Raw genomic sequence first — 144,179 nt, 5'->3', positions numbered from 1 at the left:
GGGAGAAAATGACATCTCCTGTGTACAAAACGATGACCTTGCTTGAAGCTGGTGCGTGTGATGGAAGGTTTTGAATTTGCCAAGCAAACATTGTAATATTCTCATTTTCTCTTTGATTTGTGTGTGGGTTGGATTCATAAACAGCTGCTCTGTACTATTAAATCTCTAACAGACAGTTGTTACTTGTTCACATCGATCATATTAGAGGATGGGAACGTCTCTCATTATGAACAGTTTGGCTGGGCTTGTGCCAGGGGCTGTTTGGGGGCCGGCTAACAATGACTTTAACACTTTTCAGATTGCACACTTAGCCATGCTTTCTTTAAAAGTGATGACCTTGAAGTGTCCTTGAGAGGCAGAAAGCAGCAAAATGGCTGTCACTGCAAATGCAACCAGCTTACGCACGGAAAGCTGAACTGTGTGCCTCAAATGTTTTGTATTCAGGCCATGTCCTAATCTTGCCTCTTTACTTTCTAGCAACTCTGCTTCCCACATGCTGTCAACCACACCTCGCTACACACTTGGAAGGTGACTGTACCTTGAGATCTTTGAGTGCAATTCTGTGGAACCCATTGTGCATGAGATCAGGGCAAAGAGAAAGCGATTAAGGCTACTTTCACTGGAGAAGCCCTCTTCCTCCATCCCTTTCACTTTTATGCTCTCCTGTAACTCCGAACCCAGGCATTTGCCTGTCTGCTTCTCCCAGCATCAGATTTCACATCTATCGTCAGCATCTTCCATGCTTTGGTGAATCTTCTCCCACCCTTTAGGGCCATTTCCAAAAAAGTATTGATGGGAGGCTACAGTTTGCCACCATGGGAGTTGTCCTGCAGTGTCTCACAGGGTTCCATCTTGTTCCCCGTGCTATTTAACACCTATAGTAAGCCTCTGGGAGCTGTCTTCAGGAGACTTGGGGTGAGGCACCCTCAAAATGCAGCTGCGTTCCATCTGAATTGGGATATATGATAACTGGGTCCAGGAGATTGGCAGTCTCTGGCATCCAGTACAGAAAACAGGCCCAGAAATGTGACCTATAGCTTGGAGCATTTGGTAAGTTAGTAATATTCACCATCACCTGGCAAATATCCAAGATCTATCCATTGGTGCATTCTCTATTTTATATGACAAAATGTGAAAATTGCAGTGAATCACATGCACATTCTAGTTCATTGAGAGCTTGCTGGAGAATCAGGCAATGTCCTGTGAAGCCCATTTCAGTACCTTGGACAACTCCAAGGGAGACCTGTGGGTTGAATCACTCTGTTCCTAAGTGTTTTAGTGGAAAGCTATTGCCAACCAAAACCTTATGTAGGATGACAAAAGCTTGAGTATGGGAGACTCCACCTCCCCAGAGGAGCTGGGTGGATGGTTCAAGGGTCTTCCGTTTAGTCTGTAATCTTTGACTTCTGCAAGTGTGGTGAGATTAAAGTACTGCAAAAGACTTGTCCTCTGTGCCTGAGGATGGTGGCAGTACTGTGCCTCCAAATAAGGTACTGATGTTTCTCTCCCCAAGGAAGGAGCCTTAACTGTGTGTAACCTTGTAAGGTTTGTAAAGTGATCTAAAGAAACGTACTCTAAAATACTTGTAGCAGAATCCTCAGACAGTGGACAGGTACTCAGCTAAAGAGGAACCTTGAAAATGATGCATAGACAGTCAATAGTAATTACTCTTTCTCTGGGTAATGCAACAAAATAAATTGTCAAAATGTGCGGGATAATGCAGTAGGATCAAGAGAAACAATTTCCAAACCCATAATGAACTTGCAGAATTATTTGCCATTGTAGATTTGGTTAAGGTACGTTTGCCACTAGATTAGACTTTTTTTTTTAAGGGTTAGACAAATTAATGTTATTATCTGTGACATTTGAAAATAGAACTTCCATGTTCAGAGACAGTGTATCCCTGATTGCCTACTGCTTCAGGCAAAGGAGCAACAGAGGATAGCATTCTTCACACGTTTTCTAGAAGGATTTGGCTAGCTGAAGTCAGAGTGCTGGATTATGTTGGATTTTAATCTGAAGCCACAAAGCAATTCTTTTTTCTTCTTCTTACATTCAGGAGGTATAGAGCTAAATTAAAATGGAGGCTTCCAGCTAGTAAAGGATTGTTGTTTCTGTGACTCCACAGAGAGGCGCTCAATACTGACCTCTCTCATTAGTGGGGATAAAAGTCACATCACAGGGCTAAGATGCAATGAATGTATTTCCAGCTTCTTTGAGAATATCTGCCTGATCTTAGGAAGGGGGAGGGTGGAGAAAGATGCCCTTGAGTGAGGAGTTTCATCACAGAGATTAACCGAAGCTATGAAAGAGGGAAAAGATTAATTTCAAAAATGTATCCTCACATTACAAGTTTGCTGGCACCAAAACCTCTTCGGCATCTTCTTGGGAATAGCTGCTCCCCTTGTCCTGCCCCCGAAAGGCCCGTCTGACGGTGCTGTTAAAACTCACACAGTTTTGACTTTCAGTAGCAACACTGGAATAGCAAGTCCCTTCTGAGCAATCTCAGCAAAGAGTGAGAACTAAAAGTGGATAGAGAGAGGGAAGAAATAAAACCAGGAGAAGGAATTCCTCTCTCTTTCCTTGTTGGAATTTCAGTATTGCAGAAAGCGCAGTGGGGGGGGGGACTTCAAATGATTCCACAATGAGATTCCCTGCCACAGTTCAGCGCTTGGTCTGTGCTGAAGAAACATGGATTTCTGGGAATGAAAAACGTAGATAGGTGCGTATGGATTTCTGGGAATGAAAAACGTACATAGCTGCAGGCCAGTTGCACTCACAGCCTTGAGTTCAGACAGACCCTCTACACCATAGTCCCCTAAAAGGGCCACAAATAAGTAGAATTTTTGTTCTTGGTGTTTTAACTGTGCATTCTCTATTGTGGCAAATGCCCTGAACAGCTAGCATATTTTAAAACATTATAATGGGATCTATGGAACAAATAGTACCAGCTAGATCAGGGGTCTGCAACCTTTAAGACAAAAAGAGCCACTTGGACCCGTTTCCAAAGAAAAGAAAATGGAGCCGCAAAACTCGTCATTATAAAAATAACTTTTTTGTCACTTTTTTATTATTTCTTTGTTTGACCCCTCAGAATTACTCCTCCTCATAGAAATAGATGCTCAGAATGTAGTAGAAACTTTTGAGCTCAAAAGTGTGGCTTTGTGTTGTAGAGGGATGACACCAGCTCTGCCTTGTACTCAACTTATCGGACAGGTAACCTGCCCTATAGCTATGGCCCGATAACAGCCTCTTTCTTTTTTGGTGGAAACCACAACAGTATTTCAAATTCCCAAATGTGCTCTCAAATCCCAAAAGACTGACAATACTTAAACAACTATATCCTCTCCAATTCCACCTGAAGCCACCTTCTCTCATGACATCTTTTGTCAGTCATGTTCCTATTGTTGCTCACATATTCAGTGGTGGAGCTTCATGCTCCAGCACTGGGGGGGGGGGGGAGAGCAGGCAGGGGAGGGGCTGGTGTGCGTCCCAGGGGCAGGGCGCACTGCCTGCAGGGGCAGGGCATGTGTTCTGGGGGTGCGGCATGCCACCTGTGGGGGTGTGGTGCCCAGTGTGGGCAGGGGGGCAGCCATGATGGCACCACACCGGGATTGCGCTGTCGGGGGTGGTGCACTCCCCCTGCACTCCTCTTCCTCCGCCAGTGCACATATTCATTCCACTGCTGCCTTTTTGCCTACCCCAATACATTTCCCCAACGCCAGTCAGAGCTGCCACCTCTCCACTTACGTGCCATTTCTTTTCCACCCTGTTGCTGCTTCCCTTGCTAGTACAGCTGTCACAAATATAGCCAGCTGCCCACAATATGTCCTGTGTTTCCTGGGATATGTTATGTATGAGGGCTTTCCCCAGAAAAAGAAATCTGCTGTTTACCGCTGAATTGCAATAAATGGCAATCAAGCTTTCTGTGTTAACAGAAGGTTTTGATTTTGGTGCAGAATCATTGCATAGTGAATAGAAATCATAGAATCACAGAATTGTAGAGTTGGAAGGAATCACAAGGACCATCTAGTCCAACTCCCTGCAGTGTGGGAATCTTGGGGCTCGATGTGGGGCTCGAACCCACAACCCTAAGGTTAAGAGTCTTGTGCTTTACCAACTGAGCTACCCATCATGGGCAAGGATCACAGTTCAAGGACCAGGTGGACAAAGGTCGTTGAAGTCACATACTGTGCATTCTTTCTCACATGCCAAAGAAAACTGTGCTGATCTGCCTCTGCTTTGCCTTGCACTTTTTCTGCTATTCCATCTCTAGCTGCCTTGCACAGACTCCCTTTGGTCCTAACCTGCCCATTCAGTCCTTGCCGAGTTGTTTCCCTTCCATGCCTGCTGTGTTTGCTGCTTGCTGTTCCAAGCCCAGGCACCCTGCTGAGCAGAGAATGCCGGGTTGGAGAGGTTTCTCAGGCTTATGAGTAATTTGATTATAGGTGGTTTTTGCAATTTGTGAAAATGTAGGGCAGCTTCAAATTGGGTCTCAGGCGCTTTCAGGTGGCATGTTTACCTTGTGGTGGCAGCACTTTTCTTTCAGCGAGCCTGCTCTCTCTGCAGCATTGGCCCAGTTTACTACTTTAGCCCATGCCAATATGAATGTTAGGAAATGGGTGGCGTGAGCCCCATTAAAAAGCAGCCGTAAAGCATGGAATCTGCAAGCATGTTACCTGAAATGACAGTTGCATTAGACTTGTTCACACACTATAGTGAACACAAGGGTGAGCTGTCTCTAGACATGTACAACTGCTTGTGTGAATGAGTGTACATGGGTTGATTTGTGCAGCTCAGCTGTTTGTGTGCACAGGTACACAGGCTTAACACTCACTGAAAATAACACAGGTTCAGCCAAACCCCACAGATGTAAATTACCTGGACATCTACATAAAAAAAAAAGCATTATGTATTGAAGTTCTCACCCTGGCCACCTGGAGTATCATGTATATAGTTTTCACTCAGGTCCACGTCAGTTACTTTAAGCGGGAAACCCTGGGTTGTTGCTGCTGCAATGTTGACAGCTGGCTGCCTATAAAAGCAGGCCGGTTGAGCTGTTTGCTGTTCAGTTCTGTTCCAGCTTACAAATAAAGAGCTGCTTTGGAAAAATCACTGAATCGTCCGCTATGTCTACCCACTATTTAACAAAAAGTACATGCAACTCCACCTTCACTATGATTTGTACTGGAATAGTAGCAGATTATTGGGTATTGGTGTTGGTTTTTTCTACTCTAGATCAGGGCTGGAGAACCAGGTCTTGTTCTTCCATCAGCCTGACCCAGCATGGCCAGTGGTCAGAGATGATGAGACCTGGAGTCCTACAAATCCAGATGGCCACAGGATGCCTAACCCAGCTCTAGATTCACCCCTAATGTGTACACACCTGGTCTCATACTATCAGTGAACATGAAATGCATAGTTTATTATATTTATGAAGTGGGAGAGTGAGCCATATATTGTGGAAAACTCACATGGCTGTAGTGAAGAAAAAAAACCAAGAATTTTATTGAAAACAATATTTCACACAGAGATCAGTAGCTGGAGATAGCAGCTACTAAAGAGATGAGTAGGCAGAGTAGCTCTGGGTCAAAGGAAGCTTGAGAGGATTGAGCAAAACGTCAGATTTTAATGAAAGCAAGGGGTTTATGATTTTGTTGGGAATGGGTGCAAATAGTAAGGAAGGCCTTCATTGAACACATTGATTCAAAATAACCAACCCTTTCATTTACCTGCAGGTTTGTGGTAATCAATAGTTTCATACGAGACTGATTCACTCATTAGAATCTGAACGCACCTTTCCAGTATGTGATGCTGATCTTCATTCTCATCATTCTGTGCATCATTCCGAAGCTATAAGAGAATGGCCCACAGCAAATTGTGCCACATAGGGAAAGAGAATTTTTTTAATCTATCTAATGATGCACTAACTGCAATGCTACAAACATGAACAGTTTACAACATGAACAGTTTACAACATGAACAGTTTACAACATGAACAGAAAACATGTTCCCCCCAATCTTGATTACACCATTAAACTAATGCCATGTGAGTGTTTAATTTTTTGTTAACCTTTGAGTCTTCATTATCTTCTTAAGTAGCTAGCTTTGTCCACAATTTATTATAAATGTATGGAATCTAGACTCAAATTATAGATCAATTGACAGCTACACAGAAAACAATTAACATTTGGCAATGGCTGCATCAATAAAACTGTTTCAGCTTTTGCCAGCTCCCTGTCTCTTCCCCCCATCCCACCTCCCCTTTAGGTTTCTCACTTCTGTCTTTCTACAACAGGGGCCGTGTAGATGTTGGTCTTATTGTTCCTTGTTTTGCTGAGAGAATGTGCAGTGGTTACTTATAAGTCACAGGACTTTTCCCTTGGTAGCATCACTCTTCAACATAAACAGTTGTTTCCCAGCACACGGGGCTACCATTTTGAAGAGCACTGTAATCTCTCCTTCAAATTCACAAGGTTTTCTCTCTCTCTCTGAGAAGTAGCTTTTCATTCTCTTGCCTCATTTTCTAGGAACACAAGATTATTTAGAATGTCCGTGGTTGTGGCGCTTTGAGCTGACACGATGCCTGTGCAGCAGCCAAGACTGGTGTATGAGTTTCCTTCCAGTAAAGGTTTATCCAGCCTTCTGGAAGCCTCCCTGGCTGCTTGAGGTTCCTTATTCTGAAAGGTTCCAGGGGAGGAGGCCTCATGAGGTCTCCCTCTGGGCTGTATGTAGATGAAGCACGAACATGGCTGCAGAGTGCAGACCACAAGTGAGTGTATTTGTAGAATAAAAGGACATTCAGGAACCACCTGAAAATAAAATAAGCACACACACAGAGATAACCTTTATACCTGACCCATAGGAATTCAACAGAAATTTTCTTCTCCCTTCAATACTTTAATTCACTGAGATTAGCTGATGGAGAATAGTAGGGTAAAAACCATAGGATATATTTCTGGCAGAGAAACATATTCCTGAATTTCTGAATTCCTGAATTTCCTCATCCACTCCAAACAGACATAATTTATAGTAATATCATTGGATCCACTTTTATTTTGGGGTCAAGGCCCTCCAACAATGTCCCTCTAATCAAATGCAGTCTTACTACGTGCTACCTACCTTCACAAATCAACAACAACCCTACAAGGCTCTTCCATCTCAGTTGTAACCTTACTCCTCTGTAACCTTCTTCTCTCTCTCTCTCTTTAAAATTTCCTCTCCTGTAGATATCACGTTTTTCTCACTGTGGTAGTAGTGGCTACTTACACTACAGATAATGATTACTAGGCTTTGACACCTATTGATGCCTAGACTTCCTAGGTTTCAGCTTTGTCTAGCTACACTATGTCATTAGCTGTGACTAACTCCAACCAGTGGAACTTTAGGTGTGCGTTTCGTTACCCAGAATCTCGTTGGTTTCAGTGAGATTTTAGCTTCCCCACTACAGTGTTTTTCAGTGTATTCAGACTAGATTCTTTCCTCCATCATTTCCATTTACGTCCCAGGTTCAGATTAGAACAACATTCCACAGCCCTTCCCTAATTCATTCATTTAGCTGTGTCTATGCTGATTGAAGTACTTTATTATGCTTTAAATGCCTACAGATATTCTGCTCTGCCAAACCTCTTTTCATTCTCCTTTCAAGTGTAACAAATGAAAGCTGTCCCAAGCACCATGTTTTCTTTTACTTTGTTACCAAGATGGGACTCATCTGCGGCAAGTTGTCGCTCACTTGGGATTCAGTGCTACAGAAATATTCTTCCCCAGACTCCTCCTATCTATGTATAACACAGATTTGTCTGATCTATCTGCCAGATGTGTCCAACACATAATGTTAGAAAAACAAACCAACAACCTCAAGTACTGATGAAAATATGGAAGCGTCTATAAAGCATTCCTTAGTAAAGGACACAGTTACGCCAACTGACATGATAACAAATATCCCATCTAGCTTGGCCTTCCAGCCCTTCCAGCAGGGACAGGAAACTTTTGGTCCTCCAGATGTTACTCCAGATGAGGGCTGTATTGCAACAACATCTGGAGGACCAAAGGTTCCCCACCCGTGCCCAACAATGACCAAGACTGAGCGTGACCAAGACTGTGATGTAAATTGGAGAAGAGCAACTAGCCAGCAAGCTAGGTGAGAAAATAAAGAGAGAAACCTACTGCAAGAGGCTCATGCTTAAAAACCTGATGACAATAACATGACTGGTATGTAAAAGTGAATAATGAGGGAGAAGCTATTGCTCAGTGGGACTAAGAACAGTTGTCGTTCAAGATGAACACAATTTAACTGATCTCTTGAAGTAATGTTAGAGCTGTTTCAAGAGCTCTAGAGCAGTTGATTTCTCTGGGATTCGCATTCTGTTGGGGGATACCTATAAATTATATCCTAAAATAGAAGAAATGTAATAAACTTATAGAGGCATCATTTCATCACTGTGTTAATCCAGCTGTAGTTCAGTAGTAAATCAGACATAGTGGTGTAAAACTGTGTGACATTTATAGACCTGAACAACTATTAAACTTACTTCTGCAATCTTTGAGTTAAAATTATGCTACTATTAGAGTACTATAGTAGCTTAAAAAACCTGCAATAACTCCCAAGTATGATTTCTTTAGTCCTATTGTATGGGAATGATTCTTCTTCTCTGTTAGTATATTGCTGCTGTATTGCAATAGCTTATTGCTTTTATTAACATCAACTTTCCATAGACTTACCAGTTCATTAAGAGACCTGGGCTTCTGTCCTATAAAAGGAATCGGGGGGCTTACAAAATGATCTCAATCTGAATTTCTCCTTAGATTTTGATGCTCCAAATTTATGCATTTATTTAGTATATTTATGAATCACTTCCCATAAAAGACCCCAATGTGATTCAAGCCCAGTACAGATACAGACTGCCTCCTCACTGCCTCAGATCTAGTGTAGAAGCCCTTCTCTATGTCATTGATAGATGGGGATGAGATTATTCACACATTCAGCTGCACCTGTGGACAAGGAGTCTGTACACATGTTCAGTTGTTTGTGTGAATGCCTGTAAAAAGGTAAAGGTACCCCTGCCCGTACAGGCCAGTCGAGTCCGACTCTAGGGTTGTGCGCCCATCTCACTTAAGAGGCCGGGGGCCAGCGCTGTCCGCAGACACTTCCGGGTCACGTGGCCAGTGTGAGAAGCTGCATCTGGCGAGCCAGTGCAGCACACGGAAACACCGTTTACCCTCCCACTAGTAAGCGGTCCCTATTTATCTACTTGCACCCGGGGGTGCTTTCGAACTGCTAGGTTGGCAGGCGCTGGGACCAAGCAACAGGAGCGCCCCCTGCCGCGGGGATTCAAACCGCCAACCTGACGATCGGCAAGTCCTAGATGCTGAGGTTTTACCCACAGTGCCACCCGCGTCCCAGTGAATGCCTGTACATGTGGTGAATTGAAAAGTGGCCATAGACTAAACTCTGCAAAAAATAGGAAGTGCAGATTGGGTGTACAGCTGCACATGCTATACATATATGTCCCTGTGTATGATTGTGTGGGTTGCTCTAGAGGTAATTTGCTTTGTGTGTAAATATGTGACCGTAGCAAAAGATCAGCACATACTATAAGAGGTTGCTCTCAAGTCCTTGAAGATGACTCAGCAGATCGCCCTTGTGCTATTTGGCCTTGCTATCTTTTCACGCTTTTCAGGAAAATGATTTAAGAGGGAACACACATACCGTGGCAGAGGAATGTTTCACGGTTGAAAGGTTAATTTTTGATTTGATTTGTTTCAGAAGTATTGGAGATTTGAGGGGGAAAGACTGACTAGGTGAGGGATTAGAGGGTCTCCAGCTCTCCGAAGAGAATGATTACTAAGATGGATACTTATACGCAAGAAAAATGGTGTGGGCTCCTCCTGAAAAATTTATCTGTTTGATTTTCTTGTAATCTTCCTGCTTCAGCATCATTCTGCAATCCATCTGCTCCAGCCACTATACACCTCAATCTGTAACCCCCTTTCCTCCCACTTTCATTATTGCACCTTAATAAGGGGAAATATTCAGGATAGACATGAGGGGAGGGCTGAGAGAGAATGGATAAAAGCTGGATGCAGAATCCTCTGTGCTGAATGTTAACTTGCAGGGAAGGGACTCAACAACCTTGAAAGAGAACAACCCCCAATTTAAATTCATTACATTTAAATTAAATTTAAAGTCCATGTAAATGATTGACTTAGTTAAGGATATTCAGGATGGAGGGAGAGCACAAGAGTGTTGTGCAATGCAAGCAGAGGCAATGCATAGGCAACACGTTTTTTTGCCCTGAAACTTGGTTTGAAGCACATACCAGAATAATACTTTCTTGAAGTTTGTGATTAGGGTCTATTGAAACATGACATTATGGTTGATCATAATGTTTAACTATCAGACTGTTAACTAGCATATATATATATATATATATATATATATATATATATATATATATAAATAAAAGTGTGGCCACAATCTATGAAGAATACCATTAAATGAACAAGTTCTGCACCTGAAATGATCCCATTTATAGATCATTGTCCCATCGGAAGGGACGGGAAAGTTGGAACTGAAGGGTGGACTATAATTCTTCCAAAGGAAGAAATAAATATAAATAAACCCTAGATTAGGCTGATATCCAAATAATGTATGCATAAGGCATCCTCTGAATCAATAATCAGGTTCATTGCTGAATATGTCTTGAATACTGCTATTACCATTTGATAAGAGCATTTGATTACTTTTAATAACTCAAGTTTTCTTCTTATAAATGTGATAATAATTTCATTTAGTTTTTAGAGAAAGCTTTGAAAATATTTTTAAATACCTATTTCAGCACCTGCTGGTGTCATCAGCACTGGATCACTATGAACAGAACCAGACTGCCTGTTGAAATGATGCTATAATTTGCTGGAAATACCAAAAACATGCCCACTTTTGACTCATCCATTCCCATCTGGTTAATAGCAGGGGGTCATTTAGAATATTTTCTTTCTTTTTTCTAGTACACTGCACCAAAATTGCAAGCTTGATGTTCAACAGCTGTGTTTTAAAAGCATTTCCCCTCCTCTTGTTTCACCTGGTAGGTGTAAGGTGTCTGTGATTGCCTAGGAAGAAGCATCTTGATAGCATGACTCAAGCTGGAGAAATGATTCCCAATGGATTAAATCTGAGGTAGTTAGGAAACAAAAGAACACACAGAAAGAAGTATTGTCTCAAAACCCATGCTGGCTTCGAATGCAATATTAACCTACCAAATAACTTGCCTAAATGCAATGGTAAAAAATCCTGGACAGCAACTGTTTGCATGATGGTAGCCAGGGCTTTTTTTCCAGATGGAACTCACTGGAACTCAGTTCCAGTACCTCTCAGGTGGCCGCCATTGCCATTATAAGAGAATAAGGGAGGAGTTCATGGTGAGTTCTGGCACCTCTTTTTCTAGAAAAATAGTACTGGTGATGGGTAAAGTGTCAAACCTATTATATGGCATAAAATTGCTTTACTCCAGATCTTCCAAGCATGCAAGTGTGTGTGTGCGTGTGTGTGTGTGCGCGTGCGTGTGCATAGACAGAGAGCAGCCCAAAGCAGATATCATCATGGCACACACCAGCAGAGAACAGCTTGGATCCATATGAGAAGGCAATATTTATCAATAAAATTATTCCTTAAGCTCTTCTTATTGCTCAGACTTCAAAATATGATATTAACCTGCAAGTCTAAGTAAATATTTAATGGAAAAGAAATGAGTAAGAGATTCCTTAAGGGATCTGATTTTGGTTTCACTTGCATCGGAAAGTTATAAATACTTGAACACGGAAATCATTTGTAACACTGGTGTATTTTCAGTGCTGAGGTTCCAACTATCAAGCCATCAACTCAGCCATAACATCCTTCTGGACCATCTTGAGGAGCTGGTAGCTGGTGGAACTGTTATACAGTGGTTCCACTCCTTCCTCCTGGGCTGTGTCCAGAAAGTGGTATTGGGGGATGAGTGTTCAAACCCCTGGGCTCTCACTTGTGGAGTGCCTCAGAGTTTCATCCTCTCCCCCATGCTTTTTAACATCTACATGATGACGCTGAGAGAGATCATCAGGCGGTTTGGGCTGCGTGTTCATCAGTATGCGATGCTCTACCTCTCTTTTAAAGCGATGCTCTACCTCTCTTTTAAATCAGAACCAGTGAGCGTGGTGAAGGCCCTGTGTGAGTGTCTGGAAGTGGTTGGAGGATAGATGACAGCTAACAGATTGAGGTTGAAGACTGTTTTGGGGGGTATGCTCTAGTTATTTCTTGCTTGGACTACTGCAATGTGTTCTATGTGGGGCTACCTTTCAAGGTAACCTGGAAACTACATCTAATCCAGAATGCGGCAGCTAAACTGGTGACTGGGAGTGGCCGCCGAGACCATATAACACTGTTCTTGAGAGACCTGCATTGGCTCCCAGTACGTTTCCAAGCACAATTCAAAGTGTCGGTGCTCACTTTTAAAGTCCTAAATGGCCTTGGCCCAGTATACCTGAAGGAGTGTCTCCATCCCCATCATTCTGCCCAGACACTGAGGTCCAGCACTGAGGGCCTTTTGGCGGTTCTCTCACTGTGAGAAGTGAGATTACAGGGAACCAGGCCTTCTTGGTGGTGGTGCCCACCCTGTGGAACACTCTCCCATCAGATGTCAAGGAAATAAACATCTAACTGACTTTTAGAAGACATCCAAAGGCAGCCCTGTTTAGGGAAGTTTTTTATGTTTTATTCTGTTTTTAATGTTCTCTTGAAAGCCACCCAGAGTGGCTTGGGAAACCCAGCCAGATGGGCGGGGTATAAATAATAAATTATTATTATTATCAGCCATTCAGTGTGACTGGCCAGAAACTAGAAGTGCTGGGCACAGTTTTAATATTTCTATTAATACCAGGGAGTCCACTGAATTCCACCTCAGCCTACAATTGGGCTGGTATTCTGTGTGGCATCTGGAGTGGAAAATCTTCTGGAAGGGTACTGGGGATCTGCCATGTTGCACCATCCCCGGTCCTAGTCTGGACGTAACCAAATTTCCCTTACGTGGGGGAGAAGGCAGCTTTTCTTAGCCTGGCAAAATGGGAGCTCAAAGTCTCCAAAGTGGAGAAAGAGAGCTGAAATCACCAAAGCTGCTGACTCCAAGATATGCATAAGGCTTGAGGTTATAGAATCCCCATCAGATTTGATCCACTCTGTTCCCCTTCTATAAAAGGGATCTGAATATAACCTACTTTCAGGACCGTCTTAAGCATATGTGGCACTGGGGTGCAAAGATCTGCCCGCCGCCCCCCGATTGCCCAGATTTGTCATCCTTTTTCTAGGGGGGGGGACCCCAAAGTTGTTAGGGTGGGCCAGCTTTTTTTAGGGTGGGCCAGCGAGGTGCACACGGCAGAGCTGGCCTAGCCCGCCGCCTCAGCAGCAGCAGAAGAGCCCAAGGCAGCGGCAGTGGCAAGTGAGCAAAGCCAGGTGCCTCATGTGAGAAGCATGCGCTGGCGGGCCTCTCGACGGCCCGCCAATCGCAGGCGCGCAGGAGGGCAGAGCCAGCTGGCTGCCTCAGCACGTCGCTTGCCCATAGCAGAAGAGCTGTGGCGCTCTGACGGGCTCTGTTCCGCTCAGCAGTGGCTGTCACCTCTTCCCAATCCCTGGACTCCATATCTCGGTCCCGGACTCTTGGCCTGGCATGCCTGAGAGCCCAGTGCCTGGGTGCCCCGCACCCCTAGCACCTATGGGTAAGACGGCCCTGCCTACTTTACAAAGTAATTGTGAGGATAAATACCAGAATGACTACAAAGAGTGTCCCAGTATGTAAGAAGTACAATAGAACTGGGAACAACAATTATTCTACCCTATGTCCAGTTTTGACCACCAAGATGCCACTGTAAAACCAGTATGAGATCAAAACAATAGCCTCTCTGAGGCTCTTCAACAAACCATTCTCCCTCTCTCTCTCCTAGACTCCCAAATGCTCAGCATTTGAAACTATAAAGCTAAGTGGATGTGTCAATAACGTATTCGTAAGGCATGGATCTGCTTTAGGTACTGAGATGTCTAAGCTTACAGCTTAAATTGTAGACACAACATGTAAACACCCATTTATCTGCAGCTGCTACTAAGCTAGAGGCATTTGATCAAAAATGAAACTCTTCTCTTTCACTGAGGATCAGGTCTAAACATCATATTCACAGAAAATTTGGGGGGAAATAATTTATCTGAATGTATTTCAAGTGGAATCGAAATAACATGACAGTGGGCCATCCTTACTATTCCAATGAGGTTTCTGAGGCTGGTCCCCCCCCCCCTTTCTCAATATATACAATGCTGTTGCAGCATTCCTTCATTATGAGAAGGATGCACTAATCAGAATAAAGAAAAAGGCAATCAAAATGACAAAAAAGCTGGAGCAACAGTCCTCCTGGGGAGGGTTACAATGCTTGGAGCTTTTTCCTTTACACACACACACAAAAAGGAAGTGGGGAGTTGATACGAGTTGTATAGAATTATGCATGGTGTGAAGAAAGTGGACAGACATGGAGAAGTCCCCCCCCCCCTCATATTTCTGAAACCTGGGGTCATCCAATGAGCCTGAGTGCCACATTTCCAGAAAAGACCAGAGGGAGTACTTCTTTGCGTAGTGCATAATTAAATTGTGGAATTCTCTACCACAAGACATTCCTCAAAATTGGACAGCTTCAAAAAGTAGACAAAGTCATGGAGGATAAAATGGCTGCTAGTAGTGAGGTTTGTACCCTACTTCCAGCATGAGAGACAACCCTGTTCTAAATTTTAGTTGCTGGGGAGCGACTGCAGGGGAGGGCTATGGTGCTCATGGGCTTGTCATAGGCACCTGGTTGCTGTAGGAAACAGAACAATGGAATGGCAGGGCTGGATTGGCAGGGTCATTCTGATGTTCTCATGGAAGAACTTAGGGGAGTCAAAGGAAGTTCCAGAAAGATAACCAACTTTCTTAGGGAAAGTCCAACATATCCCAGTATGGCATCTTACAGCAAAACATCTGAGGAATCAAAGCCCCTTTCAGGCAATTGCTAGGCAAGGTACCACATGTGTATGTGTGTGAGAGAGACACATTCATCAGAATATCTGTAGGAAGTCTGTACACCCAACTGTATGCATAGGGGTTCTTTACCGATGTTGTAATGAAGGCACATACTGTAGGTTGGGACACTGCCTGCAACTGTGATTCCATATGTAGCCATTCTGTCCTTTTGTACCCTGTACTCATTGTATTCATGGAAAAGGCTGGGTAGGAGGACTTAGGGGACTTTGTACACCCCTGTTTGCTCAGGTCTCTGTCCACAGCCTGCACAAAGAGAAGTGTTGATTTACTGGGAAAATGCTGGAAAGCCTCCTTGAGACACAGATTATTTGTCTCCATTAATGGAAAAATGCAGTAAAAATTAAGCGTGAAGAATGAGAACATTGGAAGATGTAACAGCCTGCATTGACTAGCAGCTGAAATTCACTGCCCCACATGATGTGTAACTAATCACAGCAGGCAGACATTCTGCTTGCACTTTCAGTATTAATAACATTTTTCTTCTGACTCATCATTAAGCCAGAGCAGATTTATTGGCCATCAGTGCTGGCTTCCCCATGCTGCCAATATCACTGAGCACATCACCTATCGGCCAGCTGTTTGCCATGACATTTACCAGCATGATCATTCAGAGAGGATAAGTTTTAGTATTAAAAGCTAAAATCTTCCTGATTCAAATGCAACACATTTCTTTATTCCGCATCCCCCACTCTCTCAAGTACACACACACACACACACACACTCCTCTCTCTCCCTTTCCCTCTCTCACACACTCCTGTATTGGCATTCATACAACATTGACATGTGATTTGGTTTGTGAATCCACCATTTTACAATGTTGGGGTTGGTTTTGCAAGTTTTCTTTTCCATACAAAAATGAAAGGGAAAATCAATGGTTCCTCTTCATCCTGGAGAAGAGTGACTAGTGGGGTGCCACAGGGTTCTGTCTTGGGCCCGGTCTTATTCAACATCTTTATCAACGACTTGGATGATGGGCTCAAGGGCATCCTGATCAAATTTGCAGATGACACCAAACTGGGAGGGGTGGCTAACACCCCAGAGGACAGGATCACACTTCAAAACGACCTTGACAGATTAGAGAACTGGGCCAAAACAAACAAGATGAATTTTAACAGGGAGAAATGTAAAGTATTGCACTTGGGGGGAAAAAATGAGAGGCACAAATACAAGATGGGTGACACCTGGTTTGAGAGCAGTACATGTGAAAAGGATCTAGGAGTCTTGGTTGACCACAAACTTGACATGCGCCAACAGTGTGACGCAGCAGCTAAAAAAGCCAATGCAATTCTGGGCTGCATCAATAGGAGTATGGCATCTAGATCAAGGGAAGTAATAGTGCCACTGTATTCTGCTCTGGTCAGACCTCACCTGGAGTACTGTGTCCAGTTCTGGGCACCACAGTTCAAGAAGGATACTGACAAACTGGAACGTGTCCAGAGGAGGGCAACCAAAATGGTCAAAGGCCTGGAAACGATGCCTTATGAGGAACGGCTAAGGGAGCTGGGCATGTTTAGCCTGGAGAAGAGGAGGTTAAGGGGTAATATGATAGCCATGTTCAAATATATCAAAGGATGTCACATAGAGGAGGGAGAAAGGTTGTTTTCTGCTGCTCCAGAGAAGCGGACACGGAGCAATGGATCCAAACTACAAGAAAGAAGATTCCACCTAAACATTAGGAAGAACTTCCTGACAGTAAGAGCTGTTTGACAGTGGAATTTGCTGCCAAGGAGTGTGGTGCAGTCTCCTTCTTTGGAGGTCTTTAAGCAGAGGCTTGACAACCATATGTCAGGAGTGCTCTGATGGTGTTTCCTGCTTGGCAGGGGGTTGGACTCGATGGCCCTTGTGGTCTCTTCCAACTCTATGATTCTATGATTCTATGATCACCTCATCGTGTTTCTTTCACCTCAAAGGTCATGTGATTCAGTCTTCTGTCACACACTCTTTTATATAAATACTTCCTTCCTTCCTTCCTTCCTTCCTTCCTTCCTTCCTTCCTTCCACTCACTCACTCACTCACTCACTCACACACACACACACACAAGGAAAATATGTATGGTCAGTACCGGTATTCAGCTGCTGTGTTTGATAGCTTTGATGGTTACAAAAGTGTCATTAGTCTCCCCAACTTTTTGGGTGCATTCACTTTTGACTCTCTGAAAACAGGCTCAGCACACTTGGGCTACATAGCATTTTAAAAATAAAATATTCCATAAAACACTGAGGTTATATAAACAATTAACGAAATTGGAATTGTCACAATAAATAAATAAAGAGCCTTTTGTGATTCATGATCCTGGCTCCTTTTTCTATACTCTCTAGTTCACAAAATTCTCAATGGGTGTCACAGTCATTCATGTGAATTAGCCGGATCCTCTCATATTCATCTTCCATAATGACCTTTATAGCTATGTTGCTACAATGCATCTGAATAATAAAACACACAGCTGTGTTAAGAAGTGATGCATACTCCCTTGTTGCCTCTTATGAAAAAGATATGCTGCCCAATATACCTGCAGGGATGCACTTATTGGGATTGTTGCTCACCTATTTACCTCAGCGCCCCAACCTACATATTCAATACACCCCACGACAACAACAACAGTTTCACCATCACTTTCTTGTTCAAACATACTGTGAAGGTTATGATCATTACACAAGTGGCTGAAATCAACAGACATGGTGCCAGAGTCAGTCGCAAGTACCAGCACTAGCCACCTTCCCAAATGAGCATCACTTGCCAAGCCAACTCTCTTTGGTAGCCTCTGCAGTTCATGGGACAACAAGCTGTGAGCTCCATGTTTTGAAATAAGCAATAATCTGAAATAAAATAAAAGGGTGCCAAAAGGAAACATTGTTCTGCTTTGGAGCCCTGGTGTGAAGGAGTTGGGCTGATGGCAGCTGACAGTATGACACTTTCTCCAATATGGCATTTATGACTCCAGGATTTCTCCATCAGCCACTTTATTAACCAAGGACTGAGTCCTCTTAAATGCAGATTCACAAGAGCAGATAAAGTTCCCTAGTGAAAGCAACAGGAAGCAGATGAGCTGTGCTATCTCCTGTGGTGGTGAGATGAGAGAGAAAGAACAGGTGGCTTTATTTATAAGCTTCCCCCAGACACCGAGTTACTAGTTTAGCAGAGACTGAGGTTCCACAATCTGCCGAGGCAGGACAGTTTGTAGTTGGATTTCCCCTGGAGATAAAAGTTTTGTGTTGTTGTTGTTGTTTTAAATTAGGACTGATAGCTTAGGTGTTCTGGCTATCTAAAGAGCCTGCACTGAGGACTTTCTGTTCAAATGGTCTTGTAGCAGGAATAATAATAATCTAATCACACACAAGCAATCTAATTGCATGCAAACAATGGAAGGGCAAATGCATCATAGGCAAAACAACAACCTTGGTTTGAAAATCACAGTGACACAACTCAGCATACTCTTCAAGGTGAGCAAAATATGTTTCTTTCAAGGGAATAATGAGATTAGTAAAAAATGATTTGTTTTAAACTCAAATTAATAACTACAATACAAAACTCATTTAAAAACACTCATGATTTATGTTAGCAGTGTCCCTTTAATAGTACCAGTGTCATCATAATAAGGCAAATTATTATTGATAATGAGATCAAATCTTCTCTGCCATATTTCCCACCAAAAGATATTTGCAGACTGTCTGTAAGTCCAGCACAGGGCCTATTACTCAATATGATGATGTACCTTCAAGGACTTTAGTTTCTCAGCAATGGTGAGAACTGAGTCCAGCTAACTCATGGACCAAGAACCTATGGCACTCTAGATATTGTTTGACTCCAACTCCCATCATCCCGAACCACTAACAATGGTCAAGGACAGATGGGACTTGGTTTCAAACAACATCTGTAAGACTGCAGGTTCCCCAGACCTGAGTTAACTCATTTTTGTGAATGGTTCACTCAAGCAAGAAAAAGTTTCCCATTGATTGGCAAAAAAGCCAGCAAATAAACAATTAAAATCAGAAGGAAAGAAACTAAAGCCCCAGCTGGGAGTAAAGGAGAAGAACTGTGTGGTGGAACCAGTACCACATCTGAAGCCATGCCATGTACCACCCACAGTGGAAGTTGGTGGATATCTTTCACTTTTTTTGCTGCCCCAGTTCCAGGCTGGTGCAGTTCAGGAAATGGTCCAGCTTGGGATCCAACAGAACCATCACCAGGGCTTTTTTCACCAACACCTTTGTAACACCCAATATAGTGGCAACAGCTGGCTTGAACACCCCCAGTCTTAGTGGGACACTTCCATCTCATCCTAATTTCCCCCAATTGTACAGATCAGGGGTTAGGATTGCCTGGCAGTGGAATTAATGAATTTCTTGGTGATGGTGATTTAGGCAGCAGTTCTATAGGCTAAAGCCTATTAAATTTAATGAGACTAAATTTAGGACTGCACTGTTACGGTCTGTTCAAAGTTAAGTCATATTGAGCTCTGACAAATGGGTATAAAATTGCAGCCTTCAAATACAATTCTTCCCAGTTCCATATAGAAAGGCCCCCATAAGACAAAGGTGGGCAGACTTCAGGCTTGCAGGATCTACTTTTTTTTTCTTTTTACAAGAACTCCAAATGGAGCTTAGTGCAAAAAGCCACATACATTTAGAATGAAAGAATCCTGAGTATCTGTGAGCACAAGAACGGAAAGAAGGTCACCGTCTTCCACACAAAAAGCTTCTTTAACTTACCATTGCTAAAATATATAATTTAGAGTGGTGGTTGGCTTCATTTTGTTCCTGCTATTGTTAAACAACAAAGAGCCAGAAATTCTTGCCAATCTTCTGAAATTAGCCAGAGATCGCCCAGTTGATCTAGACCTACCTTCTGCCCACCCCTGCCATAAGACATTCCCATGCTGAAAAGATCATTGTTCATCTTTGTAAACACTGGCATCATCCTTGTGAACATTCATACCAGGTTCTGCACAAATATGATTTCTTAGGAGACTAAAGAGAAATGCATATATTTAAGTGCATGTGACATTTGTTTAGTTTTGTTTTCAATGTTGCTAAATGATGTAGGATAGTCATTGCCAACTTTTGTTTAAACTTTAGCAGGAACCTTTTACAAAACAGAAAATGTATAATTGGCCACTATTCTGTGACTGTGTTTGAGAAAAGGACTGAAACATTGGTCTAAAGACCAGCTTCAAATATTCAGTTACTGAGGTGGCATAGTTATCCACCTGGGTAACTTGAACACCTCTTTTTGAATGCAGATTCATTTGTTTAAAAACATTGCTATTTGCAAATCTTGGGTCAGTCTTCTAAGCTGCCTCAGTCTTGGGATCAGGGAGGGATGCATATTTTAAAAAGCAAATATTTTCGTATTGTCAACACCTCTGAGAATATCAAAGGAAAAATGGAGCATACAAACTCACCACGAGCTCATTTTTCTCATGTGTTCATCATCATGATAACGTTTAACACGAAAGGTTGGGTAGATATGGATCCTAAAGCATTATTGTAGATAGCTGAAGCTCTTCTTTCACCAATTTTATATAAACAAGACAGACACTTACCTAAAAGAGAGAAAGAGAGAGAGAGAGAGGGCAGTGTATGTTTATAGAACTCTGAAAATAAAGGTTGCCATTTATAATTTCTATAGTACATGCTGGTGCATCTGTAGCAGCAAAAATGGTCACCTTCATCTGCCCCACCTGAAATAAAACATGTCTCTCCCATGTTGGTCTCTACAGCCACAGCAGGTGCTGTAATTCCAATAGTTTGACTTTACCCATGACTTTCCATAGTCTCTTGAGGCAGGCAATTGCCAACGACATGCTGGTAAACAAAGTGTCCACTATCACTACAAATCTGTGAATTGAGGCTGGTTGTTCAGTGCCACCCAGCTGATTATCATTCTAGGACTTCATTGACCAAATCTAGTATTGATCCTGTCCACTTTATCCTGGGACTGCTGAAGTATTAAAAAACAACTTAAGAGCTGAGTTACATAGGACGTATGGTGAGCCAGATCATTGGCCCATCCAGCTCAGTATTGTCTCCCATGAGCATCTGGTCACCTACTGTGAGAAGGATGCTGGATGAGATGGACCACTGGGCACTTCTTATGATTGCGTTTCTTCTAGCCCTATCTGGAGATGCTGGGGATTGAACTTGAGACCTCCTTCATGCAAAGCAGATGCTCCTCCAGTGAGCTATGGTCCTTTCCTGACTGCAAGTGTTAATGCCCACACCCTGAAAAAGCCACCCCAAAATCCATGAGAATATGGTAGCTAGCGTGATAGAAAAAAGGTCACAGCCTAGCCTTCTCACCTTGTAACATACAAGATGTAATTTGGAATTTGTGAGGAGCATTGGCAAAGCTTTCTGGGGGTTAGAGAACCCCGTCTCAGGAAGTATGGGACTGTTATGGTCAATAAAGAGATCTATTGGCCATAGACAGATGCCTGGGCTATGTCTGAATGTGGCATTTACCAGCCTTCCATCTGCTTCTTCTGTTCCATCTATAAATCAGGGTGGAAAATTCTCCCCCCACCCCTCTGCATTCACAGCTATAAGAGCAAAATGCTTATTTCATGCACCAACTAATTTGTGAGTTTTAGTGAGGAACTCTCAGCAAAAGAAAAAAAGGAAAAGGAAAAGAAGGAACAAAACTAAGAGGAACCTGCAAATGAATTCTCTCTGTGCAACATGTGTGTACAGTCCCATTAGCAGCAGCACAGCAGGCAATCGATTAGGGAGGAAAAAATGGCTTTTTTTATGGTAATGGATTTTGAGACTCCTGGTGATAATTTATTTACTAGGAATTTTGCAGAGCTGGCTAGCATGCTGATGAAAGCTATCAGAATGGGTTCATTTTAAAATGAGCCCCAAAGAGGAGAGGGGGAAAGTTGTGTTGCTTATTTTGTAGAAATATTGTTATTAAATCATCTGAAATGTATTGATAAAATGTGCTTGAGAGCTACACAGCTGTAATTTATAATACAAATTATACTGCTATTGACAAATGGCAATTTAATCCAGCGATTAACTTTAACAATGTGAATTCTTCTGCTGCCTTTTTTTTCCTTGGAGGAAAACAAACAAACAAAGAACCAGCCACATTGCATACAGTAGAAGAGGTGTGCTTTGTGCTGTGCTGCCCAGATAGTACAACAACACTGACGACCTTGCACTTAATTTGTTTCCGAAGGAGCACACAACTGAAATTAACCTAACCAACCATTTCACAACTTCTACAAAAACGAATGGAGGTCTCAGGTATGCACGCAGTCCTGTCCCTAATCAACCCATAGCTAGGATGGTTCAGTAATGAAACAGTGCTCTGTGTGAGGAAGGCCCCATGTTCAATTCCTGGCGTCTCCAGGTAGGGTTGGGCAAAACTGCTGCCTGAAACCCTGAAAGGCTACTACCAGTCTTGAACTAGATCGACCACTGGTTTGACTTGGAATAGAACACCTTCCTCTAACATTTGCATGGTCCACTGTGTGCTTGTGTGTGTGTGACCACAGCTAGACATGAAATTGTGCTTTCTTTCATATACATGCTCTGTTACAAACTGTGCATAATGTTAGGTTTCTATTTTATTTTATTTATTTATTGCATTTATGTCCCACCTTTTCTCCAGGGAGTTCAAGGTGGTGTATATGGTTTCCCTGTTCCATATTTAACCCCCACAACAACCCTGTGAGTTGGATACGCTGAGAGTGAGCAACAGACCCAAGGTCACCCAAAGAGCTTCATGGCTGAGTGGGGATTTGAACTCCGTTCTTCCAGGTCCTAGTCTGACACTCTAACCACTACACCACATTGGCTCTCTTTCTTGTCTGGATGAAGGATACAGAGGGGCATGTCCATGTATGTAGAAACTAGCCTAACTGTACAAATGTGTATTTTTACCTGGCTGCAACCTGAACTTGAACTTCTGTGATCCCTTTTGCTTGTGTGTATGGTGTATGTGTGCAACTCTGACTTTTGTGTGATTGGAATGTAGCCTGCTGTGCATTGCTCTGCACACTTGCTTTCCCACAAGGAAATACAGCCCTGAGGCAAAAAAGAGAGAAAGGTCCCCTACCTCTGATTTAAGGGATATTTGAACAGAGGGAACTTCCTCATTCTCCCAGCCACAACATTAAACAATTCCACAGCAAGAGGCATAATGAAAAGAGGAACAAAATTATATTTATATAGCTATATAAAATAACCTGTACAGTCTTTGATTAAGAAGCAGAATGTGGGAAAGAAGTGTAGTTTGAAACTAAGCCTTTCAGTCCCCTGGGTAATACTAGAGTATACCTTGTCATATAAGAAAGTACTACTGGTATATCACATTTCTATCACTTGCACAAAGGTGTAAGTGATATCTATTGCACTTACAGCTCTGAGGAGCAGGGTTAGGTGCAATAAAATGCTGTCATCATATCACAATTCAATATTTGCTAGCCTACACTAGCAGAGATTAAAGCTGTAAGCATGCACTGGAGCTGGTAATATGAAAAAAATATTGGCACTACCTTTATATAAAAAGAAAAATCAAGTCTTAAAATAATTAATTTGGAAACTGTACAGGATATCGTGGAAGGCAGTTATTATTTCAAGGAGTTTAGATGGCGTACAACAACAGCTCATTTCATGCCTAGAGATCCTGTGGCGCCTGGGGCCTTTAAGTGGTTAATTCTGTTTCCCTCTTGTGATTCAACAAAATATTAGTTTCTCACAGCAATTTATATGCTGAGATGGCAATGCATGAGGATTTTAATCTTTAGGTAAGCTCTTATCAGGGTCCCACGAGGGGGCACCTAGTATAGGGAATATTTGCTGGTCTTAGAGCTTGTTGGCTGCTTGCCATCTACTAAGTGGTCCTCTACTCAAGGAAAAATGCATAAACCTTGTCAAGCCCTCTAATGTATCACCCAAATACCAATTGTGATCCATGTAACCCCAAGAATATATAAGTCCTGACAACACCTGTTAATCAAAATCTTGATATAGGCTAAGTCCAAAAAGTGTTGTGTACCAGACAAAGCTGTAGCTCTGGCTTCAGGAACCACAGGGAAATAAGATAATTGCAATACCCTGTATCTTTCTTTTAGCTATTCAGCTTTCACCCCATTTGTGTATCCATTGTATTCCAAATCCAAAAAGAATCTCTGCCCCTTGGTAGAACAGAAATGAATGCCACTCATTTCCTTTTACTGTTTGCCCCCAAATTTCCATGTAGTTTTATCCTTTTCACACACAAAAAAACCTTTGACATCAATGAAAGCAGAAATTCAGAGTATGTTTCAGAATTGGACAGCAATGAATTTGTTCCCCGTTCAAAACATTTGAGAGAAGTGGAAGTGACAAGAGCTTGGCATGAATGTGGGGAAAATGCAGATCTGATGTTCACATTGATTTCATCATTAATTCTAAAGAGCAGGCGGTTACTATATTCAGGAAACTAGACAGAAAAGTGTGTGACCTGGACACAAAAGAAGGGTTAAATGCTTGACTGTGAGCCAAGAAAATATTCATGCAAATTGTCCACTTAAGAGGCAACCCTCTCACCCTGCTCTCCACACCTTGCTTAGTTCAGGTGCAATCCAGATGTTTTGGATTAAAAATTCCATGAGCTTCATTACATCTTTGCTGCCCCTAGAAAATGGCCCTGGGAGTTGTAGGGCCAAGTGGAAGCGACCTAGTTGGTGTCTTAATTACAATTCAGATTCCATACCCTTCCGGCAGATGCTGCTGCTGCTGCTGTTGTTTACAAACAGAGATGTTAATAGCAATCACACAATTAGTGTCCAATCTAGGACATCTAAAGGATGTCCATAAGAACTAATCCAAAACTTTTCCAGACATCCTGGGATAGGTGTCGATAAATCTCTTGGACCTTGAAATGAAAGTCATATTCACATGCTGCATGTGTGTAGGGAATTTCTATGCTGACTCCACAGCAAAGCCACATCTTGCCCTGGTATCACAAGTCTTTCCTGTAACCACAATGTGTGGCACACTCTTGTCCGCAGAGAGATCCCAACTCGTGAGCAACTGTTTGAACGTAGACTCCACATGATCAGAATACCTGCCTGCACTGGGAATTTTCTGCAAACAACTGTGTGCAATACATGGCTGCTATTGGAAGAAGCTGTGATGTCAGGGTGGGGCTAAAAACATGCTCCAACTCTGAAATTGACAAAAAGCAATGTGTGAATAGGGCTTAAGGGGCTATTGCTTCAGAAATAACACGGAGCAGACTTTCTCCCTGGATAAATGACATGGACCTGGACACCTGCACATGTTTAGGTCAGTCTTTCTGCTTTGTGGACCTGTCCTCAGCTGCAACCCATTACAATGTCTTTACAAAAATAAAACTCATTGGAAAAACTGCCAAGGACGAACAGGTGGTGTCATCAATACACCACAGAGTGATTTAGCTGCCTTGCCTTGGAATAAACCCCATGAGGTCCACTATCAGGAACCTTCCCCAGAGCAGTGAGCTGCATCCCCTGACTTTTCCTAGAGATTTCCTATCAGGATACTGACCATGCCCACCTCTGATTAGCTGAAGAGCCTTTTGACAAAAAAGCACAGCTTGGGCTTGTCTGGTGTGGCTGCAATTGTAATGCAATCAAGATAATGACTTCAGAAGGGAGGGAGGATCATAATCAGTAGAGACAGATGAACTCCCAAGATAAAAGCATTGTGTTTCCATGCAGATGTCCCTCCTAATGAAGAATGAGGAAAGAGCAAAGAAAAAGAAAGGTGGGGGGAGCTTTTGAGATGACAGCAGAATGATTTTTAAATGGAACTATTTCTGTGTTTTCCGTGCAGTGTAAAGGGAGAGTGAATGGAAATACCCCAGATACCAGCCTGGATCCGACCAAGCCTCACTTTAGATGAAAATGTCCATATGTAGCACATAGATCTCCCTTATCTGTTCTGCAATTCAGAGTCTTAGTAGAAATTGCAGAAGATAATATAAAATATGCAGGAAACATCCCGGACTCCCTCCAGGCACAGGTTGAGCTCAGTGTCTATGAAAATATTATGCAAATACAAAAATGTGTTTTCTTTTGGGCAAGCCATTTAACAGGAGCTTTCAGCACCTTGGAAGCCTGAAGAAAAAGAAAGAAAGTAATGATAAATGCAATTTATTTACAAAGGAAGTGCAGGTGGCTGGTGCAAGGTGCTCATGCTGTGATGCTGGGAATTTTGAGTGTAATTGAGCACCCTTCTTTTCCAAACACAATCGTCTCCCCACCCAGGAAGAGGGTTGCTCCGAGTCACCTTGCATCCCTTGGGTGGGAGAGAACTCTCTGTATCTGATGCAGTCAAATTTGGTAAAGCCCCTGAGGTTCAGGAATATAGGAACCGGACTTCTTCCAGAACAAAACATTTGTCTGCCTTGCTCAGTACTGTCTAAGCTGAATAGTGGAGGTTCTTCAAGGTCAGCTGATGTCTTTCACATCATTTATTGCCTGCTCCTTTTCATGGGAGATGCCAAGGATGGAAACAGAGCATCTGCTTTGGATGCAGAAAGTCTCATGTTCAATCACTGGCATCCGATCCCCAGTCTGAAACCTGGGACAGCTGATGCCAGGAGATGTAGGTAACATTGAGCTAAATGACTCAGTATAGAGCAGCTTCCTATGTTCTCATGTAGGGCTGCCATTTCCAGGATTTCAAAGGTGGCACTTTGTCCTGGATCCTGGATCAAACAAAGCAACCCTCTCTTATGCAAACTGGGATCTTCTGCATGCAAAGTATCTACTCTGTCACTGGGCTATAGGCCATCTGGGTGGGTGCTCTCAAGTGCACTACACCATAGTTGCAGCTCAGAAAGCAGCATTCAGTAACCAGCACCAAATGATTGCCTAGGGGAATTATTGTGAAAATAAGAATTTGTTTTTTTGAGGGAGGCAACCTTTGTCTTCCCTCAGGATGCCATATTACTGAAACATGGCAAAGCTCGTAGGCAGGCCTAATTGGTCTGTAGGGAAAATTCTTCCCTGGCCCTGAATATGGAGACCAATGTAATCCATGGCAAAGTCCAGCAAGGGCATACCCCCAAACTTCAGGCAGCTTGTAATCCCTTAAATTGAAGGTGGGGGAGAGGAGAATCCAGTGTTTACCAGGACCATCTTTACCCAGGGGTGCAAGGGGTGCGGGGCACCCGGGCGCTGAATTCTGGGGGGCGCCAGGCACTCGCCGCTGAAGCCACCTAAGCTCTTAACTATCTTCCTGTTATGAAATAATAAATAATTTTGATCAAGCTACAAAAACAAAATACATATATACCTAGGTATTACCAAAAGGTGTACCTACTGTTTCACTAAATGACTTTCGACTTTCTGCGCTCATTTACCAAAGACGCACTGCGCCAGCGGCAGTGCTTGTCATTCACAATGGTGGCACTTGTCAGACTTGGGGGCGCTGGGCGGATCTTTGCACCCTGGCGGCGCATATGCTAAAGATTCCCCTGGTGTTAACTGATGCCTGGGCACCAGCACAGTCAGTTTTATATAGTCAAAGAGAGGAGCAGAGGAAAAAGGTTATCCTCTGGTCTGCTCCCAAGCCCTGCCTGCTCACATGCCTGCAGTTGGGCAAAGGGCTATGCAGGCACATCCTCAGCAAAAGGAGGTGGATGTGCCTTTTTTTGCCATGCCAAAGCTGAGGGAGGAGGGGAAGTCCGGCCGCTCCCAGAGAGGCATGGCAAGAATAGATAAGAGAGAGGATTGAGCTGAAGGTCATGTTTGCCATGCATCTGCATATACCCTGAGCAACACCAATGTCAATGCTGTCAGCTGATCGTCCCTGCCGTAAATTAATTAGCTACAGACTTTCTTTTCACCTCCTGTCCTACAGGGCAATCTAGTTCAATTTGGAACTGTTCTTCCATTCCTCATAAGCGACTGCCTTTAATACTTCAAAAGGTGGATGATCCCTAAATCAAACTGAGCTGTCAAATTGGTTTCTGATCTCTGTGAATAATAAAAAAGGAGTTACATGCCATATATGGATTATATATTATTACTATTACCCAAGAAGACCCAGTATCTCAATTAAAAAGACCCTAATCCTTTTAAATTTGCTGTGAGTAAAATCATTACTTACAGGGGTGACAAATGAATTGCTAATCATGTAATTACTTCAGTACAGAAGCCCTAGAATAAAAATGGCTTGACATCTAAATGAGGCATAATAAAAACTTACTTAATTTAATAAATTGCTTTATCTCCAATAATTATTTACTTAAAACCAGAATTTGTTGAAAATACCACATTAGTTTTAACAATGCCATATGAAGTAAGTGTGCCATTAGAAAAAATTAATTTACAAGATGACACCTTTTTTTTTTTGTTAATAATGAGATATCATTATATGGCACTTTCTAGCCACAGACACCCCAAAGGATTTTTACAAATTATAGGCTAGTGCATTAGAGCAGCCATTTAAGCAGGAATATTTATGGGATGAAATTTGGAAGCCGAATGATGTTATGCTTGTGAGTTAAAATCGCACAAGTCACTAATCCTAAGAACTTCTCCTGTATATGTAGTATGGGATGCTACATGTCTATTCAAAAGTATGTCCTATTAAGTTCCAGATATGTGAATCTAGGACTATAGCCTAAAGCACTGGATTTAAAGCTTTTTTTTTTTTTTTTTAGTACTATTGATATCAAGGGTAGAGTTAGTCATATAGTAGAGTTAGTCATCTACCGTGCCTCAAAGCCTTTTCTTATGCATTCACCAGTAAAACATGCATTTTAGATGCATGTTTTACATAAATTACACATTTCTTTAGCCCCCAAAATGCATTTCAATAACTCAGAGGAGTAGCTATTCCATCTGGGAGTTGTATTCTGATCTGCAAGTAAGTTCAGGAGTGTCAGATTGGGTCAATATATCACACTGGCTATTTATAAATAAAGTCTCATGGCCTTCCTGTCCAGAAACTATGAGCATTCCTAAGTAGTCCAGGCAGCAGAAACAAAACATCCATCATTCTCTTCCTTGCAGTGGGAAATATGGGACCCTTAGAATGCATAATACAAAACAATGTAACTCAATCTTTGCCACCCCTGCTGTGCTGGTATCCTCACCCTGTGCAATTCTTGCATGTAGCTCTTTCACAATGGACCCAAGTCACGGAGCAGAACATTCATCGGCCAAAGCACTTTTCTGGTCTAAAAGACTCCAGCTGTCCCTCACCCATAAAGTTTGCATCTAGAGACAACTAAGTGTGACAAATCATATGGTGCTTACTGACACTGGGCTGCAGGGGTGGCGATCTAACATGGTTGATAGATGGTAGGGCAAGACACCAGAAATATTTCTAACATTTCAAGACACCGGAAACAAATCTTGGCCATGATTTCACTCTTATCTACTGTAATCGCTGAGCAAATATGTTAAAGAAGGAGAGACAGGGGAGCAATCAGATTTCAGGGACAGTCCAAATAGGATGCCATAATACATGTCAATAGCAGCACAGCAGGAGAAAGAAGAACACACACAAAAACACACACAACTAAAGTGTTTTGGCAGCACTTGTAATGTCCCTTCTACTGAAAAAAAAAATATGCAACAGTGCTGAACTTTATTCAGAACAGGATATTATAAAAACCTTCTGTCTCTTGTCATCTGTATCAGCTTCTGCCAGCCAGCTATGCTCTCCATTTGTGTATTTAATTATTCTGTCCTATGTGAACTGCTTCAGTATATTGGATTTTAGTGCATTGATTTCCGACTTTTCAGCCCACTTCTCCAATTCATCAAATGGGGACTCTAGGCGGAACCTATCCTCCCATGTATTGGTGTTCATTCCCAGCTATATGTTACTCATGAATTTGATTAGCATGCTCTGCACTCCATCGCCTAAGCTGTTAATGAAAATATTGAACAGTGTTTGATCCAGAGAAAGCCCATGTGGGTCTCCAAATCAACTCTATGCAACTTTACATGAAAGCATTAATAATAATCAGTATACTTAAATAGTTTGCTTAAATAGTCGGAGAAATAATAGTTGGTCAATAATAGACTTGTTTAATTTTGATGGGATCTGAATTCTGTTTAGCTGCATTCCCTTGAATGAGAACGAGACTTCTATAGCAAACAGAAGGCTTGTCAAATTCTTCTAAATTATGTGCTCTAATGACATCCTGGGCTTCTCCCCACCATGAAGTTAGCAATGGCTCAGGAGAACCCGCCAAGGCTAGATGCTGCCAATTGTTTCATCAAGTGAAAAAATCTGCCCTATATGCTACGGCAGAGGTTGCCAACCTTTTCCAGACCAGTGGGCACAATTCAAATTTTGAGAAAATGCTGTGGGTGCCAGTCACATAACAGCAAGACATGACAAAAATGAGAGAGAGCACAGTAATTCCTGCTTCCCTACTTGCTGGATAACTTCACACTTACTACGGGAAGTAAGTCTTGGCGCACTGGTCCTAATTGTGGAGATCACACATAATGATCCCACAATGATGCAGTTGCTCTCTAGTAACAAGGAGCATTGCCCAGTGCTAGGTAAAATATACTAGGTGGCCACACAACTCTCTCTGATAGACACAAACACATATGCACTCATCACTCATACAAAGATCATAGGCACACATGCATCTTTCTCACAAACTTGCTTTGTACACACACACACCTTTACAACCAAGCACACCTCTCCCTTTCTCTTACAGACCACACATACATACATACATACATACATCTCTGCCCTGCTCTCTAGTCAAGAGTGTCTCTATCACAGGCACATAGCATACTTGAGCAACCTCCACGTACACATTCAGAAAGCCCACACACAGGTGAATGCAATTCCCATTGCCAGCTCCACACAGGTTAGTTTTAATGTATTTAAGTTTTAATGTATTTTTAATCTTTTGTTGGAAACCGCCCAGAGTGGCTGGGGAAACCCAGCCAGATGGGTGGGATAGAAATAATAATAAATTATTATTATTATTATTATTATTATTATTATTATTATTATTATTATTATTTTCTTCCAAGGTTTGTTGTTCCAAATTGCTTATGGGAAGAAACATGTATCTGCTCAGAGTCCATGCATGTCCTCTCTCAATACAATGAGAGGAGTGTTTGCAAATTTAGGATGGGGAAGTAAGTTAGTACACATTCCTTCTAGAGAGGTCTGTAGTGTTTGTGCTGCTTTCCATTAGAATTCATGGACAGTGGAATAGATCATAGTACTCTGAGCAGCTTCTGACAAGATCCACCCCACCCATACATTTTAGCAGAGGATAGCCTGGGAACTAGGAATGGTGGTTTATTGTCTTTCACATTCATACAAAATGTCCAGGTTGTCTATTTTCCAAGTAAAATACAATACAGTGCTAGACTATTGTATTTTAATATTTTGTTGGAAGCTGCCCAGAGTAGCTGGGGAAACCCAGCCAGATGGGTGGAGTATAACTAATTTATTATTATTATTATTATTGAATGTTTTGAATTTAACACGGGATTTCACCTTAAGATTTCCCCCCTACAAACACACACATGTATGTGTAATGATCTCCGGACTGTTTTATGCCTCTGAAATTTCAGCAAGAACATCTTATTTAATTATTTGTCAAATTTGGATGACTGCCCATCAACATATGTTTTCTGAGTGTTTTTCAGCACATCAAATAAACTACAGCAGTACAATAAAAACAGCAAAATGCGGTTCCTTTCCAGCAGCAAAAAATAAAATAAAATAAACCAATTTGCAGCTCAAATTATAAAGTGAACTATAACTCATTTTAAAATAATGAGGAATTGGCCAGGAGTTGCTTTCCTTTACCTTGCTTGAGTTCCCTTCTAAATGTAAAAATGGAGAGAGGGAGGGGACAGATACAAGCTGTAGCAAAATATTGTTTGGGTGCACTGGTGAAGCATAGAAAGTTGGGTGATTTCTCATCATATCACAAAAGGCCCTTCAAGAAATAGGGTCTATTGTGGTATGGGGAGAAAATCATTCATTCTGTATGGTGATCTAAGTGTATTCGCAAATGGCTTGCCATAAGGAATGACTACGTGAGACTTGCCTCCATGAATAGCAGACATTAGGCAGTACCAAGAAGAGGTATTTCCTTTTGTGCTGTCAGAACACTGTATACCATGGCTATCCAGATATTGATGAACTCCAATACCCATCAGCTCTAGCCATTATGGTCAATGGTCAAGGATGCTGGCAGCTGTAGTCAGACAAGAAGTGGAGGGCCACACCTTTCGGTTTTCCAGCACTGTTATTGGAGGATGCTACAACTAAATGCAAAGCCATTTACACTAGTGAAAAGTCAGCACTTAGGCAGGGGGCCAAGCAGTGCTTTTTTCTAAAAAAATAATAATAAAAATGTTTAGGGGTACTCTCATTTTCCTACTCATATTGAAATGCTGCCCCTTAACGAGGCCAAACTTAGATTCACAAAATGTTTAGGGGTACGTGTACCCCTGAATACCCCTAGGAAAAAAAGCACTGGGGCTATGCATATTGCCTTTTCTGCTTGATCTTCTCCTGCTCATTCTTTCTCCAGCAGCCACATCGCTGAGGAAGCCTTTATTACTAGGTTTAATAATGCCAACGAAAGGGGCTGGTTGTAAGAGATTGGGAATGGATGCTGATGCAACATTCACCGCGATCACTCAATTATTATGGAATTTCACTGTAAGGAACCCAGCTTGGTTCATCATCACTCTTAAGGCTCCCCATGCAGAATTCTTGATTGGGTTGGCATTCAAGCGGTTCTGTTTTATTATAGTGGAGCACTGTCAAATGCCATTATACTTTTTCACACCAAAATGTTGAAGAATATTATGACATTCTTCAAAATGTTGAAGACTATTATAAGCAAGACAGAATTTAAATACTGGCATATTTAAAACACACAGCAATGATCTGTAATATGAGTTGATGATCACTTATATTAAAACCTGAGGAGAATCATAGAATCGGAGAGTTGAAAGGGACCCCTAGAGTCATCAAGCCCACAGCTGTCCCTGGGTGGGCTTGAACCACCAACCTCCTAGTTAACAGCTAGACAAATTGGCCCATTGTGCCTTTCCCTCTGGAAAAAGCCCCAGCAGAGTTGGGGGAGTAAATCTAATCCTCAAAGGGTGGCAATAATTATCACTATCTAGTTTAAGCTCCTTCATGGATCACTGCCTTGTCATGGCGAAGGGGCTTGTGTAACTCAGAGAAGGTATGAGCTATGCCGTGCAGGGCCACCCAAGATGGACAAGTCATAGTGGAGTGTTTTGACTAAACGTGATCCACCTGGAGCAGGAACCGGCAAGCCACTCCAGTATCCCTGCCAAGAAAACTCCATGGACAAAGACAACTTTGACCAAACTGCAGGAGGCAGTGGAAGACAGGAGTGCCTGGCATGCTCTGGTCCATGGGGTCACGAAGAGTCGGACATGACTAAACAACTAAACAGCAACAACATCTAGTTTAAGATCACAAAATTTAGATTACCAAAACCCGAGACAAAATGGCAGTGTTAAATTGAAACCAAGAAAAACACAGAAACCACACCAGACTAGTTTATTAATGCAAGCAGCATTAATCTTAAGCCTGATATATTTCAAGGTAAAACTTCTTCATTGGTGAACGTAAGCAATTAACATGTATAATAAGTTATTTACAGTGCCGTCTTACATCTGTCAGCTCAGCAGTGTGTCCTACTGAGTTCAAGGGGACTTACTGGAGAAGGTGTTATTAATATTAGCAAGTCTCACTGCACTCCTCAGCACTCCTCCAAGGGAAAAAGTCCCAGTGAACACAGTGGGGATTATTTCCAAGCAAGTATCTTGCATGCTTGTTGATCACATTCAATGAAATTCCCTCAAATGCAGTATGTGAATTGCCCAGACAAGTAGGGACCTTTCTTAGGATGGATGATCCTGTCAATTATAGCTTCTCTCAGTTTCTCAATCTTTCAGTTCAGTTCCTCTCAAAGTTCAAGCTCACCACATTTCTCCATCAATTAGTGAAATTTTATTTTTTATCCAAATAATAATAATAATAATAATAATAAATTTTTATGTGTATCCTGCCCTCCCCGGCCGAGGCCGGGCTCAGAGCAGCTAACATCAAAAAACAACAAAATAAGCATAAAAACAGACATCAATTAATTAAAATACATCTTAAAATTAATTCAGACAAGTTAAAATCCAGGCAGGTGGCAATTGAGAGTGATTAATAACTGCCAGGACCAACTGTTTCCACTGATCATACAAGGACCTCTGAGCGGGTTGGGGACCTCCTTTGGGCTTGTTTTATACAAAGGAAAGTAATTGCATTCTGCCCAAGGCCTGGCGGAACAGCTCCAGCTTGAGCCCTGCGGAAAGATGTCAAATCGTGCAGGGCCCTGGTCTGTTGTGGGAGAGTGTTCCACCAGGCCGGGGCCATGGCCAAAAAGGCCCTGGCTCTACTTGAGGCCAGTCTAATTTCCCTGGGGTCTTCAAGGTGTCGTTACACAAAAGTTTCCCTAATATAATGCATTTTTATGCTATATGTTTTTATATGCACACTTTCCCCCAATATGTTCTTTCGTATGCATTTTTGGTTAGAGAACTGCATCACAAAATGAGAGAAGTGTGAATTTTGAAAGATAGCTGAGTTTGTTTACATATTGTTTCAAGAATAAAAAAGGCAAAGTGAACTGGATTCCTCTAGCCCTTTCCTAACCATTGTCTGGCTCAGGTAGCATAGTCCTGGCAACTTTAAATTCTCAGCAACACATTCTCTCTATCTGCTCTTGATTTAGGGATGTGCAGTGTATCTTCCAATACAAATTTGTTTCTGTTCTTGCCTGCTCTCATTATTATTTATTATTTCTAAACCTAGTCTGCTGTACATGTTCCAGATGAGTAGGCAAGCTTGTGAAATTCCGGGGAGCAACGCTGCAGACACATTGTAACAATTTATATTCTGAATTTAAAAATTGAGAATTATCCATTGACTTCACCTTTTTATTGCACTTACATAAGTAGAATATAGTGCACATGTGTTCTGCAGTTACCAAGGGTGTTTCTGTGTCAGCTCACTACAGCCCTCGTGGTGGCAGAGAGCAGGGGGGAGAGATGTGTCCTATTTCACACAGGGCAGTCCTCTGTTTAAAGGAGTATTTGGTATAAAGATAACAAACCATAAAAGGGGAACTAAGGGCCATGGAATTGCCCACCAGCAGTTAGCATCTCAACTGAACAGGCACACAGGTCAATTGGTCATGGTCTTCCAAACTATGATGAGATATGTTTCTGTTTAAATCATTGGGTTGTACCTAAGTCAGAGTAGGCCTATTGGAATCAATCAACTTAACTAACAAGTCTGTTGATTTAAACAGGCCTCATCAGAGCATTCTTTACTCAGATACACATAATTCTTCCTAAAGCTGCATCTATACATACCAAATATCATATGCATTTCTTTATTTAGTTTACAAATCTGTGTCTTACATTTTGGAGATGCAAAAGTGGCTGCCCTATCCCTCTTTCATCCACAAATGGAGCGTTCCCTCCCTCCCTCCCTCCCTCCCTCCCTCCCTCCCTTCCTTCCTTCCTTCCTTTCTTCCCTCCATCCCTCCTTCCCTTCTTCTACTACTACTGCAACATCTTATGGTTCTGCCCTTTCTCCTAAAGGAGTCCAAGTCAATCACCCCAATGCCAAAAACCTTTGGAATCATTCTAAAAACAGGTAAAGACTTTCTTTCAACCAGTGATTTCAGGACTGGCAGGAACAGTATGAGAAAACAGGAATGTTTTCAGATTCCTTCAGGAAGTCAAGAATGAGAAAGCCAGATGCACCACACCAGGGAGGGAATCCCACAAACAGGAAACCACCTCTGAAAAGGCCCAGATACAGGTCAAGGCCAAGCAGGCAGTCACAATAGTGGCACCACCCACAAGGTGTGATCCATATTAGGAAGGAAGTGACTTCCAGTGAGTTACTTGCCCTTTTAAGAGTTGATTTGCTTTGTTCTACACTGAAAGGAGGAATTATCTGAATATAATTTGAAAGGGTTCCCCAAAAATCCCCCACATTGAATTCCATTCTAAGATACACTGAGCTCCTAAATTTTAATTTCATTCCATTCCCCTTACCTGCCACTATCATAAATTACAATTCCCACAGATTTCTGGGTTGTTGCCCTGCTGTGGAATTTATCATGTTCCTGACAGGCTTTGAAAGAGGAGAAGCTTCTGATATAGCTTTCCTGGGCACAGGGGAGGCTGGTCCATTAGGGTGAATCATGCACTGCCCCACTTGTCAGAATGGGGGGGGGGGGTTGAAAAGCCAGCTGGCTCGGCCCCAGCTTGAGTATCTCCCTTCAGCCTTGCCGCTGCAGAGATCCCTTGATCAGTAACTCAAGTTTGCAGACTTGAGCACACTTTACGCAGCAGTGTAAACTGCACAACAGAAGAGGCTTGAGGCTGTAGACACATACTAAACTATGCATTTATTATACATAAATCAGGACAAAGAAAACATGGCCTCTCTCCTTGTCGTCTTCTCAGAGAGAGACTAAAAACAAAAGCTATTTTGAGAGCCAGTGTGGTATAGTGGTTAAGAGCGGTAGTCTTGTAATCTGGAGAACCAGGTTCGCGTCTCCGCTCCTCCACATGCAGCTACTGGGTGACCTTGGGCCAGTCACACTTCTCTGAAGTCTCTCAGCCCCACTCACCTCACAGAGTGTTCGTTGTGGGGGAGGAAGGGAAAGGAGAATGTTAGTCGCTCTGAGACTCCTTAAAGGGAGTGAAAGGCGGGATAACAAATCCAAACTCTTCTTCTTCTATACAGAGCAGCAGTTCCGCTCACGCCAGCAATCTGTGCTGGAATGTAAACAGACATGTGACACGCAACAATCCCATGTCTGCAGCAAAGGGTGGAATGGAATCCCCAACACCACTAACTTCCATCTAAGCTCAGCCAGCCCCAGCCTGTCTTCTTACTTACAGCCAGTCCATGGGATGGCTCAAGCTTTAAGATATCTCCTTTGTGTTGCTTCAGCAGGGAAGAGGGTGGGAGCAAATAAGAATTAGCTGCCTCTACCTGTAGCTGGCTCTGGCCCAATAGGCACCAGCCACCACTGACTAGACATGTGCAAAAAACCTTTAGGTGGACTTCCATATTAAACTCCCTTTCTTTAAGCCCTTGACCTAGCTCCCAATATGATAGCCGCCAGATGATGTCAATGCTACTTCTCCAACTTCTTAAAGGACTTGTTAACCCTCTAATGATATCTATTGTGTGTGAACCTCAACATTTCTATATCCAAATCAATAAGTAACAGTTGAGAGCTGCAGCTTGTTTTGTCTGTTGGCTTAGGAGAAAGTTTTCTAAACTCAGCATCTTGAATACAAGGAGGGATTGTTTTTGGATGCTTGGCCTCTTATTTGCGCTTGACTCTTTCTTTTGGTAAAGAAAAGCGGCATTGCTTTTTCAATAATTTCTTTGTTGTTTTAACTTGAAAGAATGCAAGAGACAGATTAGGTCAATTTAAAAATGGGTCTTCTGCAGAGAATTAAACAGTTCTCTTTCAGTGGTGAATGCCAAAAGTAATTTTCTGGCTATTGATCTCTTTCAAATGGAATTTCTTTGAGATTATTGCCCTTCTCCATTCCTGCCTCATCAACTCTGCACAATGGGCCTCCCCAAGGATTGATATCTCACAGTTGTTCAACGGATAAAAAGGCCGGGGTTGGACCTGAATGATCTGGACTCAGATCCCAGGTCATCCATTAATTTGTGTCAGACATTACTCTTCAGCCTCAGTTCCCCAACTGTAAAATGGAATAATAACTGTTGGTAGATAAATGGGAATAATGAAGGGGCAACAACTTCTATGCATGCACCACTGTGTCTATAAGTGTGTGTTTGCATGCATTTCTGTACATGTGTAATGCTGGCAAAGAATGAGAAGGCAGATCGGTGTGACATCTCACACAGTAATTGTGCTGTGGTTATTGTAGCACTTTTGCCTGCCTCCTATTCATTGTGTAGGAAAAGGTATGGAGTAAATTGTGACTTGCTTTTGCTTTTATGCTGGCATAGCTTGTCTGAGAATCAGGTCATAAAAATTCTCCGTAAACAGTATGGATCGATAACAGTTTCTCAGTTACTTCACTGCAGTTATGTTTGTCTTTGTAGACAGTGATCACTACTACAGAGAAGCTATGAGAGAAAAGTGGACTGATAATCTTAAGTTGTGAACAATGCACTGGGAATAGTTGCACAACTGGTTGGCTTCCATCCCCATTTTCATTCAATTCTCTGCTACACAATGAATGCGTTCTGTAAACATATACAGTCGTACCTTGGTTTTCGAACAGCTTAGTTCTCGAACATTTTGACTCCCAAATGCCGCAAACCCGGAAGTGAGTGTTCTGGTTTGTTAACTATTTTTGGAAGCTGAACATCTGATGGGGCTTCCACAACTTCCGATTGGCTGCAGGAGCTTCCTGCAGCCAATCAGAAGCCGCACTTTGGTTTCCAAACATTTTGGAAGTCGAATGGACATCTGGAACGGATTCCGTTCAACTTCTGAGGTACGTTTGTAATGCTTTACAGTACTAATGCCATCCAATTTGTACCAGAGAGGGATAGTGAATCAGGCCTGAGGAGTAGATCCAGAAGTGGACAAATTGCCTTTCACCATAAGGTCATATGGAGGGTTATGTTGACCTCTGTTGGTTGGTGCCTCCAGCAATGGCGGAATTCCTCTGATCGGGAGGAATTTGCCCCGTGGGAATTTGGGTCTGTACCGCCACGGCAAAGGCGGAGACCCGCAAAAATCACAGGTGGGAGAAGCCTGTGAACGTGGGATTCGGCGGGCACCTTTTGCGCCTCCCCTACTCGCGGGGAAACCTGGTTTCGGGGATCTGGAGCGATGTGGGGTGAGTGACGCGGTGCTTCGAATCGTCTGCTTCTTCCACGGAGCGAAGCCGCATAGCTGGTGTCGGAGAGCACTGACTTTTTCCTGTGGACAATTTGACTCTAAAGTAATTACCCGTGAGTAGAGCTGAATCGGGAAGAATTGGATTTTTAAACGTTTAATCTGGCATCGAAACGGGGAGGTTCAATACAGGAAGTCCGCCTCCCTCTTTTGTAGATTAACTGAAGCAAGGAGACTGCAAGCTAAAGTCTTGGAAAGCCTTCTGTAAAGGACTAAATTTCCATCGGTAAAGAACTAAATCCCCCCTTTTTGGAGGCAGGAGAAGGGGGGGGGAGTGGTGGTCTGAATATGCCTGTAGGAGAGAGTTAAGAGAGTTAGAATACCGCCGCTCTAACCCTGGAAATGGACTGCTAGCAGGATTGATGTTTTTTGGAACGTCCATTGACAGTGTTTAGAACGTTCATTGACAGGTAGCTAATCAAGAGAATACATTGTTTCTACTGTCTCCGGGTTTTTTTAAAAAAGGAGGAAAGTAACTGAAAATTGAAACTAACTTTGGATTATTGAAACTGTGTTTAAAAGAGGACATACTGACCGATACAAATACAACCTGTTTTCCCCTAGTGGAAATTGGTAACTTTATAGGAGCTGGGCTAGGGGAATTTCCAGCTGCAAGATAAAAAGGTGTGAGACTTTGGAACTGACCTTGAATCTCTTAAGTGTTATGGCAAATGGAAAGGAAAAAACAGACGGGATGCTGACAGAGGAGGCCTTAGTGGCTGCATTATTGAAAATAAACGACTCACTGGAACAACTCCACAAGAAAACAGATGCGATAAATGTGAAATTGGATGTTGCAAATATTGAAATTGATTTAAGTGTAGAAAGTTTAAATAACTTGGGACAAAAGGTGATACCAATTCAGAAACCACCCAGAAACTGACACAGGAATCTACTCTGATACGGCAAACTGCAGATGAAGTCAGGGAAAAAACCCTTGCTGCTGAATCCAAAGTAATACAACTGGAGAGGAGAGTTCCATCCATACAAAGACAACTTGATGAACATAAGCTGACATTTGTTATGATTGAACTTAAAGAAGAACGGATGAATTTGAGGACCAGAGCCCTATCTGAATTGGAAAAGGAAAGCTTGACAGAGTTTCAGGAGGTGACAGGACTAACATTGGTTGAGAAAGAGAGGTATTTGGGGTTAGTATGACCGCCAAAAATGTGAATCTGCTTAAGGATAACTGTGAAGGATGTTGGATTGAAGAGAAGGGGGATTTGGAAATATGGACAAATCAGAAGTTGTTACTGTTGGGCCGAGTTATTGTGGTGGGGATGAGGGCCGCTGTGTTGCTGGGGATGTTGCTTTTCTTTCAAACATTGCAAGCTTTGGATGGAATGGAGGGTTTCAGGAGGTGGCAGAGGGATGCTCCTAGAGTTGTTTGGCAGGGCAGGAAGCCTCGAGTAAAACTTAAGATATTGATGGATGCCAAAGAAGGAGGTGGACCTGCCCTGCCAGACCTTTAAACTTCGTTGTGAACCATCTGCTTTTGCTGGTTGAGAGAATAGTTGCTTTTTGAAAACACTGAAGTGTTGGACAATGGCAGATGAAGTTGATGGACTATATGGAATTGGTGGCAATGACTGGCAAGATCCGAGACCAGGGTGAAGAGTCGGTGGAAGAAGATTGGAAAAAGTTTAAAGACTATTTATAGAAATATTGTAAAATTAAGGAATGTTTGAAAAATGTTGGAATGAAATTACATGGCTTTAGTAGAAATGTCATAAAGAATTAAGTATAAATAGATTAATAGAAAATTAAAGGGAAAGTATGGTAAGAATGTGTTAAGATAATTATAGAACAGAAAACAGAGTAAGATGGAAAGGAATTGCTGAAACAAATAATAGAAGTGGAATACAAAAAGGGAGGTGAGAGGAGGTCGATGAAATAAGTGAATGAAATATAAGATATTGAAAATGTTTGAGGTGTTTTTAAATTGTTTTTGTTTGCTTTTGTTTGCTTTGTTAGTCCATGTAGCGTTTTTGTATTGTATTTGCATTGTTTTTTCTCTTTTCTCTTTTCTCTTTTTTCTTTTTTTTCTTTTCTTTTGTTTGTAGTGTTGTGTTGGAAATGTTGAAAAAGTAATAAATATCATTTAAAAAAATATATGGAGGGTTATGTCAATACAACCATACAACTCAAAAAAGTAAAGCAGTTTATGCAATTAAAAAGTCAAGTAAAACCACCCACCAACCTGTCAATCACCAGCACTCTACATGGGGCTGCCCTTGAAGATGGTCCAGACATTGGAACCAGTGCTATAAGAATGCTGTTGGGGCTCTGGGCATATTTCTCCTATTCCTACTTAAAATAGTAACATGGGTTGCCAGTGTTATGGGTCCAATTAAAGGTGCATACTTTGATGTTTAAAGCCTTAAAAAATATGGGGCCCAAATATCTGCAAGAACACCTTCTTCCATATCAACCTGCTGATTCTTTGATCAGCAGTGATGCCCTCTTAGTGGGTCCTATGCGGGATGAAGTACATTCTTTTCAGCCCTGGGGAAGGACCTCTTCAGTGGTGACTCCTCACATTTGGAACTCCTTCCCTACTGAGGCATATCTGGCCACATCTCTTCGTAGTTTTATATAGCTAGATAAGACACACTATTCTTGGTAGGCATTTGGAGGAGAGACCTGATTAGATAAAAGAACTAGATGTTCCCACTGCTGTTAGTCAACTGAGTTGCTATGAGTTGTTGTGAATTTTAAGGATTTTTGGAGTTTTTACAATATGATTTGACTTTTTTGTTAACTGCCCTGCAGCTTCTGCAAAGGGCTGCATATGAATTATCTATATATATATATAAATTAATGAAAGGAGGACATACAATGGCATTTTGATGCTAACAACATTGTATGGACACTGATGCATTAGACACACTAATCCCATAATAAGCACCCACTTGGAAGCATCCTTGCTGTAGACACGCCACTGATGGTAAAAGAGACTTTAAGTCTGTAAAGAAAGTCTATAGCTTGTGGATACTCACAAGCATGACAAAATATATGGATGGCTATTATTAAGAAAACTATGCAGCCATAGATTATGTCAGCTCCTTTAAACTACTTTATAGGCAAGCAGACCTTAGAGCTAACATATTTATGCAACTTGGTGTGGTATAAAACACTAAATTCTCTCAAGGGTTTTAACAAGGGAAGCTAGTCTTAGCTTAAAAACATAGCTATAAAGACATTAAGTCATTAGTTGGAACAATTAATCAATTAGTACATTGATCACTGATCAAAGCAATGTTTGTAATGAATCAGGACAACCTCTGAGACATTAAAGAAAAACAACTAAAGAGGTTCTCTCCATGTCCCATTGGTTGTGCATTACTCCATGCTCAATGGACTCTTCTCCTAAGAATGTTTTATGATATGTTTGCTAACTGGAGAGGCCTAATAGACTTCTTCCTATCATTGGACTTGCTACAGATCATAATCAGTGGGAAAAAGTCAAAGTTCTGTAGCAGAGCTTATGCTCAGCACAGATTCATGTGGCTCAATATCTAATCCAAAATGCTTTTAAACCTGTGCACTACAGTGGTACCTCAGGTTAAGTACTTAATTTGTTCCGGAGGTCCGTACTTAACCTGAAACTGTACTTAACCTGAAGCACCACTTTAGCTAATGGGGCCTCCTGCTGCCACCGCGCCGCCGGAGAACGATTTCTGTTCTCATCCTGAAGCAAAGTTCTTAACCTGAAGCACTATTTCTGGGTTAGCGGAGTTTGTAACCTGAAGCGTATGTAACCTGAGGTACCACTGTATCTCCATTACTTGTATCTTGCTCATGCCAACAAGCTGTAGCTTAGGCTAGAGGAAAACTGCTTGCATGCTCATGGCACATGGATACAGCACACGCACAGAAAAGCATTTCATTAGCATGCTGTATAAAAGCCAATGCAGGGAAGTGAATTTATGAAGTAGCCTTGTGAACCTCTTTCAAGCCCAACATTGTATACTCTGATTGGCAGCAGTTACCCAGGGTTTCAGGTGGGGTTCTCTCCCAGCCATTCCAGGAGATGCTAGGGATTGAACAGAAGCTAGCTTCTGCATACAATGGAGATGCTCTACCACTAAGCTCCGTCCTTTCCCTGAAACCCTTGCAAGTTTGTGCTTTCTCAGGGCTGGTTTAATGCAGTTGTTCATCTAGAATCACGAACCCAAGGATCATCTGTGGCTTCAGTACATAAATCTTAATTGGTTACAAGCCTTATTTTCTGTATCTCATTGTTTAGTGCCTGAAGCACAGCTGGAATAACCCACGATCGTGGTCAGGTCTAAAGCTTTTTTCTGCTCTCCTGGCGTTGGCAGCTACAGACTTTGTAGATTATGTAGATCCATTTTATGCTCATTATTTCAGACGATAGGAAGACAATAATATGGCCTCCGGCAAACCCTGTTTATATCTTCTTTCTGCCCACTGCTGAAGAAAACATCCTCCTGGGGAAAAGGACCCGTGCTGATGTTTATCTTCTATGTTTATTAAAAATAATCATTCTTTCGTTTCTTCCATTAATGAGTGGCTAGGTTATTAAAGCTTGCGCTATCCAAAGAGTGCCCTCCCTTCCACCAGCGAGAGGAGATAAGCAAAGAGATCCATCTTTATGCCACAAGGATTTGCAATGAGAAGCCAGTGAAAGAAGTCCTCACAAATAGGCAGAAAAACAAGCCCTGCAATTTATAGGGCTTAGATGTCCAGTTTGGGAGATGCTTTGTATACTGTATATTCCTCCACCTTGCAGCTTATTGTCTTGCAGACATCATCCTTATCTTATATGGGATGATATTTCTTATACTTATTAACAGGCCTCACTAATTCCTCTTATGTAATATACAATTCTCTGTCCATTATCCACCATGACATCATTGATTAATGAAATAGCTGCAGATAACTTAATTCTTACGTGCACAGCTAGAAATTGCAGTCCACTGCTTCGAGCAGCCCTGAGACTGACCTTGGAGCAGAAGACAGCAGAATGGTGGGAGCACTTGGGATTCCAGGAGACCTTCCTTTTTGTCCTGTCAGACTGGGACAATAGTGGTATTCTGAGAATTGCTGTCCCAGTCTATGATGGCAAAATATGTTCTGCTCTGTTGGATCAGAGCAAATTCATGCTTAGTCCAGCATCCTGTTCCTCACTTCCTATGGGAAGTCCACAAGTTGGACATGAGAGCAATAGTGTTCTCTTGCTGTTGTTTCCTAGTGAATGGTATTGAGACACTTGATGCCTCTGATCTTGATGGTAGCATCTTGTGATAGACTTGCAGGAGGGGGGGGGTCAGTCTGGATGATAACTGTGAGCACCTTCCATGCCTGTGATCCGTATCCAATGAGATTTAGAAGAGGCCACTGAACTTGTCAGACAAGTTTCTTTGTAAGATAATGGCCCTAGCTGGCCAATTATGTTGGCATTTACATGTCTAAAGAGGCTGCTCTATTGCCACAGAGACAAGTGAGTGGGCCTTTTCTCACTTCACCTGTCTGGATCCATGTCATCCTAGGATTGGAAACAATAGGCCACATAGGACTGCATGTAGGTGAGTTTTGGCTGATGCTGGAAGCTGGGGAGAGAGAGGCATGTTTTGCTCTGTGCTTGACCCAAAATTGTGACTTGAGATGTCCCTAGAAGTCTAATGAGGAAGCAAGATCTGTTGGAGTTTTAATGCTGTGAGCCCCTTCACCCTATGCTCAAGTTCTAGTTATGTGTAAATAAAACCATATACCTTAAAAACACCACAGCCTCCATTGACTTTCCATCCAAGGAAACTGAATTATGGATGGGTACAGGCATCCCTGAAGGCTCTCACTGGTCAGGTATTGGGATGTGCAATCCACTCTATCACCCATCAATTCTGCTTCCCTTTCCCCTGTCTTAAGTTTTGGGTTTCGGGGAATGCTCAGAAAAAACTTGATCATTTTCAGGATGCGTTGTGAGATGCTTGTGCAATCTCTGTTTCTAAGTTTAATCAGAAAGCAAAGAAAGCATGCAGACTGAGACAGCAAGGCGAGTATTTGGCTGTTTAGCAAGAAGGGATTTCAAATTCATGAACAGCTTGCTATTGTAGACAGCCACAGGTGTATAATAGTGGACAGTAATATAAAGGCCTCTTGTTGGTGTTGTTTAGAAAGGATACAAAGGTTTTCATTTTCTTCCATCACAATGATGCTGAATTGGAAACTGTACTTTCATTCCTGCAGTCTGAGGCTATTTCCATGGAAATAATTATGCTGCTATCAGTAATGCAATCTGACAATCAATTCTCTGTTGGATTTAGTTGAGGAACTATCTAAGAAATAGATTTATATGAGATAAGGCCCCTAGATTAAACTGTTTAGAATCCACAGTCCCATAAAGTGTTAGGAGGCCAAGGGGTGATATAGTTGCTGAGATTTGGATTTGGAACTGTTTTAGTTCAGATGTCAATTATATTTAATAATTAGGGTAGCAAAGAAAACCTTTTTTAAAAGGTTCTGAAAGCAATGCATTAAAGCAGATGCGAGTGTGTTAAGAAATCATATTTGATACAGATTGGACTTATTGAAAGATGCAGATTTATGGAAAGCCGTAATCATGTTGCAATTAAGATTAGAACTGAAAATGGATTTCCCTTCTTTGTAACGTGCACGACTGGCAATAGCTAACAACCCCCTATGGAGATGCAGACATTAACATGCAAATGATCTCCATTCTGACCAATGTATTTGCTAGGGGAAAGTTGACATATATGCAGATTTCAAAGGCGCTTTTGAAATAAGGAAGGTTAGGGCACGGAGAGAAAAGAGAGAGATAGGAGGGAGAATGCAGGGGGGGTGGAATCTGTTTACACACATAAAAAGAAAGAGTCAATATAACATAAACGTGGAAGACCCAATTATTGTGTCAGGGTTGAAAAGGTGGCAGTGATGCTGGATTTGGACAAACCACCATTGTCAATATGCAAAAGAAAAGTCTTCAGGGCTAGAAAGTTGATGCAAATGGTTCACAATTGTGCCAAAGACCCATGTTAGTGTCTCAGCAAAAGAGAAAATGAAAGCCCATATAACCTATTGGCTTTCTTCTGCTAGGCAGCCATGTCAATTGGATGTAAGTAATAATTGCTTTTCTTGAAGGCAATTCAAGTAATTACAGTCTTTTTCTGGCCTGTAACCTCTCTGCTTTAATTCTGGATGTGGAAGGCTAGACTACAGCTTCTCCCTCATAAGGTAAATGCTCTCAGTACATGCTTAGAGGTACTTGCTGTCATTTCACATACTCATCTAGTATATCATGGTTAATTTCCCCTGCCATTCTTTTACTTTGATTTCCTATATGTGTCAATGCTAAAATAACAATAATAACCCATTATATAACCCAATAGCAATAATAACCCACAATAACCCATAGCATTATGGTCACTATGATTGTTTAATTTGAAATCAATCAATCAATCAATCAATCAATCAATCCAACTATTGTAACAGAATTTCTAGTTTTGAGAGATTTGACAGTAATTGTTGCTTATCCTTACACTAATGTGCTGGTTATGGCTGAGTCCACATCTAATGAAATAATATATTTTTGTATGCTACTACAGTGACCCATGTTTTTCAAAAATGGAAAACGAGCGAGGTCCCAACCAAAGAAGAATGGCAACTTAAGTTGACAGAAAATGCACAACTTTGCAGACTTAACATACAGAATAAGTGAACAGGAAGAACATATGTTTAAAGAAGATTGGAAAACTTTTATTGAAAATATGGGAAATAATTGTGTACAGCTGAAAACACTGGCAGCATTAAGATAAATTCAACAGCGTAAATAAGTTTTGATGGATGCAATAATGGAATACTGAATTGTATAGTTTTTGTAAAATATGCAGGGATTTATGATATGTAAATGAACCATGGAAAGAGAAGAAGGGAAGTCCTTGATATCTTAAGGAAGTAAAATGAGCATTTTAAATTGTAAATCATATCACACCCCCCATCAGCTTGTCATACATCTTTCCTTTTAGTGAAATGGAGTTTGAGAAGATGGTGGTCATCCAACTTCAGGTTCTCACAATCTGGATCGCACAGATTTTCCAGACTCATTTCAACCAGGCTTCCACCCCAGTTTTGGTATTGAAACCATTATGATTACCTAAAGAATCTTTGCAGACAAACCAACAGAGATGCTGGCACTCTGATACTTTTCTTGTTCCTGTTGGTGGTGATGATTGATAATACTAACCATGGTATTCTTTTCCTTCTAATGACCAGAATGGGAGGAACTCCATTCCAAGGGTTCTAATAGATTTTTCTTCTCCAAATGATGGCTCAGGGGGCTTTCGGTTTGCACTGCAGCATTTATACAATGGTTTCCGTTGGGTTCCATTTCTAACTTTGGAAAACATCTTCCCTAATATTTGTATGTTATTTAATCTAATATGTGCATGTGTGTGTGTGTGTGTGTGTGTGTGCGCGCGCGCGCGCATTTTTGTGCATATTACTTGACACTGCAAAATTCAGGGAAGTGCGAATTTCAAAGGATGGCTGTATTTTGGTTCACATCTTGTTTGGGAAGTTGTGGGTTAGGTACGTCTGCCTTTAAATGTGAACTGAACTGTATTTCACCCACATGCCTGGCTTTGCATGCAGAAGGTCCCAGGTCCAATCTCTAGCATCATCATTATGGCTGGGAGAGAACCCTACCTGCAATCCTGGAGAGCCGCTGTCAATCAGACAACATTGTGTTCAATGGACTGACCACTCCCAACATTCTGCAAGCAGATTGGGCTCTAAAAGAACACTCCAAATGGCTGATTATCCAAACATACCAAGATGCTCTACTGAAATGACTGTCCATTAAATAGGACCCACTGTCTCTAATAAATAACCCAGCAAAGCGAAGGAAAAAGAGATTTAGTGAAAGAGAGGGGGGACAGAAATCTGGGTGTGCAGTTCCATTGCTTGTCTCAGCTCAGTGTTGCAGACTGAGAAACATCAGAGGAGATGCCAGGATGCAATGATACAAGGGACTAATCTCAGGGTAAATACACTAACATATTTGTCACTGGATTACTTTGTGTTTGTTTCCTACAAGGTGAAGGTAATAGCTGGGTGAAAATAGATGTAATTTTGTATCAATGACCTTTCATAGAAGATTTTTTTTTCTCCGCTCAGGTTTGGTCAGACAGCTTTATTTAATGACTTTTTAGTCTTGAGATGCCCTTGGCAAGTTCACTGCAGCTTGCTCTCTGGAAAATACAGTTGAGCTATAAAGAGGAACAAGAGAGGGTAAGAGACGGGAATGAAAACCACCTGATCTTGGGCAAGCAGTGAAGTGCATAGGGCAAACAAACCTTCACAGGCGCTTTGATGCGGAGATCTGATTGTGGGAACAGTACTGGAGCTAACAAAATCTAATCACATTATTCTACTGCTCATTCATTCAAAATTTGTATTAATGTACAAAGCAACATTAAACAAATAAAAATACCATAGATGTCAGTTTTATAAGCAATTGAGTTAATGGAGAGAACGATGTAATGGATGGACTCCTATTGGCTCAACTTGGAATCTGCTGGGTATTTATGAGTCTTCTCAGCAAGAGTTCAGAAAAAGCTCGCCTGTTTTCTGAGTGTTTTAAGGACTGCCACAAAGTCTGCTTCCATTGGACCATTCAAGTTATAGCTATCTATTCAGTTATAATGAGGGCTGGCCCTATTGTTAGGCAGAGTGAGGCAGCTGCCCCTGAAGGTAAATGCAGAGGGGCATGGACTGGTGGCAAAGCATTTGAGGGCGCGGGTGCATGTGGTATCCCCTAAGCTAGCTTGCTGCTCTCAAGTGTGGTGGGGCACCACTATATTGTTAACATGGAAATAAGATTCAATTGACAATCTGGTCAGCTACTGTACATGGAATGAAATTTGAAAATTTTTCCCTCAGTAAGCATAAAGTCTTGGACATGCTCTGGTTATAACTTGGGTCTTTGCTTTGTCAAAAACAAAGCAAAACAAAATCCAAGTCCTCATGAAAATTTGTCAGAGCTTTAGTGCAAATTTCTCTTAATATTTCTGCAAAGGGATGTTGCCTAATATCATACATTTTTGCAAATTATTTTCACAAGTAGATGTGGTTTTATGCACATTTTAACGTATATATTTTTTGCACACATTACTTGGCTGGAGATCTGCATTGTAAAATTCAGAGGAGTGAATGTCAAGGGGGTGGCTGTGTTTCTGTATTGGTTTGTGTGGATTAGGTAGGTTCGCCTTTAAATGTGGATTGAATAAAATTGCTCCTGCAACCCTATCTACATCCTAAGCACAACCAATGCCCATATGGAAAGAACATATATATGTTTGATCTAGAAAATCTAGTCTCAATTCCATCATTCAGAAGTGCAGTTACATCCCTTCCCCGTGGGAACACAGAAGTTCAACACCAAACATGTTGCTGCTGTTTTAACCAGCAAGCCACTTTTTCTTTTATTTTCTTTTTTTTTTCAGTCTGCTGTTGCTCGTAGGCCTTTGATGAAACTTCCAGGAAAGTGCTCAGTGATTCCAAGCAACACACTACATTTTCCAACTACAGGTTACAGCCTAGAGAAAGTTACAAGGCTGGAAGTGACCCCTTATAAATGGGAAATAGCACCCAGCCTGAATTCCAGATAATAGTGTGGGGGGCTGTTTGTAACTGTGTGATTGACTCGCATGCTTGCAATTCTGAGTCGGGATGAGCTTTGGAAAGTTTGGGACTGTTTTAGACAAAGCTTTCTGGCATCTCTCAAGTTTACAAAGCTGTAAAAACTGCCAGATAGGTTCTTCTATTTTCCAGTCTGTGATATTGCTGAGACAATAGAACATAGGTATAGATGCTAACAGGGACGCGGGTGGCGCTGTGGGTTAAACCACAGAGCCTAGGACTTGCCGATCAGAAGGTCGGTGGTTCAAATCCCTGTGATGGAGTGAGCTCCCGTTGCTTGGTCCCTGCTCCTGCCAACCTAGCAGTTCAAAAGCATGTCAAAGTGCAAGTAGATAAATAGGTACCGGTCCGGCGGGAAGGTAAACGGTGTTTCTGTGCACCGCTCTGATTCACCAGAAGCAGCTTAGTCATGCTGGCCACATGATCGGGAAGCTGTACGCCGGCTCCCTCAGCCAGTAAAGCAAGATGAGTGCCTCAACCCCAGAGTCGGCCACGACTGGACCTAATGGTCAGGGGTCCCTTTACCTTTACCTTTATAGATGCTAACAGTGGTGTCGAATCACAAATATATATGCTACATGTGTCTAAATAGTACATTTGGAGCCTAACTCGCCAACTAAAGTATCCATCCAATTGATTTAAGGTGGAAAGAGTCACTTTCCACCTTTTCCTCATATCTTGCTCAGCAGTAGGAATCTGCTCAGGATCCCAATCTTCAGAGCATTCTCATCCTCCTCGTGCACAGGAGGGCAGGGCTTAGAGTTGTTCTTGGTCCCTGGTTTCAGTAGTGGAGGACTTTGGACTTTAAATGTTCAGCAGTGCCCTGTGCAATGCCCAAATTTAGTGTCTCCCGCCTCTCACCTTCCAGTGTTTGTTATTGTTGTGGCACCCGCTGTGGTGCCCTCTTGTCTCAGCGCCCAGTGCAGGCGAATCAGTCATGCTCCCCTAAATCCACCTCTGCTTTCAGGCCAACGAGTCCCAGCCAAAGAGTCCCAGAAAGGACAGCCTCTCCTTTCTCATTTCCTCCCTCACAAACACGTGAACTGATGTCACACATTTCCTTTGAAACATTGCTCAGTTCAGTGCTGCATCCACTGTCCTCCTATCTCCCTCTTTCTCTGAATTTCCAACTCTACCCTCCAGAAGTACACCTGGGCTTGATTTAAAATAGCTGTCATGGGTGGGGTAAGAGTTACATCGGTTGCTTTGGCTATATTTGTCTGAAGAAGCAGGCACGTGGCCCCCAGAAGCTTGCACATCAGGGAATGGGGCCCTCAGCCTAAAAAGATCCCTCTCGTCTGAAAGGGGAGAGGGAAGAGGAAATAAATTGGGCCAAATATGACAGTGAGATGTACAGAAACACATTACTCCGCATTTTACATTTTGTTGTTATTGTTCCTGGTCATAGTTTCAACATCGCCAAGTGGTGGACCTTGTAGAAAGGTCTGGAGATCAGCACACAATGATGTGTGGAGTGGATTTAGTATATTAGCTGGAACAGATTGATAAACAGAATTCACTTTGCAAAGGTGCACTCTTTTACAGGAAGGTCGTGAGGAGAACTGGTTGCTTTTAACTCAAAATATAGTCTATTCAGTGCCTCAGTCTTAGATTCAACCAAAGTTCTTGGGCTACTTTACGTTCAGGCTCTGCCTAAATGATCAGAAACCTCTTTAACTTTAAAAGAGGTCATGATAGCCAAGGAAATGGTTCCTTACAGAGAAATGGCATTTCAGATAGTGTCAATATGAGGGAAGAAAACTCATTCACTTTATGCTCAATTTAACCTTGGAACTAATGAGGAACTATAAGGAAGCTTATAAACAAGAGGCCTTGGAGCTTAGTAAATACAGAAATGGTAGACACAAGATCTCAGGACTCAAAAGCAAGCTACAGGCAGAGGCCATCTGAACTAGCAAGATGTGGAGATGGGGAATCTTGAGGGGGCACACATATAATACATTCTAAACTCCATTTGCAAAGCAATCATAGCTAGTGGGCTTGAGTGTAGAGGAAGCTCAATGAGAGAGAGCTGCAAAGCAGGCATCATCAGAAACAGCTTAGCAACTCTTGGAAGGAGGCAAATGGGTCATAGAGTGTTCTAGGAATTAGGCGAGGAATTGGCAGGATGGGGCTCAGCAGGGCTTATTTTGAAGTGGGGCTTAACAGCAGTTCTTATTTTCAATTCTTTGAAACTGGATCATGCAATTTGATAAAGGACCTGTAACATAATAATGGAAATGATGCCTATGAGAGTCCTCCTGCCACCAATTCATACACACAGCCAACTCTTGTAAATCTTACGATTTTCAGGTCAGAGGATAAAACTTAGCTGTTTTGAGCAACCATGAGATGACTTAGCTGTTTTGAGCAAAACTTAGCTGTTTTGAGCAACCATGAGATGACTTCAGTCTCAACCGGTCCACATCAAAACAGAAACCTAGCATTTCCATGATCTACAAAGTGTTCTAACTTTACAAAAAATTCACTGGATCCTGAGAGTTCTTATTCAAAGCACACTCAGACAGCTTCTTTTAGTAGTAAAGGCATAATTATAAGTGCTTTGCAAGATAACATCAAGGTCAACCTAGTTTCAGCCTTCTGTTCAAGAAACTCAACAAGCAGAATGCAGGAAGCTAGTACTGGTGGCAGCAACTAGTTTTACTTACTCAGCTTTCTTCTTGGATAAGATTTAGGAGGACAGACTGAGGGCACAGGAGCATAACGCATGTGTATGAAACTGGTCTCCAAGATGCTGTTGAGGCTGAGTGAATTTCAAGTGCATGTACCCTGAGGATGCTTGAATACATCTTATTCTCCTACATACACTTGCCCTATCCTGGGGAGAGGGAACCTGAGGTCCTCCAGATGCAGTTGAACTCCAATGACCATCAACCTCAGCCAGCATGGCTAATAGTCAATGGTGATGGGAACTGTAGTCCAGCAATGCTTGCAGGGCCGCAGGTTCCCCACTCTTACTCTATTCAAACTGCATTGGGGCAGGTGAAGACAGAAGCTGAAGTAGTAATGGGAAAGTCAGTGTCTGCAAGATCATCTATTCCCACCAAGGGCTGGGACTCACATTACAAGTTGCAGAAGCCCAAGGTCAATTGTGTAATATTAGTTTCCTATCATTTTGGGGGCCACCATTTTGTTTTCTCCACAGCGCCTCAGTGAGATGAAATGTCAGTGGCCTTTTGAAAACAACCGAAAAATAGTGTCTGCAAGATCATCTATTCCCACCAAGGGCTGGGACTCACATTACAAGTTGCAGAAGCCCAAGGTCAATTGTGTAATATTACAGATGGGTAGCCGTGTTGGTCTGCCATAGTCGAAATAAAAAAATTCCTTCCTGTAGCACCTTAAAGACCAACTAAGTTAGTTCTTGGTATAAGCTTTCGTGTGCATGCACACTTCTTCAGATACACTGTGTATCTGAAGAAGTGTGCATGCACACGAAAGCTTATACCAAGAACTAACTTAGTTGGTCTTTAAGGTGCTACAGGAAGGAATTTTTTTATTTGTGTAATATTAGTTTCCTATCATTTTGGGGGCCACCATTTTGTTTTCTCCACAGCGCCTCAGTGAGATGAAATGTCAGTGGCCTTTTGAAAACAACCGAAAAATAGATTAGGGTTGCCAGTGTCTGGGCAGAAAACACTGAAATGTTAGGGAAAATCCAGATGCGTGGCAACCCAGGTCAGCAGTGTCATTTTTGGTGATTTCCCTTAAAAATAGGGGGGCAAAACTAAAAAAAGCTCAACAATTTAGTGCAAAAAACCCACAAACCAAACTCAACACAAAACAAATGAGACTCTCCCCAATAAAAACTAATGGGATCAGCAACCAAAAAAATTCAAGGATACCCCTACTGTCCATAGTTCTACAACTTTCTGTGAACATTCTTCCTCTGATGTTACTCTGCTGATGAGAGCACATGCAAATCTATTTCACGTGCAAGTTAGAACTCACAACGCATGATTTTTCCTCATGCTCTTAGAATATTTGTGGAATAGCAAAAGATGGCTGAAGACTCAACACAAGATTTGGCTCACTTTTGCATTTTTTTCTTGATTGAAAGGGGTACTTAAAAGAAGCTGTCAACTCTAAGAAATGTCTGTGGATCTCAGCATTTGACTACGTTTAGAAATTCCATGCCTATTTTCACCTTTGTCTTCTATCCCATCTCCAAACAAAGCAGGTCTCATGAATTCTTCGTGGCAAATAAAACACTCTAAGAAGAGGAAAGCTCAGGGATGTTATGGTCTAATTTCCAAAATCATTGAGGCTTTTCAAGAATGGCTAGCGCCAGACCTTATAGATTATAAGATTTATCCTGGAATCCAGGGAGCTAACCCAGCTCATGGTATTTAACTTTGCCTTCCTTTTCCTAGCACAAATCCCTATGTTGTATTGACTGAGTGTAAGGTATCTGCAATGCTAGCCAGAGACACTTTGCTGCCTGAGACAGAGCAGCAAATGAGTGCAATAAGACCAGTATCAGCTGGCACACCCAGGAGCCTGGGGAGGAGAACTCACCACCATTGCCCTACCCAACATTTCTCTTTTGCTGCTCTTAGGCTCCTCTGGAAGAGAGAATAATAGAGTCATAGAACTCTGGAAGGGACCGTGAGAGTCATCTAGTCCAAACTCAGATAACACAGGAATCTTTTGCCCAGTGTGGGGCTTGCACCTTTGACCCTGAGATTAAGAGTCTCATGCTCTATCTAGCCCAGCAAGAAAACCACTGTCCACTCCCCCTCTGAACTGTATCTGAGTCAGGCTGCTGAGGCTCCTTGCAGTGCAAAATGTTGGGCTGTGCACAACTCCTCTGATCTTGTCCCATGGCCAGATCTGGGGAGCATTAGGTTGACCTGATTGGGTTGATGTGGGGACCACCCTGTGTACCCTGTCCCAGATCCATTCCTGAATACTGTGTGTGTGTGTGTGTATGTGCATTCTGCAACTGGCTTTCCTTAAAGAGCAACAGTTGTGCTTTGCTATGTTGACCCCTATGCTTAACAGAGCTAAGTGGAGGGGGTGATCTGATCTGTGGGGAGGAGAAAAAAATGGCAGGAAAGAAGGTTTTCTCATCCTGGATACTTCTTCTTCCTTTTGGATCCCCCACCCCCTAACAACCATGGATAGCTCTGGACCATCTGACCTGACCCATAGTGATCAATGGCTTTCTGAACCTAACTTGTCTGATGCCTGAGGCCCTTTGAATAGGCCCAATTTGGCTCAGGGCTTGGCTGAATCCAGTGCATTGCTCCAGCAAAGAGCCCTGCGTGAGCTGAGTATTGTCTACAATGACTGGCAGCATCTCTTTGGGTTTCTAGTCAGGGAGCTTTCCCCACAGGACCTGGAGTACTTTAAGTAGTATAGGGCAAGAATCAGCAGAAGCAGCATCAAGGATGGGCCGCAAGGAAAAGTAATTGAAGTCTAGCACCCTGGTGACAATCCAGCAGAATTCTTCATGTGTGGATAGTCTGAGCAGGGAATGACACCAAGGCATCTGCTCATCAGATCCCCTCTGTCTCCCCTGAGTACCTTCCCTACTGTTCTTAATATTTTTCTAGCCCTAGGGAGCAAAGAGATTATTAGGATTCTTAGTGTTCCTCTTTGGGTCTTGCATCAGAGTGCTTCATTAGGTCAGGCTTCCTGACAGCATGGGTCCAGAGAACCCCAGCATTGCACCACAAGTGCTTGCAAGGGTAGAACGTTCCATGAGACGGAATTGTTAAACCCTCTCATTGTCAGACACCGGGAGAGCTCTATTAGCCCCTTAGCACATATGGTTTCAATGAAAGCATTAGCACAGTCTGTGACACTGGAATTGAAGACAATTGTGAGAAAGAACACAATGAACTCTTGCTATCCACATGCCATTGTACATCCTTAGCTTCTTGAGCCCATTGTTGATTGAGAAGGAAATAAGTGTGCTGAGTTAACCTCAAAGCTATCTGTAAAATGGATGGGGAAGGGCTGTAACTCATTAGTAGAGCACCTGCTTTGCATGAAGAAGGTCCCAGACTTGGATGGAGGTGAGACTCTTTATTTCTTCTTCAAAATTCAAGGCACAATCCACATCCCACTGAAGTTTCAGCCCTGTTTCCCATTCATTTTAATGCTTCATAATGGCTCTCTAAAAATTGCCCTTGGATACCTAGTGATCACGATGCCTTGTGAATGTCAATCAATGTTAGGTACCAAAGAAAGATTTGTGCCCTTCTCTTTTATTTGCAGGTCTTACATCTCAGCCATAAACACACTTCCTTGGAAGTGAGGCCCATTGATTTCTGTGGAATTTATGGCCAACTACGTTTGCTTAAGATTGCAGTTGAAGGCAGTTTAAAGAACCCTGCTTAAAAACTCATAAGTTCACGTAGGTAAATGAAGATCCCAGACTTAGAGACTTTTACCTTATTGAGGCTTCAGATGAACAGGATGTTCAGGTTGCTCAGTATCTAAGGGTCAAGTGACAAGGCCTGCATGGTTTCACCTGGAGTCAAGGCACCTTGTATCAGAGATGTGTAACCTGTGCTTGCATGTGGGCTCACAATGCATCCTACTACTTAACCAACACAAGCCAATTACAGCTTGATGGTGTCAGGGTGGCTAGGCTAGTAGTGAACTCACTAACAAAAATATCAACCTCCTATTGGCAATAAAATAAAATAAAATAAAATAGCAGGAACAGATCAAGAATATAGTGGCAGTGTATATACTCTGGGTTGTTGTTTAGAATATAGTCGTACCTTAGATTTCCAAAATGTTCAGAAACCAAGGCGCGGCTTCCAATTGGCTGGAAGAAGCTCCTGCAGCCAATCGGAACCCACAGAACCCACGCCGGATGTTTGGGTTCCAAAACACGTTTGCAAACTGGAACAATCACTTCTGAGTCTGTGGCATTCAGGAGCCAAAATGTTTGACTCGCAAGGTGTTTGACTTCTGAGGCACGATATATTCTAGGCAAAATAAAGACTTGGACAAAATTAAAAACTAGAAGAGAGGGGACAGCTGCTTGGGCCAGAGAGGTGATAAATGACTCCCTGCAAGAGAGAGTGGTCCCTGCCTGCTTAAAGGAGGCACAGGTAAAACCACTCCTCAAGAAGCCCTCCCTGGATTCGGACAATCTAAGTCACCACCATCCAGTTGCCAGTCTCTCCTTCTCGGGCTTGGTTCTTGAGTGGGTGCTTGCGGACCAGATTCAGGCAATCTTGGAGAAAACTGATTTTCGTCAACATAAGATAAAAGCCTGCTGGTCAAGTGACTATATGATTTGAATGGCTCATATATTATTGTCCTATGCACACCTCCCATATTTAAGCCATTTCTATAGGTGTTGGCGAGGGGTGGGGTGGGATTGATGGGAGTGCCAGCTAGGCAGGTTTGGTGAGCATGCAAGCAGGTGCGGCAGCCCCTAGTCATACATAATTTTAAAATGCTGTTCCTTATCTCATAAATTGGTGGATAATGGTCTAGGGGATGGGGGGAAGCAGAAGAAATTATCCGTGCAGCACTAATACACACCAATCCTAAACATGTGTCCTTGGAAATGATCCAAGGGACATTTGCTGAAGTACAGTGATTAGGACCACAGTCATGGGAATGGTTCTTAATTATTCAGGGGAGGCTCAGATGTGGAGTTCCTCATCAGACAGTAAAGCCTGTGTAGATTCTGGTAGGGTTTGTGTGTGTGCCCATTATTCTTTGCTGTATTTCTCCACAGAATCATGCTAATGATCTCCCATGAAAGCAAAAAAGATTGTTGGAAGTAGGCTACGTTCTCTTCCTATAAAGCAGAGAGATAATAGACCTTCCATACCTCACTCGGTTGATGAAAGGATAAATGCTTTAGAGACTGTAAGGTGCTCGCAGATGCTATGGTAACGGAAGGCTGCCTAAATTTCCTTATGCAGATTTGCACTTCAGTGGCCAAGGCCGCAATCTTGAAACCACTTATTTGCAAGTAGCCCTACTGGAATTATGGTGAGACCTATCAATGTAGTCCAATCAGAACTGCCACCCAAGTTTCAGTCTACAGTTTCCTGTAACCCTACTTGCCCGTTGTTTCCAGGCTCAATTGAAAGTGCTCCTATTGAGATTTAAAGTCCTAAATGGCTTAGGATGCGGTTATCTCAGAAACAATCTACTTCCGTTATAAACCTGCCTGGTCTTTTAAGATTGACTTTGTGGTCCCTGTTCTTTGTGCTGCCTATGAGTGATATGAGGTGGATGGGCATAAGCAGCAGGGTGATTGTGTGCAGGAATAATCTGCATAGGCATCTATTTTAGTATGTATATAGTTGATTCATTCAGCCTTCTTCGTTTCCATGGAATGTGGCTTTGGTTCTGAGCATACCTTCCCCCCCCCCAAAAAAAATAACAAGCTCCAGAAAGAAGCAGTGATGGCCACCAATTTGGATGGCTTTAAGTGAGGATTAGACCATTGCATGGAGGATAAGGCTATTATTGGTGGCTATTAACCCTGATGACTGTTCTCTACCTCCACAGTCAGAGGTCCTATGACTCTAAATACCCATTTGCTGTGTGTGTGGCTTCAATTGCAAGATTGTGCAGTGATTAAGAAAAGCAGACTTGTCCAGGCCCATTCCAGTGGGATGACCAAACTAATCATACTGTGACATGGCGTGTACCACCTTCAACAAACCAAATAGTGAAAATTTAAAGCCACAGATACAGCTATATGGTCAACACCAAGTGTTGCTAAGGTGAGCATTTGAGGCTTCAAGCAGTGATGCGTCAAAGTGAAAACTGAAGCACAATTTGAAGGGTAGCAAACCCCAGCAGGAAAAAGCTGGACAACAAACTGATTCTTGTCAGAGTGGGGAATAGATCAGGGCCACATGTCCCTGAAGCCTTCATATGAAAAACCAAACAAGTTATTGACTACAGAACCACAGATATGGGAGCCGTCTATTCGCACCCAACCACCCATCCATATGCTCTTGGCTAGCCAATCCAACCCATCTACAGAGAAGCCACATCAAAGTTTTGCATTTAAGGAGCATCACTTATTCTCTCTCCAGAGGACAAGACCAGATGTAGCCCCCAAGACCTTTTGGCCCTAGGGGTGCTCCCCAGACCACACACCTGTCACCTGGCTCTGTGATATCTTCAAGTGCTTTTGTATGGCTGGGTTGTGTCCTTGAACTCTGATAAGGCCTCAGGCTTGCCTGGGTGGATGAATGTAAGCAGGTGTCGGGGGGGGGGGGGACCTTGACTTTTGCATGGGTGGACCATAGTCCCCTTTACAAAGATAAGACCTGCATTTGTTGCTCTGGCCATTTCTGCATCTTATCCCTAGAAAGGTTGCCCATCAGCAAATGTGGCAATCGGGCTGAGAAAGCTCTCTACCCCAGCTATTGAGCATACTCGCTTTGAGCTGATTTATGTCCTAACTTCATAGTTTTCTTGGAATGCATTGTATATCCTTTGCAGTTTTGCTTCAAAATGTTTTTAACTTTTAAGTTGTCGCCCACGGATATTTTTATTTTTCATATAAAGGTTAAAATAATAATAATACCATCCATATGTTTAACACCTGAACCGGAGGAATACAACACAATCTCAGCTTTTGCATTATTTTTAAAATTAGTTCCCTGAAGGTTCTCAAATTTGAAATCACAGAAAACAGATGCAAAATACAACAGAATAATCTCAAGATCTGTAAAGGCAGATGCTCAAATTGCATCCAAAGTAATGCACACCTGCAGAGCTTCTTCATGGGACTATACTGGCAGTAGGGAATGGGTCTGGCCCATGTGGTCCCCTCCACACCTTTTTTCAACATGTGGATGGGGTTGTGTGCAACAAAGGCATGCCAGGGGTTAGAGCATCAGTGATGTCCTCCTGGTGGTGGTGGGGTGCTGCATATCCCAGGACAGGAATGGGTTGAGGTAAGGTGGTGGTAAGATCTCCAGGTTCTTACTGGTGGCATCTTGCAGGTATGAGATCCAGATGCTCAGCTCCTCAGCCTGGAGGACATCAATGGAAGCTGCTGCTGCCTGGCAACTGGCAACCACCAGAAAAAGAAGCCTTGGGGATATCAGGGGAGGTGATGCCTAGTGGAGGAGGCTGAAGAGCAACTCCAGGAAAGAGCAAGGACAAGGCTAGGCAATGCCATTGTTCTGTCACCATAGGGACACAACACCATTGCTGTTTCTGCTAGCAGATTTGAATGCTTTTATTAGGATGATGAGAATCTTTTGTAATCTGTTCTTAGAGCCTCTCAGAGCTATAACACTGGTTTTATGTATTGCAAACAAAACAAGACAAAAGCTTTAGCAGACAAATTCATTCTGGTCTTTTGATAAATAGGACTTCAATAGCTACTTCTCTCCAGTAATGAATGGCATGATGTGGCACTGCTGCTCATCTCAGGTGTGTTGCTGTAAAGCAGAGGGGGCAAGATGGTGGGAAGGTGGCACGGTGCAAATGCCCTGGCAAGCCAGATCTGTGCTCCTGATGCTATTGCATTTGCACTGCGTCTGCTTCCCCTCTACCTCCCGGTCAGCAGCAGCAACACAACCAACCAGAGAGCAGACCCTGCCTCACCTTCTGCTACTGTATGTGTCAGTGCAGTTGCTCGTATGACAGGGAGATCTGATTCACCCAGTGCTTTTGCCAAGAAGGCTTCTGAGTGTATCCACAAGCAGGGAATAGTTTGCAAAATGAGAGCCCCTTCTTACAAACCTGTGTATAATTCAGAGCCATCATTGTTCCCTTTGTTTTCTTCTAAAAGTAACTGAATTGGAGGACAAAAATAATGCAGCAAGGTCCCAATACTTAACACAATGTTTTCTCTGTGGACACAAAAGAGTTGCAATCAACATATAATTAACCCAGGGTACTTGTTGCTGAAGGATACTGTAGGGGAAAAGAGCTAAGTAAGATTCAGGAAAGGATTAGGCTTTACATGAATTGCATCTGCCACTAGTCTAGATGGGATAAAGCCGTTGGGCTTATTAGTCTCAGGGATTTCAAGGATGCAATGATTTCCAGCTAAATCCAGAAAGAAATTGTATGCTGTTTATCTTTCTGCGGGGTTGTGTCTTAGAAAACTTTTCCATTAATATGTAGTAGCCACATTGACTGTCTTGTTGCACGTGTCTGATTTATTACTTTTTGAAGGTGTGTATACTGTCTTCTATTATTGCTATACTTTTAAAACTGCCTCTCTAAGCCACCTCAGAGGTCTCGCCGCACAATTCTTTCCATGTTTTCAGAAAGAAGCTCCATTATGTTCGATGGGGATTACTCTCATGTAAGCATGAATAGAAGAGCAGCCTAAGTGACCAAAGAGCAGATTCTATAAACATTTTCAAAATAATAACAGACAAATAAAATTATATTAGCACTGCCCGGAACAAATGTTAATATCCTAACTTTGTCACAGTACAGCAGTTCCCATCTGATGCCAAGCTGACATCCTTGGCAATTTCCTTCCTCACAATGCAGTGCACACTGCCGTTGATGCTCAGGTGTAAATATGCAATTGTGTCCCAGACATTTGTGGGCAAGGGGAAGCACAGAGATTAGGAGCAGTGGAAAAAGTAGTGATTTGAAGCAGTTTTAGATTATAGCCTAAAGGTAAACACATAGAAAACACTATTATTCTTGTATAGAACATTGTGCTATCTCTGGAGTTACATCAAGGAACACAATTCTGACATCAAAGCATATTCCATTGTTGTTGTTGTTGTTGTTATTTAGTGCATACTGATTTGGAGAAAAAAAAAACTCAACAAAGTTTAATTCCAGAACACTCAGTACATTTTATACTGGGAGGAAATGTACTTCTGCTTGGAGGTCCTATTGTTTTCACGCTAGATGTGTATACAATGGCAGCCTTATATTGTGGTGTGGTGTGTGTACACACAACACATTACTTTGGCCCTGTTGATTTAGTGCCTTACCTGTGCAAGGCAAAGCTAAGCATGCCTAATACACAGCACTGATTTCTTCCTGCCTTTGGGCATCCCCAGGAAGAACTGGACTTTAATATCTGTTGTAGTCACCATTTTGTTTTTCCTAAAATGCTGAGTCCATTATATCATTATCCCATTATACCTGGGGAATGGGAAGGGAATGAGAGCTGACTGTAGGCAACCTCCATCTTCTTTGCATCACAATGCTCTGGCCCATCACATTGCAGGCTCCCAGAGACATTGTAGGGGGAAAGAATTGTTCCCCTCCTGTACAATCTCCCTGAGACGGACAAAACACCATCAGCTCCCATTACTCTTAGGTGAAAGGTCATTGCTATGTGGTAGAACAGCAACATTGCATGCAGAAGACTCCAGGTTCAATTCCCAGAATCTCTAGGTAGGTCTGCTTTTAAGGATTTCCCTCTTTTAACACAGCAGCAACAACAACAACAACAACAAACCCTCAAAGAAACAGAAAGGTGTAAATTTGAGTTGGAGCACATGTGGAAACAGGATGCAATAGGCAAAGGCTATAGTGGCTTGAAATATAGCAAGGTTGCTCCCCCCTGCTGCCTTCCAAGTCACTTCTTTATATTGATGTACGCACCTGAGGGAAGGTGCCAGTGTCTTCACCCACCCAATGCTCGTTACCTGGTTTGTTTTCCAATGCAGAACTCCTGTTCAATGAAGCTGTCACCTGTGCATGCAACAACGGATGTCTGAAATGTGCACGCTTCATCTTACTTTTCCAAATCGGACAGAAGCTTGTTTGAGGGAAAACACATCAAACAGAAGTATTTCTCAAGATGCTACAGGGTACATATGGATTGTGGCTAATGTCATGTGTACTCAGCTTCAAACAGCAGTGGTGGGAGTGCACAGGAGCCAGAGCAAACAGTAATGTGTACACAGCCTAAGGCTGGAATTCTAACTCTACTGATCTGGGATTAAGTGCCACTGAATTCAATGGAAGTCCCACTGAGTAGATATGGTTAGGACTGCAGTCTTCTATCCCTACAACAATGACAATGACTGACATTCTGCAACAAGATATTTCAATTCACCCATGCCTTCAGGATCTATAGTAGAAACCTGTGTCAGATCCCAGATGGTACTGCACATTTAGGCATTTAATCCTAAGTGCCCATTCCAAGTGGTGTGGAATTGCTCCAAGGAGTGGATCTTACTTTATGGTGAGTAAGGAGACCTTCCTGACACTCACCCTTCCAGGGCCACCCAACTCCAAGCAGGTGTGGTAGGTGAATCTTAAAAAAACATTCTCTATCCAGGCTGCGGGCCCCACAAAGCAGCTGGCTTCTGGTGTGCAATTCACCTCTGAAGTTGTCTAATGATGTGCAACTGTTCCGTCATCTAATATGACCCTTTCCCACACTTTCTTGGTACCAGTGCAACCAAATTAACCATGCAAACAAATTCAGGTGGAATTCAACTTTGCACTAAGGGGATTGTTAGATGGAACTACCTCCCCTCTGATTGCCCTGTGCTGTTCTGGGTGCTCTCCTGTCTCTCCTGGGCAGATCTGGGGTCAGGGCAGGGGGAGGTAGTGGGAAAAGCCCATTACACTAGCAGGACTCATTGCATTGGCTTCTGCTAATGCAGCAACTTAGCTAAATCTGGCCCTTTAACTGCAGCCATCCTATGACCCCTAAATTCCCTGAATCCAGGACAGAGCAAGCAAACAACAACAACAACCCTATCCAGCTCAGCCAAATTGCTGGCAGGCAAAATATTCCTATGCAGCCCCCAAGTGACTGGAGATCATATACTGGAACAGAGGATTGGGTGGATGGGTGGGGGGAAATGGCCAAAATGGCAGCATAGAGTTGCAGTCAGCCCACCCATGAGGCTCAGTGAGGCAGTGACCTCAGGCAGCAGACTGGGGACAACTGACCCCTCAAGAATTCACCCCTCAACACCTCCTGCGCTTGTTGCCCTCCTCCTCCACTGCCTCCCTGCTCCTCTCCAGTCTTATTTTTTTATCCTCTGCCACCTTCCGTGTGCCAGGGCCTCCGCAGGCCCCCTTCAGTTGCCCCAGACAGCAGAGGAGACAGCATTTTCTGCTTTGCCTCAAGCCGCAAAACACCCTGGGCCAGTCCTAGGTGCAGCCAAGACCAACACAGCTTGCAACTAGGACTTCAAGATGCAGATGCCTGTCTGTGTGTGTACACCAGGCAGCCTCCTTTTGCTACCTCCTCAGCCAGGTGCTGCAACGCAGACACAATGTTGTCTTGCTGACAGAGTGGACTAGAGACAGCTCTATTTGCATTAGTGGGCTTCTATCTCCTGGGAAATTCAAGGTGAATAATTCTGCTGGCCCACATTCCAGAGAAAGATGATCACTTATGTAGGAGGTCCTAACCTCTGACAATCTGTTTCTCCAAAGGATAGGTCCCTTATTATATTTGCAGATTCTTAAATCCAAGGGTTTGGTTGTTTGCTTGTTTCCTGGAAGCTTGGCATATTGAACGTCTCCCTCCTTCACACACCAGCCTCTGTGGCTTGACATCTGCCTTCTGCTTCAGCTTGATGGCTCCTGTTTTTATTCCTATACTGAGGAGAGTCAGGTGACAGCTCTCCTTCTCAGGAGAGGGGACAGGTGCAACCGCACATGGGCCAGCGCAGGTGCACACACAGCTTCCCAGTCCTCTCCCTTCTGGGCTCGGCAAAGATGCTCAGAATGTTTAGCACAACACGCTGTGCTGCTAATGTAAAGGAAGGGGGAAAGTCCTTCACCTGCAAAACTAATTAATAGCAAACAAGCTCGCTTCAAGGTAGGGAACATGGCACGGAAGAGCGGGAGGGAAGCAGGAATTAATTTAAAGGCCAGCAGGCCTTAGCCACAACCACTAGGTGGCAGCACTCAGTCACGCTAGTAATGCCATGTCTGAGATTTGCCAAGGCATTTTTTTTTTTTAAATAATGCGATGCTCCTTGAAGCGAGGGACTGCTCTATCTTCAGCCGACGCCAGAAAAGCTCAGGATTGTTGCTGTCACTGTCCATAAGGGCACGTCCATAAGATAGGAAAGACTGAAGGCAGTCTTCGCAGCAAATGTGACAAAAGGTCTTGCTTATGGTCCCTCAAATCTCTTAAAGGGACCAAGTCGTTACAGCATGCTGCTGTAAAGTTCATTAAACAGTGCTTCTGGTTGAGATGCAGCTGAAAAATTGAGGGCTGTTATTCGATAAAGGCTAGCCAAGCTTTCACTTCGAGAAGTATTAATGAGCAGCACACCTCTCTTTCTAACCCTGGTGACTTGTTGCAGGTAGCCAAGTTCTCTCTGCAAATCAGATCAAAATTCATTGCAAGGCTCTATGACCCTCTGGTGCAACAAAATGAAATGTCAACAGCCAATCCAGGTGTATTTTTTTTTATATAAAAAAGGAGAGCTTTATGGTATAATGAATCATATGGGTGGCAGAGAATTCCCTGTGTTATTTATTTTGACATTGGAGTCCACTCATTTTATGCTTTCCTTGTGCTTCAGTGTAAGTTGGATTGTGATGTCAGCACCACCAGGGCAGCGCTGCAGCAATGCACACACACAAGGGAACTCTACTGAAGCGTATTTGGATGCCCCCAAACCTATATGTCACACACTCAGCTTTTTCCATTCTTCCTTCCTTTCTCCCACAATACTAGAACTCAAGGTCACCCAATTAAAATGATTGGCACTAGATTCAGGAGAGACAAGAGAACACATGTTTTCACATAACATATAGCAAACAGAATTGCAGGAAAGAGTACCTGCCTGCCTGCCATTCCCTCACTCTTGGAGACAGGAAACTAGGCTGAATGGATTATAAAGTTAGTCATTATGTATTAAGCAAAGATAAACTCTTGGAAGCAAGACAACTACTTTTTAAAAATAATCAACCCAGCCCAGTTTCCAGTCTCTAAGAATTTTTCAGTGCTGCATCAAACTCATGGTTCATCTAATCCAACATTGCTGCCCCAACAGTGGTTGGCTATATCGGTCCTTCCCAAAGTGGGCGGAACCACTGCCTGGGGGTAGGATTACCTTGGGGTGTGGAAACATGCACTCAGAACTCACTACCGGGGGTGGGGTGCTAAGAGGCAAGTGGCAGGGCTGCACTGGAAGCATAAATGACTATCAGACTATAAATTGTGGTTTAATTAATTGTTACTGATTTGATTGTGTGTGCGTGTGTGTGTGTGTGTTGTTATCTTCTTTAGTGGGTCATGCAAACCACTATTCTGAATAATGTTTTTAATAAGGCAGGGGGCACTGGGGATGAATTTATGGAACTAAGGGGACAGTGGCATAGCTGTCAACTTTCAGATTTGAAAATAAGGGATCAGCAGCCTCACCTGTCCAGGGGACAGTCTACGGGATATCCAACAATCTGGGATAGCAGCGGGAAACAGCACTGGAATAAGGGAATTTCCCGCAAAAACAAGGGAAGGTAGACAGCTATGGACAGTGGCCTGAAAAGGCTTGGGAACCACTGGGCTAGATAGGAGGCCTTTAATACTTGTGTAGAAGAGGAAATTTCAGCAGCTGCTGCTTGTTGTGCAACCTCTACTTGCTGTGATTCCCTATTTCTGCATCTATTTAAAGAGTCTGGATCCCTCTGTTGTGCATCTGACTATCTTAGATGGAGAATGATGGCCATTAGCTGACATTAGTGTAAAGCATAATCAGACATATACAGAGGTTCTATTTTTACCTAACATGGCTAATAGCCATTGATTGCTCCATCCTCTGTGAATTTGTCTCATCACAAGATTTGAATTTCAATTCAGCCTTTGTCATTAAGCAACATCCCAAACCCTCCCACCCACCTATCTCCTTCTCTTTGCCTCACAGCAATTGCATGTGCCTCTGAGCACAAAAATGCCCATCCACCCTGCAAGCAAAGCTGTGTTTTCTGTCTCCAAAAAATTCCATTTAAACAAGAGAGGATAGAAGCAGGAGGTTCAGGGCTCAGTACAAAAGACCCAGGCTCAGATACCCAGTGTAAGTCACCCCCTAATAATGCCACTCAGTGACAAGGGCCACAGTTCAGGGATAGAGCATCTACCTTGCAAAGTGAAGGTTCCAGATTCAAATCCTGACATCTCCAGGTAAGGCTGGGAGAGACTCCCTGTCTGAAATCCTGGAGAGCTGCTGCCAGTCCGTGTAGACGGTACTGAGTTAGATGGACCAGAAGGTCTGCCTCAGTATAAAGCAACTTCCTGTGCTGTTCCTATGCTGTGTTGTTAAGACCTTATGGCTTAATGGAGGCCAAAGGAGCAACCCTTTCCTTTGCTTCTCCTGGAATACTTCAGAAAATGGGGGTGCATTTGTTTAGAAATTCAGAGGGATTTGACACTGATTGCAATGAGTTGATTCCGCCCCAGCTAGCTGCTATCCAATCTTGCCTCCTGCAATTCTGAAAACAGGTGCCATTACCACTTACAATGGCAAGCTTACTTCAATTCTATCTAGTAATGATGGCTTCATGTAAGCTTCTGGGCAAGATTCCTGTTTATATGAATAAAGAAGACCCTTCCCATTTTTCTCCACCTATCAAAGCACAGCACCAACCAAGCTACTCATATATGTTACCTTCTTTCCAAGGAGATAGGATCTTCCCCATTTCCAAGCTGGAGCAGAGGTTTTTGGGTTGGTTTGTTTTTGCAATTCTACTCATTTTGACATGCTTGGAATATATAGGCTGATGCAAGGAAGCAGCCCGCCTTCAATGCACAATGGCTATGAGTGAAGGGATTTGATGCATCTCTAGAGGCCAGACATTTCCCCACAGGGTCTGCTTTCCAAGCCGCATTTTCCCTTGAGACTTCCCTGCTATTTTGAAAATAATTATATGGAGCTACATTGACACAGGGGCGGGAGAGGGAGAAGGAGATAGGAAGAGAAAGAGAGATGGAAAAGATTTTGTGTTCTTAAAACAATGTAAACAGACCGCTTGGGAGTACCCAAGAGAGAGAGCCCCATTTTATAAAGGGGGGGGGGGTTGTGACCAGAAGATATAGAATACTTGTCTAAGAGAACTAAATGATGGAATGGGACACAGAAATGGCACAACAACAACAACTTATTATTATTATTTATACCCTGCCCATCTGGCTGGGTTTCCCCACCCACTCTGGGTGGCTCCCAACAGAATATTAAAAACACAATAAAACATCAAACATTAAAAACTTCCCTAAACAGGGTTGCCTTCAGATTTCTTATAATAGTCAGATAGTTGTTTATTTCCTTGATATCTGATGGGATGGCATTTCACAGGGTGAGTGCCACAACCGAGAAGGCCCTCTGCCTGTAACCTCACTTCTCATCCACCCACAGCAAGTTCCACTGATATTATGGTGCTTAGTCCTACAAAGTGTGCATTGCCTCCTATGGCTTAGAAAACAAAGTATGTGGCTTGATCTGTCTGTTTGTTTCCCTGCCACCCACCCCACCCTCTGCACAGCCCCGGGTGTTGACAACCCACACTATGCCACTGAGTATGGTGAATGGTCAGGAATGATGGGAGTTGTAGCTCAACAACCTCTGGATGGCCTTCCCTACCCAGTACTCTCTTATATTGCTGTAAGATCTGGCAATTCTGAAGCCATTTCTAAAAAAGGTCTCCTTTCCATTTTCTCATAAGTACTCTGTTGTGTAAAAAAAACCAACCAACCCAGTATAATTTGGAAGTTGGAAAAGGGCATTGAAAATAAACATAGAAGCTTCACTAGCCCTGAACTGTGTGCTGAGGACATTTGGTTATTGGGCTTTTTTTGTTGTATTTCTTTAGTGCGTTTAGCGTGGAGACATATTGTACATTAACCAGAGTCGTTGAGACCCTAACGATCTCCTAATGTGTCCCATACTTCAAAGAAGCCAGTAGCTTAGCAACGACAGTGAATCCTTGATGAGAATAATCAGGATTTGTGTTGCAGCTTCAGGCTTCCCTTCTCGTTCTTCCATTCCAGAAAAGCTGGTGCAAGTGGTGATGGCACAGCAAGGAAGGGTTTCTCCTAAGAATGACCCCCCTGCTCAGGATTTGGAGAAAACAGCAGTGACTTATAAAGGACATTTAAACATGCTGCTGCTTGAAAGTGCTGCAGCCAACGAGATGGTGCATAGGAATGGACAATTGTGTCCATTTAGCTCCTCTCAGCTTATCATTTTCCCAGCCTTAAGCTCAGTTCACCCCATTCCACATCCATATCTGTTTAACTCCGCATGAAAATTTGTATGCATTTCACACACTTTTCTCGTAACACACACATTTCCGTACACATTCTAGTCTAATTTGCAGATTTTTGCAAGCACTTTCTCCTAATGCATGCATTGTATTGGATCCATTCCTTTGGCTGGAGAACTGCGTCACAAAACAATGGATGGCAAAGAAGAATTGCTGTATTTTGGTTTGCATTCTGGCAGGGCAAGTGCAAATTGGATAGGGGCATGTTCAGAGGTGAACCAAACACATTTCTCTCCCATCCCTAACTGTTCAGGAAGACTTAGCTTCTGCATCTTTCTTTGCTAGGACATGCTAACACTATTCAGAATAGACCCACTGACGTTAATAAACATTGGATCTACTCTGAGTACTGACATTGATAAAAACCATAATGTATGTGCATTGTTGGTTACATTAGGAAAAGTAAGTACACAAAAATGTATACTGATACCATTATATGCTTGGTTTCTTCAGGAAACCTGGAGTGCATTGTCAGCATCACCTTTGAGCCAGTGCCACCAACTGGACTCATCCACTTCAGCCCTGACTGGGCTAGGCGAGCTGGGTAGCACTTCCAGAGACCACCTTCTGCACAGGAAGAGGTCAAAGTGCTGTGGACTCACAGCTTAGAGTTGTGAGCACCGGATTCACTTCCACAAAGGCAGTCGTCGCACAGCAGAGTATAGCAGAGTATAGCAGAGCATAAACGACTCGGAGAGCAGCTCTGTAGAATATCTTCTTTATTCTATCTACAACTATAATACACAACTATATACAGAGCTAAATGAGGTCTGAACGAAAATGCTGAACTGCACTGAATGTCTGCAGCTGCTCTTAGCAGCAACCTTATCTATACACACGATCTCTCTCTAACACTCAGTCTCTCTCTCTCTCCTTGATATGAGGCTGGAGCGGAATAAGTAGAGAGCAGAAACCGCCCCCTCCTCTCTGGAGAATCAGCAGAGAACATCAGCAGATTCTTGGATATGGGAGGGGTGAAATCTCCTCATGCATATGAGTATAACATATGTGCATTATACTATGCATAATAATGGAAATGATTGTGAAATGCATTGCTTAGAATTGTGGGAATACCGTAATTCATATTGGTACTGGAACTGCTTTTTAAAAAACCCTTCTTGTTGGAATGAAAGGGTAATAAGAAATTGGGGGTGGGGAACCCATGTGAGTAAGCTCAGCATTGAGAATTTTAGATAATTCTATCTCAGAGGTCGTGTACAAAAGGAGGTGATGAGCCAACAAGCCTTTCCTGATGTGTTTTGAAATGTGGTGGTTGGTGCCTCTAGTTGAAGTTCATGCAACTCCTCCAAGTCAAACTAACTCAGCTGCATGTATAGTGAACCATCCACTTTTCACAAAATCTCCTGGTTTTTCTGTGTCCCTACTGGTATTCCCAAGATGGATGGAGGTCTTGACAGGCATCTGACATTTGACAATGCATGGTTCTTGTGGTGGGTTGAGCTTAGCGCATCACAAGTTGTGCAGACCTGCCCAACAGCAAGGCCGGCCCAATACATTTTTCTGTCTGAAGCAAAGAACAAGATGGTGACCAGATGGGCAATTGAACCTTATTTGAACACTAACAATGAGACAATTACCTCCATTACACCTGAGGGCCTGCTTGAGTGATACAGGGCAGGTCACATGGCACTCACAATTCTGTCTACCATCACCCTGCCACTGCTTCCCAGCCATCACCATCTACCACCTGAGACCAGAACCCCACTCTGTCTAATGGTGGGGCCGGCCTCAGCTTCTTCAGCATTGAATTATTTGATTAAAATGAAAGTATATAGAGTATGTGCTTCTTTCTTGCACATGTCCACTTACTAAGTGCAATGTGACTAGACATTTCAAAATCAGGATGTTTTTTACTCAGAAAAGAGTAAAAATAAAAAAAATAAAAATCCCTGGCTCCTTGAGCTGCTAAGTCACAGCTGGGAGGAAGCTGTCTGTGAACAAATCTCCTCAATAAGCAGATATGAGGAAGACATCTGTGTTCTAATGACCACTTTCCCAGCATCAAGATTTCAGTTTACACAAGGTGAAAGAAGTTATTGCGAAATGCATCAAGTTGGCAGTGTAACCCAGGCAGTTTTCCAAAGCAGAGACCAATCTTACAGGGGCTTCCAAAATTATCCATCATCATCAATTGTCATCCATTGACAATTGGAGACAAACTACTTTGGTATTTTGACATGTACCAGAAATGTGCATTACTGACAATGATAAGCTCAGCCTCAGTTTCTAAGGAGATCTGAACCCATCCCAGAGTATCATTACACTTCAAATACACCTGCAATTTTCTTAAGCTCCTTCTACTGCGTTCTCCCCCTCCAAAAGGTCTATTTTAAGGTAACTGTCAAAAAATTCAAGCATCAAGTCTTAAAATGTATGAGCCACTTACTCTGGGGTAGGCTTTAACTGAATTTCCACTGAAAGCTATTAGATTATTCCAGGGGTTTTCCATATTTAATAGTTTGTGGGCCGAAGCCCAAGTAATATTCAGTCCAGGCTTTATAGAATCCTGCATGCTTCCAAATATTTTATGCCCTTTGCTAAGAACACTTCCAACAATCTGCTCTACGATGCAAACGGAGGACTATCAATCCTAGAACAGGGTTTGTGTTTGGTGGCACTAATTGAAATCTAATAAAGGGCCTGAGAGACCACCTGGAAATTACTCTTTTAACTAGAAATACAAGAAGTGGCCCATGCATTCTAGGAACTTGCTCTCACAGTGGCCAACCAGACACCTATGGGATGCACACAAGCAGGTCCTGAATGCAACAAAACTGCTATGGTTTCCAGCAACTGGTTTTCAGAAGCATACTGCCTCCAACATAATTTTATAAACTTCTTAACATCTCTCACTGGCCTTTTCTCTAAACTAAAAAGCCCAAAATGTTGTAACCTTTCTACATAGGGTTGTTGCTCCATCCCACTGACCACTGTGGTTTCCCTGTTCTGAACCTGGGACCTTTTGCAGGCAAAGGATGTACACTGACTAATGGTCTCTTCCAGGTTCTGCAACTCATCTCTACATCTTTCCTCAAAATCTCTCACCTGTTCCACCTGTCCCCTCCCTGATAACTGATGCCGCACCTCTTATAGAATTTGATGGCCACATATAGTTCCATACCATCTCCCGTGCCTTGCTGCTATAATCCCAGTTCAACTTTTAACCTTGCAAAATTCTTTTCATATCAACTTGGTCTTCCCTTGACATAACAGAATATGTAGTTATCCGGACATATCCCTGGCTTACTTTTAATGCCATCGTTTGCCTACTGTGCTACTCACATCAACAATGAATACCCGTCTTGATTACAGTCCTCAAGGGCCCCTTGATCAAAGCGCCTGCAGTGATCCCTCTGCTGACCCCTATTTTATCACCAGCAAAAGGTGAGCAAATCCTTCACAGTAATGTATTCAGGTAATCATTACCTGGGTAAAAAATATGAGGCAGAAAAAGAAACCTGCTAAAGGATAAGTAATCAGAAGTTCAATTCCAGCCCTTTTCATCTCTCAGCGTTCCTAGCTCTCCGCGCCAACAGATACACATAACAGAAATGGCTTCTTCACCTATTGTGATTTTTCGTAACATATGAATGAGGGCCAAAGTGGATGTCATATGGCGCTACCTGTAATATCACCTTGGCTTCCCTTTTGAAACCTGCAAAGCTATGTTTGGAGGAGAAACACGTGTGTGCATGTGATTCTGTGTGTAGCTTAACCATTTCCTTGTGTGGAATAACTCTCAGGCATGCGTTCTCACACACAAACCCCATGTGGGGGGGGAATGCCAGGACCCCCCACCATGAGCAGGAGCCTGGGCTTGGACCTGACACAGATGCAGCGTGGCCAGAAATCTTTGTTGGATCAGCAGTACCATAGACAGAAGTATTGGAAACCAATCCAAACTATGGTATCATGACAGGGGCTGAGCAGAGCCCATTGGCTATGGGGCTTTTGAATCAGGAACACCTGAACATGGACCTCCAGCCAATAATGGCCCATTTCTGTATGTTGAGCCATGATGGCAGGCGACAACCTTGAAAGAGAATTGCCAGAATAGAGGAGTGCTACACTTCAAGACATCACCTTGCCGACAAAAGTCCGTATAGTTAAAGCTATGGTTTTCCCAGTAGTGATGTATGGAAGTGAGAGCTGGACCATAAAGAAGGCTGATCGCCAAAGAATTGATGCTTTTGAATTATGGTGCTGGAGGAGACTCTTGAGAGTCCCATGGACTGCAAGAAGATCAAACCTATCCATTCTTAAGGAAATCAGCCCTGAGTACTCACTGGAAGGACAGATCCTGAAGCTGAGACTCCAATAACTTGGCCACCTCATGAGAAGAGAAGACTCCCTGGAGAAGACCCTGATGTTGGGAAAGATGGAGGGCACAAGGAGAAGGGGGCGACAGAGGACGAGATGGTTGGAGAGTGTTCTCGAAGCTACCAGCATGAGTTTGACCAAACTGTGGGAGGCAGTGGAAGACAGGAGTGCCTGGCGGGCTCTGGTCCATGGGGTCACGAAGAGTCGGACACGACTAAACAACAACAACAGCACACTTCAAGTAACAGGCCTGCCCCTTTAATGACTTCTATGTCATGAGAAAGAAGTGGAGCCTGGGATGGGTGATCTGGCCCTGGAGGCATAAAAGTCTTCAGTTCACTCAGACTTTTTGGGGGGGTGGGCACTGTTTATGTTGAGTTTTCAAGGGAGCTTCTTTGCCCCATCATGCTAGGTAGACTTCTTCTCAAGATCACTTCAGACAAGGACAAAAAGTTGCGTGTGCGTGAAACATACTCTCCTTCTTCCTTTGCCTCCCCTCCTCCCAAATTGATTAAGTGATCCAGGTCAGGCTGGCCTTGGATTGCCCTGGGTAGGGTCCCATCCAAAATGTCAGTTCAGGCCCTGAATCAGATTAGGGGCCCCATGTGTAGTCCTCATATGTACTATCTCAGTGGTTGTCAAAGGCTGACGTTTCTTCTTTCCATGTGGAAGACAGCAAGTTCTTAATAAGAACAGTGCCAAAGAAATTGCATTTATGTAATGTTTGACAGCTGGGTTGGGAAACCTCTAGATGTTATTAGACTCAAATGTCCACCGTCCCCGGTGAGTTTGGCTAGTGCAACAGGGATGATGGGAATTGCAGTCCAGCAATATTTGGAGAATCATAGGTTCCCCAGGCCTGTTTTACAACAAAACCCAATGCATGTTTACTCAGAAGTAACTCCTACTATATGCAATGGGCTCCATGTCAGCTCAAGACACAGAGCCCAAATGCTGCCTCCCAACACCTGTTGCTGCCTTCATCTACTTCCCTCACCTTCATGGTGCCATCTGAAATAGGGTGCTTTATCATTCTGTGTGACAGAACAGGATGTAAGCCCAGGATCATATTCATAAGATTGCAGCTGAAGAGCCTTCAGGTATATTATCACTTAAGGCAGAAATGGGGGACTTGAAGCTCTCAGACTACAGCTACTGTCCTTGCTGGCCATTTGCCATACTGGCTGGGGTTGATGGGACTTGGAGTCCAACAACAACTGGAGGGCAACAGGTTCCCCATCCCTGATCCCAGGCCGCCTAGTGAATTCATGACATAGGCCAAGTGTTATGCAGGGCTTTTCTGATTCCCAGCTCACACTCTGCTCTACAGTGTGTCTACCAACAGTAGCTTTCCATCTATCATCCTGCTGAAAATGATGTCAATCACGTCGAGTCAGCTCCATTTGCTCCAGCTTATGATATATTGCTGGTGTGGACCTCAGCATGGAACAAATTGCCAACACCTACTACACTGGCAATAACTATAACTGTTTTGCTATAGCAGCTCATAGTTAGCTTCAGTGCAGCAGAGTTTTTAGAGACTCAAGTTATATCTTAAAAGAATTCTAAGAGGGGGAAGGAACTAGGTCTAAAGGGTTTTTCTCAGAAGCACAAATGGGCTTCAATTGCCATCTTGTTATCTGACAGGAAAAGATAGTCTGATTTTGCGATATTTATTTTAAAAAGGCAAGGGCACACAGGTGAGAGGTCCAGGTAGTGAATGTGAACCTGATTGGTCCCTCAGCAGATCTTTAGATCACTGTACTCCTGGGAATGAGAGAAAGGGGGCATCTGAAGCTTAAAGGTTCAGTGTTCCCCTTTGGATTCTCACCTCTAATTATATTTCACATTATGCTCTTGAGTTCAGGTCCTCTGCTTTTTCAAGCACATTCTGCTTTCCGCATGACTCAATACACCTGCAGTTCCCAGAGTATTCTGCTGTTTAATAGATGTTATAGCCCATGATTGTCTTATATTCTGGTGTGTTTTAGCACACACTGGACACACAATCCAACAAAAGTTATTCACTACTAACTCCCATGGAAATGGGATGTGTGGTGCATTTCCTTAATTGTTCCCTGAGACTTATTTGCTGCTAGGGATGGGGGAATCTGTCAGACGTAAGACGAGGGATGATGGGTTTTGTAGTCTGACAACATCTGGAGGGCCACAGGGTAGCCTTGCCAGTCTACTCTGACTAGCAGTGGCCCTCTGGGGACCTACCCCACCACTTGGCCATTGAACTGGAGATGCCAGAGACTGAACTTCAAACCATCTGCACACAAAGCTCACATGCTGCCCCTGAGCTACAGAATGCAATCCTGAGACAGAAATAATACATGACAACTGTGTGTTGACAGTTCTTCATGCCAGCTGCAACTGTCCAAGTTTGCGGTTGAGTTCAACATCACTTTTAATGTCATTCCTCCTCCTCCTCTCACCACCCATTCAGTCTATATGAATATTTTAGATTCAAAAGCATGTGCAAAAAAAACAAAAAACAAAAACAAAAACAGCACAGTGGTAGGCAAAAGTTATATTAATGAACTAAATAATTAGTGTAATGTTTTCCGCTGGAAGAAAAAAAAATTATGAAGGCAAGTGTGGCTTCATGACTTCCATCTGCTTACCGCAACAAACCTCAAACAAATCTAAAATGAGCTTTAAAAAAGGAAAACAGAAACCTTCTACAAAGCCCCCCCCCCCCAGTGGGTGCTATTTACAGTATGCTAATGACAAAGGGGAAAGAACATGCTCTATGGATGCTACAAGCTACTTTCTCACCAGGTTTGTATCCCAGAGTGTATTCTTGAGACAAGAAGGGCTATTTTCTATTGTGTTGCATTGTGCTTAAGTGGAACAAGTGCCTATACAGTCGTTGGTTAATTAGAATTACCTACAACATAGATGCATCTATCCCCCCACCCCCCACCATTCCCTTGGTTCGTAACAAAGGAAACAAAATCTATTTGAGCTTCCCAAGGCTGACCCTTTAATTGAACAAACATGGGTTTTTGTTGCCAGTTTTTGTTTTTAAATAAGCAATTTTGTATTTGCAGGTTTTTAATTTCCCACATGGCAAAACATTTATGACTATATCCAAATCCTGGTCACTGCAGTTACAGAAACTGCAATTCTGCTAGTTTCCCCCACACACATACCAGCCCTTCCTCCCCACCCCTCAGAAATAATCCCTCAGCAACCGCCCCTCTGCTGTAAGATCATCTTGATTTGGCTAATGCTAATTCTATCGTTAAATCCATTATTGAAGTTACAGAGACAAGAGATTACAGAACAGTTATAATAACCGCAGGGACTAATCATATATGAAGTCCTGGATATTCAGACTCAACTTGAACATTTTCTACATGCCTTCTTAACCCAATGCCTCTCTCTCTTTAAAAAAAAAAGAAATTATGAGATGTTCATGATATTTAACTCAAACAAAAGCCAGCCTATGTATTATGCTTTGCAAGTAGCTTGGCTTTCTGCTCATGGCACAATACAAACAGGGGAGCGATTTTCAATGTGTTTTATATTTAGGCCCCCACCTTACTGATCCTGATAAGCACTCCCCAATATGTGATTTGAAGTAAGGCCACAGGGGGAAATATGCAATTCCAGGAAATGCCATTATTGTATTATATAAGGCTCTACGCTATTCTTCGTCAGCCTGGTGCCTTCCAGGTGCTTTGGACTACAGCTCACATCAGCACCGGCCAGCTTGGTCAATGGACAGGAATGACAGAAGTTGTAGTCAAGCAAGATTTGGAGGGCCACAGATTTCTCATCCATGAACTGGAAGATGCTACAACTAAATGCCAGGAGCTTTCAGCCATTCACACAAACAAAAATTCAGCAAAATCCCCAAGAACTCTTGAGAAACTCCCCCACCCTCAGCTCCAGAAAAAAAAAATTGAAATGGCCTGCTCAGTTTCTCTCCTCACAAGTGGGGTGGAGATTTGTGAGAGACCATTTGTGCATGTGAGCTTCATGGCTAATATGGATTCGAACCCTGGTCCTTCAAGTCCTAGTCCAACACTGACCACTGCACTGCACTGCTTCTCTTTGTTACACAGGGCAAAACCACCTGACAAATATCTAATCTACTTTGGCCCCTGGGTTCTCAAAACTTCTTAGTCGGGGAAGCGGTGGTCCTTGTAGGTTGCCACCAGATTTTGTCTGAGGCAAAATTTGAAATGAGAGACTATGGCTCAAGATGTTGATCAGTTTTTATTAATCACCCAGGATTTAGAGAGCTAAGCTTGCTTGTCTTCAGAAGCAGAACTCTATTATATGCCTTTGGGCATATATCCCAATGGACCGGATGCCTAGTTAAAAAAACTTTGCTTCTTTTTAAGCCTGACATGCCATACAGTTGGTTCATTAGTATCATGACATAAAGATGAGTGGCTTCTTTGTGCTGATACCAGCGGATACGTGATTTGGAGAGGCATATTAATGAACTGCAAGGCATTATGATGATTTATAGTACACTAACGAAAACAAAACTGTGCCTAATTCATTTTAGTTTGTTTTCAACCTAAAATATACGTACATTGAAGACCTACGCAGTGAACTCTTGGGGTCCCCCCAGCCTCAAGGGATGAAGTCCACTAATGCAGCAGCTACATGAGAACAGCCAAGGGCTTATACAGCTCTGCATCAAACGCTTTGGATATTGCTTTAAACTGCTTACTGAAATTCAGAATGGAGATCAGAAGAAATCTTTCATCTATTAGAGGTATAAAAGTCTAATTAGTTTCAAAACAAAGCTGGAAGTTTTTGAAAGGTTTTCTATTATTTATTCTCAGTCTGGCATTTCAAATATGGCACGGCGGAGACAATTTCACTCTTTAATTGCTGGTCCAAGAGATAAAAGTACTTTTTAAAAAAAATCTATAGGTAGGAGCAAAACTTTTGTTTAAGCCACGGTTAGCCAACGTGGTGCCCTCCAGATGTTCCTGGAGTACAACTCCATCATCCTTGTCCATCAGTCTTGCTGGCTGTAGCTGATTGGAGTTATGGTTCAACAACATCTGGTCTATCTTTGGTCTAAGCAGCGGGAACAAGGGAGGGTTGACTGAATCATAGAGCAGCAACTTCAAGCCCACCTCGTGATGGGCTCTTGGTGGGCTGAGCTGGTGTCCCATTGGCTACCACCGATGAAGTGACACAAGTGAAGAACCAATCCATGGTGAATTTGTAGATTTTTCTCTTTGACAAAACACAGAAGTAATGGTGAGGAAGCAGAGAAACAGCAAGCGTATTGAGAAGTTTAGCAATTTTTCTTAGCTTTTGTGTGTTAGTATCTTAAATAACCAGTGTTGAATAGTGGTTAGAGTGCTGAACTAGGACCAGGGAGACCAGAGTTTGAATCCCCATTCCTCAATTAAGCTCACTGGGTGACCTTGCGCCAGTCACTCACTTTTAGCCTAACCTGCCTCACAGGGTTGCTGTGAGGCTTAAATAAGGAGGGGGGGAGAAGGCACCTTGAGCTCTATGGAGAAAAAGGCAGGATATAAATGCAACAAACAAACAAACAAACAAACTGATGTACCTGCATAGAAATGTCTACTCAGAAACAGTAACAAGTATCGACTCAATATGTCAGTTGTCACCTTTCTATATTGATCAGCATGTGGGGCAATTTTAAGAGAGATTGGAAGAAAAGATAATGTGGGGTCTTTACAGATGTTTACATATTTTGCCCTGCCTGTTTTTCAATATATCTGCAGTGTCCTTTAATTTCTTTCTTCTGCTTGTGACTGATTTCATTTCCATTACAGTCCTGCCCACTGTTATTGACAGATTGTTTATTAAGTGACCTTCTCTTCAAAGTGTAGGTTTTAATAATTTTGTCTGCTACACTATGTGCCATACATTATAGACAAAATATTTTGTTTTTTCCCTCTAGGGACAGATATATCTCTGTGTAGCAATTTATTACTTTGGGACTTCACAAGCTGTTTGTCAGAGCAATACCCACATGGATCTGTATTAGCTGGGTATTTTAGTGGCTTGTTTGAGCAGTGTAGGAGCAGAACTAATTTGTATCTTTGATGCAGTTTCTACCTAAATGGCTTTTTAAAGAGAACATCAGATAATTCTTCATTTTGTGTATGTTTACTGCATCTTTTTTTAAAGAGAGAATCCTGTCAAAATTGCACTGAGCATTTATACCTACTCAATGTAAAAATGCAAATCATTTCCTTTATTAAGCCCCATACAAGTAAATGCATTATGAACCGTACTGTTATCCCTGCCACATTAAAGCTAATTTTCAAGAAAATTTAGCGGTTCACTCCCATGTGAAAAATGTGAGGAAACTGGGTGAAAATGGTGAGATGCCACCATACTTGCAGCAAAGGGTCATTGTGAAAGCAGATGTTTGTATACGGTAGGGGGTGATTTTTCATGTGACCACTGGTGGGGAGAGTGTTAAAGTTCCCTCTACACCATAGTCCAGATCCAGCTTATTCCCCATGAGCCAGCATGGTGTAGTGGTTAAGAGCGATGGACTCATAATCTGGTGAACCGTGTTCGCTTCCCCGCTTCTCCACATGCAGCTGCTGGGTGACCTTGGGCTAGTCACACTTCTCTGAAGTCTCTCAGCCTCACTCACCTCACAGAGTGTTTGTTGTGGGGGAGGAAGGGAAAGGAGATTGTTAGCCGCTTTGAGACTCCTTAAGGGGAGTGAAAGGCGGGAAATCAAGTCCAAACTGCTCTTCTTCTTCTTCTTCTTCTTCTTCTTCTTCTTCTTCTTCACTATCCATGCCAGTTATTTGTGAAGGGAAGTTCAGCTACAGAGGACTGAGCTACATGACAAAAACTAACATGCATTGAAGGGGGTTGGACTAAACCCTTGGGGTCCCTTCCAACTCTACAGTTCTATGATTCTATGTTTCATCCTAAGGTGGGAAGTGTTGCAACGCCTGATCTCCAGCTTTGCTTTAGGAAAAACCTGGCGACAACCTAGATGAACCCCGGCTCCGATAAATGAGATGTTAGCATTTGTCAGGCTGTTTGTGCAGGCACTTTGAAGTCGCCCATCAACAGGGAGCAGCACATGGACAGAAAAGTGACTAGACATACAAGCCACTTGGTTGCCGTCTTCTCCACTATGGTGGGATGCATTATATTTCTGTCCCCCCCCCCATTTCTATTTAAATTGTAGAAATTATTTCTAAAGCTGCATTTTGAAATATAAATTAGCGTATAAGATGCTCTGCAAATTGATATCTTCTGTGCCTCCATAATACACCTTTAGAGGCCAGGTGAAAACCTTTGTCTTCAACCAAGCCTTTGGCTGATTAACATCCTTTACCCTTTTATATGTGTTTGTGGGATGGGACATGGAGGGAAGGAGGATGGGGGGGGGGTTGTTCTCATTTTTTATCATGTATATTGTGTTTTTTATCTTGTATTTTTATGTTGTGAATTGTCCTTAAGATCTACAGATGAAGTGCAGAATAATGATGATGATGATGATGATAATAATAATAAAAAAAAAAATTCTGTACTTGGTCGTCCTGCTCTAGGCCACCCTTCCCCTGAAAGGTCTGGGCCTGATCCAAAATGGATCTAGAGGGGAGAGGGCAGCTTCAGAAGTCTAGCACCGGAAACCTTCCTGTTTCAGAGTTCATGCTGAGCTCTCTGCAAGGGTTTCCTTTCATCCATATAGGAGTTCACCATATAGGTGAATGTCACAATGCACAAGGTCTATAGGACTTATTGCCTGCTCTACCATCCAGCAGGAATCATTTCATGAGCACTCTCATTCCCTTTAGGTTCTGAAGCCCCTCTCACAACTATATAGTAAACGTGTACATGGCTTTGAGTTCCCCACTCACCCAGTAGCTTTAAGGCTTGATAGCAGAGGTGAAAACCAATGCTAAACAAGAAGAGATAGAGATTCATGTCCGCTGCCTCACACGCTAACTGAAAAATGTTCATGGGAGTTAAGTGGGAACAGGGCAGAATCTGAATTGCAATTTATTTCAGTCTCCTAACATGCCACCAGACAGAAGCAAATCATTTTGCATTGTAGTCTATTTTGTTTCATTTGTGGCTATTTTCACTGCCATTTCTAAATATGATTCTCATCTGTTTTAACATTGCCTTCAATGTATTTTGCATATGCTGACTTGCATCAAAATGACAGGGTGGGTTTTTAGTGTCATTTTGAGGCTTCAAGTGATACTTTTTGGTACTCAGGAATGATCGTGCAAACTCTGCATACATATAATCTATATGCTTATCTTTTTAGAATTCACAAAAGAGAAGTCTATCTCTTATACAGATTATATATATATATATATATATATATATATATATATATATAAACATTATATGCATATATGTATGTATATGGGGAAGATGCAACTTCAGGTGTTCCTGGATGAAGCTGATTATCTGGATCTATGTACTTCATGTCTGAGTTTAGGCCTTGTTTTGGGACTGAATCAAGACTGACTGTGTGACCTGAATATCAGAAGCACTGTATTCTGGTGGTTCCATTCCTACATTTGTGATTGAATCCAGAGAAGGACATCAGGTAACACTTGTGTTATGGGGTTTTGCAGGGCACTATTTTGTCCCCAGTGTTATTTAACTTTGATATGAAGGTCTTGGGAGCAGTCACTAGGTGTTTTGGAGCACAGCAGCTGATGACATGCAGCTCTGTTACACCATAACATCTCATTCAGGAGAGGCTGGTTGAGTGCCTTGGGCCTGTGCGTTTATGAAGACCAATAAACTGAACTTGAATCCTTGAAAAATTGAGGCTCTGTGGGGTAAGTGGTTCCCATGTCTGTAAGGTAGGCATTTGCATATTCTGGATGGGGTTGCATTCCCTCTAAAGGAGCAGGTATGTATTTTGGGAGTATTCCTGGATACATCTGTGTCAAATGAGTTCTGTGGCTAAGATATTATTATTATTATTATTATTATTATTATTATTATTATTATTATTATGCCTTTTGCAGGCTTCATCTGGTATGCCAACTACAGCCATATCGGTATCATGGTAATTTGGCCACAGTCACCCATGCATTGGTAACCTCAATATTGGATTAATGCAATGCCTTCTATGTGGGGCTGCTCTTGGGACTGGTCCAGAAGCTCCAGGTAGCATAGAATGCAGTGGCTAAATGGTTGATGGGGACAGAAGGCTGACAGCACACAACACCTTTGCTAAAACATCTGCACTGGCTGCCCATTTCCTACCAGGCCTGGTTTAAGGTTCTTGTGTTGATATTCAAAGCCCTGAACAACTTGGGTCCAGGATACCTTAAGGCAGGCATCCCTAAACTCGGCTCTCCAGATGTTTTGGGACTACAACTCCCATCATCCCTAGCTAACAGGACTAGTTGTCAGGGATGATGGGAATTGTAGTCCCAAAACATCTGGAGGCCTGAGTTTGGCAATGCCTGCCTTATGGACTGCCTGGGCCCTTATATCCCAGTCCAATAACTGAAATCATCTGGAGGAATGCTGTTAATTGCCCTCCATGTTACAGGGGCCCAATTGACCCCAAAGAGGTTAGGAATTTAGTGTCACCTGTCCCATGCAGTGGAACATTCACCTGCAGGTATCCACCCCCTCTTTGACTTTAAGGCATTTTGTGTAGCGTTTTTTAGATGTATTCTGAAAGAAGTCATTGATGCAATAATAGTGAATTAGTGATGGATTTATACCAGACCATCCACACACCACCCCACTTTCTTAGTTGTTCTGTGATGCTTCTGCATTTTTACTGTGTTATTGCCAACTGGAGGGATACACTTGTGCTATAGTGAATCAAAAGCAGGACATATATCCCCTCTCCCTAAGATTTGAAGTATGAAACACTGCAGGATTTCAGCAGGATGTTACACAACATGCACCAATTGGGAACAAAGCAATATGACTGCTGCATATATTTTGCAGGTGCAAAATGTATTGAAAGAGGGAGAGTGTATGACTGCCTTGATATCACCATGAGAAAAAGTAGTCATGGTTGTGAAATGAAAAGGATGTCTGGAGGGTCTCAAGGTGTCTAAGGGACTGATGATTTACCTTCCTCTTAACTGCCATGCAACCATTCAGTAAATTAGAGAACCCAAAAGTATTTTGACTATCCATTCAGAAATGTCCAATGTAAGTTAATGTACAGTATTTACCATAAAATAAGTTGTACTTCCAGAGTCTCCCTCCCTTTTATAATGGCAACAAATACTTGCAAAAAACAAACAATATGCACAAGGACATTGCTATTTAGAAAGCATAACAGAAGGCTAAACATTCTGGCTAAAAAATATACACACATTATTTCTTTGGCACTGTGAAAAAGACAAAAGATGCATTCCATGCTTTAACACACCTTTAAACAAATTCTATTTTCTTCCTTTACATCTCCAAAAACTGAATAGGAATGGCTGCATAGGCTCTTTTCCAGAATGCATTGCCCATACCCTGTTCATCTGCAGTGTATTTCTTACCATTAAAAGAATAGTCCCTTGCCTCAATTTCACTGCCACTGTAATATTAATATCAGTATTTAATCTCCATGGTATAGAATCTACAACTTCTGGGTCTTGTCTTTGAGACTTGAACACCTAGCGCCCACAACTCTTCTACGTATGCATTTATTAAAGAGCAGAAAACTCTTGCTGCTTTCTCCCTAAATGCTCAATATTTATTTGGAGCTCTTTAAGTAGCATCATCAAGTAAATAAATAAATAAAAGTGGTCGACTTTATTTGGGTATAAAACTGTGCAATTCGCTGTTGGGCTGTAGAGCTGCTCCAGTATATATTTCTCATTTATTAGCTTCATTCCTTTGCCAGCTTTCCTACGGCAACGTTATATTTCCCATGGGGATCGTGCTAGGGCTTCTTCCTAGCATTCTGGGCTGTTGTTTGTCTGTCTGCTCATTTATTTGTTTGTTTATTTAGTAGGCCCGTGTCCTATTTGATCATGAATTTATTTAATGCTTTCACTCTAGCCATTTGATCCGAATAAACTGGCAATGTACTCCCTGTTTATAACTAGGTTATCTCCGCTTTCAAGGGTGTATTTACACCAGGTCTCCATTTATAATACCAAAGAGATCCATAACCAAAGTGATTTAATAGATGACTTGTGTTCTTTCCCTCTAGATCAACTCTCCTTTGTTCCTCAACAAGTGCGAAGCTGAAACTAAAGGGGGAAATATCTGCTTGTAACCTAACCATGAAAGCTTTTTTCTTCTCCGGAGAAATCCCCCCCAAGGAACAACCAGCAAGCCAACCTTCCAGTGCCAGGATGCTCATCTTACGAGCAGGCCTTCCTGGAGTACTTCTTTCTCTCTATGGCAGCAGTAGGAAAGGGACAGCTGCGTTTTTGCACATAAACACAGATGCATCTTCAGTGCTGTCCTGGGATACTGAGGAACAGTGCGAGCGTATTCGTGTCCTAAAGGGCTATATTTCAAGGAGCACAACATCAAAGAACATTCAGCCAAGTGTGGTTGGGGATGGCTCCAGTTTGCTTGTGGATATAAACATCTCCGTTCCATTTATAGAAAAACACCCTGCTAAAGAAATACTGACAGTGCAAGCACCCATCTCCCTGATCACCAAAGGTGAATGGGTTTTTAATGCATAAATATACTTGGAACTTCAGTTTTAATTTGTTGAAATTGTCTTGGTTGCTGGTAAAATGCTGAAAACGTAACTTGGCGTACACTGTTTTTGTACCGTGTCCCAAACATGGGGAAGGGCTGTAGCTTAGAGAGATGCTCCCCAAATCCTGAAGTCAGCACTGATTGGCTGAGGATTTGGAAGAAGCCATACTACATTCTGGCAGTTCTAAGCAAATGCACCAAAAGGCTCTCACTTCTAAAGACATAGGATACCACAGTAATGACATTTTAAAACTAGCTTTTTTTGTTTTATCGTGTTTTACTGGATTAGTAAAAATAGTAAACACCTAACAGTGGCATTCTACTGTAACCAAAGAACCACCTTCATTTTAACAATTCTGTTGTCACACATACAGTTAAGCATATGCACCCATTACTAATTCAAGACTGGCTGTGAGGCTGGCCAGCCAGAGGCAAGGTGACTTTGAGTTGGATGGTGGAAAGATAGATTAAAATACTTCCATTACATTATCAGCATTTCAGTGAGGAAACCTGAATAATACTGTATCCTATCAGAATGACTAGTGTGAAACCTAGTATGTACTCTCCTAAGAAATCACACATCTGGCCCAAGCGGCAGAATCTGTGTTCAATCACAAGCCCGCCTGATATGATTCAGACTGAGTTTTGTCTGATCCTTATAAGGTTTAAAGACTCACAGGAGGACAGATTTAATAGAGCAGCCTTTACTAAAGCTGTGAAAAAGCCTGGGCATTCTCTTGCTACGCTATTACATTTCACAGAGTGCAACTGTGTCAGCAGCATTGTTATGGGACTCCACATTCTGTTTGTGGGTGTACTTAGTGTCATCATCTATTTTGTAGGGACTAGTTCTGCACTTCAGAACAACCGTTATATGCTTGCATTAAATGCACTTACATGCATCTTAAGAGATGAACATAACTCCAAAAAACATGCCCATCTCCTTTAAAAGTAGCAGGCATTTGAGTCATAAAAGAAGCAGCGTTAGAAAATTATAGCTGAGGCAGGGAAAGCATGAGGTGAGGCCCCAAACGGACTGCGAACCCCTCCTCAAGGACCGACGTATAGAATCATAGAGCTGGGAGGGACCTCAAAGGTCATCTTCTCCAACCCTTGCTGATTCAGAAAATGTACTGCAACAGTATCTCTGGCAGGTGGCCACCCAGCTCCTGTTGAAAAACATCCAAGGAAGCAGAATACACAGTCTGCTTGCATTGTTGAAGAACCTTGTGTTGTCAGGCAGTTCCCCCTAATGTTTAGCCACAATTATTTTTCATGGAATGTGAACTTGTTGGTTTAGGATCTGCCTTCTTTATGTCTAGGGGTTATTCTGAATCATGTGTTCAGTGGACCATCAAAGTTCCTTTTCATTGCTTGGAAGAAGCAGCCTTCCTGGGCCCTCATTTCCAATGCAATTTAAGGTTCCCTATTCACAATTACTAACATCATTTCTTTCTACGTGCTATGAAAATGAAAGCTTTTCATCTGTCTGGGGGAAAAAAAACAATCTAGCAAAGACTTACACTTTAAACCACTGCCACCACCAATATATTTAAATAAGGGAGCTCCAGCACTACATTAAAATATAATGTCTGACATTATGCATTTTAAAATAAATATTGAAAATTATATATACAAAATTTAAAAATAAAAAGCATGTTTTAGGTATGAGCAGGTTTTGTAATGATAGCTAATGAACTTTAAACAATACAATTGCATCTTTATTACATGAGAAAGTTTTCCACCATCAGAACAGCTTCCAAATGAACTCAGGTTCATCCAGTAACATTGTGGGTGAATGCTATTTCCCTGTGCAGCCAGGGGCACTCACTAATTATAAAACTGCCCTTCAGCTATTGACAGCCCTTGGACTCCCTTGTGAGAGAGTGACCAGGCATTCCTGAAGAGATAAGATGCACAGTATTTACTTAATTCCTTGACACAGTTTGCAGCTCAGACCTTCGATGGGGCATGCTAGATAATGGAGTCTGCCCAGTGGGAAAAGCTGCTGGGAGCATTGCGTACCATGCTGCCTTTTTGTTTTCCAGCATATCGGAAGGCAGCAGGGCTACACCCCAGAAACAACATTCATAAAGGGTATTTCCTTACAGAGGGTTTTCCACTATTTCTCTTTAACATTTCCCTTGGAGTTCAGATGGTGGAGCTGATCAAAACCATTAGGGTCTTCCTTCACTTTAATAGAGTAGCCTAAGAACAGATTAGCTAGATGAGGATAGTGACATGGCCTGGTAATTAGGCAATCTTGATTGTTTTCTGGCTAACTCAATGAATCTTTCAGTTGCTTATTGGGTGGAAATGATTTTCTTTTTGAAATCCACCTACAGGATAATTTAGTTCCTGCCAGACTGCCTTTCTGCCTATGTTATAAAGTGTCCTCAAGTGGCATAATCAGCACAGGTAGAAATATTAATATTATTAGTAGTAGCAGTCAGGGCTTTTTTCAGCCAGAACTCAGCCGAATTCAGTTTTGGCATCTCTCAGGTGGACTCCAAAGTAGGCATTCATGGTGAGTTCCAGTACCTCTTTTCCTAGAAAAATAGCACTGATAACAGTAATAACAAAAACAATGACAAAGAGTGTTTTTGAATACCCTAAGTCATAGTTACATTGCTTTATGTTGTATGAATATCAATATGTACACTGATATATTGGTATGAATAAGGGTTCTGAAATAATGCTTCACAACTAAAACTTGTGGTAGTTCTGGTGGAATGTAATTCTACATATTACACAGAACACGGGGACCACCATTTTCAAATTCAGCTTCATGTTCTTGACAATTATGACTTTTGAGGAGGCACATATATTACAGCAGGGATGGGGAGCCTGTAGTTCTTTGGATATTTTTGGCCTCTGGTGACCATTAGCATGGTCAGTGGTCAGAAATGATGATAATTGCAGTTCTACAACATCTGAAGGGCCACAGGTGTCCCATCCCTGTGCTAATATGAGGAGTCTGACACTTCCCCCAAGAGTGTGTCAAAGGGCAATTCAATTACTAGAGGGGTGGAGTGAGTCAGCTTCAGGAAATCCTGCTAAACTTTATATAGCCCTTTAATCGCTCCTCCTTAAAAGGATGGAGACAAAGGATGTTATGAAAACTGCTGGGTTCTTGGAGTCCAGGATGTGCCTCCAGTATCCTCCTGTGTTGCTGACCTGCATTTTCAGTTATTCCTTTTCTCAGAGCACTACTTCCTTAAATTCTCTGTTTCTGCTTGCTGGGGCTGCTGCCTTCGTTAGAGAGAATTTCAGCTTTGATTAATTATTGAGCCCCTACTGCTGAGGCTTTTTCCATTTTCCAGTTCTCATTATGGATGCCTTGCAGCCTGTGTGCTTCGCTGGTCCCATTGCAGAATTTGATGGATGCACCCGTGAAGTTTTGCTGCCTGCACAACCACCCTTGCCTTTCACCGGATTTGTTTGGAGGGCAAGGGAATTCTGCTCTTAGCTACGGTGAGCAATGAAACACAGTCAACAATGATATTATTATCACCATCATTATTATTGTGGTTCTGCAAGTAACTTTAAAATCACATTCCCAGGCTGTGCACCATTTTTTTAAAAGAACTATGTTTGCTTGCAGAGGAATCAATTGTCTTGTTCATTTTTGCTTCTGAGTGCATATAGAAGATTCAGACTTACTGTACTCCTTTTGTCATTCCCTCTCCTTATTAACAGCTAACATCTACAAACAGTGTATTCTGGTCATTTTCCATGGAAGTATCACTTTATTTAATTAGATCATCCACTACTTCACTTTCTTCTGTTTTGTTACACCAAAGGGTTGTGTGTGTTTGTGACTAATAATAATAATAATTTTATTATTTATACCCCACCCATCTGGCTGGGTTTCCCAAGCCACTCTGGGCGGCTAACAGAATTTATAAAAACATAATAAAAACATCAAGCGTTAAAAACTTTCCAATACATTCTTCTAAAAGCTGTGTAATTCTTTATCTCCTTCACATCTGAAGGGAGGGCGTTCCACAGAGAGGGCACCATTACCGAGAAGGCCCTCTGCCTGGTTCCCTGTAACTTTGCTTCTCGCAGTGAGGGAACCAGCAGAAGACCCTCAGAGGACCTCAGTGTCTGGGCTGAGCGATGGGGGTAGAGACGCTCCTTCAGGTATTCTGGGCTGAGGCCATTTAGGGCTAGGGACTGTTCCAAAAAGGCAAACTCGGAGACCACTGGAATGCAGCACAGAAATACAAACATGTTATCAGATCATATTTTCCACCCATTAAACAACAGTAAAGGAGAAGCATATGGAGGGGCAGGAAGCAGGAATCCAGCAATGTTCCTAACTTGGAAATGACTGTGGTGAATTGCCGAGAAAAGATGTGCAAACAACCACCCTCCATAACCCAGTCCTTTCAGTCTAGTGACTGTCCAGCATTCTAGTCCCTTTGCAATGCCTTTGCATTATTCTGCCTGTCTCCTACCTCCCAGGTCAATTTGGAAAGAGACATCTGTCCAGGGCTTGTCCCCTGAGCTGAAGATGTGCTAGGAGTTGGCCTTTTCCATCTGGCCAGGTGGCTCCTCTGTGGCAGGACTTCTCCCTCTCGCCCCACTTCCATTCATCAGCGTCAAGTCCAAGCCAAGTTGGCAGGCTCTCCTTCTTTCAAAGGCAATCGAGTGCCAGCTCCTCCGCAGACCTCTAGAAACTGACTTCCCTGCATGCCTTCTATCCTTGGGCACTTGGCACTAAGAACTGCAGACAATTAAGTCAGCTTGCAACTCTCCAACTGTCTTCTGCTAAAAAAATCAGCAACCCTGAGGCACTGCCAAAAAAGGTTCATAGGGTCAGGGCAGCTCCCCTGCCATTTTCATTCCCAAATGATAGGATAGTAAACAGAGAATTCTCTCATTCTTTCACTCTTAGCTCAAGGCAATGTCCTACCTTTCCCCAGGACTCAACAAGAACCAACTGAAAGTTATCAGCTCATTGGTAAATTGCTAGTAACAGAGATACTTAAGACAAGAGGCAGGTCCATGCACAGGCAGGATTCCAAGTTAAATCAGCAACATTTCTTGTTTTCAAGTTTGCTCTCAACAATCTGTACCAAACATGTGTGAACTGGAGGCTGGTAGTGTTAATCTTAAAGCACTGCTTTCCGTTCACTCGCTTCATACTGAGCTAATTCTGGGGTCACTTGCCCTTCCTTCCCCCTATTAGTTAAGTCCTTTCTCCTGCTTCAGCAAGCAGGCACACATGACTGTTTAAAGTGATGTGAAAAGGGTGTGAATGTGGCCCTAATCCAGAAGAGGCAGAACAGCACAGATTTATCTTATGCTGCATCCGATTTTTTTTTTTTTGATACTTTGTACTAAGTGGCAATTTTAGGGCAGCAGGACCTTTGCTGGTTTCAGGGTTCTGTCAAATGCCCAACATTGCCATCTTCTAGAGCTATCCTGATCTCAGAGTAATTAGGTGGCTTTGCATTCAAGTAGAGCAAAGAAGTGGGATTCTAATGACTCTTGATTTTGCTCTCTGTATATCATTTTGCCTGTCCACCATCAGCGTTCACTGTTTCTGTCCTTGCCATCTTCAGTTGCATTGCAGAGACAAGGAAGGTTATTGTCCAGTATGTTTACTCTTCGTATTATATATTCTGAGGATGCACAGGCAGATATCTAGAGAGCCTCAGATCAGACGTGATGTCTTTGAAATCTGGAGCACTAAATGTTTGTCAGATAGTAAAGTGAAACTAAAGAACATATGAAGTGGGAGATATGCTTGTGAATGAAATGGGAGGCAATAGGAGGATTTTCCAGCTCACCATGAACTCCACCAATTCTCTACACATTAAAATGTGCATACATAAACACCCACTCTCTTCTATTTTCAGTGTATAGCCCTCCTTATACTGATAGCACAGGAAATGATATACTAAAATATTGTTTAAAATTGTACTAAAGTTCGGTCTTCTACTAGTTTAACCTTCCCCCACCTTCTGCAAACTTTCATGTTCTTCTAGGGGGAAGGATGGGTAAGAAAAATCTCTGACAGTTCATCAGAAAAATGTGGGTTCACTATTAGCAAAAATTGGGAGTTATGGGGATGTGGGTTCACATGCATTTCCCTCCATTATTCAGCACTGTTTCAAAGTAAACATGTACAGTCTTGTTCTTCTAAGCTACAATAACTCTAAGATAATGACTAGGTGTAAAGTCCCTGGCAACAAAATTGCCTCTTGCATCCATGGGTTTGATTTACAGAAGGACAAATTTTGGCATATAAATGGTATATAAATTAATAATATTCAAGTTTGGGGTTCTTTCCATTTCTCATTTTTCCAGTGTTATGTTTGCTTCACCCCATTTGTCCATATTTGCCTTTTTAAAAACAACAACAACAAAAAGATCTGCATTCAATTATTATTATTTTTTAAATTGTACTAAAGTTCAATCTTCTACTAGTTTAACCTTCCCCCACCTTCTGACATAGGTGCAGACTCCCTGGGTGCCCGAGCACCCACAGAATTCCCCATGAAGGGGCTGGGCACCCACAAACTTCAGCCCCGGGGCCATACACGCTGCAGGGCACCCACGACCGTGGGCACTCATGGTCATGGGGCCAAGCCGACACTCCTGCCTTCTGAAATTCCTTCCCAATACAGTATAACAAACTGCTACTAGGGAATGGAATCAGAAATCATTGCTGATCTACTTCACATCACCCAGAGTAAATCTACCTGTAGATCCCAATGCACTTTCTGACCATCCTGCCCTAAGGTAAGTAAAAGTCTCCCATCTGTTCTTCTTCTGCCCAATCTGTAACAAGGGAACAATAATGGTTTAAAAACACAGACAGCAGCCCTGAGATAATGGGAGGGCTCCTATGCTCCTTCTCCAGGGCTGCCTCTACCATGACGTGGAGTGAGGCAGCCACCTCAGGAGGCAGATGATGCTGTGGAGACAAGGATCAGTGACAAGATTTCAGAGGACAGAGCTGATTGAGCTGTGTGACTTGCCCTGAACCCCCTATGACAGCCTGCTGATATCAGCCTGCCGCCACCACAGTGTTGATGCAATTGCCAGCTCGCTCCACTTCTGTTTGTGGAAAGGGAGGACACGGTTTCATCCTTTGCTTCAGGCAGCAAAATGTCTTGGTCCAGACTTGTCCCTTTCTATTCTCCTCTACCAGTGCAGCCACAAGAAAATTGGAAGCATACATCTCCATTATTAAACTAACAACTATTTGCCATTTCATCAAAAAGAGGATAAACCAGTTAGTTTAAACCAGGGGTAGGCAACCTAAGGCCAAGGGGCTGGATCTCCTTCTCAATCTGGCCCATGGGCTGTATGGGAATCAGCATTTTTTTACATGAGTAGAATGTCTCATTTTATTTAGAATGCATCTCTGGGTTATTTGTGGGGCCTGCCTGGTGTTTTTACATGAGAAGAATGTGTGCTTTTATTTAAAATGCATCTCTGGGTTATTTGTGGGGCATAGGAATTTGTTCATCCCCCCCCCCAAAAAAAAATAGTCTGGCCTCCCACATGGTCTGAGGGACGGTGGACCAGCCCACGGCTGAAAAAGGTTGCTGACCCCTGGTTTAAACTATGGTTTGTCCAAAAGAACCATGGTCAAACAACAGTTTTTGATCCTGGCTTGTTCAGATAAGTCATATTTAAAACAAACCACAGTTCCCAGTTTGTATGTAATGATAAACTGCATAGTTTAAAGTGGAGCCAGATGCCTCTGCTCTCTCCATGCCAGAGGAGGAGAGGAGAGGCATAGGGGCCTGAGTAACTTTGTGTGTAACTTTAAACTATGGTCTGAATCAAGACAATGTCTTTGAATTTCTCTGAACACATAGAAAAAGGATGGTTGACATTTTAGAAAAACCCTGAAAACCAGATATTTAAATATAGAGACAAAGAATTTGTGGCACCTTAAAGTCCAACTGCTCACTGGGAGAGAACAGGTAGCCCATTGCCTGCTGCTCTCTGTGATCCTTTATTATACAATTCCTTCCAGCTGACAGAAGCTGCATTTGCCATTAGGTCCACATTTCAACCAATGTTAGCCATAACGCTGTGTGCAGTATAGTTACACCTGTTTCATTCACTGTGGTGTAATCCAGTGTGCACATGGACACACACGGCAATTTGGCACATATGTAAAAGTCATCCCAATGACAAAGGGGCTTTTTGGCATGTGCGCACGTACACACATACACACAGAGCCCTTTCTCTTTGTGAAGCAAAGTCTCCCTCAATTTCTTACTGAAAATGAAATGGGGACAGTACTGCTTATACAGCTAGAGATAGCAATCAGCAGTGTGCAGACACTGACTTATCAAGCAGATTCTTAATGCCATAAAATCAATGGGTTTAGAAATTCTATTATCCCGTCTCTGATAGAACATGCCAAACTAAAGAAACTCCTCACCCTTATTATTTTTAAGTGTACTTAAGGATAACATTCCTTATTGCCCTGTCTTTTCTTATGCTCCTTTAGAGGACATAAAAAATATGGACCCCAGGGGTTATGTACAGCTGGGGGGGGGGCAGAAAGGCACCAATTAAAGACCTGTGATTAGTTTGATTTGAGGTGTGTTCATCCCAGGGTCTGTGGCACTGGCTCATTTAAGAAAGGGGAATGGAAGACGTCTGGAACATTTGCATAATAAGCCGAAGGATCACAGGAGAAGCACTTCTGCCTTTTTTGCAGGTAAAGTTGTCAAACTGGGAAAAGAGAGGGAGAGGAAACCTCATCTGCTCTTTGCCCTTTAACAGCAGCTTGATCTGCAGAAATAATCAGATGAGGCTTTTCATTACACGCAGGTGAGCACCACCACCTTCTAATGTCTACAAATGCATTAAAGACACAGGAAAAGGGGCTGGCAGAAGAATGGGTCAGAAGGGCAAGAGACTCTCATGGTTCACCATCTCTCTCTTTAAGCTAAGGTAAAACATGCATGGTGGGAGAGGGAGTGGGAACATGACTGACAGTAGTATCAATCCCATGCATCTCCAGGTAGGTACTAGGAAAGACCCCTGTTGAAATTCTGGAGAGCCACTGATTGTCAGGGTTGGCATTATTGAGCTAGATGGACCGATGCTTTGACAGAAGAAGGCAGCTTCCTATTCTGGTATGATCTTGATAATGCGGGCAGTATCTTGGTCGGAGAATGACACTTGATAGGAGAGTAGTTGTGAGAATAAAAGACTGTGAAGGAATAAAGTAAGAGAGGAGATAGAGGGAGACAATGAAAGCATAGGCAGAAGAGTTTGAGCAGAGGGATTAGTTTGGTTACACCAGGATATTATAAATCTGAGTGTTCTGTAGACAATGATTTCTAATTAAATCATTGTTTAAATGTATGTTAATGTTAAGATACGAATCCAAGACAGACCTTTTAACATCACAGTAATCCAAGTTTATGCACCAACTACTGGTGCTGAAGAAACTGAAATTGACCAATTCTATGAAGACGTACAAGACCTTATAGAAGTGACACCAAAGAAGGATGTTCTTCTCATTATAGGGGATTGGAATGCTAAAGTAGGGAATCAAGAGATAAAAGGAACAACTGGCAAGTTTGGCCTTGGAGATCAAAACGAAGCAGGGCAAAGGCTAATAGAGTTCTGTCAAGAGAACAAGCTGGTCATCACAAACACGCTTTTCCAAAACACAAGAGACGACTCTACACATGGACATCACCAGATGGGCAGCATCGAAATCAGATTGATTATATTCTCTGCAGCCAAAGATGGAGAAGCTCTATACAGTCAGCAAAAACAAGACCAGGAGCTGACTGTGGCTCAGATCATCAGCTACTTATAGCAAAATTCAAGCTTAAACTGAAGAAAGTAGGAAAAACCACTGGGTCGGTAAGATACAATCTAAACCAAATCCCTTATGAATACACAGTGGAAGTGAGGAAAAAGCAGGGACATCACCTTGCCGACAAAGGTCCGTATAGTTAAAACTATGGTTTCCCCAGTAGTGATGTATGGGAGTGAGAGCTGGACCATAAAGAAGGCTGATCGCCAAAGAATTGATGCTTTTGAATTATGGTGCTGGAGGAGACTCTTGAGAGTCCCATGGACTGCAAGAAGATCAAACCTATCCATTCTTAAGGAAATCAGCCCTGAGTGCTCACTGGAAGGACAGATCGTGAAGCTGAGGCTCCAATACTTTGGCCACCTCATGAGGAGAGAAGACTCCCTGGAAAAGACTCTGATGTTGGGAAAGATGGAGGGCACAAGGAGAAGGGGACGACAGAGGACAAGATGGTTGGATAGTGTTCTCGAAGCTACCAGCATGAGTTTGTCTAAACTGCGGGAGGCAGTGGAAGACAGAAGTGCCTGGCGTGCTCTGGTCCATGGGGTCACGAAGAGTCGGACATGACTAAACGACTAAACAACAACAACAATGTTAAGTATCTATATTATGGTCTGGGTGGATTCTATGATTAATATACCGGTACTTCATTCCATGTGTCTTGTGTAGATGTACTTGACTAGGAATATAAAGTGAATGCAGTTATGCTTTCTCTATGTCAGGTGGTGTTAGGGAACACCAGGAATATTATAACTTGGTTATGCTCCCCAGAGAAATGAGGCAAAACAAAGTGTATTGATTGTAGGCCCATTGAGATCAGTGTTCCTAACTTAATCAAGTCTAATGTCAGTGGATCTACTCTGAGTAGGCTAAATATTTGATCCAACCGTATATAAGGAATTCAGCGATGGAAGTAGCTGCCTAAGATTCCTTTAAGGTTTTTCATGAATAGCTGGGCACTTGTTAGGAAGTGTGTCCTGAGACTGAGCATGGGAATAGATGATAGGATGGGACATGAGAGCCTTTAAAGCCTAATTATTTTTGTATTGGGGCATGCCAAGTCTATCTATATCTTATCAAGAGAGGTGTGTGAAAATCATCTGTGATTATGCTATAACTATTGTTATACGTTTCCTGATTTTGTATAAACCACATGGACTGCCCTTTTAGATGGAAAGGTAACATGTACATACTGCAAAATAAGGAAGTGTGCAGATTGGAGTAATGGGACCTTTTCACCTCCCAAATGGGGGAAAGCCCCACCATGAAATGAGCAAGGCTATGGGGAACTCAGGTAAAAGAAACAGATAGTTGCATACCAAACACACTACTTCCTGTTAGTGCTGCTAGCCAAACTCTTCTGACTCAGTTGTCCTTGCAGAATAAGAACCAAGAAAAATGGAACTGAACAAACATTTGAGACTGGTTTCCAAAACAACTGGCTGTGTTTTCTTGATTATAACATCTTTCCTGCCCAGTAGGTGAAACTCTCAAATATAGGCACCAGAGGGATCACAAAGTGAATTCATACTTGATGGCAAAGTGGTTATGTGACACAGAGAGACAGCATTTCTCAGATGTTCATGTAACGAGCACCCAGATAACTACTTTCTGTAGCAGCTGCTGCCCATTGTGCGTCACTATTCCCATGGTTTTCTTATCTCTTTACAGGCAACCAGGAAGCTTTCCAACACTTCCAAAGACAAGTTTGCTCCCCATCCAGGGCCATACAGATGACTATTGAGGTTGACAGTTGGCTGCTGAAGCTGCTGGCAGAAGACCAGCTGTTTCTCTCTTGGGTTTGCCAGATTAGTCATCCCAAGTTTCTTGGGTTTTTCAAAGAGCTCATCCATGTCCCAGATGCCAGGAGTCATGGGAAATATAGTTTCTAAGGTGTCTGACAACTAAGCACTCAGGAGACATGAGAAATGTGTTTGAAACCCGAAGGTGAATGAAGGCCTTATCCCAGAGAAGCTTTCCACCAGATCTCTCTATTGTTGCTAAGATTTGAGGGAAGAGAATGTCTGATCAGGCAGGGTTTAGTCATGGAGCACAATGTGGCTCAAATTTCAAAATGTACTGAGTGGAGGAGGAGGATTGCATTAATTCCAAACCAAGGGTAGCTCACCCATCACCAATTCCATGTTAGTTATGAAGGGGATATGTGTGCATTATTTTCTCTGTAATAGATAGGTTTTTAAATGCATCTAAGCAGTAACCAAGAAATGGCTTGGCTCCAATTTCTCTGGATTTTCAAAGGAAAAACAGTGACTAATGTCCACAGGTGCCTTCACAACTGACAAACACATGTGTCATACAGGTATGCTTGTCAGAAATCCATAATTGGCTGGAACACATAGCCCCTTTATGGCCTCTGTGCTAGCTGGTCCTTGATGTTTAGTGTAAATATGAATCGGGCCACCAAGGACATCATCATGACAGGTTCAAGCAAGATAAGGTAGTTTGAGGTATTTGGAACACAGTCCTAGAACTCAACAAGCACTAACTCTGTTTTTTTGGCTCTGCTGATAATTCCCCCGCACGATTGCATGTGTCACTCTTGAGTCACTTCAGCCTTCTCCATATGTATGGTGAGGATTAGCAACACTCCCTTCTCCCCTTTGCAAATTGAGAGGTTCATATGAGAAGTATTACTGTCATATGGAGAACAGATGGACTGCAGTGAGCAGATGGTTTGTGGTGGACCATGCCAATGCAATCCTACGGTATGTAATTTCTTCTTCTCAACAAGAACAATTTGATAATGGAAAGGGTCCAAAGAGGGGAATTGTTTTGACCTGATTAGCCTATCACAGTGGCACACCAGGCTATAAATTGTTCTCAGGCTGTAAGCGGTAATGAATTAGGCTGGAGCACCTGATACTTTTTTGCTAGCAAAGTTGACGTGAGGATTTGCCGACTGCGCCATTTCACTTACAGCAATCAACCAAGGAAATAGCCAGAAAGGAGAATGATCAAGATGTATATGCTATGGCTTCCCAATCAATACGTTTGGAGACAGTTTATCACTAGCACTGTTTGTGTATACTTAAGAGGTGATACATCAGGCTGTCAGTCTGTTAAAGATGCTTGGTGATCACAGGGCTTTAATACCGTGATATGCAAATAAGTAACGTTTGGGAGAGACAGACGTTCATAGCCAGAAGTCTATGGCCTAAAATGTGATCATTCAAGGGAGCCAGAAAAGAATAAAGGGAAAAAAATATTCATGAGGTCGCAAGTGTGGGATGCAGCAAAGGAAGTGATCTGAAGAATTGGGTTTGTTTGTTTTCCTCCAAGAAAAAGGAAAAGAAATGCTACTGAGATTTAAGCTTAGCTATAAAGGGGGGAAGAATACTATTATTTTAATAGGTTGTATGTGAGGCTGCCTTTGGAGACCACCAAGAAATACCAGCTGATTCAAAATGTCAGATTGTTAAATAGGAGCATGCGGCAATGAATACATTACACCCTATTTTGCAGGACTCAGAATGTGACTCTTGGAATGTGCCTGAGTGAAATTCAAATTTTTAACCTCTGAAGCACTAAATGGCCTGGGCAAGACCTGCCTTCTGCCCTGTAAACCTGTCCATTCACTTGTATCTACAGCAAAGGACCTTCAGTAGGGAGGCAGGTGGTGACTAGGGATTGGGTCCTCTGAGCCTCTGGAGCTCCATTTCAGCAAGATACAGATTCAGACCCACCATTAGGAAGCCACCTCTGGTGATGGATGCTGTGGGCATGCAGTGGCAGTGAGGACAGTGTTAGGGCTGTCCCCTAAGTTAGCTGGTGGCTCTCAGATGCAGTGAAAAATGCTGTCCCATAAGTAGTGTTGAAGTGCACTGTGGTCTAAACCACTGAATCTAGGGCTTGCCGATCAGAAGATCAGCGGTTCAAATCCCTGCGATAGAGTGAGCTCCCATTGCTTGGTCCCAGCTTCGAAAGCATGTCAAAGTGCAAGTAGATAAATAGGTACCACTCCGGCGGGAAGGTAAACGGCATTTCAGTACGCTGCTCTGGTTTGCCAGAAGTGGCTTAATCATGCTGGCCACATGACCCAGAAAAACTGTCTGCAGACAAACATCGGCTCCCTCAGCCAGTAAAGCGATATGAGCACCACAACCCCAGAGTCATCCGCAACTGGACTTAACTGTCAGGGGTCCTTTAACTTTACCTTTTTAAGATTCAACTTGGGGTGGGGGGAAGGGGTTATTGGTTTGTTCTTGCTATTATTAGGTATTTTGCTTGTTTTTTATCTTGTATTCTTATGTTGTGAACAGCCCTGAGATCTACAGATGAAGGGAGGTATACAAATTTTAATAATAATAATAATAATAATAATAATAATAATAATGTTATAACAGCAACAATGATGACTGGTAATCTGATTAACTTCTTTACATGGAATGGGGAAGACTCTTGTCCTTTATGCCAGGAACAAAATACCTTAGGTCTACTCTGCCTCATGACTTCATCTGGATACCAGACCAATGTATATTTGCATGTTTCTGGTTCAACTAGTCTGATTTATTTGTTTTGTTAATGACTGCTCTGCTGCTGCATTTCTCTGCTCTTTCCTAATTTTGATGTTGTATTGCACATTGTTTTCTTTGAAAACAACTTTGACCATCCTTTGGATAGCAAGAAATCAATATTTTGATAAACAAATACACTTGATTTAGTGGTGAGGATGACAAGAATCAAGCAACTGGATTCAGAGATCCTAATGGTTATGCAAAACTGAAGCCCACCAAAATGATGTCATTTTGTCACCTCTCTTCACAATATCCAGTGGACTATTCTTGGACAAGCATGTTTGTCACTGGAGATGTGTGGGGCAGGCATAAATTGTTTCCTGCCCCATGATCTTTCCCACTCATTTCCTTTTTACAAAACTCTAACACAATTTGCACAATCATAGGTATGTGTTTACTTATTTCAAGTGCTTCCAAGCTACATTTCAGGGCATAGAACATAAAACTAAACAATGAAAACAATGAAAAGCATTTTAAAGGTTTAAAGCAGACATCAATTGGTAACCATCATGGAAGGATGTATTCTTAATTGCCTACATAGGCCTGGCAGAATAGAATGGTTTTTAAAAGCTGGCAAAGAAGGCATTTGATGATGCTGGTTATTTGGATTCTTTCCAATCTGATTTACAATCCGGTTTGGAGACATACAGTGAATAAAGTGCAGGGGTGAAGAACTTACGCAGCAGACCTATAAGGCCTGCCAGCCTTTTTCATTTTGACAGCCAGGCTGTTTGGCCAAGCTATGCCCACCTGTCCTACACCTCCTGTTATATATAAATATTATTAAGTAAGTAAGTAAGTAAGTAAATGAGACACTGGTGGAAAAAGACCCAAAATTAAAGGGTCCAAGTCCCCCCCCCCATCCCCAATAGTGTGAAGCTACTGTCGTCTTCTGGGCATCGGGGACTATACTGTCCCTCAAAGAGCTTTACCTACTGCCGAGGTCCAGATTGAAATCCCCACCAGCCGGCCAATTTCAGTAACCAGGAAGGGCAAGGATCCAGTACATAAGTGGTAGGCCTTAGTCTTCCAATCAAGTAGTCGACCTCCTCAGGCTGCATAATCTAAAAGCAATAACATGGCCAGATGGCATCCTGGATGCCTTGGACTTTGACTTTGCGATAATTATGGCATCCAAGTTGCAAATTGGTCACAGCCAGCCTCTGAGGTTTCTGCAAGTCAATGCCCTGGACCCACGCGAAGGAGGTTTCCTTGCTATGTAAAACAGCTCCACTGCAGATGCAATGGTGGCAAAAAAAGGTAATGTAGTGATCACACCTCCTTTCAAACTAGCCTGTTCTCTATAACTTCTTGATTAGTAAATTTGGATGCCTTTGTCAAAATATTCCTCTCCCTAAAAAAAAAATCCTTAAAAAGGATAGGCAAAGAAAAAGGTGATTGGCTGGGTGTTGAGACAGTGGGTAGAAAAAAGGGAGATTGGGAATTATATGTGACAAATGTCTGACTTGCGGGAGTTCTGTTGCCACAGAAGCTGGACCATAAATCAGTCCTCTTTCTTAAACACTCAATTATTGTCTTGCATGAATTCCCAGATTTGGGGAATGTAGGCAGCTCAGCTGTACATTAGAAACCCCTGAAATAGAGGTTTTGCAATGCACAGCTAGATAATTACTGGACGTGCAGACAAGCCCATGTTATATGCCTAAGACGGAGAGTGGGACAACATAAAACACCTTCCAGTCATGAGGTTTCTACTTGTATGCAGCAAATACGGGTGGAATGAATAACTTGGAAAGACTCCCAGGCATCTTCTAAAAGAGGAGGGTTCAAAAAAGAAGACTGCATTCTCACCATAATCCCCGTGTTCCCATTGTTATCATCTAAACTTTTTTGGTAGCTCTGCAAGTCTGTCTCTTTCCAGCCAAGCCAGTTTCCTGTGCTATGAGATCACAGCTCTGTCTTTGTGATATTGCTGTCTGTTGCCATAGTGCTTTTCTTCTTCTTTTTGCTTCCACAAAGTCAGCTTTGGGATAACTTGACTACCAAGGTCACTGAGGAGCAGATGAAGACAGACCTTCTTCTTCAAACACAAATATCAATGTTAATATATTAGCCAACATGGCAGGAGCGCTTGTGAACAGCATGTCAATGGCAAAGGACACTTTGGTTGCTTCTCCTGGAGGGATTCCCTTAATGGGATGTCTTTGCCTTTTCAGTCTTCAGTATCTCTGCAAAATCTCCAGACAGGGACAGCCCATCCCATTTCACCTGAGGCAAAATAGTAAGTCCTCGCTTCTGCTGCCCCCCGAAAAAAAACCTTGCTTACCAGGGTTGTGCAGCAATGGTGGCCTCTGGCAAGATCTCATGAGATGCTATGGAACTCTCACAGGAGCTCCAGGATATCTCACACGATCTTACCAGAAGCTGTTGCTGAACAATCCCAGTGGCGGCAGGGGTGGGCAAGGCACTGCTGTCCAAGGTAGCTGCTTCAGTCCACTTCATGGGCCCTGTCTCTAGAAAGATCTTTGTGGCACTGAAGGTAAAAAGTACTTTAAAAATACAGGCCTGGAACAATCCCAGTGTCTTGACTGTCCCAAACCAGTAACAAACACTCTTGCTTACAATTAAATCAGTGAACATTTATTATAACCATCTAATAGTACAAACTCAGTGGCTAGGAAATAGCAAGATCTAGTCCAGGTGCTCTTACAACACAAATGAGTAAGAAGTATAAGTCCTCTTCAGGAGCAAGGGCCAGGGTTTAGGACAGGCATAGGCAAACTCGGCCCTCCAGATGTTTTGGGACTACAACTCCCATCATCCCTAGCTAACAGGACCAGTGGTCAGGGATGATGGGAGTTGTAGTCCCAAAACATCTGGTGGGCCGAGTTTGCCTATGCCTGGTTTAGGAGTTCAAGATTTGCAACACTGCAGGCATTCATATTTATGGTATGAGAAAGATAAAAAACATAAAGGTTTTCATAATCATATAATAAGAAAAATGCTTTAAAAGTTTGGAATAAATATAAAGACTTTCTAGAACCAAAAACCTCATGGTGGCTCTCGCCGGTGGAAGCATTAGCATTAAAACCACTTAGTAAGGGAAGAAATTGGCCAACATATAGAAAATTATTAATAGAGGTGGGAAAAGGGTTAAGGCTGAAAGGATATGAGGAATTGAAGACTTTTTTACAAAGCTGGTTACATCATAGACAATTAAATGAACAGTTTAAGGAAGACAATAAGAAAGGTTTTAGTTATAAAGTTTCAAACTTTCAAAAAGAGATAGTTGAGAGTGACACGAAATTACTTTAAAAAACGTACAATCTCCTACTTTATGGGGAAACGTTAGATGAAATGGTAAAGTCAGAACAAATAAAGTGGGCTCAGGATTTAGGTCATAATATACAATTTGAAGATTGGGAAAAGATGTGGAAGGTGAATCTAAAATTTACAGATTGTATCTTATTGAAAGAGAACTACATGAAAATAGTATATAACACCAGGGAAAGTGGTCAAAATGTATAAAAAGGGATCAAAAACTTGTTGGAAATGTAAAGATGGGACATTCTATCATATGTGGTGGGAATGCAAAAAGATTATATATTATTGGGAAATGATACATAATGAATTGAAAAAAAAAATGTTTAAAAAGACTTTTGTTAAGAAACCAGAAGCATTCCTTCTAGGAATTTTAAACCAAGATGTAAAAAAAGAAAATTGGAAATTATTTCTGTATGCAACAACAGTGACAAGAATTATATTAGCACAAACTTGGAAGACAGAAGAAATACCAACGAAAGAACAATGGCAAGGGAAACTTATGGAATATGCAGAACTGGCAAAACTAACAGAAAAATTACATGAAATAGACAACAAAGACTTTAAAAGAGAATGGGAACCATTTACAACATATATGAAGAGGCAACATAAAGAAATGGGCTCATTGGCAGGGTTTGAGTAAACAATCACAACTGTATACATCAAAAAAATAAGACTATATGTATTGGGAAAATTTGGGGGAAACAATCCGCAGGGTGAACAATATGGAAATAAAACAAAATGGGAGTATGAGGGAAGTCCAGGGGAGGAGGGTCGAAATATGAAAAATTGTTAAAGATATATTGTTAGAAGAAGTATATATGGAAAAAGCAATAAAAAATATTTTTTTAAAAAAGAGTTGCAGCACTGCATAGGAGCTGTGAAGTCACTCCGGTGTGTTTTCCCACCTATCTGTCAAGCATTTAAGCAGCAACCAAGAATCCCCAGCTACTCACAATAATCCCTGCCCCTGTGGGAATTCTTGTCCTGCAGGTGGATGTTCTGCCTAAGGAGTCAAGTCTCCTCTTTCTGCTTGATATGTCACCTCTCTCTGGGAGACAGAGACAGACCCACCTCCAACTGTCAGAGCAGACCATGCCCCTGAGACCCCCTCATTCTTCATGCACAGGGAAGGAGTAATCCTTGGGTCTCCCATGTCATCAGTAGGTCCATGTACAAAGGGCTTTATCAAGAGCAATCTGCTGTGTAGTCTCATCCCCACCTTCTTTCCAGTCTGAGTGCCTTTTCTCAAGTGCTTCCCTCACCTGGTCTGATAAGAGTGCACAGAGGGAACCATGACACCCAGCTCCCTGTTCACTTTAAGAGCTGGATTTTGGTGCATAGGGATTTGAATTTTTTTTGCCAAGCATTGAAAAACAATTGTACCTGGAATGAAGTAAAGCAGTGACCTTGGCACTCACCACTCTGTTTCTTATGAACATCACTGGAAGAAACCCCCCTCCTCTAGCCTGTGTAAGAGAATTATGAACCTGATTGCCCATCATCATTCTGGAACATGAGATGGAATTGTAAAATGACCTTGCAAGATGCACCTATATAATAGGTAGCCAATGTAATGCCCTCCAGATGTTGTTGAACTCCTAACACCCATTATACTTGACCATTGGTCATGCTAGCAGTTGGAGTCCAACATTGACTATCCCTAGCTACCTTCGATCTAACTGGCTCTCCTCTCCCTTTTTGGGGGTGGGGGTGAGAGGTTCCCTACACTCTGACAGATGGCTGCTGCTGCTCTCCAAGCAGACTGCCAGGCTTGGGCAAAATACTCTCTTTATTGTTCCCTTCTTTGTCAATGCACTCTGGTAGATTTACCTGGTGACAGCAGACAACAGCAGTGGTGGTCTGAGCAATGCTGGAAGACTGGATGCAGGCACAATTTTAATATTAAAGGAGGCTCCAAGGTAGACCTTCACAATATGCCCTGCCAAGATAAAGAGTCTCTAGCATCTGCCCAAGGATACCAGGTGTTGAGCCCTACCGCCAGGTGTCTTTTTATTGAGGTGGGCAGGAACTACTTTGCTCTTTACTAGAACCCAAAGTCATGCCAAACAGAGCCAGGTGGAAAATTGTGGCTGAGGATCCATATGCAATTTGGTTGGCTCAGGGGAATAAGTTAATTACTCACTGCCTATTGTCTATACTGCCTATACTGACAGTGTCTCTCCAGGGTTCCAGCCAGTAGTCTTTCCCACTCCTACCTGGAGATGCCTGTATGCAAAGCAGATGCTCTACCTTTCCCATAGGGCCTCTGCTTGTGGCTGGGAAGAAACAAATTGCAAACTGTTAGTTTTCACCTTGCTTGACAATTCTATCTTGCCACTTTTCAGGTAGTAGCGTTGGGTTTGATGCTAGAATCAGCATGAAAAAAGAGCCACTGCTTTTCTGTAGGGTTTGCTTCACCAGGTACTTTTATTTTGAATGGAGTCCCATGGTTCATGTGTCATGATAAGGTGTACTTAGCAGCAGTTCCTTTTTATCAGCATTGTTAATGTGTGGCCCTGGGGTAGTTGCTGCAGCTTCCTATCAGATAATTATTCACTAAATCATTCAACCAGCCACTAGGTATAGAGCAACAACAATGTTTCTGCACCATAATATCATCTTCCATTTATAATGCTCTCTTTATCTCAACGGATTCTAAACCATTCACCAATCCTATACATGATAAAGGCTTGGTTACCCCCGCAGGTAAAAGGAAGCCTGTTCCAGCAGCAGCTGAAATTCAGCCGTCCTAATAGTGGAGAGCTGAGAATTGTTATAGCAGGGATTCTTAATCCTTTCTTACACCCCACAGTTGTAAGAAAGCAGCCCATAGACGCAGGTGCTAAGGTCTGAGCTGATGTTTAATTCTGAATAGACCTTGCAACTTCCCAAATATCAGATTCACTTCCCTAAATCCCAGATGTAGGTACAAGCTGCAGTTGTCTAATTGTCAGAGAAAGGCATATGCTTAGAGACTGTAGAAGGAATCTGAAGAGCTGCTTCAGTTTAAGCAAAGCATTTTGCAACAGTCTACAGAAAAACATTTCACTTTTCTTTGGTTTGATCCATCAGGGCTCTTTTGTTCAAAGGTCCATCAAGTCCTTCATCTTGTTTCCTACAGTTTCCAAACAGAGGTTCTTGGGGAGGCTCACTGGTAGAATGTGAAAGTATTCATTCTCCACAGATGTTGGCATTAGCAGGTGTTATTCACTTGTATACTGCCTCTGACTCTGGAAGTTCTGTTGATCAAGTCTTGACCTGAGGATCTCTCCTCAGGTCAGACTGGGATCCAGCCTTGTCAGTTGTATCTGTGATCCTTAAATCTCATGATTCGTTATAGCTAAGTTGAGGAGTGGTGAGACAAATAAATCCTGAGTTGCGATCACTGCTATGATTTCTTTTCCCTATGATTTCTTTTCCAGGTCTTTCCCAAGAAGTGGCAAATTATAAATCCCATCAGGAATGAGATGGATAACCATGTATTTGTTTTCCTCGTCAAGGTGAGATGGTCCACATCCATGCCACATTTCACAGAGGCTTTAGAAACAGCAGAGGCATGCCAATGAAGACAGATGTATGCCAAGGGGGGGGGGTCAGTTCTCTCACAGGCTCCCATTTTCCTTCACTGCAAAATGCCATTCCTGACATTAAAAAAGGGCAATGCAAAGTAAGTAGTGGAAGAGAGACTTTAACCTTTGCCATCTGAAAAGGTCACCCATCTTCTCATTCTCCCCATTCATTTCCCCTCCTCACTCAGTGCTGTACACTCTTTCACTCGCTCGCCCTCACAGAGGTACACAAGCACTTTTCTGCTTTCTGAAGTTAAAAACTGCAGCCCCATCAGCTTTATGGTTATCTGAAAACTCAACTTGGCTACCCAATTATCACAGGAACTGGGGTGAGCTCAACCTTCCAGTGTCATTAATTTGTGTCTATTGTGAGGGAGAGAGGGAGTCAGAGGGAGTGAAGGGAAAGGAGAGAAAGGCTGAATAAAAAGCATCATCAGTCTTCTTCAGCAGATGAAGCTCCAGTGCTTCTTTTGTTCCATTATAACTTTACACCCTCAGCTTCTCTCTGTCTCTCTCTCTCTCTCTCTCTCTCTCTCTCTCTCTCTCTCTCCTGCTGTGATCCACTGGAAATCACCTCTTCTGCTAATTTCTCCTCTTGCAACCTCCTCCTGCTCTGAAATCATATTCAAGTCAGAAGCTGAGCAGCACACAATGTCACCCCCTCTCCACCTGAATTATCATGGGGATGAATAGAGGGGCTGTTCCCTTCATAGCTATGGGCATGAATCAATGCAAATGTATCCACTCCCTACAAATGCCTTGAAATGTATAAAAAGGGAGTATTTCTTCCAACCAGTTCAACATACAATGATACTCAGTATCAGAAGAACTCTAGCTTTGAAGTTCAGGGACTGAGACTTGGACTAACCTAGCAAGATTCCTGGGAACATGAGTGCTTAGGCCTCACATTCATCCCCTGATGCAGAAGCAATAAGGCAGTGCAACATTAGCCCCTGCCATAGACAGACAATGATGATGACTCTGGGTTAGTCTGGTACAGTATAGATACCAAGAGCCTGCTTGTCTATGTTTGTCACATATATATCAATAATGGCTGCCAACACTTGGAATAAAACAGAGGCCTCTGGGTCAAGGAGCAGAGGGTAGATCTGCTCCAGTGAGGAGGAGCTCAGCAATTTTATTTTCATGTCCAGTGATGGAGCATAATGATTTTGGCATTGCAAGATTTGATGGTTTTGATGGTTCTGCGGATAGAGTCCAACAAGTTTAGCCAGGTCTAAAGAAGAAAACTTGGGGAGGGGGGAGTTGTTGGGTCTAGGGGTGCCCACTTCTTTTATTAAATGGCCTGAAATTAAGAGGGGGAAGATTACTGCTTTAATAATCTCTGGTCACTTGACAACTCCAGAAGACTTTTAAAAAAAATTGTTTTATAGTTTTCAACCAGTTTTACCTTTTCTGTATTGCACTCCATGGAGATACTGCTGGCATATAAATTGCTTAAACAAAATAATGTTTCTTCTTTGGTTGTTTATACCCTCTAATACCCAGCTATTAAAGAGCCCAGATGGAAATGTCATGATGGCCATCACAATTTGGATTGTATTTATAACCCAGAGCATGGGAATATTTTCTAGATATGGGCAAATTTTCCTATCTCAATTCAGAATGAGTAGTCTCTCCCAGCCACTCTGAAAATATATTGATCCCAGACTGTTCCTGAAAGTTAAAATACTGGAAAGAACTGTGTTTTTTTAAATAGTTTCCTACAACATCTCTTGTATTCCCAGACTTCCCTGCTGCCAGTTTTTTCTCTTCGCCCATTTTGTCCTGTCCTGACCATGTGTGAGTGTTCACAGGGCACAACTGACAGTGGCTTAATTTTGCAAGTGTGGGCAAGATGAATTTTCAGGACCTTGGACAGTTTCAATAAGATTCAACAAAATCTGGATTTCAGTTACTCTTGAGCCATATGTTAGTGGTGAAACACTATGTTTCCTTCCTAGATAGCCTTAACAGAGCAATTCTCTGATACAGAGCCTAATACTAAATGTTTGTTTAATTCTATGTCTCATTTGTTATCTTTTTCTGGGATATATATATATAAAACTTTGATACTTGTATTTGCCTACTAGACCTGGAAGGTAGGCTATGCATTCTAGAAACAAGTATGTAGAAGGAGCTCATTTCCCAGGAGGACATGAGCACAGGGTTAGAGCAATACCAAAAGGAAAACAATATTTTTGCCTTGGGAAGCTAGACTAAAATGCAGATGGCAACTTAATCCATAGTTTCTCCTTGTAGAAACTGAACTGTGCATTTTGATTCCATTGTGTGTCCCTGGAAACTGAGCCAGAAGCAGCCAAATTGTTGCCTGCAGTTTCCGAGGCAATATTTGGGCAATAAAAGATTGCAGGAGCTTCTTCCTCAAGGGCAGTTGGGAATCTTACTTGTGGAGGGGGAAAGATTTTCAGTAGAGTCAATTCTCTTTTATTATCCACTTTTATCTCACCCTTCAAAAATATTAACAAAGTCAAAATAACATGGGAAAGGGGTGGGGATGAGAACTAAAATGGCATCCAGAAGACCAACTTCCTCAAGATGGAAAGGAACAGAATAGTCACGTAGCTGACTCTGGTCTTCTCTCTGCTGTTATTATGCACAGTGAGAACAATAAAAGAGGAATAAAAACTGCATCTAGGTAGTTAGCCTTTGAATGTGTTTCCAGTCTGCTGGGCGAAAGCAGAACAGTTATTGCTACACCTCGTTTGCCTGTCTATATGCACCAACACAGACACTTGAGTATTAACCCTGTGTGGTCTCTCTTTGCCAAGCAATTAAGCATTTATCAGTCTCAAGGCCTAATGCAAACCTGCCACTCCATCTCCCTGTTAGCTTGACTCATTACCTATTACCATTACTCAGTAGCCACAATCTTTATGGGTGTGCAGACGCAGGGATCCATTGGTCTACTGCTGAGAGGCCACAATTAGTCGTGCATTAACCAGGAGGAGAGCATGTTATTACTCTAAAACATGGTGCGCAAGAGCACCAAAGATCAATGGAAAGGGAGGTATTTGAAGAAAAGGGAAAGAACAAAAAAGAACTCACCCATCACATAATACATCTGTGCAACTTGATAAGTGATGTATTTGTGTGATTAATATTTTCATGTGTTTGTGGAAGTGATGCACTATGCAGGCATACTGCATGCTATATTCATGAATAATGCAACCCGATGTGCACCTCCCCACTGGAGGAATTCATTGGCAGCCCTCCTACAGGGCTCTCCTACAGGGGAGGTCCTTATAATTACTATGTATCAATCACAGTTGCACCTTAGCCTTCTTCCAATGAATCATGGATGCATGGTTGACATCAGGAGTTTGCATTACTGTGAACGTGTCCTCCTTTAGTTCAGTGACAGGAGCAAGGAGAATGAGTCACAGGGTCCACTTACCTCAGCCGCTCCCTCTAGTCCAGGGGTAGGCAACCTAAGGCCCATGGGCCCGATGCTGTCCAATCGCCTTCTCAATCCAGCCCACAGCAGTCCGGGAATCAGTGTGTTTTTACATGAGTAGAATGTGTCCTTTTATTTAAAATGCATCTCTGGGTTATTTGTGGGGCAAAGGAATTCATTCGTCCCCCCCAAAAAAAATATTGTCCAGCCCACCACATGGTCTGAGGGATGGTGGACTGGCCCATGGCTGAAAAAGTTTGCTGACCCCTGTTCTAGCCAGTGATGTAGATTGGGCTACAAAGGGGCAGGGAAAGCAAATAGGAAGCAGCAATGAGGAGAAACTTTTCTGAAGGCATTCTGAAGACCTTTTGTCAAGGGCTCCTCAAAGATGGAAGCTGGCACTGCCTGAACTCAGCCCTCTTTGGTTGAAAACCAACACTTGTCTACACCAGCAGGACAGAAGAACTGAAATGATCAGGAGGGTGGATGAATGGAAACTAGAACTTGTGGAGATGTAGCAACTCTTCCCCACTACATAACAAGAACTGCATAATTTTTGAAGGTCCACATTCTGAACCTGCCTATATTCTGTGGCCACCATTGACCACATTTTTCATAAGACTGAAATTGGGAGGTGACTCAATGTAGGATCTTCCAGTCCTGCCTGGAGATACTGGGGGCTGAACCTGAGACCTTTTGCGTACAAAGCACTCTCCCCACTCCTTTCTCAGCACCCTGCTCCTTCTATAACTTATTGATTCCTTTGCTGGGGCAATATATCCACAACTGTACTTTCCAATAACCCCTGCTAGTGTCCCTATCTTAGTTTGCCTTTATGGGCTTCTTTGCTGCTCATTTACCTGTACTGTAAGCCCACACCTGAACTCTTTGCCTAGGACTTCCACTTGCTTTCTACCTGTCTTGGTGCTGAACTATCGGTGTTGGAAAGTTGTTGCCACTCCTAAAGAGCACTCCAGGTAGCTACAGGCAGGGCTAGAAATGTCCCATGTGAATCCCAAAGTGTTCCCAGTCAGTGTAACCAATACTGAGCTAGGTAGAGCAATGGTCTGACTTGTAGCATCATAGAATCATAGAATTGTAAAGTCCCACCCCCTGCAATGCAGGAATCTTTTGCCCACCATGGGGCTCAAACCCACAACCCTGAGATTAAAAGACTCATATTCTACCAACCGAGCTACCAGTACAAGACAACTTTTTATGTCCTTATGCTTTCATGCAAAACTACTTAGGATCTTTCATTGGTAGCCTGCCCTGTGTTTTGCATATTTCGTGTGTGTGTGTGTGTGTGTGTGTGTGTGTCTTTCTGTGCATGCACTAATATGTGCAGTGTTGTCATCACATTTCCCATCCAGAATACTGCATCTTCCAAAGCTGTCTGGGAAATGGAAGAGGCAGAGTCCCATAGCTTTCTTTCCCCCACTCTCATCTCCCTTCCTCCTTCGTATATGTCACTCACATGATAATATCTGTGTTATATGCTGGAAAGTGTTAACGTAACCATTATTTTTTAGGTTGCTGGAACCGAGGTGGGAATCAAGAACTCCAATGAATACAAATAAGCTAAGATGCGAGAGGGCTCCATCTTCTATAATCTTTACTGAATAGTAATCTGGGAATTGCCTTGCAGGGAAATATACAGACAGTGCCACTGTTATTGCAGTCTGGATAGATCACTCCTGCTTACACCAAAGAACATGCCTGATTCTTCACCACCACAATAGCTATAATCTGTGGAAGACATAGTATTCAAAATGAGTCGTGACCACCCTTCCATTATTTGAACAGTAGAGGTAAATGTTACTGTCTGTCATCTTGGTGCAACAATCTCATGATCTTAAGTTGCAAAGTTCAGCTCCAGACACAAACATCCTCAAAGTTTGGGTGCAGGACTAAGGCCTCATCTGTAGTATACATTTAAAGCAATACCACACCACTTTAGACAATCATATCTTCCCCCAATGAATCCTGGGAACCATCATTTGTTAAGGGTGCTGAGAATTATAACTCCCATTCACACACAGCTACCATTCCCATAGTTTCCTGAGAAAATTGTTCTCCCCTGATTGTTAAATCACTTTGGGAACTGTAGCTCTGTGAGGGTAATATGGGTCTCTTAACAGCTCTCAGTGCTCTTAACAAACTACAACTCCCAGGATGCTTTGGGGAAAAGCCATGCTGATTTAAAGTTATCTGATACTGCTTTTAATATATAGTACAGATGGTGCTTAAGAGATAGTTGATCCAAAAAAAGATTGCATGTTTAAATTGTTCCTTGACAGTTTAATTTCAAACTACAGGTGTGATCATTGCATAACTAGGGATTGATGGATCAGTCTATTTCTGTTGTAAGTTTTGTATGCATTAATTCATGAGTCTGTTCCACCCTGTTTTCCACATTTTTAAAAATTGCACACAAATATTTAAATTGCATACATAAATTATGGGACGCGGGTGGCACATGGGACATGGGTGGCGCTGTGGTCTAAACCACTGAGCCTAGGGCTTGCTGATCAGAAGGTCGGCAGTTTGAATCCCCATGATGGGGGGAGCTCCCGTTGCTCAGTCCCAGCTCCTGCCAACCTAGAAGTTTAAAAGCACATCAAAGTGCAAGTAGATAAATAGGTACCTCTCTGGAGGGAAGGTAAATGGCATTTCCGTGCATTGCTCTGGTTCGCCAGAAGCAGCTTAGTCATGCTGGCAAAATGACCTGGAAACTGTCTGCGGACAAACGCCGGCTCCCTTGGCCAGTAAATTGAGATGGGCGCCACAACCCCAGAGTCGTCCGCAACTGGACTTAATGGTCAGTGGTTCCTTTACCTTTACCCTAAATTAATTTGTATGTATCTACTCCTGAAATGTGCATTCTTGAATACTTTTCTACGCATCCCTCCTTAAAATATGCATGTTGGCAAACATTTTCTGATAAAATATACATTTTGAATGCATTTTTATTCCTAAAATTGTATCACACAATTCAGAGGAGCATGCAATGCCATTGTTAACTGTACTTCAATCTACATCTAAGTCTGGGAACTGCAGAGAAGGTTGTTTTAAGTACAGACCAATCAAAACTATCTATTGTTACACATGACTGACTATGCCATGTGTGTGTGTGTGTGTGTGTGTGTGTGTGTGGTTTTTAGGGCATGGGTTTCACATTCAAACATGCAAAAACCCTTACCCCACACCCCGCCAGATGCAATCTAAAGTGGCATTATCCAGTAATTGCTTTATTCTAAACATTAAAGCCTATTGTTTTAAAGCCAGGATAGCTGTTGTTGGACTACAACTCCATCACCCCAGACCATTAGCCATGCTGGTTGGGAACTTGGGGTTGATTTAAAACTCCAACTCCCATCAACACCTGTAGGGCACCACCACATTGCAGACCCCTGCTTTAAACCTTTCAGAAATCCACATTATTATTTTTCTTACAAATACTAGAAGATGAGCAACAAATAAAGCATTATTATTGGTTTTTTCCCCTTTTGCAAGTTGTATTTATACATAAAGCCCATACTACTGCTAGGGATAGATGAATCTCTCAGTTTCAGTTTCTCCCATTTCTCAGTGTTTCCATTATTAAAATCACGCTGCACAATATATTCATACATTTGTGGGGGGGGGGGAATTAAAGAAAAAACTCCACACAAAAATTCATATGCATTTTTATGCATGTTTCTCCTAACGAACGCACTTTTACAAGCAATTTTGCTTAGCATATGCATTTTTGCAAATAGTTTTCTACTGCCTAAGTGCCAGCCTCCAGGCATGCAACTTATACATGCATAGGGCATGCATAAGCTCGAGGTAGAAAAACTGAATAATGCCTAAAGGCCGCCTCCATGCATTTGCATACCTTGTTTGGCCAGGTAAACAGGGCTGTTGCCTAAATCTGACCTCTTAACTCAGATGAAGTAGTCCTTGTAGAATAAAACCACATTTTCTGTCTGGAACTTATAAACCTTGCATGTTTGTCTAAAACTCAATTTTCTCTTCATGTTTCTCCTTGGAATCAGTGATCCCTAATTCCACTGAGTGTACAACACCTTCACCAAGGTGTCAATTTCTTTTCAAAACAGCAGCAACAACAACACAAAGATTCTGCCTCAGCCTGGAAAAAAACAATTAAACACATTCACATTGTCTTTTGCCAACATCTGTCAACATAATGGCATTTAGTTTAGTTAATTATGATATGTTCATTACACTTTGCTTTTGATGCAGGGAACTGCTCAAAACAAAGCAAAATCTCACACTGTGCCATTATCACCTACCAACTTGACATGGAGCTAGAGTGTTGGAACTCAGAGCGCCTGGACTCTGCTTCCCAGATTCAGAGCAGTATTATGGGATGTTGTACAACTAGATATGTTGCACTTGCTCTCACTAATGTAGCCAGCATGCTGCTTTGTCGCTGAAGTCCCTCAAATCTGGAAACATGCCATAGCAGGCTACTAGCTCATGCCATGCTGCTCATTATGCTTTGTAACTGCCACAGTCTCAAAGGCACAGCTGTAGATTATAGGGTAAAGGTCTTTCATAACTGGGAATGATTTCCTACAATGCTCCAAAGCCAGGCTTGGGTGCTGTTGCAATACGAAGACTGAGTCAGGCTGATTGTTTCTGCCTGAGCCACTTCTTCAGATAATTTAAATGGAATAACATAAACAAAGAACTCTGGCAACATCCAGTACACAAGAATCTGATCTTCCTTTTCTCTTTTCTATAACACTAGCAAAACACACACTATATATTGTGTGTGTGTGTGTGTGTGTGTGTGTGTGTGTGGCATGAGGGCTGGGACATTTTAATTTTATTTATTTGTGTTATGTTCAGAGCAGTGCACATGCCCCCCCCTTTTTTTCATTGCAGCATCCCTATGAGGTAGGTTAGGGTGGATGACTGGTCCAAGATCACCTAGTGAGATTTGATTATCTTGCCTCTGAAAGACAGGGGCATTACTGCAATCCCCACAGTGCCAGAAAGGGAATGTTAGTAATGCAACCGACTTTTAGTGTGCAGCATTGCTCCTGCTGATGACAGCCACAGAGATGAAATGGCCACAAAAGCCGTGGAGGAAGCGAAACTGTTGACAAATAAATCTGTGCGTGTGAATTTCGGAACATGCAGCCCTCGTAAAGATGGTAATTAGAGCCCAGCATGAGAGGGACGCATTCTTCACAATCATCATCATCATCACCATTATCATCACCATCATAAAAAAAAAAGCATACCTCCAAGAGCTATCGTACAGGAGGAAAGAATATTGGCTATTATTATAATTATTGTATTACTACTCCTGATGATGATAGGGCTTTTGCCAAAGTACAAGACATTTCGTGTAGCTAAGTGAATACGCCTTAAAGGGCTCTCCTGAAGGCAATTCCTTCATTAATAAAGCAAAATGATGGATCTTCTCAGGACACATGGTAAGGTACCAACTGATTGCCTCTCTTTAATAATGGCATAATTTGCTTTCCTCCTACCAATCACATTGCATGGATTGTTGGCCTCTGCCATGCTGTGACAAAGATGCTGGCATTTGCGTCGACAGACCTTTACCGGTACTCCCCCCCCCTCCCTGCAGTCACCCTGCATTTCTCCCTCCGACCTTCCCCGTCACTCCACCAGCATCTCCCTTCCAAAGCTCAGCCAAGATGCCACTGTTAATTTAGCTGGAAAATTGCATGGTGGCAATAGGAAAGCAAATTGATCAGACCTTCTGAGCAGTGGCAGCAGGAAGAAAGAAGCACCCTCAGCCATTTCTGGCTGACCTCTTCCCATGCTTAAAGAAAACTCATAAGCTCTTGCCGCGAATTAGCATGGCCTCATTATGGAAACAGAATTGGGGTCAAAAGAAACCAAGATGGGTAAAGGGGGGGAAACCATAAAAACAGTATCAGAGATAGAAGTGGCCATATTACCCACCGTCAGAAAGATGGGAGGACATCAGGTGTCTTGCGGCACCTCAGAAGAAGAAGGTTTGAAAAAAATTATGCAAACTTCTGGTATATGCTGTGAAATATATCCAGATTCAATTGATAGGGAGAGGCACATGCGTTAGATGTCTTTTGTAAGTAAGATGTACAGCAGGTCTTAATTCAGTGTTTAAATTCAGACAAATGCTTATTTTCTGAGCGTTTAAATCATATTGTTGCCAAAGAGTATTCTTCAGCTTGTCAGAATATCATGCCTTCTTTCAATTTACATGAAAAATGCACAGGTCCTCAAGGGTAATCCATTGCAAAGGATGCTTTTAAATGGGAGATAAGAATTGCAATCCTCCCAAGAGTTGTGTTAAAGTAAGACCCAATGATCACAGCAGAATTAGGGCATGCTTATACTAGAATTTCTTGCTATATTTCATGCTGTTCCTCTTTGTTCTTCTGAAAAATGTGCCTCTCCTGTGGTCCCACACTTCCATTCATTTCTTTTTTTAGGACCCTGTACTTGGGTTTCATTTTATTTAAAAGCTGAGTTTGTACAGTTACATAGACACTCCCTGCCCTCATATGAACACCAGTGTGTATCTTTATAAAGCCAGGGTTGTGTAGATTGGAAACAACCTCCTTCCTTCCTAATTAAATGTTCAAAAAAGAAAGAAAGAAAGAAAGAAAGAAAGAAAGAAAGAAAGAAAGAAAGAAAGAAAGCTGAGATCGTGTTCACCAGGCTTTGGCCTAGAAACAAGTTTCAGTGCTTTGGTGATGCTCATCTCTCAGGAAAGGAAATAATCAGAAGCCCCTGAATTCATCTCCAGCTTGTATTAAAATCTGAGTTTGTAGGAGTATTCTGATCACAAAACTGGATTTGGATCATACTTTGGCACTTTGGAAGAGGACAAGATTTAGTTCAGAGGCCCTCAAATACAGCTTGGAGTCTGAATCTGATTTATGATTCCAAAAAATAAAGCTTTGTGCTTTATGGGAATAATTATTTTACTTGCAGTAACTTCCCCCTTTTTTTGACAGAATTCAATGTGAATTTCAGGCCTACTAACCATATTATAGACAAATAGGCCCAGGATTTTTTCTGTTGTGCTGGGCATCTTTTAAAAATTGAGTTTCTTCCCACCTAAAAAGAATATTCTATAATCTCTCTCTTTTTTTTCTGGCAGAAATGGATGAAATTGGCAGACCCAGGTCCTGAGGGGATGAATCCTTCAGAAGGCTAGCTGAAGTGGTTTTCTGGCAAGGAAAACCACTACAGTCTGGGGTGGTTAAAAAGGGTTAACTTACTCTATGATAGTGTTTTGCCAGCAATTTATATGAAGATATCATTCATGAGAGAGGTGCCCCAGGAAAGAAACCTGCCTGAGAAATAGGTTCAATGGCTTTTATGCTAGATACTTTTAAAGGTTTATTTCAGAGGGGGAAACAGAAAGAGATTTGCTTTCTTCCCTGCAGTTTTGTGGCCAATAATCTTATGATGAACATGCCATATGAAAATTAATCTGACAAATTTAAGAAGGATTGGGGCAGGTGCTAGGGAGTTACGGTGAATGAATAGGAGCTGTGTTTTGCTCAGTCGGCACCAGAAGTTAGAGGACTAACAAAACTGGTTTGACAGGAGTAGACATGTTGCGATGTGACACAGAAACAGAAGGACTTAAATATTCAACGTTTTCCAAGTTACACCAAGAAGAACTTTCTGACAGTAAGAGCTGTTCGACAGTGGAACAAAACTCCCTTGGGAAGTTGTGGATTTCCTTCCTTGGAGGTTTTTTAGCAGAGGCTGGATGGCCATCTGTCATGGATGCCTTAGTTGAGATTCCTGCATTGCAGGGGGTTGGACTAGATGATCCTCAGGGTCCCTTCCAACTCTATGATTCTACGACAAGACTCCTGCCTAAACCCTGGAGAGCTTCTGCCTGTCACTGTACGACAACGAGGAGTTTGGATTTGATATCCCGCTTTATCACTACCTGAAGGAGTTTCAAAGCGGCTAACATTCTCCTTTCCCTTCCTCCCCCACAACAAACACTCTGTGAGGTGAGTGGGGCTGAGAGACTTCAAAGAAGTGTGACTGGCCCAAGGTCACCCAGCAGCTGCATGTGGAGGAGCGGAGACGCGAACCCGGTTCACCAGATTACGAGTCTACCGCTCTTAATCACTACACCACACTGGCTCTCTGTAGACAATACAATACAATACAATACTGTAGACAATATTGAGCTAGACTGACCTCTGATTTGGTAGAAGGCAGCTTCCTATGTTTCCGATAGTATGTTAGTCTCTCTCTCTCTCTTATTCTGCATGAGAATAAGAAGCCCTTCCCCTGTTAGAATCCTATCATACAATTTTGCATCAAACTTGACCAGAAGGAAAAGAAATGCTACATTTCAAAATCACATCGTATATTAATATTAGCAAGTTTCTTGTTTTAATTGGTAGTAATGACTATATTATTCCAGCCTCCTGAGCAATAGGGTTGCCTTCCCCCTAGGGCATGAAAAGTAACTGTATCGTAAGAGGCAACCAGTCTCCTTTGTTTTCTTCCCCCACATTTCTTGGTAGTGGAAAAGAACAAGGGGTTGCTTGTGGAGGTGGTGTGGGGGGAAGGAGCTGGAGGCATCAGTCAATAGGCTGAGCCAACTCAGTTGCTCTATACTTTCCCCTCTCCTCCTCTGTTTCTCTTTCTAGTACTCTATAGTTTTATTTTTTGCATCTGAATTATGAAACACCACCTCCAGCAGCCGCTGCCAGGACTCGGGCGCATTAATATTGATGTTGGAAGGACCCGTAGCATGGCAGCAGGGTGATTTAAGGGTGAGGATTACCAGGGACAGCACTGAAGTAAGTAAATTAAAAGGGCCATTTATTGCTTCTTTCATCTAACTTCCCCTCCCCGAAACAGAATTAATAATAAAACAAAATAAGCAAATCAACCATCTCTAAGATGCTGACTCAATTGGTTTGTTGTAATGTTTCTCTTCTCTCTGGTTGCCTTTTGCTTTTCCTGTTGTGCTTTCGTATAAAAAAAGATGGAGGAAAACACAGCATCATGGGAATGGACTAATCCTGTGCACTACTTGACCAAACTAGGAAGGGGGCTGAAGGTTTCAGAGAATGGGGAACAGGCTCTGCTGCCATTGTAGATTAAATTTAACTATGAAGAATTAAGGTCAAGTTCCCAAAATCCAAATTGCTAGGAGCCCCAGATTGAGAGGGGGGCCATATCTCAGAGTATCTCTTTCCCATGCAAAATGCCCCAGTTTTGATCTCTTGGCTTCTTCGGGTAGGAAAAGGAGAGACCTAAAAAAAGAGCAAGGGAGAGAAAATGTAAAGAAAGGAAAAACTACAGAAACATAGAAAAGAGTAAAAGGGCTTCCGGATCTCTGTCCTGCAGCTGCGTATTATATTCATTCCTTAAAATCCAACCATTCTATCTTCAATAAACCAGTATTTTCTCAAACTTGAAATCCCAAGACTATTGTTGCAAGTCTGCCCCACTAGTCAAGCCACTCCTGGATTATTCATCCCAGCTTTAGAACTTCCTTGCTTGTGTCCCTTTAAAGAATGCATGTCTCTGCCATTTTAAGTTGAAGAAGCATAGCAAACTATTTCAGGCTGGGGAAGACCTGCTCATTTATATTATTATTATTATTATTATTATTATTATTATTATTATTATTATTATCATTATTCCCTCCCTCGAATAGTGACTTTCAACACAAAAGTTAAAACTGATGAATATTCAACTCGGCAGTACTCTTGGCTGCGAAACACTGTAAACAATGGTGGTAAAAATTATTATCTGTTTCGACATAGTGTTCCAGCGTTGGGCTGAGGCAGCTAACAGCCTCCTGCTTGTCAATGTTCCATGAAAGCACTTGCTCTTCAGTGCTCAATATCCCTCCTGCAAACCCAGTTTCACATTAAATTATGCCACCTGTTTTAGTCGCTGCCTACCCTTCCCTCTGCCGTCCATGAAATCCGCCTTGGGAGAAGTGGTGCTTAGTATTTACAGATTTTCTTTTCCTTGTTTATTCAAATGACCCCTGGAGTCAAGGTCTGCCTGGCAAGCAGGAACTTTAAGAGAGTCGAAATGTCAGGTGACCTCCTGGGACGCTCTCTGAATCCATCTGGAACATCCTCAAACACTCTTAATTATCGTTTTTGTATTTTAAATGGCATGGGGAAAGGGCCCTGTTTACAAATACAGAAAATGAGAGAGCGTGTCCGCAAGGCCACTACAACACCATCTGTTTGAATTTTAGCTGGTAGCTGGGACACAAATGACACTTTCAAATTATGTCTATTATTGTTGTTGTTTAATGTTAACAAGCCTGAGAAATAGCTGCTTATAAAGAGAAATGGCTTTCATTCATTTGGGGGGAAGGGATGCAAAGACTGGATGAAACAGAGGTTCATAACAAATCCTCCATTCTTCTCTGGGATAAACAGGGAAGCAGGCAGATCTCTTGTCTTTATACTTGTCATTAGTGATTCCAGTCTCTTCGGAACAGTGTTGCTTCTATCTGCAATGATTTATTGTGATAAGGGATGGCATCAGCTTCTGACATCCTCTTGCCTGCTGCCCACGTAATGCAGACTGGCCCTCTTTTTATATGCCTCCTGCTTTATACAGGCAACAGGCAGGGATACTCTCTGAAAACCAGCCTTGTAATTAAGCCCACTAAAGTAACTAGCCTGCAAAACATATTGCTAGCCTCCTGGAGTCATCTAGTTCAATCCCCTGCAATGCAGGATGATGATGATGATGATGATGATGATGATGATTTTGCCCATTCTAGGGCTCTAACCCATGCCCCTGAGATTTAGAGTTTCATGCTATATTGACTGAGCTATCCTAGCTTCCTAAAATCAAATATGCATTGATTTTAGGGGAAGAGAAGTTGTGTTCTGTTGTGTTCTTTCTTTCTTAGAATACTCGTGCAAACTAAGGCTACAACAATAAAAATGCAATCAATCAAAACAAAATAGCAAAATCACCAAATGCACTTGATATCTATGAACTGCATTCATGTCCTCACCATATGCTCACTGGTCTGCTGTGTAATCAGAATGATAAGCTGCAAGGACCTTTCCCAACAGCCTGAACTTGCAATGAGCAAACTCTCTTAAGTTTTAAACCAATTTGTTCATTTTTCCTTATGTATTTCCTCTCAATGTGACTTGGGACTTGTAGTGCTCCCCCCCTAAAACAAGGCAAGCAAACCAAAATAAAAAAACCCCTCCTGGGAACAATGGGGTTGGATCTCAGATCTGAATGGGGGATATCAAACACATAAACCAACAGCATGAAACAATTGAGAGAATTGACTCAAGTAGTTAAGTAAGCCACCAAGCCAAAGGCTGCTTGGGTTGGGTGGGTCATGCAGTTCAGGGAAATCAATGACAGCTTTCATCAGGGTGAACATTAATGAACTTCTACAGACGCACCTGCAAACCAGCTGGCTTTGTATTTCATGTAGTTTCACAGCAATCAAGTGAGGTTCAGCAAGAGGAAAGGGTTTAATGCTAAATAATGTTTACATAGGAGCATGTAGGGAAGTATGCTTAAGGAAAGTCTGCTTTGCTGAGAATCTCATTTAGCATTCCAAGGTGGAGCTGAACCTTTGAGAAAAATGGCACTCATGGACAATGGACAAATTCAAACCTAATTACAAATTTTGGTGACACTACTCACACGAACAACAGAATAGCCTTTGGCATAGTTCTTCTTTTAGGTACTATTTGCCTGTGTCTTGAGCATAGGAATCAGCAACAGAGGTGCTTAAGGGGAGGAACCTTACCCAGTCTCAGGGCCGGACTTTCTAGATCCATTTCAATCAGGGTTTAGGCCCAGTTTTAGCACAGAAATTGTGTTTCTCACCCTGTATGATGCCATCTGTCGACAGAAAGACAGAGGGAATGCGTCCCTCTAAATTCTCTTTGACCTCTCAGTTCAGTGGGACTTCCTTCCGAGTAGGCATATCTAGGATCATGTTAATCATGTTAATCTTATGACCTCCATTTTGTGTATTTATTCTTCTATTAGGAGAGAAATTCTCCATTAATGCCAGGGCAAAAGACTATGGATTATGATTATCTGCTGTTTTCTGAAGTACTGTAACAACATTCTTCTAAAATGTAAATGTTTCTTGCAGATATTTTGCTGAGAAATTTACTTCACATGTGACAGTGTCAACTTACGAGCTCTGTTTTAGCCCTACAGATTTCTCATTAGCAGTCCTTTTAACAGACTAGAGAGTAAGTCAAGTTTTTCCCTCTTCTCTTGGATGCTACAACCAGTCTCAGTTCAATTTAGCAAGCGAGCTTTACATTCTCCAGGAATGAATGCTTCGATGAAAGAAGTGTTACAAATTGATACCCCATTTTAGAAAGATTGCTACCGCCAGCCTTCTAATATTCAGGACTTTATATAAAAGATAGTGAGGCAAGATCCTTGAAGTGCTACTTACTCAGGTTTTGCTCAATTTTTAACTGAGGCCACCTGCCCCTCCTCACTTCCAGTCATTGTGCAAAATCTTCAGGATAGGCTTATTACATGAAAGCACATGGAAGATAAATGTCAAGAAAGGGTTCCATAGAATATAAAACAGTCCCTTCCTGTCCCACCATCAGATATGCTAAATATACTCATGGTATGGTTAGATTATGGTAAAGACAATCCAACATTTATTTTTATATGCAAGCTTCTTTTTTTCTGTGCAAAATGTTAGGCTTTCTTCTTGAAAGTCAAAGCAAGATATGTGTTGCTACCTGCCTTGAAATTAACCCTCCCTGCCCTGCTCCCCATAGTCACACATCAATTTATTTTAACTGATGAAGGAGATCCAAGCTACAGCCTCAAAGTTTTTCCTGCTGTGGACCATTGAACAGGTGCATGCCAGTATGTGTGCTGTGCCACACCCTCTCGTTCTCTCTCTTTCTATTGCTGGTTTCCCCCCTGGGTCCAGATAATTAGATCCATCCTAAGAAAACATCAAAATTTATTTTTAATGAGCTGGGCAGACCCAATTATCCCAGTAAGCACTCCATAAGTGGAATTGCAGAGTACAGCTCCACCTTGGATAGATACGGAACTGCAGCAATAATGGGAATTTCTGACAGATGGTGTAATAGACTGATGTGGTTTTGGTGGAGCCAGTGTTTGGCATGAAGGTGAGGGTACTTGTGGAGGAAAAACAGAAGCACTGATAGCACAGATAAAGAAGCTGGCACTCTTGCTAATGTCCTTGTGCCTTGTGGTGGGAAGCAAAATATAGAGTATCCAGAAAAAGCTTGGATTTTCTACCTTCTATTTTGACTCACAATACAGTGGTACCTCGGGTTAAGAACTTAATTCGTTCTGGAGGTCCGTTCTTAACCTGAAACTGTTCTTAACCTGAGGTACCACATTAGCTAATGGGGCTTCCTGCTGCCTCCGCCGTGCGATTTCTGTTCTCATCCTGAAGCAAAGTTCTTAACCCGAGGTACTATTTCTGGGTTAGTGGAGTCTGTAACCTGAAGTGTCTGTAACCTGAAGCATCTGTAACCCGAGGTACCACTGTACTAGCCTGTGGGAGGGTAAGTTCCCTCAGCTATGGTGGCCTATAGGGAGGCCTGCCATGAAGCAGTGTCAGAGGCCATGATGCCCTTAGTTGCATCGTGTTTCCTCTCCAAAGGAACATCCATTGCCTTATCTTACAGCCAACAGTGAGCAGTGCCCTTGAGAATTCTGGTTTATGCTCTGGTTGTTTCACAGCTCAACTATTACAGCCTTCTTCTCTGTGGTTCTCTGGTGTTATATGTTAGTTTTCTGCATGTATGGGTAATTCTCCACATTGCTTGGTGTCAAAAGACAATTTAAAATAGGCAGGTTTATTGACAAATGATCTCCTACAAGGGAGATTTAGGAAAAGGAAGTCTGATGAAGCTGATTTGGGGCAAATTCACTCTGGGGTGGGGTCAAATACCATAGGGCTTGAAGTACTGGGCATAGTTCATAATAATTCAGCAGTGTATGGACTGGGTTGGGGCAAGGGATTTCATTTTTTAACCTCCACATTTCCATATTTGGGAACCATCCATAGTAAGAAAACAAGCATTTCCTTGTGTATCTTATATATCATTTTTTCTCTAATCACATTTATCTGAGAAGTAGGGTATGATAGAGAACGCCACCCCCAGCATGTGCTAATTAGATACCAAGGTTGTTATTTGTTCCTGCATGTAAAAGGCACTCCAGGGTGTTTCAACAGAGAAAACCTTACATTGGGTTGGATTTATTTTTGACTCTCACCAAGTCATGTCCATTGTCAGCAATGCATATATATATATATATATATATCCTTGAAAATTCTGGTTTATGCTCTGGTTGTTTCACAGCTCAACTATTACAGCCTTCTCTGTGGTTCTCTGGTGTTATATGTTAGTTTTCTGAACTCCATCTGCAATTCTGCTGCCAAAATAATCTTCCTCTTTTCTCGGCCTGTCTACATTGGAGGGTTGCCAACCTTTTTGGTTCAAGAGCTTCATTCACCCTTGGCCAATATGTTTTGTGGAGAGCACATGACACTGTTCTCATTTGCACACATGGAGAATGCACCCGCCCACACAACACATCCACAAGGGACTCACACCCCTCAGCTGACCCACAGAGTTCAGCTAAGGAGGAGGGTTATCACCTTCTCCATTCTCATCAAATAACTGATCTAAAGATTGGGAGGAATGATTTGCATCTCCATCAGGGAAATGGGCAGGGAGGAGGGGTTTCAACTTCTCTGCCCACTCCAGCACCGTGTCTATACTGTCAATAATGAGAGCCAGCTAGCAAAATTGGTAAGGTCTTTCACACATTTGCTTGAGGGGTCACATCAGGCCACATGCGGTTAGTCACCCCTAGTCTACATGATGACTCTCCTTAAATCCTATCTTGGCTTCCTGGTCACTTCAGCAAAAGCTCCTCATTCTTATGTTAAAAGTGGTAACAGGTGGTGTGGTGGGGGTGGCAGTGCTCACCTGACCTCTAAGTCACATTGCTGCTGCTTACCAGGAGGTAGAGAAGGGGCAAAGCAGCAGTGAGGTTGGCATGGCACAAATGTTCAAGCAGGAACGCTGGTTTAGCTCCACCAGTGATTATGCATCACACTGTCCTTGCTGCCTCCGTAACCCTCTATCACCTTGGTAATCAGCAGTGCTGTAGCCCAATGGAGGTCAGTTGACCACCACCACCCCACCAAGCTGTCCACTAATGTGATGGCCTTCCTCCTTTTTCTCTCTGTTCTCACATCCTGAAACATACTTGCGTGTGGCCTTTGTTTTTCACACTCCAACATCCTCAACCATCCAAAAGTCTCCTGCTCCTTCAAATTGCACCTTTGTCTCTTGCTGTCCATGAACTGTCTTCCAGAACACCTGTGTGGTGCTGCTGCCCCCTCCTTTCTTTCTAATCTCATCTCAAAACCCACCTTTCCCATGATGGCTTTGTCACAATATCATACTCATCCCCAAATGAAAATCTGATGCGTTGTGCAATTTATCTTACTTTGTATTTATTTAATAAATTTCCCTACCCCTTTTAAGGATACAGTTCATTCTAAAAGGGTTCTCATAATGAATCAAAATACAAAAATTAAATTTTTTTTAATTTAAAAAGCCTCTCAATCATTTCAATATAACATAATGCTATAACACTAAAATTAGCAACCCACAGCAGTTCAGTATTAAAAATGCAATGTATTATAACCACAATTGGAAGCATAGGAAGGTTCTGTACACCAAATCAGTCCATTTGCTCCTGCTAAATGACCATTGTTGACACTAAGTGAAAGTGGCTCTCCAGGGATTGGGACAGGAGTCTTCCACAGTCCTGTCTAGAGATGTCAACCTGGGGCGTTTTTCATGCAAAACATGTGCTCTACCCCTAAATTATGGTCATTCCCCACTGCTGAAAATTGTAGGCATCTCAAGCAGTCTTCAGACTCAGATCGTAAGGGAAAGCTGAAAAAACACTATGCATGGCAATGGTGGCGCTATGCAAACAATAATTAGGCACATTTTATTTCTGTATGAGACTGGATTCCAAATGCTAAAGATAATAACTGGACAGCTTCTTTAAATATTGCAGTAGCGCTGCGGGAACTGCTTCTCCATGTATGCACCTGATTTCATGACCCATGCAATTAGCCTCAAATACAGAAATATGTTACAAAACTTTACATGTTACAACAAATCTATGGAATGGACCCATGGGAAAGCGGTTCCTGCGGTGCTGCTGTAGTGTTTGAGGGAATTGTTGTTTCAAAACAGAGATCATGCAAGAGAATTGTATCAAAAGTCAAATTTTGCTAGGGGCTATTGACTTCTGCTTTATCCCCTCAATGTATAACTGAATCAGAAGCCCAAATGAGTTTAGGGGTTGTTATTCTGAGATAACTGATTGTGTAAATGGACTCAGACAGAAGAGAGAGCACCAAACCCTCAAGACAAATGGACAAAGCTCTTGGAATATAGATCTCAATCCGAATGAAGAATTATAATAGATCAACTCTGACATTACTCTGAATTAATGAAATGTCTTTATTTCTGAAATATGCAGTGCTTCTGTGTAACACATGAATTAAACAAATGCCTTTCTAATTCATGGTCTTCAATGCCCTTTTGTGAATTACGCAGAGCTCATAGCAGGTAAGGATCGTGGATTGTGTGATGACTTTTCTTGGGTCTTGTGAACTCCACAAAAACAACCTTAAATAATCTTGATTCGTGAATCAAGAGAAGAAGTTATCAACGAAATGATTTAGGCACAGTTGTTTTCTAGTTCAGAAATGAGACAAGTAATTGACTGTTTCACCTAACAAAACATTATTCTCCTTATTTCTCTATAAACAAGATTAGAACCAGATATCTAAAAGGCTACCACATTTCCATGTGGAAATCAACCTTACCAGGCAGAAGCCCTTCTCAGCAGTGCCCCACCCCCTGGATTGCCCTCCCATCAGATGTCAAGGGGATAAAGAACCACACAACTTTTAGAAGATATCTGAAGTCAGCCATGTATTGGGAAATTTTAAATGTTTGATATTTTCCTAAGTTTTTATATGTAAAAATATATGAAACATATGGGCATGTTTTTATATGCCCAGAGTGGCTTGGGAAACCCAGCTAGATGGGTGGGATATTGTTGTTGTTGTTTATTATCTTGCAGTGCTTCCCTAAAATTTAATGGGTGTGTGAGTCATGTTGTATAACTCAAATGCTCTCTGTAAGTCATGATTACGACAGGGATGCCGTTTGTTGAATCTAGGGACAGATAATTTAATCTGATGCACATTTTAAATGCACTGATCTAATCCATACTTTCTGAATTAATAAATGGATAAATTAATAAATGGACTTCATTCTTCTCTGAATTTTTCAATGCCGTTCTCAGCTAGGAAGGAAATGCATACAGTAATATGTATTTTAGAGTAAATGCAGGCGAGCACATGTATTTTAAAGGGGGGGGTCATACAATTTAAATGCATTTTGATACTTTTTTTTAAAAAAAAAATCTAATTTGCAGAAAACAGGGCAAACAGAATATCTCTGAATATCTGTTGCTGGAAACACCTTTCCAGTGTAGAACATGTTGAAAGGGCACTATTGACCATATTTAAGGACTCCTCCAGACAACTTGTTTGTTGAACATTCATCCTGATTTGCTTGCACAAATTGCATCCTGTTTTATTGAGCATTTGTTCTGATTTGTTTGTGGGGAGGTTATTCAACAATGTGCATTAATTATGTGTTCATCCTGATTTGTGCAGTGGTTTTACAGCTTCCTGTCACTCATTTGTTCATCTCACATTTGTCAGTGCATTTCCCTATCACTTTCCCAACCAGAAAAAGGCAATTTATTTTTAAAGTGGATTTGCTGCACCAGGGCGAGAGTACTTTACTATCCCCTCACACAAACCTAAATTTCTGATGTGAGCTTGAATCCCTCTCGCAAAAAAACTGACGGTCTGTGGGTGACCTAAATCACTGTTATGATACCCATGGAGCTTCCTTGCAATGACTTTGCTGCTCCCTTTTAAAAAAATAACTGAAGCTTTAGCATTATGAGCCAACAATGAGACATTTAAACAAGTTCTTAAAGAAGTTTCCCAAACTCTCAACTCCCTTAATAGTCTAGGCTTTTCTAACAAAAAAAGAGCATGCCTCTTAAATAGTCTTTCCTTGTTGGTTTAACTCTCCCTTCTTCTAATCAGATGAATTGGACATTTCAATTCTGGAAGATGTAAAGACGCAATGCAGACTTTGATGCAAAACTGTTTCTTCTTGTTGGACTCCAAAATGCAGATTCCAAGCTTCCAAACTCTCTTTGCCAGCCCTGATTAGAAGCCACATTGGCTGACACAGTAATTGCTCCATAATCATATCTTCAGTACTCCGACCTGGTTTATGCATACAATCTATATTCTAATAGCAGTCAACAGGTCACCAGTTAATAAAAATGCCATTAACATCCCCCTGCGACTAAGAAATGGAGATATTCATCTCTCTAGGCCAGTGGCAGGCCAATATAATTTCCATGGCTGTTAGTGTAATTAACTGGACTGGTGCATGGATCTTCCATGAGGATACTGTAAGCGTGGTATGACCTTGATAAGGAAACATTTGCTGGTGTTTTGATGTGACCCAAGATTATTTTCCCCTTTCCAGGAGCTCTGGACAGATAGGATTGAGCACTCAAAGACTAACGTCCAATACTGTAGGAGTTAATCTCCAGGAAATATTGTTAAGAATACGCAGTCTTCCAATTGGCAACAAATATAATGGATGTTCTAATAACAAATGGCAATCTGAGTTGAGTTTTCCGGCATGGTGTTTGCAGATGAAAGATGTGCTGTAATGGGTGGTAGAAGACTGCAAAAAAACCCTGCATCTTTAAGGAAATAAAGGCAAGGGTAGAGATTTCCATTCAGTGGCATATTCCCCTTATTTCTGTTGCCCGTGCTCCAAATTTCTATTGACCAGAACATAATAGTAAACATTCCTTTCATTATCTGTGGGAGAGCAGAATTTCTCCAATTCCACTCCCTCTGGTCAGCACCAGAGCTGCACCCAGGGGCAGAGGAAGGGGGGTGCGGTGGGGGTGGGCCGCACTGGTTGTCACCATTTGGGGGGGCGACAAAATGCCAGGCGGCACTCACCCTGGGGCCTGCAACTGCCGAAGCCACGCGTCTCTCCTGGGAGTGACGCGGTGGCTTGGGCACCCTCAGGTTCTGTGCTGCCCCAAATGGTCAACCTGCTGTCTCCCCCTCAGCGGTAGGGTGGCTGAGTGGCAGGAGGCAGGCAGACTCCTTAGAGGCCCCATGGAGTGTCCTGCCCCAGCTTGCCCCACCCTGGGTACAGGGCATGCGCACCGCCCCAGGTGCCCTATCAGCTTGCTCTGCTGCTGACCAGGGGGCATTGTTTGCAGCTGAGCCAGGCCATGGACAAGACATTCTTATCCTACAACAAACATATACACAGTTGTGGCAGCATAGGAGACATGGCCATGGGTTATTTAGGCCTGTGCCAGGCGTCCTCTGGCTGATGGGGCCCTAGGGCTGGGTATGGCATGCTATTGAGGCTAGACTGCCTCTCCTGCCTGGTGTTTTGAGGTCTGTAAGTTCCTCAAGGAACCTTTTCGGCTAAAGAGTGGGGTGAAAAATGCTTAAAATTAATAAATAGAGCAAATGAGGTTGCTATATTTTCTTGTGCCATTTTGCCAGTAAATGCAAAGTTAAATTAGCGGAGTACAAAGCAATCATTTCAGCTGTATTTATTTAAAGGTTGTGTTTTATCTGGAGTCTCTGCCTCTGCTAAATTTTTACTAGAGATGTTGTTCTTTCATATAAAATATAAATGTTAATGTAAGCCCACTTGAGTAGTGCACATGTAATAGTAGGGCAAGATAGAAATTTCTATAAAATAAATTAAAAATAAATAACCTGTGCTGTTTGTACTGCATGTTCTATCATCTGTATTATTATTTCTTTATAATGTTCCATATTCATTACTCATTCAGGGTTGAAGAACACTCTGATGTACCATGAAAAAGTTTACAAAGTTAATTTCCTAATGTGTAAGGTCCCTTTCATCTGAAGTTGTATCATCAATGCATTCCCCCCCACCCCATGAACTTTTTTATTTTCTTCCTGTAATTATTTTAAAACTCTGTTGGAGGCCCTTCCCCTAAAAGCCAATCCAACAAAGAGTGACTCTAAAAATTCTTCTCGCACAGAGGACAGTGGAATGCAAGCAGCTATCCAAGAGTTCAACTGGCAAAACTTTAATGCATGCACAAGTTTTGTTCCACGGCCAAAGTCAAACAGTTTTCAGCAAATAGATGTCCTTTGCTTAAATCACCATTGCACTCCTCCTCCAAATCTTCTTAGATTCAGATGACTGAACAGCCTATCTAGTTTCATTTACATTCTCCATCTAAGCATGACCATCTGGACCTCTGCCCAGTCAATGTGCATGGGTGATTCAACTAAGCATCTCCTTGGTGAAATATCCACTTGTCCTCTGATTTCTTTGTCCCCATCATTGAACAGTAGAAAGGGGGGTAGGGGAGGATCTCAAGAATGGCAGAAGCAGGTTTATTGGCCTGTCAAAGAAGAAGGGATCAAAGGAGACATGAAATTTGACATTATTTGTCAGGTCTTCCCTACCAACCCCAATCTTCTTGACCTTGTACCATTATTTAATTTGCTTTGTGAGCATCCCCTAAGCTTGCTACCTTTCCTTTTGCCTTCATTCACAGTCTTTTCTTTCTCTCCCTCTCCTCTCCCTCACTGCTTGCTGTTCCTGAACTTGATCCTGGTTTTGCTGTTTCTTGGAACTGATCCTGAAACATGATCCCTCCCAAACTCACCTTCCTGGCTCTAACCTACCAAACACCAGTCACACACCCCAGTAAATTTCTCTGAAGATTACTTTTGTATGGTGGGGGAAGGGCAGGAGGAACCTGCACACAATAACATCTCTGACAGATCCTCTAAATCCAATGCATTCTTCATTGCCTGACAGGATTACCAACACCACATAACCATTACATCTCTGGAATGGGAAGCAGCATGTGCATTAGGTGACCATACTGATATTTTCTCTCTGACCCATATTATTAACTTCCTCAGGACTGCTATTTTGGTAATGTCACAGCACTCAAGGAAATGATTGAAATGGTGTTAGAGGTTAAGAGCCCCGCCTTTTCTCTTCTTTGTGATGGAGATCAGAGCTGAGTGCCATGTTCTCCATTCCATTACTGTTCTGTTCCACTTGCCTTCTGGTTTAACTTGAAGAATTTCTAAAATTAACTTTGGAATGGATGTATCTGAGGTTTTCCACTGCTTTTGGTTTTCATCTTTCTCCTTCCCTTCCCTTTCTTTCTTCTCTTGCCTTACTGTTTATTGAAGGGCACCAGGACGTATGGGCAAAGAAATGTTGATGCAATTGCATGATACCATCAGGATTTCCTTTCCCCGCTGGGATTTAATCAGTGAACACATACAAAGTGCACATTTGCACATTGATTCAATCAGTGCAGAAAAGAATATTGATACAGAAAGGAGCAGATGCTGTTGTTCCTTGTGATTCAGCAAAGTGCATATATGCTCCTGGATATTGGCACCATGAAATATATATATACATACGTGCACACACAAATACTGAAAAAAGTGCATACACAGGAGTCTGAACAAACTCTGGAAGAATGCCAGAACACTAGCTCAACAATGCTGCTCTTCATCCAAAACCTCCCAAATCCAGAGAGAAATTTAGATAGGAAGAATTTGATAAACACTGTTCAGGAATAATTTTTAGCATTATTTTTATTATTATATTTATTTTTACATTTTTATCACACCTTTTCTCCAAAGAGCACAAGGTGGCATATGTACTTCGCCCCCTCTTCAGTTAATCCTTACAATGACCCTGTACGGTAGGTTATGGTAAGGAACAGTGAGTAGCCCAGTCACCCCATGGGCTTCTTGAGTGAACTCTATCGCCCAGGTCTTAGTCTGGTACTCTAACCACTACTCCACACTGGCTCTCCAAATATGCCCAAACAGGGATTTAGAACATCTCAAAGGGCTGCTAAGCTATGCATTCTAGTCTTCCACCCAGTTCCCACCCAATGCTTTCTTCCTTCCCTCCCAATAAGTAACAATGGCCAACGTGCCAGGAAGCTAGTGTAGCAGCTCTGCCCCACCCAGTTTGCTACTTCTGGCTAAACATATAATCAATCAATCAATCAATCAATCATTATTCAGATCAGGTTGACAAATAATTCAAATAAGAAATCAAGTTTTCATTTCATTCACCCACCCACCCCAAGATTTCTCAGATTTCTCCAAGTGGGTCTGTTTCCAGGAACAGTCCTTGATTTACAGAAGCCATCCCAGTTTCTGATTTGATCCTGGAATGTCCCAATTTTCATTAGGACATCCCTATTTCTATCAGAGAAATGTTGGAAGGTATGGGGTTAAGCAACCACTGAGCCAAGGAGATATGGAACTATACAACCTTTAGATGACATCTGAAGGCATCCCTGTTTAGGGAAGTTTTTTTAACATTTAATGTTTTATTATGTTTTTAAATATGTTAGAAGCCACCCAGAGTGGCTGTGGCAACCCAGTCAGATGGGCAAGGTAAAACAACAACAACAACAACAACAACAACAACAACAACAACAACCGAACACCTCTATTTTCATCAGAGGAATGTTGGCGGGTATGTGAGCATGCTTAGCTTACTAGGCCTGTAGCTCTCCCTAACCATGAGGACCAATTTGCTTCAGAAAGAGAGGGCTGGATGATGGGCCCAAAGTTCAGAGGGCTCAGTTCATTTTGTGGGGTGTGTGTGTGAGGGGATTTCTGAACAGAATTTGTACTTCCAGTTACAAATTCACCCCATTCACTACATGCCACCATGGGTACATATGTCTTAAGGATCTTCAAGATACCCCATCCAGATCTCAAACATTGAAACGGTTGACAAAACTGATGGCGGACCTGTGTGAATTTAGCAGACGTTTGTGAAGACAGGAAGATCTGAGCTATTAGCAATATTAGTCACTTGTTTCCAGAGCGGAATACATTTTGTGGGTGGTAGAGCATCCCTCCATGAGTGGGCTGAAAAATGCTAGGCACCAGAGTAGCCATGCAATGGAAGAAGTACATTACAGACCGTTTTTTTTTAATAAGTCAGAACAGCCTAAAGGCGATCAAGATGAAATTCTGCCCATTAGTTCCTGGTGCCAGACACAAGGAATGGAGATTCTATGCTGCATAGTTTATAACTGCATTACCCACTGACTACCTGTAATATATCTTTATATACCAAAGAACTAACTAGATTAAGGGAATGCAATCTACATAGCTGATAAATAACACAGCTAGACTCCACTTTCAATGACAATCAGGCATCGGCTTTACAATAAATTAAGAAAAATGGCAAACACACAAAAATGTATTGAACATACAAGAACCACTTAACACTTTAGAGTGGGGAGGTGCTCAAATGGGGGAAATGAGAAAAGGAAGAATAAAAAAGCAGGAAAAATAAACTGTATTGGAGGTGATAGATAATGCGAAGGAGCAGCAGAAAGCATGCATGCTCTCAGAGCTGATTGTCACCGAATAGTGGGAGCATTTTTAGAAATGATTGCAAGCTATTTACACCACAGGCACAAGCTAGTATATTACATCATCTACTGACAGTAAAGGTTATCATCATCATCATCATTATTTTTAGATTCAAATAATGTTACATTAGTTAAAGGAGAACTAACCTGAAGCTGGGCTTGAATCCCTGCAAAGCAGATCTAGGGGGTGCTACTGGTTCAGTTGCACCAGGCTCAGAGCTTTTAGGGTGCCACAGTAGATGCCACAACTATGAAGTCCAAAGGAAGGCAAGAGGCAAGGGGATGGATTTTGACATTGCACAGAGTGCCACTGTAATTTGAGATGCCAAGGTCTGCTACTGATCCCTGGAAGTTGTTTTATATTGGGCCAATATACTTATTGACCTATTTATTAGAAATGAATGAGTGGATTTAATTGTCAGTTGCCTAACCCAGGGAAGTCTCTAGACAACTCATAATCAACATGCTAAATTGTTTAAAATGACAGCTGCCAAAATTAGCACGTGATATATAAAAATCCTCACCTCCATAGAAAACAAACAGATAGAAACCTGCATCAGCAACCCAACGTGACACTAATGTAAAGCCTTCACACAGCTGGGTCATATGTTCCATCAAATGCCTGAGAAAAGAGGAAAGTCCAAACTTGCTGCCCAAAAGATATCAGTGTCATTGCCCGATCACAACGGAAAAGGTCCTATCTAGACCAATAGTACCTACTTTGAATGGCAGCAGCTCCTCAGGTTTTTAGACAGAGGTGTCTCCTCTAATCCTTTCAAGTGGAGATTGTACCTGGGACCCTATGCATGGGACCCCCTAATGAAATATATACATTTTGAATTTTTTATATTGCTATTTATTTGCAAACTGGTTAGGTTTTAGGGCAATCCAGTCAATTATTTGTTTCTCCAGTGGTATTCTCCGATGGTGAAAAGGCCAGCCACCAAAATACCAAACCCTCCCAGTCTTAAACAACTTACTTAGTACTTGAGGGTGGTTTTTATATACTTTTTTTTTTGTTCAGTGGCTCATGTTCCTGGAGTGTAGCATGAGAATGTTCAGGTGGTATGGTTAAGTACCACATTTCTCCTTTTAAGTATTGCCCATTGGTAGTTTCCCCAGATCATTTCCCTTCCTAGAGTAACATGGAAATAGATGGAATCTAGCATGACAATGGAACTCTCAGCAATGCAATTTTTGCAGTTTTCAGTACCTATTGAAGACCTTCCCTTTTCTATTTTTCTTTCTTTCTTTGAAGATGTTCCTTTTTCAACGAGCCCTTTAAGATGAGATTTTCACCCTAGTCTGTAACTGTGTCAGTTCTGAAACTGTTTTTTATAAGTGATATTGTTTTAATGCATGAAATTGTTTTAAATGAAATGATTCATACATTTTTAGTGTAAAAAGGATTTGCTGTTTCCCACTTTTGAGGTGTGTGTGTGAACATATGTCCAGAGTTTATGATTATGGAGGGGGGAAATGAACACAAGAGGGTTATTCCATCTATTTTTTTACATGGTCTTCCACACCCAGGTTTGTGGCCATGGTGACTGAAAAAGTGCCCAGTTCTGCAAGTTGCAACCCTTATAGGCAAATAATGATTCAACCAGATCAAATTATGCACATGAGGTCCAGGTAGACTAATCTGCTTGATTCTCACAATTTTCTGCAGAAGGTGGATTTCATGTTCCAGAATCTGAGAAATCTAGGAAAAATATTCCAACTAGGCTTGAGCCCAGACAGAAGTGTTTTATAGAAAACCCCCTTTTCTACTTCAAAGAACATCTCTTGATGCCACACAACATGCACCCCCTTCTTCCACCACCTGAAGCTCATTTAGAGTGAAGGTAATGAAGCTTCCTTTACTGTAAGATGCACAACCATGTAGTTAATAATGATTGGCTATGGGGCAATATGACATCATTGCTTTCCCCATGTGATCTTTGGGTGGAAATCACCACTTGAAGAGGAGTTTAAAGGAATGTGTTAAAACAAACAGCAGAGAGAGGGAACAGAACCTGTGAAGAGCATCAGACAGTCAGAACAAAGGTAGGATTAACAAGTTATTCGAAGCACATCCATGCAGCTGTCAAACACACAACTTTCAACCCTGAGCTGTTTACAGGGGCACTTTCAGCTGAGGACTAATTTAAAGAACTCTTTTAATAAACCCTCTCACAGTTAAGGAATAGTTTCCCCCCTCCTGGACACATAATCTTCATTTAAGGCTAATACTCACAGTCACATAAAAGAGAATAGATGATAGTGCTTTAATGCTTAAACATCATTTTTATTAGTATGATTTGTTTAGTCGATAATTGTACTACATATTCTAAGAACTGGAGGCAGAATGTCTGGACACCTCCAGATGTTCAGAAAAACAGCTGGCAGTTTAGGAGTGTTATTTTTGCATCAAACACCTTTTTCTATTTGTGGCATCACATACTCAAGTAATAGATAGGCATTACTTCACATTATTACCAATTTATTTTATTTTACTTTCATTTCTAGAGAGGCACATATGGGTGCAGCCTTTCCCATGGGAAAAGAGCTGATCGGTTTGCTACTGGAATCTATTCAAGTTCCATTTGTTACTTTTTTGGCAGTCAGCCATCTCAATATATCAGCTTAACATGGCCCAAAACTAACAGAAAAATAAGCAACAGCTTTCCTCATTTACAACCATAATGGAATGTCATTTTTGCAACAGACAGGATGAGTTTTCCCAAAGTTCGCTCTAATCTTCAAAAGCAAATCTACAAATAGTGCAGTGCTATGGGTAATACAGTTGTTGCCCTTCATAAGAAACTCAATCTTCCTTATTGTAAGACAGTATCGAGTTTTCCTAAATGGGGCGGAAAGCCAATTGTGATAAAGTGAGCTGTTTAAGTAAAGAGCGACCTTAAGTCTCCACTCAAGACATCATCTCGCACCATAGCCACCTTCTGGAAACTGTTTTCATATATGAGAAAAACCACAGTACCCAACACATACCTGAAGCATCTCTAAGTAGACATGTGCAGATCTCATAGGAAAAAAGGGAGCTGCCTTATAGTGAATTGGTTTAACTGACAGCAGATTTCCAAGGTTTGGGACAGGCAGCTTTTCTCAGCACTGTCTGGAGATGTTGAAGATTGAACCTTGGACTTCAAATGCTCTACTACTGAGCTATAATCCTTCCACTACATTCAGCTTGCTCTTGGACTGAGTGCTTGGTTGTATCTCATGATTGTTGCTTAGCAGAACCATGGATGGGCTTAATATTATGCAAGGGGTTAGCCTCTCCATCATTGCATTTCTCCTTTCAAAGAGTTGACTGACCAGCCTATTACCTCACAGAGTCTCAGGCTTCCCTGTTCAGAGGCTAACAAGTGTGCTACAGTGGCCATGCCAGGATACTGTGTTTCTTACCAAATTTTGTAAATAATGTTGTGAAACAAGTCACTGTCCCCTCATTTTTGCAAATCTGCAATAACTATTTGGAGAAATGTGCATACTTGACTATGCATCAGGAAGAAAATATATTCACTGTATCCCCAACTTTGACCCTCCACTCTTCTTTATGATGGCAAATGAATGGTGGTGATATTACCCTCCATTATTCTGCCACATGGTACACCTTAGTTTCCACAAATCTTCTGGTGCCGCCTTTAAGGCCAGTCCTACTATTATTTGTTTAAGGACATTTTTAACCTTCTCTTCCCCATTTAGCAACCCCAGAGTGGGATATTCTGCCATTTGGCAGAGTGAGGCAGCCTCCCCAGGCAGGAGGTGACAGACTCCATCAGCCATTCCCCTCTCTTGGAGGGCAGAGCTGTAGATGCCACACGACTGTCTTGATTGCCTCCTCGCCCCCCTGGTAGCTTCCAGATGAGCTGAAGGACTTTGGTCTGATGCCAGTGCTGAAGCTCAGATTCAACTGCTGACCGGGCTAAGATATGTATGTGAAATGGAGGCTGGGGTGGGCATCTTGCTCATTGCCTCAGGTGGCAAAATATATTGGCCCAACCCTACTCTCCTTCCTTATATCCCCAACTTTTGGGCATCTTCTGCTGGGACAGCATTTCTGAGAAATCACCCAATACCTTTCTTACAATGCTTTCTTCCCACTGAAAAGCAAAACCCAGCAAACTTCGAGTTACTGTTTTCTGAAGCTGGCATAAGTTGAAAGACTGAAAGAAACAGACAGGGGAAGTTCTGCTTACAAAACATTGTTTAGTATTAGTTAAATGTTAAATGAACACTTTGTTCCAGTTGCCAGGCAACAGATTGGAAAGGGGTATGAGGACACAGAGAGAGAAAAGCTTCCATTGAACATTTGGATATTATTCTGCAATTATCCTCAGGGAGGAAGCTTTATAAAGTGGCAAGAACTGTGCTACCTTCTGACCACAAAGTGTTTCCCAAACATGTTAACTCAGGAGTGGGTGTTCAACAGCCAGAAGACAAGCGCAAACATACATTTAATAACTTCCTTTAAAAGAATGAACCGAAGGAATAAGCCACAATTCTTACACTGCTCCGTTATTTATGTGGGCAAGAGATTTGAAATCTTGGAAACAAGGCATAGGAAGCCTGCTTCCACTTCACAATCCAAGCGTACAAGGCTCAAAATTTGTGATACATTATATTATTATTATTATTATTATTATTATTATTATTATTATTGCATTTGCTAAAAGTGTTTAAAACAGGGGTTCTCAAACTTTTTTTCTCTGAATGAAAATTTTCTCACACCACACTGAATTTTATATGGATTGGAAAACTAAAAGAAACAATTCCTAGCAGTGCTTGATTCTCAACACAGAACACAACTACTTTACAATATGATCATGGAACATCCGGAAAGTATGATCTTATGCAGCTACATAAGAGCATAAATCATTCCCAAATACCTTAAGTATTTATACAAACTCAATGAGAGGTGTGATGTTCTCATTTTGAAAAGATACCTACTGTATCCATATTCTGTAAATAAAATATTTTTACACTATACTATGCTGAAATATTTAAATGTTTCTTTGATTGTCCTTGAATCTTCCTGCCACATTTGCCATCCTCTCCTGCCACGCCAGTGTGGCACGCCGCACTCTCTGAGAACCTCTAGTTTAAAAGCTACAGAGCAAGAAGACCCTCCTCTTCATCATGACGAAACATAGTTCAAAACATGGGAAACCTATGAATACACTGGTTGAATCAGCCGGTCTCTAGCAGAGGTCACTGCACCTGACACAATACAGCATTGACCAATGACTGGTGATGTGCTGAAAGCCCAAACATTGATTGGGCTGTGCTCTGCTTTGCTCAGGTTCAATACACTGATAAGCAGGGCTGAGTCAAAATCCACGAGAGACTGCTATTCTCCTCCCAAATGTATCCCTCCCCCTCAGAATAGTATTATGCCATGATGCAACCTTTGGTGAAGAAAATGGCGGGATCCACCCAGCAAAAGGAGCTGTAGAAACAGGCAGCTGCAAAACTAATGTTTAAAACAACAATACTGGTACAACCAAACCTTCCTCTCCCTTAAAAAATCAAACCAAAGGGTTTTTTAAAAACCAACCAACAAATAAAGAAACCAACAAACCAGAAAGGCACAAAATGCCCTTCATTTTCCCCACCTGGGAATGGGTTGGCATTTTCTTGGAGGAAAGTGTTTGGCCTCACACCTAGATCTTTAGCTTGTGTGAAACACCACACCCTTGATTTTAACAGAGAAGTGGCCATTGGTGTCCTTTAAGCTGCAAACCTACATACAGATATGTAATAGTGGTTGGTGGGAAGTGGACTGCTGTCCTTGCCTCCCATTACTGCCATCCCTGTGGCATGGCAAGAGAGGGTGGAGGACGAGCAAGGCAGTGGCAAAGTCTGGAGTGGTGCAAACACACCACCAGAAGTGCCAGATTCGCTCCTCCAGTGTGTCTGCACTGTGCTGACATTGCTGCCACCTTGCCCCCCCCCCACATCCCAGTATGCCACAGCACTGTCAGTGATGGCAGGTCAGTCAAGCAGTGCTACCCAACCACCCCACCAAGCCTTACTGCATATACGCGGCCTATCGCCACCACATCAACACAATTCATTGTTACCATTTTGAAGACTCAAATGTTCTTTCTGCATGAAGAGATACAGGAGTTTCCTGCGGAGCATCAGTCATTGTTCACACATACACAGTCTCCACTTACCTAGAAGAAAAGGAAAAAAGGAAAATGGATTCAAGCTTGTGTTAGGGAACAATTGATCTCCATGAGAAATACAGTCCGGGATATAAAAAGTAAAAGTAGTCATGATGGCCCATTAGAAAACAACCTAAAATTCGTATTGAGGAAACCTTTTGTAGGTCAACAAAATGTCACAAAACAGCATGCAAGCTGCTGGAAGATAAACAAAGCAAAGGGTGAGGATGGAGAACAAAAGTTGGCTGATTAGTTAGAGAGGAGTCTGCAACGTATGAGAGAATGTGGAAGGGGGTAGAAGACGTTCAGAGGCTATGCAGCAACCAAGAGCTGCTGAGAAGGAGAAACAGGAAATGACTGATTCCCCATATGAAAAAGAAAAAAAGCATCTGTTACCCAGGTCCATCTCCATCATTAGGTATAATCTAAGGGGGCCACATACATGTTATTACATAACTCCTCTCTGATTAACCTGAAGTACCTGCTCCAGTTCTTCTGCTTATACACACATACATTCTCGTAACTCATACAGATGCCCAGCCCAGCCCAGGTGTTTGGCCTTGATTGTTTCATTATTTGTAGCCTCGTTACATCTTGTAATGATTGGTAGTAGGGCCAAAACTACAGCTCTGTGTGCCTCTTCCTGTTTCACAGTTTAAGGGCACAATAGTCAGGATGTGTGATCAGTATTCCAGCTGCCTGAAGGGAGCTGTGACATTCAGATTGGACTACTGTAACATGGTCTGTATAGTTGACTTTGAAGCTCTTCAAAGTTTCTATTCTGTGCTGGGCAACTGATCATTTCCACATGCTTTAGAAGCAGATGGTCCTAGGTTCCATCCCTGACATCTCCAATCAAAAGGATCAAATAGTAGATGATGTCCAAGATCTCCAGGAGGAGCACTATTAACAGTCAGAGTTCAAAGTACTGAACTAGATAGACAATCAGTCTTGCCCGCTTCATGGCATGCTTATAAGAGTGCTCAAAAATTCATTTAGTCAAAAATGCTGAACTAAATGTTTGTCACTTAGACAGAAGAAGTTTCATAATGCGCTTCCCATGTCACATTTTACAGATGATCCCATCAAATACAAGATACCATCTAGATGTTCAGTCAAATCCTCCCACAGTTTCTTTCCTTTAGGACTGAAGGTAAACTATATCATTCTGCAGAAACAATATTAGAAACACACTTATTTCTCCCTTACGCTACAGTACCTTCATAGATTTTGCCTCCACTTAAATGCTTTGAAGGAAATAAAAACAGATCCAAGAAACTCTACACAGTACTGATGTTAAACAGCTGCATTAAAATTAGAGATGAGGAAATAATTTTGGCTCAGCTCTTTTCAAACATTCACAAGGGGGAGAGATGAAAAGAAATAACCCAGCAAAATTGGGATTTGGGGTTCCTAGTTTTTGTCTTGCTTCATGCTGAGGGTATAGATTCTGTTCAGTTCACATTTTAATGCAGGCCTACTTGATTCACACTTCCCAAAACAAGACACAAACCAAAACACAGCTATAATTTGAAATTCATGCTTCTTTGAATGTTTTTTGTGCATTCTCTTACAAAAAGAAATGCAGTTAGTCAGCACTCCACGCTTACGGAAGATGTTCATTCCTCATTGGGTGCTTTGAGAGTGGGGAAACCTAATACTTGGTTTTTTCCTAACTTTTTCCATACTTTTGTAAACACTGGCATTCTGATCAATGTAGGCTGGCAATATTAAAGATAAATAAATAAATGCACAATAATAAGTTTACACACACACACACACAGACACACACACACTGGTACCTCAGTTTAAGAACAGTCCTGTTTATGAATGATTCCGTTTACGAACACCACAAAACCAGAAGTAGTGTCCCGGTTTGCGAACTTTACCTTGATCTAAGAACAGAATCTGAATGGTGGAAGGGCAACGGCAGTGGGAGGCCTCATTAGGGAAAGCACGCCTCAGTTTAATAATAATAATAATATTTTATTTATACCCCGCCCTCCCCAGCCAAGGCCGGGCTCAGAGCAGCTTACAAGCAATAATAAAAACAAGTTGAATGCATACAACTTAAAAACAAAATTAAAATACAACATTGAAATATTGAAACATTAAAATATTAAAATGTAGCCTCATCGCAGGAGGAGAAGGAAAGGAAAAAAGAAAGAGAGGGAGGGAATCAAATTGGCTCCAAGCCAAAGGCCAGGCGGAACAACTCTGTCTTACAAGCCCTGCGGAAAGAAATCAGATCCTGCAGGGCCCTGGTCTCATGAGGCAGAGCGTTCCACCAGGCCGGAGCCAGAGCTGAAAAGGCCCTGGCTCTGGTTGAAGCCAATCTAACTTCCTTAGGGCCCGGGACCACTAGGGTGTTGCTATTTATGGACCTTGAGGCTCTCCGTGGGGCATACCGGGAGAGGCGGTCCCGTAGGTACGAGGGTCCTAGGCCATGAAGGGCTTTAAAGGTCAAAAGCAGCACCTTAAATCTGACCCTGTACTTTACCGGGAGCCAGTGCAGCTTGAAAAGCACTGGGTGAATATGCTCCCATGGCAGAGACCCTGTGAGGAGCCTCGCTGTAGCATTCTGCACCCTCTGGAGTTTCTGGGTCAGCTTCAAGGGCAGCCCCGCGTAGAGCGAATTACAGTAGTCAAGCCTGGAGATGACCATCGCATGGATCACTGTGGCCAGGTCGAATTGTTTCGGTTTAAGAATGGACTTCTGGAAAGGATTAAGTTCGTAAACAGAGGTACCACTGTATTCTGTGACAGAAATAATGTGACCAAGTTGTGTTGCTGTCATTTCTAGAATGGTGTTCTCAGTAGGAAATGCTAAGAAATATACCACGTATCAATGAAAGACAGCACTGAGCTGGAAGGGTTCAGGTATCCAGAGAAAAATAAGTGTGATCCCAAGCTGCTGTTGCTTGTCCAGGCCCCACCCTCAAACCAAATTCTAGGCATTATATACAGGGCTTTTTTCCCCAACTGGAGCTCACCAGAATCCAGCTCCAGCACCTCTCAGGTGGGCACCTTTGTTCACGGTGAGCTCTAGCACCTCTTTTTCTAGAAAAATAGCACTGATTATATATACTGTATATCCCAACCAACCATCATATGTGATGGGAAGATGGAACAATATTAATGAAGAAAAGCTATCAGAACCTAGACTTTCCTACATACTGACTTCAAACATGTTTCCCCCCTGCCACAGAGCTATGAGCATAACACTAGAACCTCTGCATGCTGTCTTTCATCGTTTTACTCTGAGGAAAAAGAACACTTAATACAAGAGAAATCCAGCTGGAGAAATGAAAGGGGAAAAGGCAACAAACAACATCCTCTGATAATGATTGCCATAGTTAGCTACTCCCTTTGTCTTTCTTGAGCTTACTGCCAATCAATAGCACTGGACGACCTTCAGCACTAGCGTTGTATGTGTGTATGAGAGAGATAAAAGTGAGGAAAGGAGAGGAAATAGACTCTGCTTACCCTCTGCCCACTATTCATAATTTTATCTAGGCCAGCCGTCCGCAACTTAGAGCCCTCCAGGTGTTGCTGGGCTTGCACTAGCCCAAATCCAGTATCCAGGACTTGTTTTCATCTGGAACTCAGTTCCAGCACCTCTCAGGTGGGCACCAATGCCATTATCAGAGAACAAGGGAGGCATTCATGGTCAATATTGAAAGTGGGTAGAAAGTGGTTGGGGTTCTGGGAAAAAAGACTTTGACAATCCCACCTGCCATTGAACTCAATGTGTTTTGACTATAGGTGAGATTGGCTTTACATTTACCAAATTTTACCGTGTATAAGACGCCCTCAAGTATAAGATGCCCCCTATTTTTGGAGACTAGATTTAAAGAAAATGAGGTGGTGGCCCAAAATTGTTGAGCTTTTTTTAGGCGGAATTGCACGCATGCCATCACCCCAGCAGGGCTATTCCTGGGGGTTGGCAAAGTGGGCAGCTGCTCTCACCCCCCCCAAGCCACTGCAGGTGGGAAGCTGGGCCAACAACCAGCTACCTGGCAGACGTGCAGCTCCCCCCCCCACTCTGCTGAGGGAAATGCTCTCTAGAGAGAGCCCCATTATCCGTGTATAGGACGACCCCAGTTTTTTGACATGATTTTTGAGTCAAAAAACCTCGTCTAATACACGGAAAAATATGGTAATCCACAGAATGTAACGCCAAGTTAACTGGAGAGTTGCTTGTATTCTGTTCCCAGAAGCCATGAGTGTTGGGGGCGTGGGAGACAGGACTGGGGGAGGACTTTGGCTGGATCATAAGCCATCTTGGTCAAGTGACCTGACAACCCAGCATAAGTTAAACTGGCAAAAATGATGGTGTAACTCAAGCAGTATTTTAAAGATTTGTTTTCCCTCTACCCATATTCAGCCAGCAGTAGCCTATCTGCTGAAGAAAATTTGGGTCTTGGGTAGCTTTATGTTGTCTTAAATTATACTTTCTGGCCTCTTTTGTACAGGATTGCTTTCTGAGTTGCCTTGCATATTGCTTTTCAGGCCAAGCCTCTCAAAGCAATGTAAAATAATGATTACAAACACACACACACACACACACGAATTATTTTATTTTTATTTATATATTAGTTTTATTATTAATATTCATTTTAATAATAAATTAAAAATACCAAGACAGAGCAGAAGGAAAGCTAAGGTTGAGACGAAACACATAGTTGCAACTGAACACACCAAAAGGTGCTTGTGAATGGGAAGAGAGTTTTATCTGGCACCAAAAAGATATTGCTGCCTGGTGAGAGCTTCCCAGAGTTGGGGCGGCAGATGCTTGAGGAATTGAATCATTTTGAATTTCATAAG

This window comes from Podarcis pityusensis, assembly GCF_964106645.2.
Source record: "Podarcis pityusensis genome assembly, chromosome: 4".
NCBI lineage: Eukaryota > Metazoa > Chordata > Lepidosauria > Squamata > Lacertidae > Podarcis > Podarcis pityusensis.
Note: the sequence above shows the minus strand (reverse complement) of the source record.